The following is a 144,179-nucleotide window of genomic DNA, read 5'->3' as shown; positions in this document are numbered from 1 at the left end:
GTCAGAGTGACCATCGGGTTCTTGGTAACCTCACTGACCAAGGCCCTTCTCCCCCGATTGCTCAGTTTGCCCGGTCGGCCAGCTCTAGGAAGAGTCTTGGTGGTTCCAAACTTCTTCCATTTAAGAATGATGGAGGCCACTGTGTTCTTGGGGACCTTCAATGCTCCAAAAAGGTTTTGGTACCCTTTCCCAGATCTGTGCCTCAACACAATCCTGTCTCTGAGCTTTACAGACAATTCCTTTGACCTCGTGGCTTGGTTTTTGCTCTGACATGCACTGTCAACTGTGGGACCTAATATATGTGTGTGCCTTTCCAAATCATGTCCAATCAATTGAATTTACCACAGGTGGACTCCAATCAAGTTGTTAAAACATCTCAAGGATGATCAATGGAAACAGGATCATAAAATGTATAATTTATCCATTTGATGTAGAATTTTAGGGAAACCTAAATATATAAAATGTTTGTTTGATAAAGCATTGAATTTGCTCTTTACTGCTATAGCCCATAGAAACACAATTAATAACACATTTGTACATGGCAAAACAGACAGTCAAAAATGTAATCATAAGGAACAAGGTTTTGAAATGTGTGTCCTATATCTGAGAGGTATAAGAAAATTGCACCTTTTTGCAATTTTTACAGCCCAGTACTGGGTTTCCTTCAGATGACTCCCCTGAAGCTTGTGTGCATTGTAGAGCAGAACAACCGACACCTTCATGTTCGTGAGAGTCTCCCCTAAACGCTGATTACTGTTTTGAGAAGAGGAGTATGTTTGGGCTTTTTTATGGCATGTTGTCTATTTACACCAAAAAAATTAATTCATTTGACTTCATCGTTTTATCGCCACCCCCAGAACTTTTTAAGCGTTATGAATGAACAAATTCTTTATTTGTTTGCATTTTCTCATCTGGAGCTTAACATGAATCCTCATCATTTGATGTTATTGATCGAAGATAAGCTCAATCAATGCTGTATGTGGCATTTCAATCCCCCTTACAACACTGTCATGGATTTACTATATGAGATCCTGCTCTGTATTAAAACAGCCACTGTACATCTCTACACATGGATGTCAGATTTGAGGTGATTTTGAGAATGTGGTGAAAACTACTTTTTTAAATGCCATCTAATACTATAATAAGATAAATCGAATATCACTTTTCATCTCTCAGTGGTGCTGTCTCCTCCTCTTCTTGATATGAAAATAATTAACACAGCAAGTTGTCAGTCGATCAGTGACCAAGCCTTTTCACATGTTCTGCCACGCCCCCGCAGTAGGTCCCCCATAGGGAGACTGGCCCAGCATGTGAGAATGTCATGCAGATAGGTGTGAGTCCCCAGGAGGTCTAGGATGACTCGGCTGTCCCACTCCCAACTTTCTATGCGGTGACAGAAAAGTTAGAGAGAGTAAATTAAACCCCTGAATATCTGAGTCTTATACAGCTGGTAAATATATACCTCAGTTTGTTAAATGTCCACTGAGTGTACAAAACCTAAATTCGTCATGGAATGGGCTCTACAAGGTGTCGAAAGCATTCCACAAGGATGCTGGCCCATGTTGACTCTAATGCTTCCCACAGTTGTGCCAAGTTGGCTGTATGTCCTTTAGGTGGTGGATCATTCTTGATAGACACGGGAAACTGTTGAGCGTGAAAAACCAAGCAGTGTTGTAGTTCTACACATAAAAAATCCATGTCTCATATGTCTCAAGGCTTAAAAATCCTTCTTTAGCCTGGATCCTAGCTTTCACCTGGATTCACCTGGTCAGTCTATGTCATGGAAACAGCAGGCGTTCCTAATGTTTTATGCACTCGGTATACTGTATATACATGCCCATTTCCGTAGTGCAGGGGTGGGCAAATCATTATTTTGACTTTAAAAAACACCCCAGGCCACTCTTGAACGTTTAAAACTAGATAGAAAGTATGTAGAAATTATAATGGACCTACATATTTTCAGATAACTGCCATAATCCTGAATTGATTTTGACAAACAAATCAGTCAAAATCAAATCTATGCGGCCCTCCGTTGAATTTCGAAATCCAGATGTGGACCCCTCGAGCCAAAAACGTTACCCACCCATGGTGTAGTGAGTACTTTAATCACGGTCACATATTTGACCATGAAAAATATAATGGTATTTGACTTGCACCTGTCTTGTTCAAACAGGGTTCAAACAGGGTTCTGTTAATATCATGCTCCTTGCAATAAAAGTGCAGTTAAAGGGCAATGAGTTGTTCCATGGAGGGTGAGTGAGAACATAGCATGAAGAACAAGTGGGAAACTGTGAGTTGCGCCCTCAAATGTTGACTACCTGTTGCTATGGCGATGAGTTTGGATCCAGCAGGCTTTGGAACTCAGTCTTTAGCTAATTCTAAATAAAGCTTTCCTTGCTGATCAGTGCTACAAGTAGCCTACTCTTGTTTTAAACTAATCAACAGAAACAGTATCTTATAAGCCTGCAGGCATTGGCCCTATATAGTGATTACTTTCCGTAAAAAAACAGTACAACACTGATAATGATTAAATGTGCAAATACAGTAGAACTATTTGATGTGTCATTTTGAAATATGGCTTAGGCTAATTGGTTTGGCTTTCAACGAGTCAACTGAAGTCTTGAATAGATCATTTCAATTTGTGACCCCGTCATGTTTATATTAACAAACAGTAGCTTACTTTACGCGTCATAACAAAATCTCAATACACAATTGTTTTCTTCAAAAAGCTCTAGAATAAAAATACACATTAAGTTGACAATTGTATTAATTCATCACGCATTGATTTACTGTTGATGTAATCGTATTGCACAAAAAATAAATATATTGTATCTTGATTCTAGTTGCTGACACGTAGACACCAAGTTCTGCAGGTGAAGTGTATGCTTTGATGAAATTATCAAAGTAGGCACCAGTGGAGACTCCTCAGAGGAGGATAAGAGGACCATCCTCCTCAGTGAATTTCATTTAAAAAATAAAAATGGTGAAATTTCAGTCATAGGCTAGGTTGTAGCAACCTCATGATGGGTATGGGGGAATTGTAGTAGCCTAAACAGATGTATGCACAGCCACTATTAAGACGCAAGTGCCACGGAGCCCAGGTCAGAGTCATCCCACTGGGCAAAACCTGGTTCAATCAACAGTATTTCCACGTCATTTCAACAACAACAAAAATCTATGTGATGATGTTGAATCAATGTAGAAAACTGATTAGATTTGCAAAAGGTCATCAACGTAAGGGAATTTTAAAATGTTTTCACCCAACTTTGATCCTAAAGACAACGACAGGGTGAAATGTTTTGTTGATTTCACATTGAATTCACTTTAGTTGATATCTCAACCAAATGTATATCAAAACTAGATGTTGAACTGACGTCTGTGCACAGTGGGATGGGACTCCCACCCAGTAATTCACAGGTTGCTGATCTGCAAATAGAAGGGTGCCCTGGCCCTTTCAGATCTGAGTGGTAGAGCCCTCCCCTGACTGTCCTGGGTCCTCTGATCAGTGAAGCATGCGATGAGTGTGTGGGTGAAGCAGGGTGGCTTCATGTTGTTTTCTGGCAGCTATGTTACTGCATCAAACGCTAAATAGACCTATCCTCATGATGAAAAGGATAGATGGCTATAGGAATCTGAATCAGTTAACGGACAGGCTTTCCTAGTGTTGACTTAATGTACAGTGTGGTCTGAAATTATTGACACCCTTAATAAAGATGAGCAATAATTACTGTATAAAGTAAATTATTCAAATACTGAGCTATATGGTATGCTCCCTTTTTTTTTACGTTATATTATTTTATACAAATTATTTTATACAATTGGCCCAGCGTCGTCCGGGTTAGGATTTGGCCGGGGTAGGCAGTCATCGTAAATAAGAATTTGTTCTTAACTGACTTGCCTAGTTAATAAAGGTTAAATAAATCTTATTTTTTTATTTTTTTTGTTAACAGGTGAGGTTAGCATGTCTTGGGGACATGATCTTTGACCCTCTGTAACTTTCTCACTCACCACGATTCATTCAGGATTATCCATAATAATGGTAGCATCCACAATAATATAGAAGTGTTTAGAAACATATTCGATTCTTATTTACAATAATGTAACTCTAAAATGACGCAATACATTATTTACCATTCATTTCTATCGGGCACAAAATAATCTGAAACACGACCAAAACTAACAGCAAATGCATCTAGAAAGTGTATAGTGTCACAAGCTTGATGTAGTCATTGCGTGCTAGGAATATGGGATCAAATACAAAACTTTTTACTACTTTATTTATAAGAATCTTTAGGGGTGTCAATCATTTTGACCCTTACCTTTTTGATAAAAACATGTATTACTTGTTAAACAAAAACTCTTTCTCGGAGCAATTGTATTAGTATAAATTAATATAATTTCATATTTCTTTTTGCATACAATACAGCTCAGCATTTGAATTATTTATTTTATACAGTAATTATTGCTCTTTATTGTCAAGCCAATCATTTCAGACCCCATGGTAGTATCATTCTTCTTTGCCCTGGGGAGGTTATAGTCTGAACATCTGGGGAGGTTATAGTCTGAACATCTGGGGAGGTTATAGTCTGAACATCTGGGGAGGTTATAGTCTGAACATCTGGGGAGGTTATAGTCTGAACATCTGGGGAGGTTATAGTCTGAACATCTGGGGAGGTTATAGTCTGAACATCTGGGGAGGTTATAGTCTGAACATCTGGGGAGGTTATAGTCTGAACATCTGGGGAGGTTATAGTCTGAACATCTGGGGAGGTTATAGTCTGAACATGCATTTGTATAATACATACATTAAGCCTTTAGTTTCCGCAGTATTGTCTCTTCTTTCAACAAGATTATTGAATACACTGACCTCTATACATATTCTTTGGATCATGAAGAAATAATTGTACTTTTTCTCTTCTCTATTGGCTGGCAAATTGAACATCAAAATGGGAGAGATCACATTGTACACTGAAAAGGATTGTTATTTCTTAACATACATTTATCAATTACTGCATCAAGTCCACTGACATTGGGTGAAAACATTGCACTACTTTTAGTGTTATACCCTTGATACCCTGTGGGGGGAGTCTATGTGTATTGAACAGTAGACAGGACAGGACAGGAATGAAGAGATAGCTGAAGCAACATTTGAAGATGAGTATAGTGGGGACTTAGATCCTCACCTCAAGTGGGTATTGGCCACTTTCACAAACAACATATTTAGGCATACAATCCACACAAGCATGCAACCCTACAACAGTAAGAAACCAAGTTTATTACACAAACATTCCCTTGTGCTGTTTGTAGTGAAGTGCCTGACCATGTGGTACTTGAGGATATTTGAGTTGAACCTGACAAATATAGAACATACATTACATTCTTATGAAAAAATATGCTCAGTTCATTTCAGTCTGCATGAACTCCTGTTTCTAGGCAACAAGAAGGTAATATACAATTAATAATATGGGAATTTTCTATCCTGAAATCCAATCACAGACTTAATTTGCCTGGGAATTGTCTTTGTCTCCAGATATTAAATATTGCAGATCCCAAACGTAGTGCACATTGACACGTTTAAGCCCAGATCTAGTAAAGATGGGAGCCTGGTGAACAGTTGAGTCTTAAGTCCGGCTTCCTATAAACTGGGATTTTCACCCTCTGGTGACAAATGATGGGCTTCTAACAATCACTCCCTTGGCTCTGCTGTTATAATAGAACCTTACATTCACCAAACCCCTTGTATCACATAGTCTAATGTGTAGTATTAAGACCCCCAAGAAACTGACCGTATCTCTTCCTGAACTCTCAGGGAAATTGACTGAAGAGAGGGGACTTTAAAGGCAGAAACCTGTCTGGTAATAATTTTGATATTCGATTTTGATGCACTTCAAGTAGTCCTAATGTTTACTGATTGTAGAGCCATCATATGACTTGCCACTATTGGTTGCCATATACTTGTTGAAATACATGGCTTGTATTTCAAATAAACCTCCACTTAGAGTTTTATGATGTATAATGCATAGGCAGTTCAGCCATGTGATGTTGTTCTCCTAATCAGTGGTATCTGCTCTACAGTCTCACTGGGCACCATGATCTCAGTGTCCGATAAGATCACTTAATGATGCGTAATGATGGGGCACAGAAGGGAGCTGATGTGGTTGGTCAGCCTACTCAAGGCTGTTACTTGTCTTATTGTCCCCCCTCTCAACCCCCATCTTTCCCCTCAGTTTCCACATACAGTAGATGTTCACCCAGTCATTCCCTGCCATGCAAAAAGCTCAACAGTCAACACATTAGACAGTTTCCCATTGTGTGCTTCAAAGTCAGTATAGCCCATGGAAAATAATTCACACATGCCTCATCCTTCAATAATACAGCTGCGCTACAGCTGCACCATTGAGAGCATCCTGACCGGTTGCATCACCGCCTGGTATGGCAACTGCTCGGTATCTGACCGTAAGGCGCTACAGAAGGTAATGCGTACGGCCCAGTACATCACTGGGGCCAAGCTTTCTGACATCCAGGACCTACTGTATATACTAGGCGGTGTCATAGGAAGGACCAAAAAATGGTCAAAGACTACAGTCACCCTAGTCATAAACTGTTCTCTCTGCTACTGCACGGCAAACGGTAAGAGAGTGCCAAGTCTAGGACGAAAAGGCTCCTTACAGCTTCTTCCCCCAAGTCATAAGACTGTTGAACAATTAATCCAATGGCCACCCGGACTATTTACATTGACCCCCCCTTTGTTTTTACACTGCTGCTACTCGCTGTTTATTATCTATGCATAGTCACTTTATTATCTATGCGTAGTCACTTTACAAATTATCTCGATTAACCTGTACCCCCGCAGATTGACTCGGTACCACCTGTATATAGCCCTGTTATTGGTATGTCATTTTCTTGTGTTACTTTTTAATTTTTTTACTTTAGTTTATTTAATAAATATTTTCTTAACTCTATTTCTTGAACTGCAATGTTGCTTAAGGGGTTGTAAGTAAGCATTTCACAGTAAGGTAATTTCACCTGCGCATGTGACAAATACAATTTGATTTGCCCACTTTAGTAGTTTACTTCTGTATACACCACTGGATAGACTAGCAGCACAATGGGGGGAATTCCAACCCGAGTTAAATGCACGTAAATGGAAGGTAATTCCCTTTTCATGTACTTTCTCTCTACTCTAATTCTGACCTTGAATTTAAGCATGAGAATAGCATGCTATTCACCCACTAATCGTTTGGGGTGGCGATGATGGGGTGAAATGATGGGGTGAAACGATGAAGGTGGGGTGGAGGTGTGTCTACAGATACGTTGTATTGTGATCTTAATAATTCCACCACCTTTATGCGTGATGAAACGATGGTGTGGTGGAGGTGTGTCTACAGATACGCTGTACTGGGACCTTAATAATTCCACCTTTATGATTGATGAAACGATGAAGGTTGAGCAATCTGTTGGTTTCAAGTGGAACAATATTGACTTTACTTTTTCTGATAGAAATAACATCATTCTCCATGCACTGTAATTTACAAATTGACAAGAGCTATTGATAAGAGCTAGGTAAATGAGTAATCCTGTCACGCCCTGGCCATAGAGAGGTTTTTGTTCTCTATTTTGGTTAGGCCAGGGTGTGATTAGGGTGAGCATTCTATGTTCCGTTTTCTATGTTTTGTGTATTTCTTTGTTTTGGCCAGGTATGGTTCATAATCAGGGACAGCTGTCTATCGTTGTCTCTGATTGGGAGCCATAATTAGGTAGCCTTTTCCCACAGGGTTTTTGTGGGTAGTTGTTTTCTGTCTTGTGTTTTTCGCCTGACAGAGCTGTTGCGTTTTGTTCCACTTTGGTTTTGATTCAGTGTTCAGTTTTAATAAATACCATCATGAACACGTACCACGCTGCACCTTGGTCCTCTCCTTGCAACAACCGTTACAGAACTACCCACCAAAGAAGGACCAAGCAGCGTGGTAAGAAGGACTCATGGACATGGGAGTATATCCTGAACGGCAAGGGATCCTACACATGGGAGGAGATCCTGGCTGGAAGGGATCGCCTCCCATGGGAACAGGTGGAGGCAGCCAGGAGAGTGGAGGCAGCAGGAAAAGAGAGCGAATGTTATGCTGGAACACGGCTGGCAAGGAAGCCTGAGAGGCAGCCCCCAAAATGTTTGGGAGGGCACACAGGGAGATTGGCGGAGTCAGGCAATAGAACTAAGCCAACTCCCCGTGCTTACCGTGGGGAGCGGTTGACGTGGAGAGCACAGTGCTATGCGGAAGTGCGCACGGTCTCGCCCATCTGCACACACAGTCCGGTGCGGTCGATACCAGCCCCCCCGCAAGTGCCGTGCTAGAGTGAGCATCCAGCCAGGGCGGATTGTGCCAGCTCAGCGCGTCTGGTCCCCAGTGCGCCATTTCGGCCCAGGGTATCCTGCGCCGGCTCTGTGTATTGTGTCTCCGGGCGCTGGGAGGGCTCAGTTCGTCCTGTGCCTGCGCTCCGCCCGTGCTGGGCTACAGTGACAATTCAGCCAGGACGGGTTGTGCAGGCCGTGCGCTCCAGACCTCCAGTGCGTCTCCAAGACCCAGTCTATCCTGTGCCTGCTCCCAGAGCCAGGCCTCCTGCATGTCTCCCCAGTCTGGTGAATCCTGTACCTGCTCCCAGAGCCAGGCCTCCTGCATGTCTCCCCAGTCTGGTGAGTCCTGTGCCTGCACCCAGAGCCAGGCCTCCTGCATGTCTCCCCAGTCTGGTGAATCCTGTGCCTGCTCCCAGAGCCAGGCCTCCTGCATGTCTCCCCAGTCTGGTGAATCCTGTGCCTGCTCCCAGAGCCAGGCCTCCTGCATGTCTCCCCAGTCTGGTGAATCCTGTGCCTGCTCCCAGAGCCAGGCCTCCTGCATGTCTCCCCAGTCTGGTGAATCCTGTGCCTGCTCCCAGAGCCAGGCCTCCTGCATGTCTCCCCAGTCTGGTGAATCCTGTGCCTGCTCGCAGAGCCAGGCCTCCTGCATGTCTCCCCAGTCTGGTGAGTCCTGTGCCTGCTCCCAGAGCCAGGCCTCCTGCATGTCTCCCCAGCCTGGTGCGTCCTGTGCCAGAGTCACCTGCCTGTCCGGAGCTGCCAGAGTCGCCCGCCTGTCCGGGACACTCAAATTAGTATGCTATGTTATGTTTGGTATGGTTATATAAGGCAGAAGGTTATTCAAGGCAAAAAAGGAAAGTAAGGTGGTTGGAAAGGGTACACGGGTGGGCGTATAACGCAAACGTCTAGCAACTCAAAGGTTGTGTGTTTGAATCTCATCACGGACAACTTTAGCATTTTAGCTAATTAGCAACTTTGCAACTACTTAGTACTTTTTAGCTAACCCTCCCTTAATCCTAACCTTAACCCTTTAACCTTACCTGGACCCTAACCCTAACCACAACAAATTGGAATAAGTTATGAATTGGAATTCGTAACTTATCATACTGTAACTTATCATCCATAGATGCACAACAAAAAGACGACAGTGTCACGTCGCTAACAACCGAACCGATAGAACAAACAACCAGCCGGCTTGGGTAGAAACCCTAGATTTGTGTCGGGACTATATCTTGTGGAAGGATGAAATAGTATGAATAAATTCCTCAAAATAATGTTTTTAATTAAAATATGTCAATCATTACTTGAATATGTTGGTAACACGTTGTATAAAAGTGATTATGCACTCGAAGTCGACTTTGTCTTGGGCCTAACAACACCCGTGCCAGTATATCCTCCAAACACCGGCTTCTCAGCCATTATTACTTAATTAAACCCTGGAGCCTGGCGCACGGTTCACGACGACTGGACCGTTGTCATCACAGTTCCATGATTAGTGAGGATTATTAGGGTAAATGTCACCTTCCAATATTTAATGTATTGAACAATTTCATATGGCAACTTTCAGGATGAATCAAACAACTGCATTTTTCTTCACCATTATATTTTGTGCATAAAGGCTCTCCTTTATTTTTTGCATAAATACTTTTCTAACCCTAAATAATATACAAGATCAGAGTATTTTTTAATCTACTAATTGGTGCTGAAAAGGAGATGAATAAGTGAGTATTTACATGCTTTCTGTCATTGAGCCCTAATATTTTGAACCGTTCTCTCTGTCGAGAAAATTCTATTTTAAAGGTACACCAAATTTACAGGGATGGTTTTCGATAAACGTACTGAAAACCTTATTGAATGAAAACTCTATGAGAAAATATGTTGACCAGCATTTGGGAAGGTTTTCAGAGGTTGAACTAAATGTATTCCGCGCGTGCAAGGGAACCACACATGCAAAGCCCTTTACGCACCTGCACAAGGTAAGTCTGAATACCAACTACTGAGAAGTGCATAGCAAAGGCATGCATAGGAAAGGCCAGCATTTACTAAGTCTGAAAAGTCCTTCATAAACTTGTCATTGCAGACCCTGTCTCTACGTTCTCAATTCACTTTTACTTTATAAATTCACATTCCTAAATATGTTCGTTCAAGTGAGACTGTACACTTGAGCCCCAAATGCCTTAAACTTTTTGATCAAAACAACAATCAAATATTCCCCAGCAGTTCCATGTTTTATCGTGATTCTCTGCTGTTTTCCTCCTTTTTATGCTGTCAGAGATATAATAACTAGCTCCACAGATAATAGTGATTGCTTAATCAAAGCATTTTGAGCCAGTTTCCAAAGACTATTTTCTCAAAGTGCTTGAAGTTAATCAGAAAAATGAGGTTAGTAAGTCATTCTGTTGCAGCCTGTGCTGCTGCGGGGTCAGATGGAGTGCCGTGGGATCCCACGCACACCTGCAGTCCTCCTCCTGACCAGCTCTCTAGCTATCACCTCTCTCATTCAGAGAGGTCATGCTGAAGTGCAGCATGTCTCCTCGGCACCATGACTGTCTCTCAGTAGACTTCATGGGGTAAACACCGCAGTTGATACTAATACTTTTTTTAAAAGGCCTTGCTGCTAAAAGAGCTTTGTTATTTGTGAAAGTTTTCAATCTATTTTGGCAAAAAAGTGACTGCGCTTGGAAACACCTCACAGGGGGTGTGTCCGGCTGTCTACTCTGCTCATGGGCACTCTGAGTGATTTGAGGAGAGATCAGGGTGGTTTGAGACTTCAATGAGCAGAGCTGCCAGTCTCTGCTCTGTTTGAAGTCTTGACAGCTTTGTCAGAAAACAATCCCAGCACATTAGAGTGAAGCTTGTTTGATGTTGAACCACCGCAAGAAATGTCAAAATAGATGCACTTGAGCGTTTTATTTATTTAATTCGCATTTAGGAAGGTTGAGATGAAAATATTTTATATTATCAAGGATTCACTGTCAGAAATACTGTCATTTAGACAAAGGAATTATAATGAATGGTTTGAATAATACCCTACTATGTAGAATATTTCAAGAAAGTTACCGCATTTTGTGTGGGATTGACTTAATAATTGTAACACTATAGTCAGTACTAAGGGATAACAAAAAGGTTAATGGATAAGTGGTAACTCAAGAGCAATGAAGCTGGAGTGCTCTATTGTTTCTGCATGTAATTTTTATGGAACACGGAGAGCTCTGATTGACTGATGTCTATGAGTTGGCCCAGTGTGATCAGGGTAAGGTTTTCATTACTAGCCAGTTGTAGTAGCTGCCATTTCCCAGGAACACACAACATTCAGTGATCCAATTCAATGGTGAGACTGGATCCACCCGTCATTAATCTCCATATGATTCTGACTCCCTCCAAGACACTTCCTCTCTGCAACACTCTGCTCTCCGTCCAAAGGAAATTAAATTAGGGAATTAATGCTCAACTGTGATATCATCAAATATGTCATCTGAAAGCACAGCACAGGAAAAACATGGAAGAAATATGAGAGAAATGTGGATGCTAAGATTGCAGATAACACACAGTTTGAGTATAGAAGTTTGTCATAGATCGGCTACAATTGGCTGAATACTGGTATCACTATCTGTCTGTCTTTCCACTAGGATATCCTACCTGTGATGAGTACTGTAAGCCTACAGTATAAACATGGCTCATGAGGATGATATTCCACACAGACAGACAGGAAAAGCAGGGGGAATCCCATCTCTCCCCTCCACCCCCGAGAATTATGTTCTCTGATGAGTGTCTGTCCTCTCTCCATGTGGTATGACACAGAGAGCATTTCTCATAGCCCATGAAATTCATTGATGTGATTTGATCATTTTACATTTCCAGTGTGTTTACAATTTCATTGTAAATCTCGTTATTTTCTTTTAATCTATGACCACCACTTGAGTAACAAGGGACCTGTACGGTAAAAGGTGAAGCAGAACCTAGTCGTGAGGAACCATGGGAATCTGCTGTGCCGCCTGTGTGAAGGTTATGAAATGTGGGTCAGTGGATGGATAGAGAGCTGGTTGTTACACAAGTAGCTGAGGGGGACTCTGCTCCTTGCACTGGGCACAGGAGGTGTGATACTGGGGAATCCCCATCTCTTTGGCTGCCCCTGTCTGAATGTGCCCCCGTGCCAGGGGTTTCACAAGCCGGGGCCAAGGGCAGGCGTGGGCACACAGGGCCTGCTGTCACTTTGCAGCCAGTTGGCAAAGCCTTGGTATGATACTCTTCAATGCCACTGAGTCCAGTCTGTCAGTTTAGAGGTGATACTGTAACAATGTTGTAGAGGAAACTGGAGTGGGCAATTCTGTGACAGACTATTCATTGGAATTTGAGTCCACAGTCCTTTTCACTTTCACAGAGCCTTTCAACAGGAAAAGTGCTATTTTGTTCTGATTTTGTTTAACACAATGTACAGTGTAAAAAAAAGATTTTACCAACACTGCCATCAAACTGAATATGAATGGAAGAACACATTTAATTGATATAATGAATTTTGATAATTGCTTTTATCATCTTTTCTGCTCTGATGAAGGAGAGAGGCCAGCTCTAGTGGAGGAGTTCTGCAGGTAGGAACGTCACGTGTGAACAAGGGGTTTGCTGGTCTTCATGGAGCTGCTGAATGGTGCATGATGGTCCTCATGCTGGCTCTTAGCGATCCTCTCTGTTCATACTGCCAGCTCAGCACACTCCACAGTAATTGAAGCCATTTGCAACGTTGTAGTGTACTAATGGGCAGATCTGTGTCTCCCACCCACCCACAGCCTTTGTCATTAATCAGAGCCCTACAGTCAGGAGAGCCAGGGAGCTGAAGTTGCACCATGCCTGATCTGCGCTGGAGTCACAAATCATCACCCCTTTTCAGCTGTATTGAGCTTGAGCATGGTGGTGTCCACAGAAAAGTCCTTTACATAGCATGACATAGCATTTAGAGACAATGCAGATGGCTATATGGGTAAAGAATTTTGAGTCGTGGCCAGTCAGAGGTGCGTGTGGCTCGGCAATGTTTTGATGAGTAATCTCATTAACAGAACAAAAATCGCCTTTGATGTTCTTTATGTTAAATGTTGTACTTCCTGTTCTCTGATGCAGGGTGCATCCTAGGTCATATGATTCAACACTTACTATGAGACGTTAACAAGGGTACCACCCACACTGCTACCTCCCTCAAGCTCCCTCTGTGCCAGGCCAGCTCTCTGCCACCTCCTACCACCCGAATCAGCCCTGCACTTCCTGCATCACACAAACAAGAGGGCCAGAAAGAAATGGGAATGAGGGGGGACAGTGTAGCGTCGCTCACGGGTCCTATCTGTTTTGTCCAGTTGCAGGCAGATTGGGGAGGTGGAAAGATGTTGCTGCCCTGAAATGAGCAGAAACAGACACCAGACTATTTAAAGATCATGTGTAAATCTGGGCGGTTAGCAGGAAGTCGACCCTGCCTGCATGACAACACAAGCTATTGTCATTTGTGTGAGTGTTCCATGTCTGTGCCCAATGAAAGACTGAGGCACAGTTGTAGACAGGCCTGGCCTTATAAAAAGGTATGCTTCACAAGCCCTACTTCAGAGAGAGACTGGGGTCGGTTGTTTCACAGGTTGGTTGTGACAGTGCTAATTTCCCCCAAACTAAATGGCAGTGTGTAATCATTTTAAGATTGAAATGTGTGAATTCTTTGAAACAACTCATCCACCTGATCAGTTCATGTCAGCATAGCAAAACATTGAGGTGAAGTTATTTTTGTTGTAAATGTTTGAATTGTGGGGGTATCCATGAACAATTATGTTTGTTGAAAAGATGAAAGGGAGAGCTGTATTTTAAACCAATTTCTGAGTTCCTTGGTCAAGCCATGTGGTAACTAGCATCTTAATTAGCACACATGCATACACAGAAATTTACTCAAAATGTAATAAATGATGTTATTCTCAAGGCATAGCATGCTGCATTTTTTTAGGGATATTGTTTGATCAAAGAAAGGCGTGGCTATTATCTAAGACTCTATTTGCTATATTGCTTCATTTCCTGTTATAAAATGAATGTTACTAGCAAACACTGTGACAACCAACCACATACTGTGTGACATCTAACCCTTCCATGGGGCTGGTTGTCACAAGTGGACAGAGTGTGTTTGATGGCTTATAACTCCATGTTGCAATAAGATACAGGTATAAGGATAAAAAGGGTCCCCATTTCAACCCAAGACATCGGTCTTTCTCCTAATATTAAAAGAGTCTTGTAACATATACTGGTGCTGAGGAATACATACAAGAGTATCCCCTACTGACAGACAGTGTTTCTCAAGTCTCACTTCAATATGATCTTAAAACAAGGAAACATTGCCTCACCACATGGGAACATCCTCTGTTTAATTTAGAAGCAAGTATGCTTTGTGCACAAAAACAAAGGCTATATTGTACTATTAGACTTTGCTGGTAAAGTTACTTTATTCACCCATCAAATCCATCATAGTTTATTAAACCAACAGATATTTTTATTGCATATTCACTTCTAAATGTGTGGTTCTGTGGCTCTACTGGCTGAGCAGCTCTGTCCGGTGTGCTGGCATGTAGGTCTGTGGGACTGGGCACAGGTGATCCAGGCCAGGGTCAGGATCTGCAGAGGCGGCACATTATCTCCAGTGGTGCTCAGGACGTAGGGGCCGCTGGGGTCATGTCATATCATAAATGCAGGTCACTAAACTCCTATTGCCCTCACTCAATTACAGAGGCCCTGTCCCCATGCAAAGAGTGGACCTGGAGAAACTCAGGGACTGGTCTCTCCAGGTCCATATTCTCCTCCAGTTATTATTCATCATCTCCACCAGCTGAGCTCAGAACCTGCCATGACCCAAAAGGGCCTCAGACTCAATGTCAGGCTTTCTCACTCACTGTCCAGAGACATAAGTAAGAACCACAGCACCATACAGTAGGTGGATCAAATCAAATCAAATTGTATTTGTCACATTCACCTTACAGTGAAATTATTACTTACAAGCCCTTAACCAACAATACTTTAAGAAGTGAAGAAGAAAAACATGTTAGTAAAAAATACATAAGTAAAAAAATATATATATAATTTTTAAAATAATTAAACAGTTGCAGTAAAATAACAATAGCAATAGTGAGGCTATATACAGGGGGTAGCAGTACAGAGTCAATGTGCGGGGACACCGGTTAGTTGAAGTAATTGAGGTAATATGTACATGTAGGTAGAGTTAAAGTGACCATATGTAGATAATAAACAGTGAGTAGCAGCAGCGTAAAAGAGGGGTCTGGGTAGCCATTTGATTAGCTGTTCAGGAGTCTTATGGCTTGGGGATAGAAGCTGTTAGAAGCCTTTTGGACCTAGAATTGGCACTCCGGTACCGCTTGCAGTGTGGTAGCAGAGAGAACAGTCTATGACTAGGGTGGCTGGAGTCTTTGACAATTTGTAGGGCCTTCCTCTGAATGATGTATTCACAGCATTCGGTACTTTTACCTGAAGACTTGATCATTGATAATAACAGTTACATGCTACACTGGAGGTGTGTGGTGGCCTGATGAAGTAACCAGTCAGGAAGAGAGAAATTACAGCTCCAGTGTGATCCATCCAGACACACTGGAGCTGGGTAAAACTCCAAAAGCTTTCTCTCAACAGATTGGGAGCATTTGAATATTTGGCTCTAATTTCAAAAGAGTTATTTCCTTAGCAATATGATAGCAGCTGTTTAAGTCTTTATACCGCAAAGTGAAATATCAGAACAGGGGAGAAAGGGATTCAGCTTAACGATGAGCTCAACTCCGTTTCATAGAATGAAAAGTAAGACGTTGTGGTTATTCTCAAGCTTTGTACAAACAATGCACATGCATCAAATTAAATGTTATTGGTCGCATACATATATTTGGTTGTGTACGCATGCATACACACACACACACCGCTGCACACACGCGTGCACACACACACACACACACACACACACACACACACACACACACACACACACACACACACACACACACACACACACACACACACACACACACACACACACACACACCGGCTCTTTCCAGGATGTGGTGAGCTATGCAACTTTGAAGCTGACGGGGTTTCCCTCCAAGTGAAAATGCAGAGTTGGCCATCTCTATTTATTTACTTAGTAATTATCACATTCTTTTTTGTTTCAGGCCTTATTTCTTAACGTTTCCTTCCTTTGTATCAAATATGATAGCCTACAGTTATGGAGGTGTTCATGAAGGCATTTACCCCTGCTTCAATTACAATATACAGTACCAGTCAAAAGTTTGGACACACCTACTCATTCAATGGCTTTTGATTATTTTTTCTATTTTCTACAATGTAGAATAATAGTGAAGTAACCAAAACTATGAAATTACACATATGGAGTCATGTAGTAACCAAAAAAAGTATTTGATATTTGATATTCTTCAAAGTAGCCACCCTTTGACTTAATGACAGCTTTGCTCTTCACATTCTCTCAACCAGCTTCATGAGGTAGTCACAGGGAATGCATTTCAATTAACCTCTCTAGGGTAGGTGGGACGAAATCATCCCACCTACGCAACAGCCAGTGTAATCCCGTGGCGCGATATTCAAATACCTTAGTAAGAGTACTCGTACCTACTGATGAGCCTAGTCTTTTAACAGGTGTGACTTGTTAAAAGTTAATTAATTGCTTTCCTTCTTAATGCGTTTGAGCCAATCAGTTGTGTTGTGACAAGATAGGGATGGTATTCAGAAGATAGCCCTATTTGTTAAAGACCAAGTCCATATTATGGCAAGAACAGCTCAAATAAGCAAACACATGAAGGTCAGTCAATACGGAACATTTCTAAAACTTTGAAAGTTTCTTCAAGTGCAGTCGCAAACACCATCAAGCGCCATGATGAAACTGGCTCTTGACACGTCCTGACCAGTAAAGGGGTTATTTGTTATTGTAGTTTGGTCAGGATGTGGCAGGGGGTGTTTGTTTAGAGTGTTTCGGGGTTTGTTGGGCTATGTTCTTATGTAAGAGGGGTGTTTGTTTTATGTGTTTCGGGGTTTGTGGTTAATGTTCTATGTTAGTATATTTCTATGTTCGTTCTAGTCCTTCTATTTCTATGTTTAGTTAATGGGGTTGACCTTCAATTGGAAGCAGCTGCTCCTCGTTGCTTCTAATTGAAGGTCCTATTTAAGAGGGGTATGTTTTCTATGGGATTTTGTGGGTAGTTGTTCCTTGTTTAGTGTTTGTGCACCTGACAGGACTGTTTCGTTTTGTTCTTTTTTTGTATACGTATTTATTTGTTTCTCCTTCTTCAAAATAAAAAGAAGATGAGTATACATATTCCCGCTGCATTTTGGTCCAATCCTTACGACAACATTGACAGAACTACCCACCAACAAAGGACCAAGCAGCGGGGTAAGGAGCACGATGAAGAAGGATGGACATGGGCGGAGATGAGGATGAGCATATCCAGGGATATGAAGGAGTTAAGGGATTCCGAGAGGCAGCCCCAAAAACATTTTTTTGGGGGGGCACACGGGTGGTTTGGCTAGGCCAGGGTTGAGCCCTAAGCCAACTCCCCGTGCTTACCGGAGGCAGCGAGGTACTGGTCAGGCCCCGTGCTATGGGGTGATGCGCACGGCGTCGAGGCTGAGCATCCACAGGCCGGTGTGCTCGGTGCCAGCGTCAGCGTTGCCGGGGGGAAGCGGGCACCCAGCCAGTACGGGTGGTGCCAGTCCTGCGCTCGAGACCGCCAGTGCGCCTCCACGGCCCAGTGTATCCTGTCCCCGCTCCCCGCACTAGCCCTGAGGTGCGTGTCTCCAGTCTGGCGCCTCCAAAGCCAGCACCACACACCAGGCCTCCAGTGTGTCAGCCCAGTCTAGTACGTCCTGTTCCCACTCCTCGCACTAGCCCTGAGGTGCGTGTCTCCAGTCTGGCGCCGCCAAAGCCAGCACCACGCACCAGGCCTCCAGTGTGTCAGCCCAGTCCAGCTCGTCCTGATCCTGCTCCTCGCACTAGCCCTGTGGTGCGTGTCCCTAGTCTGGCACTTCCTAAGCCAGCCCCACGCATCAGGCCTTCAGTGCACAGTCCCCGTCCAGAGCTTCCGGCAACAGTGCCCTGTTCAGAGTGTCCGGCAACAGTGCCTTGTCTGGAGTGTCCGGCGACAGTGCCCCGTCCAGAGCTTCCGGCGACAGTGCCCCGTAGAGAGACGGCCCACAGTCCGGAGCCAGCAGAGACGGCCCAGAGTCCGGAGCCGAGAGAGACGGCCCACAGCCCGGAACCGAGAGAGACGGCCCACAGTCCGGAACCGAGAGAGACGGCCTACAGTCCGGAACCGAGAGAGACGGCCTACAGTCAGGAACCGAGAGAGACGGCCTACAGTCCGGAACCGAGAGAGTCGCCCTACAGTCTGGAATCGGCGCAGCCAGAGTCGCCCTACAGTCCGGAATCGGCGCAGCCAGAGTCGCCCTACAGTCCGGAATCGGCGCAGCCAGAGTCGCCCTCCAGTCCGGAGCTCCCAGAGTCGCCCTTCAGCCCGAGGTCTCCAGCGACGCGCATCAGCCCGAGGTCTCCAGCGACGCACATCAGCCCGAGGTCTTCAGCGATGCGCCATAGCCCCGAGACTTTGGGAGGGGTAAAATGTAATAAGTATTTAGCGGGGGTGGACAGGTTAGGTTGGGGAGTAAGGCCGGAGCCTGAGCCACCTCCGTAGGAGGAGGTTGGGGAGGGGGGGGGGTGTAGCACAAGAACCGTCGGTGACGGTGGCCACCCTCCCTTCCCTCCCTTTTGTTTGGGATTGTTTTTTGTTTTGGGATTTATTGTTGTGTTTTTTTTGTTTGATGTGCATCCAGGGTCTGCACCTTTGGGGGGGGGGGGGGGGTACTGTCACGTCCTGACCAGTAAAGGGGTTATTTGTTATTGTAGTTTGGTCAGGATGTGGCAGGGGGTGTTTGTTTAGAGTGTTTCGGGGTTTGTTGGGCTATGTTCTTATGTAAGAGGGGTGTTTGTTTTATGTGTTTCGGGGTTTGTGGTTAATGTTCTATGTTAGTATATTTCTATGTTCGTTCTAGTCTTTCTATTTCTATGTTTAGTTAATGCAGACAGAGGTCAGTAATCCAGGGTAATGTCACAAGGTACAGAACAGCAGGCAGGCTCAGGGTCAGGGTAGGCAGAATGGTCAAAACCGGGAAAACTAGGAAGCAGTTACTAGAGAAAAAAACGTAAGTACGTTAAAAACGCTGGTAGGCTTGACGAGACAAGACAAACTGGCAACAGACAAATAGAGAACACAGGTATAAATACACTGGGGATAATGGGGAAGATGGGCGATACCTGGAGGGGAGTGGAAACAAGCACAAATACAGGTGAAACAGATCAGGGTGTGACTGGCTATTTGACCAAGAAGGAGAGATTAATAATGAAAAACTCTTCAATGAGTAGGTGTGTCCAAACTTTTGACTGGTACTGTACATCTATATATTCAGTTAATTATTATACAGAGCTCTTATTACAATAGCTGTCAATACAATTCAACATTCCCCTCTCTTCGACAAACCCCAAAGATTTGTTTGTAAGAAAGTTCACCCAAGACTGAAAGTAGAAACTGAGAGAAGTTTGTTCTCTTGGAATCCTTATTATTTCGTTTTTGTGGAGGGAGGGGCTGGTGGGAATGAGGTGGTTGTCAAAATCCATGAAGTGATATTGTCATACCAGCCGGACGGCCGTCTGGTGTTTGTTTAAAAGGGGAGAGAAAAAAAACAGTCCAGGCGATTGAATCATATCTTCTTGCCAAAAAGTCCTTGCGTTCCCACCTCCAGCATTACAGCAACATGTTTTATTTTCAGCAGTGCTGTTCTCAGTGACTCACATCCCAGAGACACGTGCTGCACTGTTAGGCCTCATCTCCGCTCCAACAGGGAGAAAGTGGCCATTAAGGATACACATTCTTGGAAACTAATCAAGTCAAGCTTTCTCTCTCTCACTCAGTGAGCTAAATAAAGCTGTGTTTGGTTGAAAGTACAGTATGTTATACATAGGCTATCATTAATTACCATGTAATAACTTCACCTTAACTACATTTACAGTGAATGCCATTGAGATTTCTTTGATGATTTGATCTTTTGTTGTTGAACACATCTGATATTAAAGTATTTCTTCTCCTATCATCGCTTGACCCAGGCAACTGGGACCATCCGGCTTTCATCTAACGATCTGGTCTGAGAAGGCCTGTGTCTACTGTACAGTTCCTCACCCAAAACTACATGGACTAAAAACAACCTGACTTACATCACCTTCAATCTCCATGATCCTGTCATGGAGAAATCTGTTTCACCTGTCCTTGTGCTTGTCACCACCCCCCTCCAGGTGTCACCCATCTTCCATATTATCCCCTGTGTATTTATACCTGTGTTCTCTGTCTGTTTGTTGCCAGTTCGTCTTGTTCGTTCAAGCTAACCAGCGTTTTTCCTGTCAGCTCCTATTGTTTCCCAGCCTCTCTTTTTTTTGGGGGGGGGGATTTTCGACCCCTGCCTGCCTTGACCTGTCTTTGCCTGCCCCTGTTGCCACAATAAACATTGTTACTTCGACAGTCTGCATCTGGGTCTGACCTTGATTCCTGATCCATAACGTGCATGTCGCATGAGAAGTGGACTGTGTTACTAGAATGATTGATCATGAATTGTCAGCTTATTTGTGCCAAAATAATTGTAATTTGAAGGTACTACGGTATATGCACTGACAAAATGTCCTTTTATAACATAAAGATGCCATACTCAATAAACATTGGAAGAACTAAACAGTTAATTTGTCTTTTAATAGTGCAGAATAGTACAGATCATTGATTCCTAGGTGCAGTAAATATTATATCAAATTCCCCTTAGTGTGTGTTGCACCACATAAGCAGATTTTGATGCAGTCTGATTTTTTTTCACCTGATGTGTGGTTGAAGATGTAGGAAATGGATGATCTGATTGGGGGTTTCATGTTAGTTTCCAAACCTTGTTGAAAAGAGAGGGAAGACTGCCTGATATCATGCCTGTGTGTGGAAAGAGAGATTCTGATTAAGGGGAGGAAATACGTCAGGGCGAAAAAAAGGAAGTGGGAGGTGAAACCGAGACCACAACACAGCCGGAAGCCACAGTGGAACTTGAACCAAAATACTCTTCAGCGCTATTGAGCCATGCTGCAGACACTGACAGAGTGACAGGACAGTGAGAGAGGCTGCTGGGGGGATTTCCTGTTGTTCTGTGGTTAATGGAAAATTATGTTTGTTAATGTGTTAATCATATTTCCATTGACCACTTTTCACTTGTGTGAAAGATGCTGAGGTAATAAACATCAATTACTGTAAGCACACTCAAAAAGAAAAGGTTCCTGGAGAATCCTTTAAGGGTTCTTCAAATTGAAACTGTGGGGGAATCCCTTTAAGTTCTTCAAAGAACCCCTTTTAATTAATAGTTGAATAACCTTTTTGAAAAACCTTTTGGGGTACATTTTTAACTCTTGTTGAACCCCAGGAAGACTATATGAAGACCATGGTGTGTTGATTTGTCCTTTAATTTAACTTTAGAACGGTGAACCCATTTTGAACTTTGGACAGTTGCATGAGCTCCCACCTGGCATGTCTTTAGAGGATGTTGTGGATAAACTTTTCAACCCTTTAACTACTGAGGTACACATTTCAGACTTCCACAGGTCTTTGTAGAGGGTGGGTCAGAGAACACCCCATAAGGAATATTGGTTTCTAACCAGCACCTCTCCTCCAGGGAGGGGGTTGTTTCAATACCCCAGATGTCTGAATAAGTGTGGATTTACATGAGGGACTTTGATGTTCTGATGATCAATGTTTCGTTGGTGGTTTCATTGACCCTATTTTGGTGTCTCATCAGTGGGCTAGGCTGGAGTAGGTAATGGAGGTTTTTGTTCCTTTGGTGGTTAAGCCAGCCTTGGTAAAACTCTATGTGCCCTCTCCATGAACTCTGGGAGATCATTGATCAATTATCCTGTATTTACTTTGTTTGTCTTTCAGACTTAGTAGTCAGAGCACTCCAGTCCACAAACAACATAACCACATCAATGCAAAATGCACAAAGCACAGTGCAATTCATTCTATACAATCTTGGTATACTATGATTAGTTGCAATCTCTTGTTGTGCATTATCCATGTTCATAAATATATCTGTGTATTAGCAATATAATTCACACAGGTCATAGGTTAAAGATTCCATGCACAGAGTTCTAACTTCTAATCATTATACTTCCAGTCTAGTCCAGTGTAGTGTACAGTCTGATTCCATGGAACAGCCATTCCTTTTTTTAAAAGAACTACCACCATCAGCTCACAACTAACACCTGGATTCTGACACTCAGCTTCACTGTATGCCAACAAATATGTTTATTCAGCTCCAATTATCAGGAGGGTTAAGATATTATGATTAAGAAAAAGTGACAGCTGTAGTTCAGAATCAAGATGTGCAATATATTGCATTTTCCACAAAATAACAAGCTCTCAGATGCCTTGATAATATTGGAAAAGCATTTAATAACTCCTTAATTTATTCAAACTATTAATTAAAAGGAATTTGAATAATGAATTCAATTGCCTAACCGTAGCAAGTGATCTAATATGCATAATGATTTGAATGAGTCTCACTTTCTCTCTTCTTTTGGTAGTGTGAGACCTGCAAAAGATTTCTCATTTGGGATTGTACTGTAGTTCATTAGGCTACTTTATTACTCAGGAGGAGTGGTGAGATACTGTGCCCTCGGTTTCATTCATGTCAACAGTCAACTCTACACATTGACATCTCACCTTAGCAGGCTGGCCTGGCCCTCCAGCCCCATTGAACTATGAGAAGAGTAGCAGAGGAGGCTTTTGTCTGTCTCTTCTCAGATGGATGGTTTGTGCATTCAACCTGGACATCTTCCGACTCATGTTCAGTCAGAAGGAGGGAGGAATTTACAGTGACACATACTGTAGCCTACATGCTGTCACCGGCCATTTCTGGGATAAGTCAAAAATAGTGTTATCATGTAGTCAAAAACATGAATATACTTTGTTGCTATGTGGGAAAAATATTATTTTGGACTCATCACAGAAACCCTGAGGCCGTAGGTGTGTGCATTATTTGGAGTTTCCACTTTAGTGGCTAACTTGGCTCTCAAAGTCAGAGCAAGCCTGTGGATTCACGGAGCGCTTGCAATATTTACATGCGATTAACTCTGGCAATTACTGTCTTTGTAAGCGAATGTTGTTGCATGAAAGGGGTTTTAAAGAGTAGAAGGACAATCAAACCCCTGTGCGTTATGTTGGGCAAACTATGTGTCATCATGCACGGTGTATGGATGAAATTTCTCATATTTAAAAAGAAACAATGTAATAAAGTGAGGACAAGTTCAAGCAGGACCGCTGTACTGTATACAGGTCAACGTCAAGAAGCCAGTGTGGTGCAACATTAAGACAAGAGACACACACGTTGGGGACATTGAGCCCACTCTAATCAAAAGTCTGAATTGTATTGTACATCCCTAAAATCGTTGTCTCCATACTGATATTGTAGGCTATAAAGCCATTATTTTAATTTTACTATCATGTGTAATGATGCAATACATGTGTATAACACCCTACATACATTTAAGATGTGAAAATAGTATTCATGACTTAAATCACGCTAAAACATTTCCAGATTTCAAGAGAAGAGCTGACATGCCCTCACCATACTTTTACGCACAGTTGTCACCAGCGCCAGTATTGTGAATGGATTCAACTGGTTGAGTAGGTAAAGGCCGGAATATTTTACTTTTTATCTAAGAAGGAATAATTGCGATGATTTGGCAAAAGCAGCGTTATGTATGAATGATGATTCTAATGTAAATTTGACCAGCATGACTTTGACGCTCGGTCCAGTTGCGTCACCGGCCATTTATGGGAGTCAAAAATATTTTTTATCAGGTAGTCAAAAACACTCATTTACTATGTGACACTCACTCATACTTTCTTGCCATGTGGGAAGAATATTCTTTTTGACTCATCACAGAAACCCTGGGGCCGTAGGTGTGTGTATTTCAAGGCATGGCATTTTAAACTGCTCTCAGACTGCATGCTGTGGTTACTGATCATAACAATGAGTTATGAAAGTTTACAATAAATGCATAGCCTTTGTCCTCTGATATCATGCACTAGGAGGTTCTTGTGTCAAATCTAGCCATCCATTTTCTTATTCTCACCATGGACTTTGAAATTAGATTAGGCCCTATGATTGAAATGTTGATTCATAGTTTTGTCTTGATGATACCAATGTATGAAAATCATATTCTTTTAGCAATATGAGCAATCTTACCTAGCAACACAATGTATAAATTCAGTGTTAGAACCCATATGGTAAAATAAATATTGGTGTTGGGCAACTTTTATTGCTGTTTCATAACTTGTATAAATCATATTTTTCCTACTGTAAGGAATAAGTAGGCTACTGTTCTTTGGATACAAGAACGAGGAACAGACATTTGAATTGGTCCCCCTGAGATAGAAAAAAAGTCAATTAATTTGATTATATATCCATAGTGCCTTTGTATATTTCCACACAGTATTTAAATGAACTGGGACAAGCCGGTGCTTCCACGGAATCCCTATATGCAAACCAGACAGGGAGCTCTAGTCCAGGTGATGTAACGCGTTACTACCACCATGCATGCTGCTTCCCGCACTGTGACACCTCATGTACCTGGACGTCTAGGAAATACAACAGGTAGCTATCATATTCCAGCTGGCCCAGTTTCCTCTCTCCACCACATACAAAGGCTTCCCCAGAGGAAAGGGTTTGGGGGGGCAGGGAGTCTGGTCCTCATGGTGTTCTAGTTCAAAGGGAATTCCCTCACTGGTTTGCATTCGTAAAATAACCGTTGGCCATTTACTAGAGGGAGGTGCAATGACACTGCTTTGACACTGCTTTCCACCTGTGCTACTAGACACATACATCTTTGTGGGCCTCTGCTAAAGGGCTATGACCTATCAGTTAAGGGAGTCAAATAAATAACATATATTCCCATTCACATCTGGTTTAAAAACACCGTGATTTATTTCCTTTCACATTTATTTTCATACTCAGACTTCTTGTTCGGAGTTAAGGTTGCAGTTGTAAATGAGAACTTCTTCTCAACTGGCCTACCTGGTTAAATAAAGGTTAAATAAATAATACATTAAAAATAATAAAAATCAAAGGAAATCCAATTGTATTTGTCACATGCACCGAATACAACATGTGAAGACTTTATCGTGAATGCTTAATTACGAGTCCTTTCCAAACTATGCAGAGTTAAAAGTAACACAAGATTGGCAAATGTATTTTTTTTAAAGGAAATTGTCATGTGTGCTCCCTCTCCGGTCTTTAGGTCACCAGGCTGCTCGTTATGGCGCACACCTGTCACCATCATTACGCACATCAGCGCATTATGACACTCACCTGGACTCCATCACCTCCTTGATTACCTGCCCTATATATGTCACTCCTTTTGGCTCCTTCCCCAGGCGTCATTGTTTCTGTTTCATGTCTGTGTGCTGTTCGAGTTTCTTGTTTTGTATTATGTTCCGTATATTTATTGAAACACTCACTCCCTGAACTTCCTTCCCGACTCTCATCGCACATCATTACAGAAATAGTAACACAATATAACAACAATAATGAGGCTATATACAAGGAGTACCGGTACCGAGTCAATGTGCAGGGGTACAAGGTAGTTGAGGTATTTGAGGTAATATGTACAGGTAGGTAGGGATAAATGTGACTAGGCAATCAGGATATATATCACACAGAGTAGCAACAGCATATGTGAAGAGTGTGAAAATGTGTCTACAGTATGTGTGAGTGTGTGTGAAGAGTCCAGTGAGTGTGCATAGAGCCAGTACATGAATGTCAGTAAAAAAAACAAAAAAAACAAGGGGTCAATGCGAATTTGATTAGCCATTTGATTAACTGTTCAGAAGTTTTTTGGCTTGGGGGTAATAGCTGTTCAGGAGCCTTTTTGTCCCAGACTTGGCGCACCTGTACTGCTTGCCGTGTGGTAGCAGAGAGAACAGTCAATTACTTGGGTGGCTGGAGTCTTTGACAATTTGTAAGGCCTTCCTCTGACACCACCTGGTATAGAGGTCCTGGATGGTAGGTAGCTTGGCCCCAGTGATGTACTGGGCCGTAGGCACTACCCTCTGTAATGCCTTGCGGTCATATGCCAAACACTTTCCATACCAAGCAGGATGCAGCCAGTGAAGATGCTCTTATTGGGATGATGGTGTTGATATGAGCCATGACCAGCCTTTCAAAGCATTTCATGACTACAGATGTGAGTGCTAAGGGGCGATAGTAATTTAGACAGGTTACCTTGGTCATAGGGACTATGGTGGTCTGCTTGAAACATGTAGGTCAGGGAGAGGTTGAAAATGTCAGTGAAGACACTTGCCAGCTGGTCCACGCATGCTCTGAGTATGTGTCCTGGTAATCCGTCTGGCCCTGCAGCCTTGTGAATGTTAACCTATTTTAAGGTCTTACTCACATCGGCTACGGCGATCGTGATCACTCAGTTGTCCTGGAACAGCTGGTGCTCTCATGCAGGGTCCAGTGTTGCTTGCTTCAATGAAACTATTTTTTATTTTTATTTATTTAACCTTTATTTAACTAGGCAAGTCAGTTAAGAACAAATTCTTATTTACAATGACAGCCAGGGAACAGTGGGTTAACTGCCTTATTCAGGAGCAGAACGACAGATTTTTACCTTGTTAGCTCAGGGATTCGATCCAGCAGCCTTTCGGTTATTGGCCCAACACTCTAACCACTAGCCTACCTGCCTCCCCTAGAGAAAATGTAATCCAGATAACTCAGATAACTCTTAATATCCCTGATCTGACTGTATTTATAGTGCAGTGAGGACACTGAAAATAATCCACAGATGACAATTTGTCACCCCATGGCTCACCTACTCACTGACTGTTCCACATAGCCTGTAGAGGGATGGGACACAGGTCTTCCCTGTGCATTCTGTTAGTAAAAAGCCCCTAACACACTGAGCATGATTCAGACTTTCACCCACACACTCTATGTTCAGTTTATTACGAGTGTCTGTGAGCTAATACAAGACTGTTTAATCTCTCATTCTTAAATAATCAAGCTCAGAAATGTCCACCACTTTTTCTTTAAACAATTTGATTATATATATCACTCAGCATTATTGAGAGTTTAGAATGATTTGAATATGAAAATAACGATTTGAATATGTTGCCGTAGAACAGTGGCCAGTTATGTTTGTCTGGCCATACTATTGTTATTGTCATCAGTATAGTGGTAGTAGCATCTTAGTAATAGCCCAATAGTAGTCAGTGTCCTATAGAGGTCAATTCATAAGCCTACTAAGCCCGCACTGTCATATGGACATTTTCAAACAGTTCTATCAAGTAATACAAACAAGGGATTGTATATTAATTAGGTAAGAAACACAACATTTTGTCTTTCAGGTTCCTCAAATTGGTGAATTATGACCCATGACGTTTTGTCGTCTGTGGTTCCTTTAATGTCTGTGGGTTCCGATCTATTTTCCACCTACCAGTGGCTTAACCGGAACTTTAATAACCAAATACAGACAAGGGGCGGTGCCGGATCAATGCCTTATTTGGAGTTTCCACTTTAGCGGCAACTTGGCTCTCAAAGTCAGAGCAAGTCTGTGGATTCACGGAGCGCTTGCAATATTTACATGCTATTAACTCTGACAATTACTGTCTTTGTAAGCGAATGTTGTTGCATGAAAGGGGTTTTAAAGAGTAGAAGGACAATCAAACCCCTGTGCGTTATGTTGGGCAAACTATGTGTCATCATGCACGGTGTATGGATAAAATTTCTCATATTTAAAAAGAAACAATGTAATAAAGTGAGGACAAGTTCAAGCAGGACCGCTGTACTGTATACAGGTCAACGTCAAGAAGCCAGTGTGGTGCAACATTAAGACAAGAGACACACACGTTGGGGACATTGAGCCCACTCTAATCAAAAGTCTGAATTGTATTGTGCATCCCTCAAATCGTTGTCTCCATACTGATATTGTAGGCTATAAAGCCATTATTTAAATTTTACTATCATGTGTAATGATGCAATACATGTGTATAACACCCTACATACATTTAAGATGTGAAAATAGTATTCATGACTTAAATCACGCTAAAACATTTCCAGATTTCAAGAGAAGAGCTGACATGCCCTCACCATACTTTTACGCACAGTTGTCACCGGCACCAGTATTGTGAATGGATTCAACTGGTTGAGTAGGTAAAGGCCGGAATATTTTACTTTTTATCTAAGAAGGAATAATTGCGATGTTTCGGCAAAAGCAGCTTTACACTTGAATGATGATTCCAATGTCATTTTGACTAGCATGATTCTGACGCGTGGTCCAGTTGCGTGTTCTAATATGACAAAGGATACAAGTGAAATATGTTCTCGAGGACAAGACGAATGCAATACCTCATATCAAACAACATGCTTCATTACAAAGCTATCCCACATAGTTGAACATTTTATATTAATGTGAATTCGTCAACAGGTAGCAAAGTAGCCGACTGCACAATGAGGAAATCATGATCCGCTTCATAGCAGACCAACACAGGCTTCGATCCACAGAGCTGAGCCGTCGCTTCAACATGTCTTCCTGCAACAGACTATAATGCTGTGTTTATAATCAAGTGGGAAGGTGGTAATTTCCAGATTTGAAGTATTAAATACCAGTTCGATGCATTCACGTGCTTTGAACTCGTTGAGAAACGCTGATTAGCTAATGGCAAACCAGCTGCGTAAACCAAAAATAAAAGTAGGCTACAGCTATCATGCTCGCACACAAATTATAGTGTTCAAAAACCGTACTAATAGATTGCGATTTATAAATATTTTTTTTTGTAGTTGCATTTAACTGCCGAAAATGCTGTTGTCCAGGTCATTTCTTTTGTGGGTTATGTCAGAGTTAACCATGTGGGAGAAGTCGGAGGTCAGGGATGATAAACGAGTTCCTAATAGGCCTACTAGTTGGAGGGGTTTCAAGTGTTTTTTCCCAGTCATATATGGTAAATACCATATTCCCATTAGATTATGAATGCAGCATAATGTTCCACTATGAGGTCCTTCCATTGGTGACGTGTTGTGTACGGTCCGGCTTTGTGTATCCATAAATGGTCATCTACGTCACATAAATGTTCCGTCCCCCTATTTAATACCAGCAAGCGCTGGAGTTCCCTATCCGAGCAATACAGAGCAGCGCTACGCTTGTGAAACCACCACCACCGTTTCATTGATTCACAGACTTTAAACACACAACATGCAAACAAGAAGGTAATGACAGGTCTCATTGTAATTATATTAATAACAATTGCCTGTGACAGTTAAGCTCTACTATATCTCAAAGGAGAGATATCAACGCTGTCTCTGAAGGGAACTTGGATACATCTAGGATCTTTTTTTCTCCACTCTCTAACACTTATAGATCATCATCTACTGTGTATTTTTCTATTCGGATACCTGCACGTTGCCATTTATGTCAGACTAAATAACTGCTATGACAGGGAAACTGGCGGACAAGCTCCCTCTGACCATGAGCAGTTTAATAAACACGATTCCTGACAGTCTTTACCCAGAAGAGGACATTCCGACGTCTATGAACATTTTCACCAATACGGATTCTATAAACCACTACACGCAAATGAATACAGGTAAGCATAGTTTACTTTATTTGGGATGTGATTGGATTATGTTCTATCCAGGATCTGTTGTAACTACAGCGCGTCTCAGCTGTGGAGATCATGCAAGCACCGCAACAGTTGTCTTGGAGCGCGCGCAACGACCATCATCCAGGCACCTGTTTGCGCTTCGGGCTGTTACGCACATAATCGATCTCGATTGAATACTTCGTTTTTTAAAGCATTTTTCACAATGGTTGGCTACTATTATTTCGATTACATGTAAAACAAGTGCTGTAACTGTTAGTGTTAACCATATTATAAGAGGCAAGCTTTTATACCAGAAATATGCGTAACAATGTCCAAGCCTATGAGTTTCCCTGGCTACTGTCACAATTTCACGAACTTTAATTTGCATGTAAGGTCAAACAGTAATGTAAATAGGCCTAACATTAACTTATCTGCTCTGCTTACCCAAAATGATTGGCATGTCTTTAAAGTGAAAGTAAAACGCACAAATTGGCGAAAAATTCATAGATTAAAAATTGTTCATAGATTAAAATGTAATCACCAAAACAAAAACATAAATTCATGTGGATAGGCCTACATATTTTTTGTTAACTTAAATTTAACCATGATAAAGCCACCGTTGTGTTGATAGTCCATAAATAAATGTGCCACTGTAACCAAAACAACATTGCATACATGGCCTGTGCATAAGACATTCATTATTTCTAGCTAACATTACATTAATTAATTCATCACTGTTTGTGTATTTATTGACAATTTAGAGGTTATTTTTGGATTGGACTATGAGTGGCATGGCCATCCACTGTAAAGTGGGCGTTTGACCGACGTTGATTTTCAAACTTGCCCATGCCCATAGCCTAACGCGTAGACTGTAGGCTTCACAACGATTAGGCTACATATAGCTACAAATCTATGAAGATAATGTATTTGTTTGCTCTCATTTGAACGCAGTCTCCAGATGACAGCAACTTTCATTTGTCGAGATGTGTGTCATACAATTAATTATGTTTAAATTGAGTGCAAGGGTTTGTCAATTCCAAAATGAAGTTTAGAAGAAGCACTTTTATATAATCATTGACACGATCCTTGATAGCAATAGCAGCGCATACATGTTTTCAGATCAATATGCTTCAGACACACCAACAGATTTTATTCAAATTTACAGCCGACAGTAGGCTATATACAGCTGTAGCACATTTCAATTGGACCTCTTGGACATCAACAGGTGAGGAATGACAATTGTATAGTAGCCTACTGAAATTAATATATTTGACATTAAATACTTGTTGTTGGAGTTGTTAGCGGCAAGATAAAGATAAAGCCCTATACAATCTTTAATAATTAAATATAGTACAGTAAAGTAGTCTAATTATTTCACTATACAGAAGTATATAGCCAGCTGAAGTGGCATTACTCTTTAGAGGTTCATCAATGTATGGTTAAAATTGTCCTAATATGATCCATTCTGATAATCGAATATCTATGGACATTTGTTATTTGTCAATATGTTAGGCCTATTAATTTTCAAAGTAAATGTAGATTAATAATTAGAAATTGTAAATAACCTTTCAAATGACTGAAAACACAGCACCAACCACTTCTAATTATAATATTGATATAGTTATATTCTATCATTACACAACCCCGTGACTTAGGCCAGTAGTGTTTGCCAATCCCTTAAAATTACATTTGCTGTGATATAAGTATCACCTCTCGATACTCCAGAGATAACAGCATGCTTTTTTATAACTAATCAATACATTTCTGGCAAAAGTCATGAAAGAGATGGAAACCCTTTACATGTCTCACAATTAGGTTAGCCAGGTGTTTACCAGGTTTACCAGGTAGTCATCAATAAATTATAATGTGACATGTTCATTACATATAATATCTGACTACATATTCTCATTTAAATCACATATATTTTTGATAACTATTGACTATGATGAGCAACATTTTGAAGTACCTATTTGATACCTCTAGAGTCAGGTGTTTGGTCCCTTGTGCAAGTGGTGTTCTCTCACAATATTCACCACCAAAGCAATAACACCAGCTCACTTGAGAGCAATATCTGTGACACTGCTTAAATGTTCAAGTCAAAATATTGAGGACGATTACAGAAAGATATAATGGCTGCCTTGTATTCATATAGCCTAATGTCTAAAACACACACACCTAAGCATTTGCTATTTTTAGGCTTGTTTTCTTCAACTCCAGAATAATTAAAACGTATGCCAAAAGGTTTTTTATTTACATCATGTGTTCAATAGTTGTGTGAAACATATGTAGTTTTGGTTTTGTTTGTTTCATCATGCTTTGCCCTTAGCCAAATTCTGGTAAACAGACAGTAATTACTGGGACTGAATATATAAGCACCCCTGTGTATAATTTATTGCAACTTGAATGATGGGCTGATATAGGCTATGTCTGATGATGTATGAATTCTTTCAAAATGTCTGCACAAAACCGGTTAAAATCTCTGCACACAACTGTGCCATCTCAGAACTGCATTCATTTGGATATTTTCATTGAAGGTGTCTGAAATGACATTTAATAATTGTAATGCTGCCACATATACCTAAGATAGGCTACTACAGTACTAGTAAAAAACACATTGACAAAAGTGAAAGAAACAAGAAAGTTACTGTGAACATAACATTTAGCTAGAAGACCAAATGTGCATTTCTATGACCGAATGTGCGTACATTGTAGCTGACCAAGTGATCTGAGTGGGAAGTACACTTTACAGTTCAATTTGCTCATTTTGTGTAGATTTCATGTTCTGCTAAAACCCATGCAGCTACAGTACATTGAACATACATGTGTCTGTGAGAGTGCTGGCAGTGGTGTCTGGCTTACGCCCTGTTGTGAGGGAATCAGATCTTGCCATTCACTGTGGCTGTCCTCCTGTGGGACATACAATGACTGGATCAAAGGGGGGTGTTTAGGTCTTGATTTATGAGAGCTTGTGGGATCTGAGAGAGAGAGCATTGTCTCAGATGCACAAGTCAGTCGATAAACTTGCAGGTCTGACACCACCGCTCACTTTTTCCTAATGAACTGGATTGGACTGCTTTGTTTTAAGATTTCTTCTTGGCAGACTATTTGCAGAGATATGCAGAGAAGCTGAATTTCGGACTAATCAAGGACTCTGACTGAAATATCAAGCAGGTTCATATTTATCATAGTCTAGTAGCTTCTAGACTCAATAAACTTTTCTGTACTAGTAGTACTGCACACTTTCATGTATGTTTTTTTTCTAACAGGTTTCTAACATGTTATAACAGCTGGGTGAACTATTCATTGACACTCTACTTCAATTTGTTTCCCTTTCATCCAGATAATATCATGGATCTGGGGATGGGAAGTGATAAGGGAAATGCAGAGATCCAGTACGGCTCTAGCTTCCAGTCCAGCCGCAGCGGGCAGCCTGTCACCTATTTGGGGAAGTTTGCCTTCGATACTCCTCCGTCGGGTGGAATGGGGGGCTCTGGCTGGTGTTCAGACAACAATATCATTAGTTTAGTAAGTGCTGGGATCTTGGGCGTCTCCCCGTCGCCTGGCACTATCACCACACAGACATCGTCCTCTGGAGCCAGCATGGGCGGCCAGTCCTCAGATATGGAGCAGGTCTATGGTCCGCCACTGCCTGCTTATTCCACCTGCAGCGAGCTGTACCAGGATCAGGTCTCCTTCCACCACAGTCCTGCTACCAGCACTACCCTCGGCTACCCCAGCAATGACTACCACACCACCTCCAAGCCCTCCATGGACGGGAGCCTTTTCTCTATGATCCCAGACTATAACCTCTTCCATCATCAGGGTGAGGTTGGCATGATGGAGCACAAGCCTTTCCAGTCCATGGACCCCATTCGTGTCAACCCCCCACCCATCACACCACTAGAGACCATTCGCGCATTCAAAGACAAGCAGATTCATCCAGGTTTCATGGGCGGGCAGCAGCATGCTCCTCAGCACCACCAGCCACCACAGACACTAACACTCAAACCAATCCGACCACGGAAGTACCCAAACCGGCCCAGCAAAACCCCTGTGCATGAGCGGCCACATGCCTGCCCAGCAGAAAACTGTGACAGACGCTTCTCCCGTTCAGATGAACTGACACGCCACCTCCGTATCCACACGGGTCACAAACCCTTCCAGTGCCGCATATGCATGCGCTCCTTCAGCCGAAGCGACCACCTGACTACCCACATCCGCACGCACACGGGCGAGAAGCCCTTCTCCTGTGAATTCTGTGGACGCAAGTTTGCCCGGAGTGATGAGCGCAAGAGACATGCCAAAGTTCACCTCAAGCAGAAGGACAAGAAACCGGCCGACAAGGGGAGTGGAGCGGCTGGCAGCCACAGCTCACCCCCCAGTTCCTGTGGTGGCAGTGGGGGGCCCAGCAGTGGCAACATCATGACTGTCACTACCTGTGCTTAGGATGGACCATCACCATGCCCTAACATAAGACTGGGGAGGGAGGGATCCTATCCACAATGAGACAAATAGGTGACTCTTTCTCTCTATTTTTCTCTTACACTCCATCTCTCTTCATTTTTATTTCCATGTAATATTTCCCTCCTCTATTTGGAGATGTTATCTTGTAAGAGTAGGGGAAGAAGAGGACATAGACGGGAGGGACAGCAACCGTGTGAATGTTTGCAAGCAGAGGGGCATCATTGCACCGGCTGTCCAAGAGGACATGGCATATCTTTGATAATGAAATTTAAGTTTCTGAAGTCATACTTTATCATGTATTGTGTTTTCTGAGAAATTCACCAAAAACCTTGGATGTGATGGGATTCAAAAAAAGTATAATTTGGGTTTAGATTGAATTACAACTGGGCGTAGAATAAGGTGAGCTATGTTTGGGATGTATGCATTTATTTCATCTGGTTGTTTAAAAGTGCAATTGGTTGTATTTGTGTACTGTTGTTGATACCTTATTTGCTGCACTTTCCATTGCCTTGTCTTTTTGTTGTAAAATACTTTTTTACACATTTTTTTATTATTATTATTGTTTCTCAAAAGAATGTGCCAAACGTTTTTGGATAATACTGCTAAGTTTGTTTTCTTAATTGTGCCTGGGATTAACCAAACATTACAAAGACATAAACTATGTTTCGGACATTGATTTAAGGCAGATTGTTAACGTTAGCCACAAAATACAAAACATTGTTATTTTATTATAATTTGAGCAATTATAATTATCACAGTTACAACTCAGTTGGTCAAAATCCTTTTGCTATAAACTCAAAAACATCAGCATAAAAAAACACATGAATCATTGGTTTTGTCCATCCAAACCCATCCAAACTGTGTTCAATGGACTAGTCTTTGGTGGTAATCTATTGTCGTCTGATGCACACTAAATAAAATGGATTGCAACATTAATGCTAAATCTTCATGAACTGATGAAGAATGTAACATATTCACTACAAATTACACAAATCCATGACAGAAAGCTTATTAAGATACCCAAGATAAAACAAAAATCTATATTTTAAGTTTAGTGCTTATGTTGCTTTAAAAATATATATATTACCATCTATCTTCCAAGGGTTCCCCTTGGTCACATTTATATGTGTATTTAAAGACACACTCGACCAAACTTGAAGTGAAATGCTAAGAGCGCAGAGAGTAAGACTGAAACATTGAAATACCTGCATCTATACTGCAAGTCACCAACATTTCTGAATAACAGCAGAGATGAAGAGGGCCTTTTATATGTGCGTTCACTGAGACCTGCCATTTATATTCATGTAATTAGAGATATTGTAAAATAAAATGTTTTGCATATTGTTACAATGAGCAACATCTCTAAGAAGTACTATAGAATCTACATGGTATTGCCATGTTTACACCTCCTACTATTTTGAGAGATCCTGAATTTAAAATGATTATTATTTTTTGTATAGTGAGAGATATATACAGGTACTTCAACTTTTATACTCAGACTGTCAAAGGCACCATATACTTCAGTATTAAATTGTGCATTTGTATGCATGTGTATGTAGACGTACTATATATAAAAACAAATGTATACATACACACATTTCTTATTGACTGAATGCTTGTGCAGAAGGTGTCTTAAAATGCTTCTTGTAAAGTAATGATAATGCAGAAAGTGTTGTGAACACAAGTCATTGCAAAAGACTTTTGAGCATTGACACAGTGCCAAATGGGGTTCATTATCTTCCATTTCAAAACTATCTAATATTATTTGTATCAACTATAGGGTTCTTAGCAGAAAGTGGTTTGAGGAAACACTAATGTGTTCTTGAACTAAATAAACAAAAATCTGAACATAAATCTTTGTATTTCAATTGCAAACAAACCTGTAATGTATGGATTCCAAAGTTCAGACAAATATATTGAAAAAAATAAGCCTAGTACACAGTATGCAACATTTTTCACTATCCACATGGATTTTATATCAGTAAGGCAATATCAGTATGCAATATATAGTCTTACAAGTGCCAAGTCTGGCATTGACTGAAGACTACGCTACTTGAATTACTTTAGATTCAGATAAATACATTTCTTACAATAATCTTGGGTCACACTGATTCAAAAAATGCACTCATATGTGTGTCAAATATATAAAATCATTAAACAAGTAGTCAAATAAGTCAAATCATATAATCTCATTAATGATAACAATGTATAGGTAATAATGTACTACAATTCATTTGAGGGATGTAAATCCAAACTGTTTGGGAATTGATCCACTACATTTGATTGTTGTCTTCACTGTGCTCAATGCTCTAGTCAGCTTTGGTCTTGGCGTTTCTCTGATGTCCCCTGAAAGGGCAGTTATTTTACCCCTCCTGTCCCACCTGGCCCTGTGCGCGATAATTAATGCACCACAGTCAAATGTGTTCTCTGTGTGTTTGATATGGGTTACTTATTGTCATAACAGCTGTGCCTGACAGCAAAAACTTTCACAAATCTTGATTGAAAATTTCAACAAAGGTCAAAAACAAGGATTTATAAATCCATTGCTCACTAAATTACAGCATTCTCCAATGTGCTTCCAAGGCCACATTTCCTCTTTCCTGTGCAAACTGGTTTTCATTGCTAGGTTTCCTGGCAAGTGTCCACTTATTTTCCAATTAATTTGGCCCCAGAGTGTCTTTCTCCAGTTCATCTACTGTAAATGGGTAAATTAACAGACCCCTTGCATTGTCTGACAGACTTGGCGAGTTCACACATACAGTATCATCTCACTTATTATTTAAATCAATTGCTTTCTGAAGTGCATTTTAGGACAGTTGTATTCCTGGTGCCAATTATTAATGTTTCTGGGACTTTGCTTGAGCTAGTTTGATGAATGGTAGGAATTTAAAAAGGATAGTTCACTGATCATGATTAGTTAGCAAGTGAATAGTAGTAAGTGGAAAAATAAACGATATAGAAGGGGAATGTAGATGATTACAGTCCATCTATAATGATACTCAAATAACACTGGTCTGTATTGATTCAAAACATGTATCATTTGAAGTGGGATTTGCCTTAAGCTAAGTGAAGTGTACAAAACTGTATGTATGGCTTGGAATATTCAGTTATGGCCTTTAATGTTAAAAGTGTGTGCATAAGCAAGTGTATCCATCTTAACTTCTCTGGGTAATTGAAGGGATGAAATTCTCAACAGCTGAGACGGGATTGGCTCACAGGTGGAAAGGTCAAATACAATCTATACTGAACAAAAATATAAATGCAATATGCAACCATTTTACTGAGTTACAGTTCATATAAGGAAATCAGCCAATTGAAATAAATTAATTAGGCCCTAATCTGTGGATTTTACATGACTGGGCAGGGGTGCAGCCAAGGGTGGGCCTGGGAGGACATAGGCCCACCCACTTGGGAGCCAGGCCCAGCCAATCAGAATTAATTTTTTCCCCACAAAAGGGCTTTATTACAGAAAGAAATACTCCTCTGTTTCATCAGCTGTCCGGGTGGCTGGTTTCAGACGATTCCGCAAGTGAAGAAGCTGGATGTGGAGGTCTTGGGCTAGCATTGTACACGTGGTCTGCGGTTGCGAGGCCGGTTGTACATACTGACAAATTCTCTAAAACGACGTTGAAGGCAGCTTATGGTAGAGAAATGAACATGCAATGCTCTGGCAACAGCTCTAATAGACATTCCTGCAGTCAGCATGCCAATTGCATGCTCCCTCAAAACTTGAGAAATCTGTGGTATTGTGTTGTGTGACAAAACTGCACATTTTAGAGTGGCCTTGTATTGTCCCCAGCACAAGGTACACGTGTGTAATGATCATGTTGTTCAATCAGCTTTTTGATATACCACACCTGTCAGGTGGATAGGTTATCTTGGCAAAGGAGAAATGCTCAGTAATAGGGATGTAAACAAATTTGTGCACAAAATTTGAGAAAAATAATATTTTTGTGTGTATGGAACATTTCTGGGATCTTTTATTTCAACTCATGAAACATGGGACCAACATTTTACATGTTGCGTTTATATTTTTATTCAGTGGAACAAGATTTGGTGTAGACATTATTTGCTGATTTGGGATATTGTTTCATCCTCTTCTGGTTTAGAATGATGATTTCATTTTTTTAAGGGCACATGGACTTATTCTGTACCTTTTCATTCAGCCAACATGGTTCAGCAACAAAGCCTTGTAGTATGAGTAGAATAACAAAGACAGTTTTCAGAGATCATATGGCAGCCCTGTGCATTTGATGCTCATATGTGAGGGTTCAAATGTTAAGTTTATGGTGAATGAGGTTTGGTTTTAAAGAATACTGTGTTTATCTAGCTCTCGGTGAGAAGATTTGAAGTTTTGCTCGGAAGAGAGGAGAATACGCCAACATATTTCCATCTGTCACCCAAAGACGTAATTACAAGGGGATGTTGTCATCTGTCATATTTCTGACTAATGCAAATTTCACAGTGTAAAAGTATGGTCTATATTACAATAACAATTGTACATTTTTATTTCACATTACTGTTAAATATAAAAACACTGTAAAAAGGTCTGAAATCAAAAACTGTCCTCATGAATCATGATTCAATAGTGCTTTCTTTGTCCCATATGATCTGAACACAGTACTTTCAAGACTGTTTTCCTTTTTGTATTTGTCTTGAACTGGTATGATTTTAGACGATACGTTAAGTGTGTAAGAGATTTAAATAAGAGAGCTCCCTTCATATCTTCTCATCATCCTGATAGTTCTCTGCTCAATCCTGGACTCGAGCCAACCTTAACAGCCATGTTTGGGCCAAATTGGGATGCAAGGTTGGGTGATTAGGAACAATATGCGATGAGAACTCCACAAAAGTAACAAAATGTAAATGTGACCTCAGTCAGCTTACAGCTCAAGGCGTCCCTGTGCTGATGTCTGTGTTTACTCATTAATTTACTCCCTGTAAAGCTGCCTTTGTGCAAGGTCATAAAAGACTGAAAGTAAACATTCCACAGAAAACCTCCATGACCACTTTTGTACCAGGATAAATGACTGGCAGCTCATCTCATAATAATAACCAAAAAATTCAAAACATTTAAAATTATGATAGATTGCTATCCTAAACGCTAATTTTGAAGATGGTACCAGACATTTTCAAGGTGGTCCATACTAGAGTAGGTTAATCTTTGGTAGATGGCACTGAAATGTTTTGGGAAATGTTTCTTTGTTATCTCCTGTGTTTGCTTTTCATTATATCTTCTTGTTTGCATGTGCACGAAAATGTTCCAACCATGTTTAGAGCCACCTTCAGGTTCTAAAGGTGGTGCTAAATTATTTTATTATGCATGAAAATAATGATTACAACAAAAACATTAAACATAAGTAAAAGGGGACAAACTGCGGAGCTACAAATATGGACATTTTGGAAAACACACTGGGATTTTTTTTATTTTGAAGAAAACAAGAGGTCTTGTTGAAAATGTTGTGGATTGTCTTACTTCATGTTTTTCTATTACCTTATAATAAGGTCCTAATATAAATTCTGAATATTGTAATGAAATGTATTATCCTTTTGTGGTGGGGAGATGTACTTCCCTCATTGTTAACTTGGCACTTCAGTTTGTTGTAACGCAATTGTTTTTGTTATTTCTATGTAAAGTACTTGAATAAAGAAAATGAAATTGTGTGCGTGTACCATTTGCACTAGTATATATACAGTTGAAGTCGGAAGTTTATATACACCTTAGCCAAATACATTTAAACTCAGTTTCACAATTCCTGACATTTAATCCTAGTAAAATTGCCCTGTCTTAGGTCAGTTAGGATCAACACTTTATTTAAAGAATGTGAGACGTCAGAATAATAGTAGACATTGATTTATTTCAGCTTTTATTTCTTTCATCACATTCCCAGTGGGTCAGAAGTTTACATACACTCAATTAGTATTGCCTTTAAATTGTTTAACTTGGGTCAAACGTTTTGGGTAGCCTTCCACAAGCTTCCCACAATAAGTTGGGTGAATTTTGGCCCATTCCTCCTGACAGAGCTGGTGTAACTGAGTCAGGTTTGTAGGCCTCCTTGCTCGCACACGCTTTTTCAGTTTTGCCCACAAATTCACTATAGGATTGAAGTCAGGGCTTTGTGATGGCCACTCCAATACCTTGACTTTGTTGTCCTTAAGCCATTTTGCCACAACTTTGGAAGTATGCTTGGGGTCATTGTCCATTTGGAAGACCCATTTGCGACCAAGCTTTAACTTCCTGACTGATGTCTTGAGATTTTGCTTCAATATATCCACATAATTTTCCATCCTCATGATGTCATCAAGTGCATCAGTCCCTCCTGCAGCAAAGCACCCCCACAACATGATGCTGCCACCCCCGTGCTTCACAGTTGGGATGGTGTTCTTCGGCTTGCAAGTGTCCCCCTTTTTCCTCCAAACATAACGATGGTCCTTATGGCCAAAAAGTTATATTTTTGTTTCATCAGACCAGAGGACATTTCTCCAAAAAGTACGATCTTTGTCCCCATGTGCAGTTGCAAACCGTAGTCTGGCTTTTTAATGGCGGTTTTGGAGCAGTGGCTTCTTCCTTGCTGAGCGGCCATTCAGGTTATGTCGACATAGGACTCGTTTTACTGTGGATATAGATACTTTTGTACCTGTTTCCTCCAGCATCTTTACAAGGTCCTTTGCTGTTCTTCTGGGATTGATCTGCAATTTTCACACCAAAGTATGTTCACCTCTAGGAGACAGAACGTGTCTCCTTTCCGAGCGGTATGACGGCTGCGTGGTCCCATGGTGTTTATACTTGCGTACTATTGTTTGTACAGATGAACGTGGTACCTTCAGGTATTTGGAAATTGCTCCCAAGGATGAACCAGACTTGTGGAGGCCTACAATGTTTTTTCTGAGGTCTTGGCTGATTTATTTTGATTTTCCCATGATGTCAAGCAAAGAGGCACTGAGTTTGAAGGTAGGCTTTGAAATACATCCATAGGTACACCTCCAATTGACTCAAATTATGTAAATTAGCCTAGCAGAAGCTTCTAAAGCCATGACATAATTTTCTGGAATTTTCCAAGCTGTTTAAAGTCAACTTAATGTATGTAAACTTCTGACCCACTGGAACTGTGATACAGTGAATTATAAGCGAAATAATCTGTGTTTAAACAATTGTTGAAAAAATGACTTGTGTCATGCACAAAGTAGATGTCCTAACTGACTTGCCAAAACTATAGTTTGTTAACAAGAAACGTGTGGAGTGGTTGAAAAACGAGTTTTAATGACTACAACCTAAGTGTATGTAAACTTCCGACTTCAACTGTATGTTTATACCATGGCGTTGTTGAATACTTGTTTCTGATTGGCTTGAAGGGCATTCTAGAGAATGCATTATTTCCCTTTATAAACTGGGTGGTTCGAGCCCTTAATGCTGATTGGCTGAAAAACCGTGGTATACAAAGGGTATGACAAAACATCTATTTCCACTGCTCTAATTATGTTGGTAACAAGTTTATAATAGCAATTACACAACGGGTGGGTCTCATCCTGAATGCTGATTGGTTAAAACCACATTACATGTCTATTCCACAAGTTACCATTGGCTAAATCCATGACTTTAAAATGCCTATTTACTCTGTGCAATCCACTGTCTCATCAGCAAGACAATTTATAAACATGAGCTCTACTATAAAAAGCATCTATACATCATCTCATATTTCTTTTAGACTAACATTTAGTTGTCAACAGCAGATATTTGTATAAACCTTGCTGTCTGTATCTCCGACATTTGCAGCATTGTTTCAATATTCAAATTCGATCTCCAGCTGTCCCATAGTAATGAACATGTCGGGAGTCGGGACAAGACAGACACGCAGCGTTTCTCAGCCAGTCGAAATCATTACATCAGCTGGCATCATTTTTATGGATATATACAAAGAAATGTCAGTTGAAAAAAGGTCAAATGAAACGAAGTGCAGCTAATTTGCAGTCTTTACAGCTTCAGTTTGAAGTGATTGCATTAGCTGTGTTGTTGGCTAGCTCCCTCTGAACAACAGTGCCCTGACGAGAAACATTTTCTATGCCAGGCGAAATCGCGCCTCATCAGTTCACTGTTATGTTATGGATATGTCTAAATAAATGTCACTAGAAAACAGCTTAAACAAATGCATCTACTGTTGTTATTCTGGCTGCACTGTTTGACGTGACTTTATATTGGCCGTTGTTGGCTAGCTAGCAAGCAAGGAATATGAACGTTACCAGCCAGTATGGCAATGGAACATTTAAAACGAACAACTGGGTCTCTTCCATAGAAACAGAACAAAAAGACTGAACGACTGGGTCGCGTCTCTGGCAACTGAACCGATAGAACAAACGACCAGCCAGCTTGGGTAGCAACCCTAGATTTATGTCGGGACTATATATTGTGGAAATAGTATGAGTAAATTCAACAAAATAATGTTTTTAATGAAATATGTCAATCATTTTTTTAATATGTTGGTAACCCGTTGTATAAAAGTGATAATGCCTTCAAAGCACAACACCAGTGCCAATACATCCTCCAAACACCGGCTTCTCGGACAGTATCACCTAATTAAACCCTGGAGCCTGGCGCACAGTTCACAACGGCTGGCGCGTTGTCATCACCTTTTCATGATTAGTGAGGATTATTTGGGTAGATTTATAGGACTACTGTTCAACCCCTATTGTACACTTTTCTCACCTTCCAATATTTAATGTATTGAACAACTGAATATGGCAACTTTCATGATGAATCAAACTGCATTTTTTATTCACCATTATATTTTGTGCATAAAGGCTCTCCAAAACAATTTTTTTAAAGTATTTGGCATAAATACTTTCCTAAGCCTAAATAATAGGCTCAGTTGGTAGAGCATGGTGTTTGCAACGCCAGCATGGTGTGTGCAACGCCAGGGTTGTGGGTTCGATTCCCACGGGGGGCCAGTACAAAACAAAAAATGCATGAAATGTATGCAATCACTACTGTAAGTCGCTCTGGATAAGAGCGTTTGCTAAATGACTAAAATGTAATGTAAAAACAAGATCAGAGTATTTTTAAATATATTAATTGGTGCTGAAAAGGAGATGAATAAGTGAGTATTTACATGCTTTCTGTCATTGAGCCTTAATATTTTGAACCGTTCTCTCCATAAATTCTAGTGAGTCTGTCGAGGAAATTCAGATGAAAAAGGTACACCAAATTTACAGGGATGGCTTCAGATAAATGTACTGAAAACCCTATTGAATGAAAACTCCATGAGAAAATCTGTTGAGAGGGTTTTCAGTGGTTGAATTAAATGTATTCAGCGCGTGCAAGGAAACCATGCATGCAAAGCCTGTTACGCACCTGCACAAGGTAAGTCTGAATACCACCTACTGAGAAGTGCGTAGGAAAGGGATACCCAGCCATGGTATATTGGCCATATACCACAAATCCCTGAGGTGCCTTATTGAGTGATAAGCTCCTTGAAGCCGTTGTTTGGAGGTCTTAGTCTTGGGCCTAACAATACCCGTGCCAATATATCCTCCAAACACCGGCTTCTCTGGCATTATCACTTAATAAGGCACCTCGGGGGTTTGTGGTATATAGTCAATATACCACGGCTAAGGGCTGTATCCAGGCACACCGCATTGCATCATGGTAACAACAGCCCTTAGCCGGGGTATATTGGCCATATACAACACCCCCCCCTGGCCGTATTGCTTAAATAATGCACTGTATATTTGCATGTTAGAATTCAATGCCTATAGTTCCTTCTTACATGTTCTATGTTTGAGCTGCTTTTGAAAGCAAAAGTCGCATTGAAAACATTTGTCATTGTTGAATTCGATTTTCATAACGGCAAGGTAGGACTGACGGTTTGGTTAACTAAACTAGCAAGTCTTAGTTATTTGGTTACCATGGCAACTACTGTAGCACTCTAGTAAACTTGCCAGCTACTTTAGTGGATGTTGAACACATTTTTACCGGCAAATGTGGTAAATTATAGCCATGGTATAAAAGGGATAATCAACTCGGAAAAGAATAGTTCCACTCAGCTAGGGTGTCATGACACACACCTTCCACATCGTTCATTATTTTCGATAGAACGCATACTGTGGCCCCTCATTGATTATCCCTTACATACTGATATATATACAGTACCAGTCAAGAGTTTGGACACACCTACTCGTTCAAGGGTTTTTCTTTATTTTTACTATTTTTTTACATTATAGAATAATAGTGAAGACATCAAAACTATGAAATAACACATATGGAATCATGTAGTAAGATTTTTATTTTTATTTTATCAAGATATATTTTTGATTTTTGATTCTTCAATGAAGCCACCGATTTGCATAGATGACTGCTTTGCACACTCTTGGCATTCTCTAAACCAGTTTCACCTGGAATGCTTTTCCAACAGTCTTGTTGGCTGCTTTTCCTTCACTTTGCAGTCCAACTCATCCCAAACCATCGCAATTGGGTTGACGTCAGGTGATTGTGGAGGCCAGGTCATCTGATGCAGCACTCCATCACTCTCCTTCTTGGTCAAGTAGCCCTTACACAGCCTGGAGGTGTGTTGGGTCATTGTCATGTTGAAAAACAAATGGTAGTCCCACTAAGCGCAAAAGAGATGGGACAGATTTCCACTGGTCTAATGTCTATGTCTTGGCCCAAGCAAGTCTCTTCTTATTGGTGTCCTTGCAGCAATTCAACCATGAAGGCCTGATTCACACAGCCTCTGATAAACAGTTGATGTTGAGATGTCTGTTCCTTAAACTCTGTGAAGCATTTATTTGGGCTGCAATTTCTGAGGCTGGTAACCCCAATGAACTTATCCTCTATAGCAGAGGTAACACTGGGTCTTCCTTTCCTGTGGTGGTCCTCATGAGAGTCAGTTTCATCAAAGCTCTTGATGGTTTTTGCGACTGCACGCAAAGAAACTTTCAAAGTTCTTGAAATTGACTGACCTTCATGTCTTAAAGTAATGATGGACTGTCGTAGCTCTTTGCTTATTCTTGCCATAATATGGACTACCAAATAGGGCTATCTTCTGTATACCACCCCTACCTTGTCACAACACAACTGGTTGGCTCAAACGCATTAAGGAAAGAAATTCCACAAAATTAACATGTAACAAGGCACACCTGTTCATTGAAATGCATTCCAGGAGACTACCTCATAACAAGTGCTCAGCATATGTGGGAACTCCTTCAAGACTTTTGGAAAAGCATTCCAGGTGAAGCTGGTTGAGATAATGTCAAGAGTGTGCAAAGCTGTCATCAAGTCAAAGGGTGGCTACTTTCAAGAATCTCAAATATAAAATCTATTTTGATTTGTTTAACACTTTTTTGGTTACTACATGATTCCATATGTGTTATTTCATAGTTTTGATGTCTTCACTATTATTCTCCGGGCGCTAAGATGGTGCCGGAGAAGAAGGCTGACGTTTTACGTGTTCCTATCCAAATGTGTTTTTTTGTTCATTTCTTTGCGTTGTTTGTAACTTATTTACTTTACTTATTTTGTACATAATGTTGCTGCTACCATCTCTTATGACTGAAAATAACTTCTGGACATCAAAACTGAGATTACTCACCAGAAACTGTCAGAATCATTTTTTTTCCTTTAACGAGTCCGACGTGAATGACTTAGTGCTTTCCCGGGAACAGGCCCAGATCCCCATCATTTGCGTGAAGAGAAAGCAATGAAAAAGGGGCCGGAGGGCGTGCTGCCTTCTGAGAATTCGTAGGCGATCTAATAAACTCACACTGCCTTCCATTCTGCTAGCAAACATACAATCTTTTGGAAAATAAAATCGATAACCTACGCAGAAAATTCAACTACCAATGGGACATTCAAAACTGTAATATCTTATGCTTCACGGAGTCGTGGCTGAACGAAGACATTATCAACATACAGCTGACTGGTTATACGCTGAATCTGCAAGATAGAACAGCGGCGTCTGGTAAGACAAGGGGCGGCGGACTATGCATTTTTGTAAATAACAGCTGGTGCACGATATCTAAGGAAGTCTCAAGGTTTTGCTCGCCTGAGATAGAGTAGCTCATGATAAGCTGTAGACCACACTATCTACCTAGAGAGTTTTCATCTGTATTTTTCGTGGCTGTCTACACACCACCACAGACTGAAGCTGGCAATAAGACCGCACTCAATGAGCTGTATTCCGCCATAAGCAGACAGGAAAACGCTCAACCAGAGGCGGCACTCCTAGTGGCCGGGGACTTTAATGCAGAGAAACTTAAATAAGTCTTATCAAATGTCTATCAGCATGTTAAATGCTGATAGAAAGGTGGTAAGGGTAGGAAACAACACATCCGGCACCCAGGTGGTAAGGGTAGGAAACAACACATCCGGCACGCTGATCCTCAAAACAGGGGCCCCTCAGGGGTGCGTGCTCAGTCCCCTCCTGTACTCCCTGTTCACTCATGACTGCACGGCCAGGCATGACTCCAACACCATCATTAAGTTTGCCGATGACACAACAGTGGTAGGCCTGATCACCGACAATGACGAGACAGCCTATAGGGAGGAGGTCAGAGACCTGGCCATGTGGTGCCAGGACAACAACATCTCCCTCAACGTGATCAAGACAAAGTAGATGATTGTGGACTACAGGACAGGGCTGTAGTGGAGTAGGTTAAGAGCTTCAAGTTCCTTGGTGTCCACATCACCAACAAACTATCATGGTCCAAGACAGTCGTGAAGCTGGCACGATAAAACCTATTCCCGCTCAGGAGACTGAAAAGATTTGGCATGGGTCCTCAGATCCTCAAAATGTTCTACAGCTGCACCATCGAGAGCATCCTGACTGGTTGCGTCACTGCCTGGTATAGCAACTGCTCGGCCTCCGATCGCAAGGCACTACAGAGGGTAGTGCGTACGGCCCAGTACATCACTGGGGAAAAGCTTCCTGCCATCCAGAACCTCTATACCAGGCGGTGTCAGAGGAAGGTCCTAAAAATTGTCAAAGACTCCAGTCACCCTAGTCATAGACTGTTCTCTCTGCTACCGCACGGCAAGCGGTACCGGAGCGCCAAGTCTAGGTCCAAGAGGCTTCTAAATAAGACTCCTGAACATCTAATCAAATGACTACCCAGATTATTTGACTCTGTACCGGTACCCCCCTGTATATAGTCCCGCTATTGTTATTTTACTGCTGCTCCTTATTTACTTGTTACTTTTAATTCTTATTCATATGTTTTTATATATTATTTTTAATATTTTAAAACTGCATTGTTGGTTAGGGGCTCGAAAGTAAGCATTTCACTGTAAGGTCTACACTTGTTCTATTTGGCACACGTGACTAATACAATTTTATTTTATTTGACAATATAGAAAAAAGTACAAATAAAGAAAAACCCTTGAATGAGTAGGTGTGTCCAAACTTCTGACTGGTACTGTATATAAGTATGTAAGGGATAATCAATGAGGGGTTACAGTATGTGTTCTATGGAAAATAATGAACGACTTGGATGGTGTGTTCCCCAGCCTGATGCCTATACAGACTTCTCAAATTATATTTGATTTATTAGAGGAATAGTCCTCAAACATTATGTTATGCCTATCAACAGGTGTATTATGTTATGAAATAGCATATAGTTAGACACACAGCTTTTAAAGAACTTTGGAAAATGTGATCTGCCTACACACTTAATGGCATGGCATCCTACTCTATCCATATTATCTCCATGCTCCCACCTCTGGGCTGAAATCAAGAGAGATCAGCATGAAATCCTGAATGTCCAGGATCTCTTTTATTTCTGATCTTTCCTTGATGCGAGCTCATCTGTCAGTAACATAATTTTCTAAGCTATAATATTACATTTCAAACTCCCAAAATAACATTGCTGAACAGACAAGCCCACATAAATAGGTGGATCTATACTTCGTCTCCCTCTCACTAACCAAGTGCGCCGTGCAGGCCTCCCCCCCAAAACTACTACCAAATATGTTCTCATCGATCTGTTCTACTACTGTAGCCACTTCCTGGTTACTTTATCTAGCTAGCAAGTATTTTATGTGAAAGGGGATGAGGTTTTCTGAAGAGAGAAAAGCTGCCCATTGAAACTGGATGAGAAATTCAGACAAAATGAGCAGGTATGTATTTTGATAAGACAGCTAGACAAATTAATTGTCTTCAACAAGCTAACGGTTTGACTCGACTAGTGAAATTGTGGGGTTAGCTAGCTAACTTAGCAGTTAGCCATTGGCTTAGCTTTCAGTAAGTTGACGGTGTCTAGAACTGGCCAAGCTGTTTAGAAATATTATACACATGATGTGATGAATGGGAGGTTCAATTACTACACACCTTTATTGGGTTTGGGCCTGTTTTTTTTCATCAATTACTAAGGTATGGCAGGGCTCGTGTATCACTAAATTGATCAAGCGTTTTGCAGTCTTAACTTACTAAGATCATAACATGGTGTCAGACGTGCTTCAACCACGTCAAATATACGACCAGAACATTGTCCGAGTCGACAGGACAGATTTTTTTCACAGAAAATAATAATGTTCCTGAGTTTAGAGTGACAAAAACTTGTCTCGTCTTTGAGCAGCCCGAGGAGGAGCCATTGCTCTGGATACTCACACAGGCAGACTATTAACCTAACGTAGCAGGCGTTAAATAAACACTTGAGCAGTGTTTCTTTCTGGTCCTGATGTCAAGGAAGGTCCTCTTCTGCACTGTTCAACCAATTCAGTAAATGTTGTGGAGGAGTTAAGATCGAGTGTCGCCTTGTTAACGTCCAAAAGCGGAAGTCGCGTCCTGAAAACCGGATGCATCCTGTTTTTTTACAGCCCCACTGAGGGTGGCAGACTAGCAGCAGAGTGCATGCTGTGTGAGCACTGCAGGGAGGGGGAGGACAGACAGAGACCAGCAGCTAATGGATACTAATGATTGAAGTTATTTTGGCCTTTGGTCCAGGCCTTAAATTTGGCAGAAACAATCGGGCCTGTTGGAGAAGGACCTGATGGTCGCGGGCATAGATAGGGTTCGGGATTAAAATGTATGCCCGTGCAGGGCTCTACGCACAGCCAAGCACAGGGTCAAATGTGGGGTGCCTTAAATTTGGCAGAAGCAATCGGGCCTGTGTAGGGTAGGGTTTAATGGTTGCTGGCATGGGTAGGGCTCAGGCTTAAAATTCATGCCCGTGCAGGGCTCTACGCACAGCCAAGCACAAGGTCAAATGTGTGGTGCCTGTCCAGTGAAAGAGCCCTTTATCAACTATGCTGACCAACGCATTCCAGTCAGGCCCTCACTCTTGCTTCTGTGACGTGAGAGAATTGACTCAGGGGTCATCCGAACAATTGCACTCCTAATGTCCTCAACCAGCCCTCTGTACTCCAGGCAATAGCCCCAATTGAAGTGATATGTTATCCCCTTGCCAATGGCGCACACATTTATAGTTCCAACGTAGTCATTGGTTCTTCCTGTAGCAGCATCATTTCTGTATTTTTATCATTCAGAGCTAATGGCTGTGCTGGTAAATAAGACGGTTGTTTCTCTGGGCTTGCATACGTCTAGACTAGAGTAGAGTGACGTCCATAAGGAAACAGCTTGGTCAAGGGGGAGAGCAGGGGTGTTAAACTGTTGGTTTTAACATGAGCCACTATGTTTTAGGGAATGTAAATCTGGGCACAGCAGTTTGCTGACAGCTAAAACAGTGGGCCTTACCTACATTAATTAGGCCTACACCAACAGCCATACTGTTGTGTTTTACTCAGGGCAAATTAGGGTTTATGCCTTGCTCTCATTAGCTACATTTTTACAAGAAACAAGGTAGGGATCTGTGAACCGTACATGTAAATCGTACAGACATCTGTGAACCGTACATGTAAATCGTACAGACATCTCTGAACCGTACATGTAAATCGTACAGACATCTGTGAACCGTACATGTAAATCGTACAGACATCTCTGAACCGTACATGTAAATCGTACAGACATCTGTGAACCGTACATGTAAATCGTACAGACATCTGTGAACCGTACATGTAAATCGTACAGACATCTCGGTGTCATTATACTCCTTATAGTGTGCTCTAAAATACTGGAGCAAGTCTTGATTCTGAAATAAAAAAATCTTATTTAACATTGAACATATTAATATCTTAAAAGTACACTTTTTAATTTTGTTAATTGTAAGACAGGCTATTGTTTGGAACAATATACTCTACAAGTACATTTTCCAGAATGGGCTCGCTGTTAATTACGGTGCCTTCAGAAAGTATTCACACCCCTTGACTTTTTCCACATTTTGTTGTGTTAGACTGAATTTAAAATGGATTACATTTAGATTTTTCTTGTCACTGGCCTACACACAATACCCCATAATGTCAAAAGTGGAATTAGGTTTTTACAAATTTTATAAAAATATTAAAGGATGAAATGTCTTGTGGCAAGTATTCAACCCTGTTATGACAAGCCTAAATAATTTCAGGAGTAAATATTTGCTTAACAAGTCACATAATAAGTTGCATGGACTCACACTGTGTGCAATAATAGTGTTTGAATAGGTACCTCATCTCTGTACTCCACAAATACAATTATCTGTATGGTCCCTCAGTTAAGCAGTGAATTTCAAAGAAAGATTCAACCACAAAGATCAAGAAGGTTTCCAATGCCTCTCGAAGAAAGGCACCTATCGGTAGATGGGTAAAAATAGAAAAAGCAGACATGGAATATCCCTCTGAGTATGGTGAAGTTATTAATTACACCTTTTAATGGTGTATCAATACACCCAGTCATTAAAGATACAGGTGTCCTTCCTAACTCAGTTGCCGGAGAGGATGGAAACCTCAGGGATTTCACCATGAGGGCAATGCTGACTTTAAAACAGAGTTTAATGCCTGTGATAGGAGACAAGAGGGTTGATCAACAACATTGTAATTATTCCACAATACCAACCTAATTGACAGAGTGAAAAGGAAGCCTATACAGAATACAAATACTCCAAAAGATGCATCCTGTTTGCAACAAGGAACTAAAGTCCTGCATGCTCTAGTCTTATCTAGATTTTTTGTCCAGTCATATGGTCAAGTGCTGCAAAGAAAAACCTAGTTAAGCTGCAGCTGGCCCAGAACAGAGCAGCACACTTTGCTCTTTATTGTAGTCAGAGGGCTAATATCAATACTATGCATGCTAGTCTCTCTTGGCTAAGAGTTGAGGAAAGACTGACTGAATCACTTCTTGTTTTTATAAGAAACATTTAATGTGTTGGAGATTGCAAATTGTTTGCATAGTCAGCTTACACACACAGCATTGACAAACACACTAACCCCACCAGACATGCCACCAGGGGTCTTATCGCATTCCCCAGGTCCAGAACAAATTCAAGGAAATGTACAGTATTTTACAGAGCCATGATTGCATGAAACTACCATTTCATATAGGATAGCACAAGTGAACAGCAAACCTGGTTTAAAAAAAAATAATAAAGCAACGCCTCTCCTATTGTTGTGTGTATGTACTAAGATGTATGTGTACCTGATAGATGCACACTACAGTGCCTTACAAAAGTATTCATCCCGCTTTGTTGCATTACAACCTGTAATATAAATAGATTTTTATTTGGATTTCATGTAATAGACATACACAAAATAGTCCAAATTGGTGAAGTGAAATGAAAAAGAAAACTTGTTCCAAAAATAAAAATTACAATGGAAAAGTGGTTCGTGCATATGTATTCACCCCCTTTGCTATGAAGCCCCTAATAAGATCTGGTGCAACCAATTACCTTCAGAAATCACATAATTAGTTAAATAAAGTCGAAGTGTCACATGATCTGTCACATGATCTCAGTATATATACACATGTTCTGAAAGGCCCCAGAGTCTGCAACACCACTAAGCAAGGGGCACCATGAAGACCAAGGAGCTCTCCAAACAGGTCAGGGACAAAGTTGTGGAGAAGTACAGATCAGGGTTGGGTTATAAGAAAATATCAGAAACTTTGAACATCCCACAGAGCACTATTAAATCCATTATTAAAAAATGGAAAGAATATGGCAACACAAACAACTTGCCAAGAGAGGGCCGCCCACCAAAACTCACGGACCAGGCATGGAGGGCATTAATCAGAGAGGCAACAAAGAGACCAAAGATAACCCTGAAGGAGCTGCAAAGCTCCACAGCGGAGATTGGAGTATCTGTCCATAGGACAATTTTAAGCCGTACACTCCACACAGCTGGGCTTTATGGAAGAGTGGCCAGAAAAAAGCCATTGCTTAAAAAAAAATAAGCAAACGCGTTTGGTGTTCGCCAAAATGCATGTGGGAGACTACCCAACCATATGGAAGAAGTTAATCTGGTCAGATGAGACAAAATTTGAGCTTTTTGACCATCAAGGAAAACGCTATATCTGGCGCAAACCCAACGCCTCCCATCATCCCGAGACCCCCATCACCCCTAGACCACATCTCCACAGTGAAGCATGGTGGTGGCAGCATCATGCTGTGGGGATGTTTTTCATCGCCGGGGACTGGGAAACTGGCCAGAATTGAAACCTGTTTCAGTCTTCCAGAGATTTGAGTCTGGGACGGAGGTTCACCTTCCAGCAGGACAATGACCCTAAGCCTACTCTATTGACCCTACCCTATTGCTAAAGCAACACTTGAGTGGTTTAAGGGGAAACATTTAAATGTCTTGGAATGGCCTAGTCAATGCCCAGACCTCAATCGAATTGAGAATCTGTGGTATGACTTAAAGATGCTGTACACCAGCAGAACCCATCCAACTTGAAGGAGCTGGAGCAGTTTTGCAAAAATCCCAGTGGCTAGATGTGCCAAGCTTATAGAGACATACCCCAAGAGACTTGCAGCTGTAATTGCTGCTGTAATTGCTGCAAAAGGTGGTGGGGGGTGAATAGTTATGCACGCTCAAGTTTTCTTGTTATTTCTTGTTTGTTTCATCCCAAAAAGTTTTTTGCATCTTCAAAGTGGTAGGCATGTTGTGTAAATCAAATGATACAACCCCCCCCAAAAATCCACTTTAATTCCAGGTTGTAAGGCAACAAAATAGGAAAAATGCCAAGGGGGTGAATACTTTCGCAAGCCATGATTAATGATTTTAAAAGTATAGTACCAGTCAAAAGTTTGGACACCTACTCATTCAAGGATTTTTCTTTATTTTTACTATTTTCTATATTGTAGAATACGAGTGAAGACATCAAACATATGAAATAACACATATGGAATCATGTAGTAACAAAAAAGTGTTAAACCATATTTTAGATTCTTGAAACTAACCACCCTTTGCCTTGATGACAGCTTTTCTGAGCACTTGTTTGCTGTTTTTCCTTCACTCTGTGGTGCAACTCATCCCAGTCCATTTCAATTGGGTTGAGATTGGGTGATTGTAAAGGCCAGGTCATCTGATGCAGCACCATCACTCTCCTTACACAGCCTGGAGGTGTGTTGGGTCATTGTCCTGTTGAAAAACAAATGATATTCCCACTAAGCGCAAACTAGATGGGATGGCGTATCACTGAAGAATGCTGTGGTAGCCATGCTGGTTAAGGGTTTCAAGTAAATCACAGACAGTGTCACCAGCAAAGCACCCCCACACCATCACACGATCTCCTCCGTGCTTCACGGTGGGATCCACACATACAGAGATCATTTGTTCACCTACTCTGCGTCTCACAAAGACACGTCATTTGGAACCAAAAAACTCAAATTTGGACTCATCAGCCCAAAGGACAGATTTCCACCGGTATAATGTCCATTGCTTGTGTTTCTTGGCCCAAGCAAGTCTTCTTATTGGTGTCCTTTAGTAGTGGTTACTTTGCAGCAATTCGAACATGAAGGCCTGATTCACACTGTCCTCTGAACAGTTGTTGAGATGTATCTGTTACTTGAACACTGTGAAGCATTTATTTGGGTTGCAATTTGAGGCTGGTAACTCTAACGAACTTTTCCTCTGCACAAGAGGTAACTCTTGGTCTTCCTTTCCCATGGCGGTCCTCATGAGAGCTAGTTTCATCAGAGCGCTTGATGGTTTTTGCGACTGCACTTGAAGGAACTTTTAAAGTTCTTTATAGTTTTCCGGATTGACTGACCTTCATGTCTTAAAGTAAAGCTGGACTGTCGTTTGTCTATGCTTATTTGAGCTGTTCTTGCCATAATATGGACTTGGTCTTTTACCAAATAGGGCTATCTTCCATATACCACCCCTACCTTGTCAAAACACAACTGATTGGCTCAAATGCATTAAGAAGGAAAGAAATTCCACCTCATGATGCTGGTTGAGAGAATGACAAGAGTGTGCAAAGCTGTCATCAAGGCAAAGGATGGCTGCTTTCAAGAATCTCACATATAATTTGTTTTATTTAATATTTTTTTGGTTACTACATCATTCCATATGTGTTATTTCAAAGTTTTGATGTCTTCACTATTATTCTACAATGTATAAAATAGTAAAAAGTTAGAAAAACCCTTGAATGAATAGGTGTGTCCAAACTTTGGACTGGTACTCTATAAAAACCTGTTTTCACTTTGTCATTGTGGGATATTGTGTGTAGATTGATGAGGATTCTTTATTTAATCCATTTTAGAGGCTGTAACGTAACAAAATGTGGAAAAAGTAAAGGGGTCTGAATACTTTCCGAATGCACTGTATACTTTGTGACTGTGGGGCTCGATTGTATGTTCTGCTGGGCCAGGATCTTTTGTATTGGGCCAAAGATATAGAGTCGTGGTGTTTTGCATGAATTCTAGCAGTCTTTGCCACCTTTATGATCTTACCTTCTTTCTTGGAAAGTTACTGCGTGTTTAACAAACTGTTGACATATCGTGCAGTCCTTGCCAAGTCTTATGTGATCATCACTGCTCAGATAGGTAGGCTAGGCCTAGTTACTGCCATAGTGTTCTAGTGATGCATTGCATGGGTAGTAAGATGATTCACCCCGTGGACCTCAAGAATTTCAGTGGGTGACGAAACATAGTTTTCCATGATGGTGTTGGCTCACCAAAAGTATGACATAAGTGAAACTTTTCCTCCTGAATCAGCAATTTTGACTGTAGAATTGATCTGATATGAGTCAGTGATTTATGAATGGGATGCATCCATGTTGTTACAACACTGCTTATCTCTAGGAGTCAAACGGGGAATCAAAGAACATATTTTTCCCAGCACTTTACCAGGGTTAGTTTGATAGGGACTTAATACTCCCTCCTGCCAGTGAAAGCATCCTTTCTGTTGTAATTCGGATTAAGCCCATTTTCCTGTTGCCTCTCTTGGCTGTGTTGGGTTTTCTGATTGAGCTGTTATCAAAGGGAACTGCCACACACGCATCAGTGGTGTTCCCTGGTTACACAACACGGCCCTGCCTCGCACTCTCATCTTTCCATCTCATTAGTTTACACACCTTTCTTTTGACGCAGCTGTTGTCTCACTGTGCCTGTCAACGGCAACCGTCCATCATGTTCCTTGGATGTTATTAGTGTCACATCAATGTCAACCTACAGCCATGTGTAGTGGCAATAAAAATAGTGTTTTCTTTCTCATGGATTCTCCATCACTCTGGTGATTTTAAGTAACAACTTATGTAGCAAGACATGGTTTAGAAAGTTGGATTCAGGCAGATAAAAGATGGATGGCATTAAGAAAATAAGTTGTTACCTATCAAAACTATCATAAGATGTCACAAGCAGAAGCTCAAACAGGAAGTACCCTTGATGCGCTCAGTTCAGAAATGGTCCTCTGTTTCCGATGCTATGCTACAAAACTGCTTTGCTTGCGCTGACTGGAATATGTCCCAGGACTCTGCCAATAGCATCGACAAGCTAACCACCTCCATCACCGGCTTCATTAGGAAATGCATCACGACGTTGTCCCCAAAGTGAAGGTTCGCTGCTTCCCCAATCAAAAGCCCTGGATTAACACAGAGGTTGGCGCTAAACTAAAGAACAGGGCTATCGCAGCCAACTCGGAGGCTATGCCTGATGTGACGACCCTCCCACTCTGTCTGCCGTATTCTCTCTTGTTCTTGTTTCTTTATTAGGAGGCCGGTGGGCGGAGTTGGAAGGGTCGTCAGATGAAGGGGAAACACCTGGGCTCAGGTGTTTCCCAGGATAAATGGACCTCTTCCCCATTCATTGAGGAGACTCTCTCCACGCAGACACCTTGTTGATATTGGTTGGGGAGTTTTGTGGTTCTTTTGGTTATTTGCTTTGGCACCTTTCAACACTCTGCAATATTACATTCAAGTATGCAACACACTCACTTACATTACTGATTACTGATTACACATGCCATTGTTAACTTCTTAGTTGCTTTATTTAATAAATATATATTTTTGATACACCTTGTCTCCACGTTGTCTCCCTTTTGTTGCGAACCCTGAGCCGGTTCGTAACAAGTGGGGGCTCGTCCAGGATCTTGAACTTGTGTTTGGGAGAAAACGTGGAGGTATGTTAACTTGAGGTGCTTTGTTTGTTAGTTTGAGTTTGGTGCTCAGTACTGGTTGCCTTTGGTTGTTTTGTTTGTGTGCTGCGTTGGAGAGAGTACATTGGTTAGTTTTCAGGCCTCTGCCCAGCCTGGAAACACTTGTTGTACTCGCTGTTGGAACATTGGTCTGAGGTGAGTAGAATCAGCTGTGTACCTCGGTGGGAGATTTGGATAGGGTAGTGAAACTTACTACCTGGAGCTATAGTCTTTTTCCCCTGATAGGCTTAGCGACGTGTTTCATTTTGGAATAAGTTGGGCATTGTTAATGTTTGTTATTTTTGTGTGGTGTCTGTGGACTGAGCAGTTGTCTCGGGAGCACATCCGTGGCTTGGTGGAATCTACCAGCGTGCTGGGGGGTTACTTCCTCGCCAGCGGGCTACAGTGCATAATTACCCACCGCAAATCTGCATGAAGACTAGGGTTGAGTTATTGTAGGTTTTGGGGAAGCTCCATATCTCATCTCTTTTCTGTGGTATCAGTGTGATTGGTTTTTCTCTTGTTGTGGTCTGGTGTGCTCAGAGGGGTTGAGTGAGATTTTTTTTTCTCCCGTTCCTCGCTCTCTCTGACTATGGCGTCTAATGTAGACGAGTTCATTCGCTTTCCATCAGAGGAACTGTTAGACTTATGTACTAAAGAACAGCTGTTGAAGGTTGCTGAACACTACAAAATTGAAATTAGTGATAAACGTCTAAAAAATTCCATTAGGTTAATAGTGAAGGCCAATCTGATGGAGAGTGGTATTCTTGACGTTACCACTGGGGCAGTCTCTGCTGAGGACTCGCCGTATCCCCGATATGTCACAATTACCGCTCCATCGGTTAGTCCTAGTAATCTTCTTTTTGAACAGCAGAAAGAGCTGCTTCTGTTACAGCAAGAGTACGATCGTATAAAATATGAAAAGGAATTGGCTGCTGATCAGTTAAAACATGAAAAGGACTTGGATGCTGATCAGTTAAAATATGAAAAGGAATTGGAATTTAAACAGGATATCGAGCGTGCTAAAATCAAGCTGCAACAAGAGCGACTAGAGTTGGTTAGGGAAGGAAAGCTCTCAGGAGAGAGTTTGCTCTGGGAAGGTGACGCAGATTTACTTAGGAATCGTTCCTCTGTTGGTCATGCCCCGGACACATTTGACATTGTTGGGAATTTACGGTTGTTGCCTCAGTTTAATGAAAGGGATCCTGAGACATTCTTTTTGTTGTTTGAGCGTGTTGCTGACGCTAGGAGTTGGCCTGATTCTGATCGCACTTTGATGTTGCAATGTGTGCTGACTGGTAAAGCTCAGGAAGCATATGCAGCTCTTAGTGTAGCCGACAGTGTCAGTTATGATAAGGTTAAAACGGCGGTGTTACAGATTTACGAATTGGTTCCTGAGGCTTACCGCCAACGATTTAGAACTTTAGAAAGGGATGATAAGCAGACTCATGTTGAGTTTGCGCGAAAATTATCTTCACAGTTTAATCGCTGGTGTTCCGCCTCTGCGGTTATGACTTTTCAAGGGCTGTGTGATCTGATTATGCTAGAGCAATTTAAGGACACAATCCCTGATTATATAGCGACGTATATTAACGAACGCAAAGTAAAGACTGTCGCTGAAGCTGCGGTTTTGGCAGACGAATATGTTTTGACTCACAAAAGTGTTTTTGTAGAACCCCGTACTTGGAGTGAGTGGGGGCGTTCGGAGAGATTTGAACCACGCTCACAGAGATACTCTGGTTCACGGGCAGAGTTTTATTCAACTAGGGTTGAGCCTGATTCCCGTGGTAAAACTGACTTTGGTCAAGAGTGTCACTACTGTCAAGGCTCAGGTCATTGGAAAAACGAATGTCCGGTTCTCAGGTCTAGGGGTAAAATCAGTACGTGTGCTAACGTTAAATCTAGGCCTACGGCGTTAGCTGCGTCTGTTCCACATCAGTTTACTCCTGAAACATTGTCTCAGGCCCAGGGCCATGTGAAAGTTCATATTGACCCAGGCTATTTACCTTTCGTTACGGAGGGTTTTGTGTCCATGTTAGGAAGTAAGAACCTAGTGCCAGTAAAGATCCTACGAGACACAGGTGCCTCGGAATCGTTTGTGTTGGAATCTGTGTTACCCTTCTCTGCTGAGTCTGATTCTGGGAATAGTGTTCTAATTAGGGGAATAGGTTTGAACAATCTGTCAGTTCCATTGCATAGACTAATGTTGGATTGTGGACTGGTGAAAGGTGAGGTTGTTGTGGGAGTGCGTCCTTCGTTGCCTATTGAGGGTATCGACGTTATCCTTGGGAATAACTTGGCTGGCGAGAGTGTGTGCCCTGTTCCTGAGTGTTATGTGAGTGATCATTGTTGGGGGTTGTCATGTTCTAACTTTCCTGTCTGTTCCCTCCTGGTCTTGTGTTCTCCTTTCCTCTTAAATGTTGCTTCCCTTATATATAAAGGTTGCTGAGGACTGGGGAGAAGGAGGTTGGTTGGGGCAAGTGGAAGGTGAACATATAACCTCTTGTAAATTTGAGACGCAGAGGTCTGTGTAAATTTGGGGTTAAGAGCCCTGTTAGTTTCTTTTCCAAAAAGTTTAACCGTTATCAGTTGAACTACTCGGTCATTGAAAAAGAAGCGCTAGCACTCATTTGGGCACTATAACACTTTGAAGTGTATGTTGGGTCAGGAGTAGTACCTATTGTGGTCTACAACGACCATAACCCTCTCACCTTTTTCAGGTCCATGATGTGTCCTAATCAGAGGATAATGAGATGGTGTTTATTTTTACAATCCTTCCATCTAGATGTGAGGCATATCCGGGGAACTGATAACGTGATTGCTGATGCGCTCTCTCGTGCGCCCTGTTCCTGAAAATTTATGTGACTGACCGTTGTTTGGTGTTGTCGTGTTCTGTCGTTCCTGTCTGTTTCCTCCTGGTCTCGTTTTCTTTCCTCTTAAAAGTTGCTTCCTGTGTAAAGGTTGCTGAGGTCTAGGGAGGAGGAGGCTGGTTGTAACAGAGGGAACTGTGAACAAGTAACCCCTTTTCAATTTGGGAGGCAGAGGCTGGTGCGTTGTTCCGGGGTCCTTGTTGGTCCCCGGTTTTATGGGGGGGGGTGTGACGACCCTCCCACTCTGTCTGCCGTGTTCTTGTTTCTTTATTAGGAGGCCGGTGGGCGGAGTTGGAAGGGTCGTCAGATGAAGGGGAAACACCTGGGCTCAGGTGTTTCCCAGGATAAATGGACCTCTTCCCCATTCATTGAGGAGACTCTCTCCACGCAGACACCTTGTTGATATTGGTTGGGGAGTTTTGTGGTTCTTTTGGTTATTTGCTTTGGCACCTTTCAACACTCTGCAATATTACATTCAAGTATGCAACACACTCACTTACATTACTGATTACTGATTACACATGCCATTGTTAACTTCTTAGTTGCTTTATTTAATAAATATATATTTTTGATACACCTTGTCTCCACGTTGTCTCCCTTTTGTTGCGAACCCTGAGCCGGTTCGTAACACTGAAGACACAAACAAGTGCATGAAACCCCGCTACGACCTCCGCAGAGCCATCAAACAAGCAAAATGGCAATATAGGAACACGGTGGAATCCTATTACATAGGCTCCGATGCATTAAGAAGGGACTACAGTCCATTACGGATTACAAAGGAAGACCCAGCTGTGATCTGCCAACGATGCCTCTCTACCAGACGAACTCAATGTATTTTATGCACTCTTTGACAAAAATAACACCGAGCTGGGAACGAAGGCCCCCGCTGACCCAGGGGACTGGTTGATGTCGGTACTCCGAGGCTGTCGTAAGGTTTTTAAAAAGGTAAACATGCTTACGGCCGCGGGGCCGGGTGGTATTCCAGGGTGTGTTCTCAGAGCATGCGGAGAACAGCTGGCAGGCATATTCACGGTCATTTTCAACCTCTCCTTGTCCCAGTCAGTAATTCCCACATCTCAAGCTGACCACCATCATTCCTGTTCCCAAGAACTTTAAGGCTACCTGCCACAATGACTACTGCCCTGTAGCACACATCTGTAATCGTGCTTTGAAAGGCTGGTTATGGCACACATCAACTCGCATCATCCCAGAAACCCTAGACCCATTCCAATTTGCATACCGCCCCAACAGATCCATAGACGATGCAATCTCAATTGCACTCCACACTGCCCCCATCTACCAAGATAAGAGGAATGAATACCTACGTGAGAATGCTGTTCATTTACTACAGGCCAGCGTTCAACACCATAGTCCCCTCCAAGCTCATCACCAAGCTTTGGACCCTAGGACTGAACATCGCCCTCTGCAGCTGGATCCTGGACTTCCTGACAGGCCAACCCCAGGTGTTGAGGGAAGGCATCATTTCCTCTGCCATGCTGACCCTCAACACGGGGGCCCTACAGGGGGGTGTGCTTAGTTTCCCTCCTGTACTTCTTGTTCACCAACGACTACGTGGCCACGCAAGACTCCAACACCATCATCAAGTTTGCTGACAACACGACTGATCACCGTTGACGAAGAGACAGCCTACAACAGGGATCATCAACTAGATTCAACCACGGGACTATTTTTTTTATTTATTGATCAAGTGGCCTGAACATAATTACAAATAATTGTAGACTGCAAATTGACCACAAGAAGCCCAAACAGATACAATAGTTGACTAAAACGTAATAATTTCAAACCTTACTTACATATATGTACAATAATGTGTCGCTCTCTATTATGTGTGGGATTACGTGGGAACATATTTCCAAAATGTAAATCACTTGGAGCTGATTTCCTGGTGATTGTTTTTAATGTCCAACAGTGAAATATATTTATACAGTTGAAGTTGGAAGTTTACATACACCTTAGCCAAATACATTTAAACTCCGTTTTTCACAATTCCAGACATTTAATCCTAGTTAAAAATCCCTGTTTTATGTCAGTTAGGATCACCACTTTATTTTAAGAATATGAAATGTCAGAATAATAGTAGAGAGAATGATTTATTTCAGCTTTTATTTCTCTCATCACATTCCCAGTGGGTCAGAAGTTTACATACACTAAATTAGTATTTGGTAGCGTTGCCTTTAAATTGTTGAACTTGGGTCAAACGTTTTGAGTAGCCTTCCACAAGCTTCCCACAATAAGTTGGGTGAATTTTGGCCCATTCCTCCTGACAGAGCTGGTGTAACTGAGTCAGGTTTGTAGGCCTCCTTGCTTGCACACGCTTTTTCAGTTCTGCCCACAAATGTTCTATTGGATTGAGGTCAGGGCTTTGTGATGGCCGCTCCAATACCTTGACTTTGTTGTCCTTAAGCCATTTAAGCCAGTATGCTTGGGGTCATTGCCCATTTGGAAGACCCATTTGCGACCAAGCTTTAACTTCCTGACTGATGTCTTGAGATGTTTCTTCAATATATCCACATAATTCTCTTTCCTCATGATGCCATCTATTTTGTTAAGTGCACCAGTCTCTCCTGCAGCAAAGCACCCCTACAACATGATGCTGCCACCCCTGTGCTTCACGGTTGGGATGGTGTTCTTCAGCTTGCAAGCCTCCCCCTTTTTCCTCCAAACACAACGATGGTCATTATGGCCAAACAGTTCTATTTTTGTTTCATCAGACCAGAGGACATTTCTTCAAAAAGTAAGATCTTTGTCCCCATGTGCAGTTGCAAACCGTAGTCTGGCTTTTTCACGGCGGACTTGGAGCAGTGGCTTCTTCCTTACTGAGTGGCCTTTCAAGTTATGTCGACATAGGACTCGTTTTACTGTGGATATAGATACTTTTGTACCTGTTTCCTCCAGCATCTTCACAAGGTCCTTTGCTGTTGTTCTGGGATGGATTTGCACATTTCGCACCAAAGTACGTTCATCTCTAGGAAATAGAACGCGTCTCCTTCCTGAGCGGTTTGACGGCTGCGTGGTCCCATGGTGTTTATACTTGCGTAGTATTGTTTGTACAGATGAACATGGCACCTTCAGGCATTTGGAAATGGCTCCCAAGGATGAACCAGACTTGTGGAGGTCTACAATTTTTTTCTGAGGTCTTGGCTGATTTCGTTTGATTTTCCCATGATGTCAAGCAAAGAGGCACTGAGTTTGAAGGTAGGCCTTGAAATACATCCACAGGTACACCTCCAATTGACTCAAATGATGTCAATTATCCTATCAGAGGCTTCTAAAGCCATGACATCATTTTCTGGAATTTTCCAAGCTGTTTAAAGGCACAGTCAACTTAGTGTATGTAAATGTCTGACCCACTGGAATTGTGATTAAGTGAAATAATCTGTAAACAATTGTTGGAAAACTTACTTGTCATGCACAAAGTAGATGTCCTAACCGACTTGCCAAAACTATAGTTTGTTAACAAGACATTTGTGGAGTGGAGTTTTAATGACTCCAACCTAAGTGTATGTAAACTTCCGACTTCAACTGTGTGTGTGTGTGTGTGTATATATATATATATATATATATATATATATATATATATATATATATATATATATATATATATATAATTAATTACTTGGGTGGCCAATTAAAACCACCTGCAGGCCAAATTCAGCTCCCATGCCGCCAGTTGGGGAACCCTGGTCTACAGGGAGGAGGTCAGTGACCTGGCAGTGTGGTGAACTACATGAAACGGGTGGGTGAGCAAGCCCCCATCCAGTGCAGCGGGTTGAGAGCTTCAAGTTCCTCAGTGTCCAAATCACTAAAGACTTAAATTAGTCCACACACACTCTAAGCGCCTCTTTCCCCTCAGGATTCTGAAAAGATTTGGCATGGGCCCTCTTGACTGGCTACATCACTGCTTAGTATGGCAACTGCACAGCCCTCGATTGCATGGCGCTACAGAGGGTGGTGCAGACAGCCCAGTACATCACTGGGGCCGAGCTCCCTGCCATCCAGGACCTCTTATATCAGGTGGTGTGAAAGTAAGGTCCGGAAAATTGTTAAAGCCATAGACTATTCTCTCTCCTTCCGCACGGCAAACGGTACCAGAGCAAGAAGTCTGACACCAACAGGCACCAACACACAGTTAATTTGCTTACTCGCACATAACACACACACATATTTCTACTGACTCAGTACTGTGTGCTTCGGGTCATTGTCCTGTTGGAAGGTGAACCTTTGCCCCAGTCTGAGGTCCTGAGTGCTCTGCAGCAGGTTTTCTTCAAGGATCTCTGTACTTTGTGCTGTTCATCTTTCCCTCGATTCTGACTAGTCTCCCTGCCGCTGAAAACATCCCCACAGCATGATGCTGCCACCACCATGCTTCATCATAGGGATGGTGCTACGTTTCCTCTAGACATGATGCTTGGCATTGAGGCCAAAGAGTTCAATCTTGGTTTCATCAGACCAGAGAAATATGTTTCTCATGGTCTGAGACTCCTTTAGGTGCCTTTTGGCAAACTCCAAGCGGGCTGTCCTGTGCCTTTCACTGAGGAATGGCTTCCGTCTGGCCACTCTACCATATAGGCCTGATTGGTGGAGTACTGCAGAGATGGTTGTCCTTCTGGAAGGTTATCCCATCTTCACTTTCGAACGTTTGAGCTCTGTCAGAGTGATGGGTTCTTAGTCACCTCCCTGACCAAAGCCCTTCTCCCCCGATTGCTCAGTTTGTCCGGGCGGCCAGCTCTAGGTGGTTCCAAACTTCTTCCATTTAAGATGATGGAGGCCACTGTGTTCTTGGGGACCTTCAATGCTGCAGACATTTTTTGGTACCCTTCCCCAGATCTGTGCCTCTCCGAGCTCTACGGACAATTCCTTCAACCTCATGGCTTGGTTTTTTGCACTCACATGCACTGTCAACTGTGGGACCTTATATAGACAGGTGTGTGCCTTTCCAAATCATGTCCAATCAATTGTATTTACCACAGGTGAACTTCAATCAAGTTGTAGAAACATCTCAAGGATGATTAATGGAAACAGGATGCAATTTCAAGTATCATAGCGAAGGGTCTGAATACTTATGTAAATAAGGTATTTCTGTTTTTTTAAAGAAAAATGTACTTTTCACTTTGTCATTATGGGGTATTGTGTGGAGATTGAGGGGAAAATCAAACAATTTAATCCATTTTAGAGTAAGGCTGTAACGTATCAATGTGGAAAAAGTCAAGGGCTCTGAATACTTTCCCGAATGCACTGTATACCGTAGGCTTAGGGTGTAGGCAGACTGGATTCTGTAAGGGGTGCAGAGTGATGCATTGTGAACTGCCATGCTGCAGTCTCCATTCACAGCAATCTGTCAGGCCATGGCCAGTACAACATGTGGGCCTGTGTTTGACCGGGGTGGGGGGGGGGGGGGGGTGAGTTGCAGGAAAGCCACACAGAGCAGAGGGGACAGCCACTTCTAATTAGTGATATCCACCAGTAATGGAAGCCAGATGTGGCGTGTGATGACAGGAAGTCAATGCACAGGGCTCCTGAAGCACACTCCAGAAGGCCAGGGGTTAACAGCATTTGGATTTGGCTAGCTGTGACTGAGCCAAAGGATTCACTTGTTCACTTGTACCCACCTCGCAACACATTATTACCTACCAGTCAGAGTACCTGTCTGCCAGCCCCTTAAAAATGCCTCATTTCAGTTAAATGCCTGTTTGGATGTGTTAGATTGTATTTGTGATGTGCAGAATGTGGTCTGTCCCACCAATTTATAATTTTGTCTACTTTTAGGAGGCCTTTCAATATTGGACAACCAAAAAAAGCAGATTGTTTCCAAAACGGTAAGTGTTCAGTCTTCTGTCCCCCCCAAAAATAAAAATAATGACTAATGTGCCAACATAAGATCTTCTATTATTTGTGTTGCAACACCTATGAAACTAGACAATACATAATTAAATGTCTAATTTCACTAGACATTCGCTACCAGGCTTTATTTAGCGTGTTGTTGTATGGTTGTTACACTACATGGCCAAAAATATGTGGACAGATGCTCGTTGAACATCTCATTCCAAAATCATGGGCATTAATATGGAGTTGGTCCCCCCTTTGCTGCTATAACAGCCTCCACTCTTCTGTGAAGGCTTTCCACTAGATGTTGGAACATTGCTGTGGGGACTTGCTTCCATTCAGCCACAAGAGCATTAGTGAGGTCGGGTACTGATGTTGGGCGATTAGGCCTAGCTTGCAGTCGGTGTTCCAATTCATCCCAAAGGTGTTTGATGGGGTTGAGGTCAGGGCTCTATGCAGGCCAGTCAAGTTTTTCCATACTAATCTCAACAAACCATTTCTGTATGAAGCTCGCTTTGTGCACAAGGGCATTATCATGCTGAAACAGAAAAGGGCCTTCCCCAAACTGTTGCCACAAAGTTGGAAGCACAGAATCGTCTAGAATGTCATTGTATGTTGTAGCGTTAAGATTTCCCTTCACTGAAACTAAGAGGCCTAGCCCGAACCATGAAAAACAGCCCCAGACCATTATTCCTCCTCCACCAAACTTTAAAGTTGGCACTATGCATTGGGGCAGGTAGCGTTCTCCTAGCGTCCACCAAATCAAGGTTTGTCTGTCGGACTGCCAGCTGGTGAAGCGTGATTCATCACTCCAGAGAACGCGTTTCTACTGCTCCATTGGCGGCAACTTTTACACCACTCCAGCCGACTCTTGGCATTGCACATGGTCATGATCTTAGCGTTGCGTGTGGCTGCTTGGCCATAGAAGCCCATTTCATGAAGCTCCCAACGAACAGTTCTTCTGCTGACATTGCTTCCAGAGGCAGATTGAAACTCGGTAGTGAGTGTTGCAAATGTGGAGAGAGAATTGTTACGCGCTAAGGCTTCAGCACTCGGTGGTCCCATTCTGTGAGCTTGTGTGGTCTACCACTTCGTGGCTGAGCCATTGTTGCTCCTAGACGTTTCCACTTCACAATAACAGCACTTACAGTTGACCGGGGCAGCTCTAGCAGGGCAGAAATTTGAGGAACTGACTTGTTGGAAAGGTGGCATCCTATTACTGTGACATGTTGAAAGTCACTGAGCTCTTCAGTATGGGCCATTCTACTGCAATGTTTGTCTATGGAGATCGCATGGCGGTGTGCTCGATGTTATACACCTGTCAGCAACGGGTGTGGCTGAAATAGCCAATTCCACTAATTTGAAGGGGCGGCCACATACGTTTGGTCATGTAGTGTATGTGGAAGCACACTGGGATCTTACGACTCCTCACTTTGTTACAGATGAGTAAGAGACTTTCAGACTGCAGAAATACAAGCTAGATATTTTTACCTCTTTTATAGGGGAAGGCTAGGAAGTCTGGCCCAACTAATAAAAATATTTGGTTGCATTTTGTTGTTCAAATTGTATGCTAAAAGATCAAAGCCCTGTGGTGGCTATGGAAGAGGACATTTGGCTTAACCTGTCAATTTTTTCTCTGAAACCTTGAATTTAGACTTGGGGAGAGCAGAGCACCTCTGTCCACACCCTGGACAGTGAAGGAGTTAATGCATGTCTGTTTGGCCTGTGGAGAGAATCACACATAAACCTCAAACAATGTTCCAGGTCCCACAGCATGGTTGTTTTCAGAACTGAATGCACAGGAGTTATAAAGCTTTTACATCCAATCATTGACCTCCAAAGGAGCCTGTAATCAGAAATTAAGTTTAAAGAGGAGGAAACCCAAATGAAGTCCCTCATCCTGACCAACTGCATCTTTAACTTGTTTCTTGGGTTTTCTGAAATATCTTTATTGTATAAGGCGTATGAGTCTATTCACAAAATGACCATTGTGTACTAGAGGTAACCAACAGCAAATCATCAGACAAGTGACTGCACTCTCATCAATGAGCATGGGCCTGTGGGGTGCCAATTTGTCCAAACCATGTGAGGGGGCAGAGGTGGCTGCCTTGAAGTGCCGGTGAGTGGGTGCCTTCCTTTGGGGAAAACCACTTCCACAGTAATCTGTCTGTCTCTGTGGTCCGGCAGTGGCAGACAGTCAGAACGGGCTCCCAGGCAGCTTCCTGTGACATCCCAGGCCAGACCCAGGGAGTGGGCTACAGTACAGGGAGCCCAGTGGACAACCCTCCCTCCACTGACAGACTGGCAGCTGCCTCCCTCACTGTTTATTTGTTTATCCAGAAGCCCACAGAACCACAAGACAGGAACCCCTGCTACCTCCATAACCAGCGCTGGCCAGTTCAATCAGTCCAGTCTGATCTGAGGCGGAGCAGGGAGGGGGTGGGTGGGGGCTGTCAACCAGACCTTTAGAACTAACAACATGAAGCAAATTAGGGGGAGCCAGGCTGTGCTCAGGATATGGCTTTATTGGCTCTCCAATAGTAGGGATATTCAGTATTCATCAAGCACATGTTAGGACCATAATCGAAGGTAACAACATTGAATGAACAGACATGAACACAAAGATGATAATGTTGTATCCAACAATGAGTTTCAATGTGTTTTTACAGGTTGAAAGAGACTTTGAACGAGAATATAACAAGCTCCAAAAGTAAGTTTGTTGCCACTAATATTAAAGGGCAACTCCTCTTTTCAAACTCATATTCATTATCTCCAGCACTAAACCAGTGTCTACATATGTGAAAACGGCACATTTCTACATTTTGTAGAAGTTCTACCCGATGAACTGATCTTCAAACACTATGAGATTTGTGGGCAGCAAGAAAATACCCTTAAAAATAGCTAACTTTTAATCCTACTATGTGATGTCACAGAGAGTCATTGTTAGGACCTTTTTTCTCTCTTTTTAACCACAGATCATAGAAATGTGCCATTTTTACATATGTAGACACTGTTATTGTGCTGGAGATAATGACTTAATTTCTCATTTGTACTCCGTTTTACATACTGTATGTATTGACTCTGCATCATTAGTGCAGCAAAAACCCTCATTGCAGATGAACACGGAATTGACAGATTAGAAAACATAACGAGTGCTATTTTAAAGGTAAGTTTTCCATTGATTTTTGAGGTGAACACACATGCCTGTTCTCTCAACATTTAACCTTGAAATAATTATTTTCATGAGAAATACCATGTTAGAATCTTTCACCTCTCTCTTCTGACCCAATGCTGAAGTGAGTTAGATTACACAATATACACTGAATAAAAATATAAACGCAACATGTGAAGTGTTGGTCCCTTGTTTCCATACACAAAAAGCTTATTTCTCTCAAATGTTGTGCACAAATTAGTTTACATCCCTGTTAGTGAGCATTTCAGCTTTGCTAAAATAATCCATCCACCTGACAGATGTAGCATATCAAGAAGCTGATTAAACAGCGTGATGATTACACGGGTGCACCTTGTGCTGGGGACAAAAGGACACAATTAAATGTGCAGTTTTGTCACAACGCAATGCCACAGATGTCTCAAGTTTTGAGGTAGCGTGCAATTGGCATGCTGACTACAGGAATGTTCACCTGAGCTGTTGCCAGATAATTGATAAATTCTCTACCATAAGCTGCCAATGCCATTTTACAGAATTTGGCAGTACGTTAAACCGGCTTCACAACCGCAGATCACCTGTAGCTACGTCAGCCCAGGACCTCCACATCTGGCTTCTTCACCTGCGGGATCGTCTGAGACCTGCCACCCGGACAGCTGATGAAACTGGGTTTGCACACCCAAAGAATTTCTGCACAAACTGTCAGGGAAGCTCATCTGCGTGCTCGTCGTCCTCACCAGGGTCTTGACCTAACTGCAGTTCGTCGTCGTAACAGACTTCAGTGGTGTGCTATTTTATGGATTAATCCCGGTTTCAAATGTATTATGCAGATGTCAACGTTGTGAACAGAGTGCCCCATGGTGGCGGTGGGGTTATGGTATGGGCAGGCATAAGCTACAGACAACGAACACAATCGCATTTTATCAATGGAAATGTGAATGCACAGACATACAGAGACCAGATGCAGAGGCCCATTGTGGTGGCATTCATCCGCTGCCATCACTTTATGTTTCAGCATGATAATGTACAGCCCAATGTCGCAAGGATCAGTACACAACTTCCAGTTCTTCCATTGCCTGCATACTCACCAGATATGTCACCCATTAAGCATGTTTGGGATACTCTGGATCTACATGTATGACAGTGTGTTCCAGTTCCTGCTAATATCCAGCAACTTTGCACAGCCATTGAAGAGGAGTGGTACAACATTCCACAGGCCAAAAACAACAGCCTGATCAACTCTATGTGAAGGAGATGTGCCACGCTACATGAGGCAAATAGTGGTCATATCAGATACTGACTGGTTTCTGATCCACGCCCCTATTTTATTTTTTTTAAGTTATGTGACCAACAGATGCATATCTGTATTCCCAGTCATGTAAAAGCCATACATTAGGGCCTAATGAATTTATTTAAATGAACTGATTTCCTTATATGAACTGTAACTCAGTAAAATCTTTGACATTGTTGCATGTTGCGTTTATCTTTTTCTTCAGTGTAGATGGTTTGTGTGAAACAAGGGAGAGAAGCATTCTCTTGCCCAAGACCTTCTGTGAGCTAGCACATAGGAGGCCCTCCCCTGTTGTGTGTAGAGGTTAAAGAGACTCCCCGAGGGGCCTGCAGACTGAGTGAGAGCACTTCACATTTAGGTTTTGTTGAGTAGGAGACATGGCACCACAATACACATTTCTTACACATGATGAGTAAGAGGAGTAAGAGGAGCAGGCATGTACAGACATCTTAGCACTCCCCTCTGTTACATATCGTTAACTCTTAGTGAACAGAAATCTGCCATCTAGCTCTTTGAACTGTTGTTGAATTCATTATATCTATTAATTTGTGTGGAAATATACCCAGTGTCATTTGAAAGACCGGTCAGGTCAAATTTAGCAAATTATTTCATCATCCAATGTCTTCCACAGTAAATCTAGCATCTATAATCCCATAGCAGTATTTGTCTACCTGAGATCAGCTTCTAAATCCATACTCCTACGGCATTATACCGCAGCATCTGGGAGTGTAGAGAGGCTGGCTGTTGGCGGCAGTAAAGGGCAAACTGTTGGGGCACACAGGAGCGAGGAGTAGCAGCTGCTCCAGCAGGCCTCCATTAACACCTTGTAGAAACGGACTTCTGGCCCACATCCAGAAGAGCCCTCCTCAGCCCTCGCATTCTCCTGCCTCCCGTCAGTTCACACAGATTGGAGAATGAAGATGGAAATAGGAAAACTGTTGTTTTTTCAGTCCCCTTCTCCTCCCCCCCTCCCTTAATGAAACCCTGAAAACTGATGTGACAGCATTCTCCTGGGAGTTGCTAAACAGCCCCTCGTTTCCCTTAATTGATATAATGAACGGCACACGATTCAGCCTCCATAGTCTCATAATTGCCATTTTAACACCCATCATTTAAATGAATGCGGAGGGATGATTGAAGACATAAATGCTTTTATGCCAGAATTTAGTTGACAGTAACAAAAAGCAATCCTAGTATTTTTAATTAGCAAAAGGGAAGTCATAATAATGTGTTTTATATTAAATCAATGCATTTTTGTAATCCTATTGAATGTCCCAGTCCATAGTGACTTGTAGGTGTTTATTTGTAACATGCAGGCTGGACTGAGATATCCCAGTAAGACTGTGTCAGTGAATGCTTTATAAAGATTAGAGGGGTTTGATCAGGATGGACACAGTGGACCCTTTTTCAGTACTTTCTCTCTCTCCCTACTCTAGCTGCTGAATGTAAAAACATGATCCTACTGTCAATTTGCTCTGTTGATGCCCAACTGTACTTGGACAGATGCTTACCAAATGTCATATGTTGTATTATTGTGATATCCAAGGTACACTTGAAAAAACACAAAATCCCTTCCTTTACAGGTTGGAAGATCAGACAAAGAAGCTCCACAAAGACATGAAGAAAAGCACAGAGACTGATATAGGTTTGTTGTTGACCCAGTGTTGTATATTTTGTCCAATCTCAGAAAAAATGGATTTCCCACTGATCATCTTTTCTTTCATGTACAAATCTCCTTTGTCACTAACTTGCTCTCATTCGTCTCATCTCTTTCACACACTAGGCATACATTTACTGACACCTTAATTGTTGTGCCTGTCAGGTTTTTCAGGGACATGTCTGTTAAGCTATTTTGGAAAAATGAATTTTTTGGAATGTGAGGTTTTATTCAGTAGCCCTTAAAGATTAGCAATATTTATCACATGCTTCCTACTCTTAGCTTGTGCATTTCTGCACAGAAGAAATATAGATTTTTGGTTGGCTCTTTTGGAGATGGAAATGGGTATCTTTGGGAGGAGCAGTAGCAGAATGTGCCCCTGGTAGATAGCTACTCTGAGGGTGGAGAGGGGAAGGATGGGGGAGTGTGGGGCTTCTTCATTTCCTCTGCTTTGTGCTCTGGAATATGGGATGATGCCTCATCAAAGTATCAGAGCTGTCAATGTCTCATTAGAATTAATGGATTCCATCTGTTGCACAGGTCCTTTCTCCACCAACAGCAACCAAACAAAGAGTAGACCTGCCTGCATAATATGTTAGCACACAGTGTGCTCCACACAGCTTTTCATAACACAATCATTTGTCTAGTCTATTTAAAGTAAGACAATGAAATTGTGGGTTCTTCTGAGGCAAGTCCATAAGCCTTTAGAGAGAAATCTTTACTGAGTCGGTATATCACTGGCCACGAGCCATTTTTTTCAATCTGTTTGACTGCAAGCAGAAAAGCTGAGTCAAGTTCTACATTGGCAACACAAACGGTTTATTCATTACCTGATACAATGGAATTTAACAGTTATATTTTCTGTAGCTTGACAACAATGTTAAGATCTTTGCTCACCAACTGCAGTGCCATCTTTTTGCCTGAATTCAGAAAAAATTCACAATCCGATTTTGACACACTAGCCAATACGTTGTACCCTCCACTTTTTCGAAAAAATCGCATAACACCACCAACACCGCTGCAGTCATTATCAGTGGCAATGTGTTGTTCAAAGTGGCTATGAGAGGATGCAGAATGAGAGAAAAATCATATACTTCCGGACAAATAATATGCAACTGAAAATATTAGGATAGGCTATTCATGAAAGGAGCTTGGCTGCGATTCATTCAGTTAAAAGCAAAACTGGGAACTGTCGTCATTCCACGCACATAAACTGACCATCATGATGTTTGCTGCCAATAGTTTTCTTTCTATCTGATTAAAGAGGTGAAGTCCAGACAGACAAGACCTATTTTAGGCAACTTCCTGAATGGACATGGATAATTAGCGAACTCATACACGCACACCCACCCACCTAAAAGAACCCGTCAATCAAAGCAGCCTGCTGCGCATCCCACTTAGACACATAAGCAAATCACATTTCTCCTTTCCCCAAAACAAAACGTATTAAAAACATTGTCTTTAAATCCTTTCTGTAGGATATCAAAACCCACTCTACATTATAGGATAATGCTAAATCAATGTAGCCTATCATATAATTTGACGAAAGGGGAAGATATCGAGACAGCTGTGATATAAGCCTAGGCTATATAAGGATGAAATTGACAACCATTAGAAAATAGGAACAAATGCACACAACCTGTCCATAGCCAATCAGCCGTTAATCAATTTTAGTGAAGCAACGGGTGGTTATGTTGACACTAGGCCTACATTTTATTTTGAGTGAGTGCTTTATCTAAATCTTCGCAAAAACGTATTGATAAGGGTAAACTCCAGCAGATCTTTTTTGGTCTGTATTTCATGGTTGTCTATATTACACTTTAGCAGGCCTATAATACATAGCCTAATATATAGGCTATATGAATGATTAGTTAATATATTAATTAACTTCTAACTTATCTCCGTCTTCACTGTTCCCTTCTTGCGCAATTCACGCATCTCTGCTGGCAAAGCCACTGGCCTCTCTCTTTCCGCTCTAGCTCTTGAACGAGTAACATATAGATAGACAATGAACAGCAATATTGTTTAAAATATATATCAAGTTATTTTTATTATGTACATTTTATTTTCGCAGGGGCGCGGTCATTGACTCTAGGGGGTTAAACTAATAGGCTTATTTGAGAAGAGAAGCATCGATCGATCCTCTTGCTTGCTGAATGGCAATGAACTGGCGGAGAAGTTTTAATGGCGAGAATGACGTGTAGCTCTGGTGTGATGTGATCACATTGGCTAAATTGATACATTGCAGCATTGATTAATTGTAAACGCAAAAAAAAACTGGCAAATATAAATGAATTAATTCACACAAAGAACACAGACCTGTCAGGGGTAGTGCGCGGCGTGTCAGTGGCAGTATCCCAGATAACAATTTCTATTGGTCAACAGTTTATTTTCACTTGCGAAAAGACGCAAAAATCGAACCTGGGCCAAAAAGAAATAATTGACTGATTGCGGCAGGATATTTCGCAATTAGTGTGAAAGGTGTCATAAACAAGACGTGCTGTATTTATTTTTTTCGTCTAAATTATTCAGACAAAAATAAGGGACTTGGTGAGAAAGGGACTTTTAGTCTGTTCCATAACCACTAAATCAACGTGGCTTGTTTTACCCACATAGACATTCTCATGTGAATGCCAGGTTAGGTCAGGCTCAACCTGTTATTACAAAACCAGAAACTCCACCTGCATATGTTTGATTGACAGTAAATGGGTCTTTACCCGATCCTAAGAGTGTTTGAATGTGTCCTACGTTTAGTCTGATGTTTTTCTTTTTTTACTTCCTGTCTTATCAACTTCTTTGCGTGTCCCCAGTGCAGGTCATTTCTTTTGATTGTGATGCTGTGATCCGATATGCACTCTGGGTCTAAAGATAAAGTGTCAAGGGTGCAGATTAACAGTAATTGGCGCTGGTGCTGTAGAAACATTTGCACAGATCCCCAGTGCTTTTGTGAATATTCATGGCAGCCGCGAGCCCACCACACCCTCGACTCCTTCCAACTGATGCTGTGCTGCTCTATCCTACTTTCCTTTTAGCTTATTACACGAAAAGCTCAAACTTTTGAACCCCTCCCGCTGTGTCAGTCTTGGCACAGTGCTAACCTCTGCTGCTAGCCATGCCCACCAAGCATGTCTGGGCCAAATAGTCAAACCAGGCCAACAATTAATAACACAGATTGTATGTTGGCATGGTGATGTTTCTCCCTTCCACCATATCTATTTGGTTATGGCGTTTTTTTTCTTATCCTTCCTTTCTCTCTCTCCTTCCCTCCCTCCCTCCCTCCCTTCTCAGGTTCAGTTTTAACATGGTAATAACAATATTCCTTGCATGTTCTATATGTGTCTCTCAGCCATGTCCAAGGCAGCAGTGAAGCTCTCAGGGGACCTGCTCAGTAACCCACTGTGTGAACAGGACCAGGCTTTTCTGGAGTCCATGACTGCTCTGGACACAGCCACGAAGAGGATGGACTCCTTCAACCAGGAGAAGGTCAGGTCCTGTCTGCTCTTCCTCAGCCTCACACCACAGCCGAGTCGTTCTCCTAGATTCTTTTCCAGGTGGGGTGCAATTTCAAAAACCCCAGAGCAACATCTAGGTCAGGTCCTCTTGCATCGAAATTGTCTATTGAAACCAAAATATACCATATACTCTTCTAGGCAGGGGGCCAATAAACTGTATACTCTTTTAGGCAGGGGACCTATACAATGGTAGAAGAAACCCTCCCCCAGCCTAGCTTTCACAGCTCTACCTATGAGCATTTGATTCAGAATTCTGACAGGTATGCCTCATACGCTCCCCTCTCTTCAAACACTCAAACGGCTGAAACCAAAAGGGTTTGGTTTTCCTAAGTGTATTTTCATCTTTGTCAATATTGTGTGAACGAGAAGAAAAAACTCACTCAGGATCTCTTTTCTTCTCTTGTCTCCTTTTGAGAGCGTCTCCAGCAGAACACTGGTCTATTAGCTGCTCGTCTTTGTCGAATATCAGAGAGCTGTAGATCGGATGCATTTGTGACTCACTAGTGTTTAAAATAACTCGTACTATGGAATAGCTTCACTTGGAAATGTCACAGGCTGTTTTAATGGGATTTGTTCTCTGTAGGATCTTCCACAGTCTCTCTCTGTGAGGAATGCTGCTTCTGCTCTCAGCTCCTTTATATTATTTGCCATGTGTACATCACATATTTGATTAAAATCATCGCTGCAGGTAATCACAAAGGTAATGATAGGGATGTCATTGCATGTGTGTTTCTTCAGGGCATTGCACTGTCAGATACATCTCTGTTAAGAGCGAGAAGTCAGTCAACAGGGAATCACACTCATCATCAAGAATGCAGAAAAACATATGTACAAGACCTGATTCTACTACAATTTTAGAAGAGTGCTTTTTCCATGAGTGTACTTTAGACTGGTTTTCCCAGCGTCCTTTTATGTGTCTTGTGGCCTTACCTTGAGTGACAATGTCCCTGTCTGTACATATTCTGAAGATCTCTGTGAATTCCTTTCAAGCACTCAACAAGGCCTTCAGGCATTCTTCCAGGAAAGACTGGACGTAAAACACACAGTGTGCTCAGATCAAGTTTTACAGTAGCCATTTGGAATGACTGGACAAAGATGTGTGGTGACTGCTTGTGGTTCACAGCTTGTGACCTATGGTAGGTCTTTTCAAGAGTTTGTCTTGTTGGTCTGCCAAGAACAGTCCTTCCATTTTGACTGTATTTAAGATGAAATGTCTTCTCATCCTTCTGAAGATTGGAAATGAGTAACATTTTTACATCAGAACAAGAGTTATTCTCTCCTTAAAATCTGGAACCCTTGCAAAAGATGAAGAGTAGTCAATATTCTCTACCCCATTTCTATGAAAATGTCCAAGGCAAATGTATTTGTGATCATCCATTTTCAGTCTGCTTTTCTCTTTCCTTCTCCACGTCCCTCTTAGTTAAACAGTGTGTCAGAACCCTGAAGTGTAGTTAACATCTCTTACTGTTCTCCTCTGAGTCCTCTTCCCTCTGGCTATGCTAATAACCCTCATAACCTTCACCTCGGACAAATATGGGAGGCCAGCTCTGCACTACACAGCACTCATCTTGCTGGACTCCACTTGAGCTTTCGAAATCATCTCGAATCGGTTTTGAGCTGCTTTGAGTCATATGGTCAGGAACAGCAAGATGTCTATGTGGTATTGTATTTTTACATCACTGCCGTTTTGCAGGTCAGTAACAAAGGTGCAGGTTTGCTGTACAGTGCGTAGGATTGGAGGCGTTGGCTAGCTCCATAGGGTATAATTTCCCTGCTTGGCTCCATGGCCATGGTCTGCTGGACAGTTCTTCAGCCAGGCAGCATGGAGCCAAGTATACCTTCTTCCTTCTGGAAGTGAAGCAGTCATCATAAGTTAGAAAATACAAAAACCAAAATACATTATTCTCCATCATATTGAGCCTGGTAGTTAGGTGGCCTTCACAGTATTTTGACATGCAACCCTTCTGTTATCACAAGTTGGTGCTTGAGTTTAGAGGCCTCCTTTTCAGACAGTCTCAGTCGACAAGATGTTTGACATGACCGTGTTCTGCTACAGTATGTCTCTCTGAGCCGCATAGCTTGGCATTCGGTTAACTGGTTGAGAGCTGACGCACAAGCAAAGCGTTTCTAGGCCCTTGGTTGGTCAGTTGGTTCAGTATTTTTTTGAATATCACCTCAGGAGTCCAGAGTTGTTAAAGCCCAGCGCAGCTCACCAGAATCACACTCCACCAGCTTCTCCCTCCAAGCTGGCTGTTCTTCCTTCTGACAGCACCACCAACAACTCAACTGCTCAAGCAAAACAGACACAAAAGCAACCACCCTTTGCTCTCTTTGGTGTTGAGAGAAGATGTTCTGCCGCGGGGCTGTGAGTGAGAGAGCGAGCAGATAAAATGTGCAGGGATAATGAAGGCAGCAGTGGCCCAGGCCTGTGTGTTTATTTCTGGGGCTGAGGAGGGCGCACAGCCCCCCCGGCACACTGCTGCTGAAGCCGAGCCCCAGTGAAAATGGCGGCTGAGCAGTAGCGGATGCTCCGTTTGGAGGGATATTGATTTCCTCTGCGATCTGCGTGTATTTTTGGGAGGCCTGTGTGCCGGGATGGCCTCTGCCCCGTGACTCACTCACGGAGACTGCTGCTAGAGCGCCGGCCTCAGGCGCTGCTGGGCCTCAGTGGAATAGTCCTGCCCCCCCCCTCCTCTCTGTGAGAAGGGGCAGAGGGTAGAGGGCACCAGCATGCTTAAGCAAATGTGCTGTTGTTGTTCTCCCTGCTTACTGCATGCACTCACCTCAGCAGCAGCGCAGCTCCAGACTTTTCTCTCTCCCAGGGAGGGGGGGATGGTGTGAATATGTAAAACAGAGGAAAATGTAAATTCCCATGTACTTATTTGTTATTGGTTCTCTTGTTTTCCCTCAAACCAAATTCATTTGTGTTATGTACTTGTTTTAGCGAAGCAGTGTTGATGTGTGTGTGTCTTCTCAGAGATGGTCAGGGCATTCAGAAAGCTCTGCTGTTTTACAGAATTTGTTTCTTATATTCTGTGATTGACTATTCTTCCAATAACTAGTGAGCAAGTAATTACTTGTACTAGGCTCACTGTTCACATGGAGCTGTCACTTCATGGAGTTGTCTTGCCACTCTTTATTTCTCATGAAATGTTGTTAGCGATGTTGTTCACTGGAGTTGTTTGCCAGGTTAACTTAGCGTTCTGTCAGAGATCTAGCATTCATTTTGACTATGCAATATAAATGACACTGGACATGTTGTTAATTGTGTGCCAACTTCTATCGATGGGACTTTGGCGTCAGGGCTGGAGGCCTCAAGATGAGATGTTAATTTACTTCCATTTAACAAATTCCCCCTCCCTCCCTTCCCCTGTCGGCTCTGGCAACGAGAAGAAGAATGCAGGAAAATATAAACTGTTATTGTTAAAATGTTTGTTTGCAAAGAACTTTCATCTTGTAAAGCAACCCACCCTCTACAGGATTTGAAATCAGTGGGGCTTTGCTTTCATGTCCATCCCCTGACAGTTGTATCCTTTTGTATTGTTGAGCTCAATGAATATTCAGGGGGTTTCTCCTCGGGGCTTGTGTACAATAAAACAGTCAACGTCACAAAAGTTTCTTTGCAACCCTCCTCACCTCCCTCCCCTCTGTCTTGAGTGCTCTGTTTGAAAATACACAATTGTCGATTGTTTGTGTGGAGGCATTGGACTTGGAGGAGCTATTATGTTCAACTTGATGTAATCCACTTTGACAACACATTTTAATTCATAAAGACATTCACATTCATATTAAGAGAAGTACTGTCCTTTTTTTCTAATCTAACATTGACCCGTGTCTGTTCGTCCACAGGTGAACCAGATCTCGAAGACGGTGATCGATCCTCTTAAAAAGTATGTGTCTATCTGGACCTGCCCCTCTCCCATTGTCCGCATGTTTTTAATACATCACAAGCCACAGCTGCTGTGTCTGTAGAGTGGGACGGAGCACACACAAGGGGAGTTGGAACGTAGCATTAGCTCCAGAAGGCGCTGTAATAAAGCATAGCAGATAGTAAAACTGAACTGGACAGGGGAGGGAATGGGGCTGCTGTGGTAGTGTGTCTGGAAGAAAGTTTAACATTTAATTCCCTATACTCGCCCCCGTCCGTCCGAGCACGCAATGAGTGCTATTCCATTCCTGAAGCCTGGCCCTGACACACACACACACACACACACACACACACACACACACACACACACACACACACACACACACACACACACACACACACACACACACACACACACACACACACACACACACACACACACACACACACACACACACACACACAGAGTGCAGAGGCGGTAGAGGGAGTGGCCAGGCTTGGGAGCAGGGATCTCATCCGTCTTCCGTAGTGCTTGTTAAGGTCCTGCTTCCTCCTGCTGGCCCCTCCCCCAGGGGCTGCTTTTTGGAGAGGGGTGTGTGTTTGAGAGAGAGAGACTCAATGTGTTTGCTGTCTGGTGAATTTGTGTGTGTTTTAACTTTTTAGTTTATAACAAAAAATATGTCTGAAATTCCTGATCTTGTCATGTCAAACCCCTGGCAAAATGAACTTTGATGGAACATATGAATGCACTAGTTAGTGATTGTGTGCATGCACTATTTGTCTCCTCGTGTGTTCTGGTAGCAGAGCTGTGACAGGATGGAATGGTTCTAATTTCCTCTTCCTGGTGGGCGGCAGGCGGACGTGTGGGCAGGCTCTGAATATGGCAGAGGGCCCAGCTTCCTGGGCCAGGGGCAGGGGATTGGCTGGAGAGCAGGACTGTCTCAGGACAGTACACAAACACACACCGCATTGGACAAACACATTGTGGGGACAGACTGGTTGATCTCTTAGGCATTCCTAGTTTATCACCAAACTCCTTTTGTTAAATGTGTCTTTTTTTTCTTCTTTTTTTTTACCCCTTTTTCTCCCCAATTTCGTGACAGCCTTGCGTTCCTATTTTTTTTAAATTAGTTTTGCACTGTTGGTGGTAGGCGCACTTGATTCAGCAGCCCTAGAGCTGGGAAGGCAAAATGTTCCCATTTTTAACTGAAGGTAGACCTCTGCCTACCCGGCAGGCCCAGAGAGCAAATCAAGTGCACCTATAGGCCCACCGCTAACCAATCGGATAGCTCAGATCACTGTGTCTGCACAGTTTCTTCGAGCAATAGACTGGGAAAAAAGCCTAGAACGCACAGCAAAGTTGATACTGTGATTTCAAAACTTTTAAAACCATGACTAGAGAGAGACTCAACGAATACAGCAAAGAGCTGCTGTTTTTATGTGTAAGTTCATGTTTAAATTGTTATTCAGCACTGTCAACATTTTTGTTCAACACCTTTCTTTATTAGCCATAAAATGCACGTTATCCCTACTTCCACACGCTACAACCAGCACTGCAGCTGCAATGAATGAGTATAGCAAAGTGTTCCGATAAGCCTGCGTTGTTATTATTTGCAGCCTGTGTGTCTTTTTTAATATCAAGGAATATTTCACTTTCTCTGGTCATAGGAGTAACAATATGAATTGGTGCATGAGGCAGTTCGACTTGAGTTTCGCCATCAGCTGGAAGACTGTCACCTTTTCTCAGCGGAGGGCGGAGGGATGGGTGAGAGGCAGCCTCAACGCTGCTCCCTCCATCCCTCCCTCTCCGACTGACCATCAGATGCAGGCCCATCAGTCCAGTAAAAAAAAGCTAATTATTAACATCACTCAGCTGTGCCTCACAAGTAATACAACAAATTATCCATTATCTGTGTGATCATATACCTAATTAAAAAATATTCATATAATTTCAAAATGGTCTGTGAAGAACAACATTGGCAGGGCAATTCAAGCATAGCCAATATGCAGTGATAATATTTTGGGCCTATAGCCTACTGCACAAACCTCATTGCTACAGAACTGTTACAGGCTTACATTTTTGAAGATGTGTTTTTGTTTTAACTGAGCGGTAGATCTCGGCTTGCATTTTAACTCGGAAAGTGATCTTGACTCAAAAGGTTGGTGACCACTATTTTAGGACGAGGAAAAAAAGCCGTCAGCCCTGTTGCTGTATATGGCATTGAAGCTCCGCATATTGTAATTAGCCATCAAAGTAGAGGACTGCTCTATTAAGCCACCATACATTAAGCTTCCATTAGAAATAAAATGCCATTAGTCCACCAGTAACAGAATGTAAATCATTGTTTCTGAAGTCTCAATAGTCTTGATGTTTTTGTGTCGATCTGTAAGAAAATGTGTGGAATCTTAAATAGAGCAGAGAATGGCTTGAGCCTGGACAGTGTTAATGGAGTTTTTTTATTTGTCACTTCAATGGGCTGTGTACGTGCCAGAGTATGTGTATTCAAATTTAGGCTACACTTAGTTGGGTAATTAACACTCACTGTATTAGGACAAATATAAGCATCCACCAACATATCCAGGAAATGATGAGCACGAAAATGTGCTCTCCCTTTCTCTGTCACTCCCTCTCTCCATTCAATTTAAGGGCTTTATTGGCATAGGAAACATATGTTAACATTGCCAAAGCAAGTGAACTAGATAATAAACAATAAAAGATTATCAGTAAACATTACTTACAAAAGTTCCAAAATAATAAAGATATTTCAAATGTCATATGTCTATATACAGTGTTGTAATGATGTGCAAATAGTTAAAGTACAAAAGGGAAAATAAATAAACATTAAATATAGGTTGTATTTTCCAATGGTGTTTGTTCTTCACTGGTTGCCCTTTTCTTGTGGCAACAGATCACCAACTGATTGTTTTGTAATTCTTTGTGGGTCTGTGTAATCTGAGGGAAATATGTCTCTCTAATATGGTCATGCATTTGGCACGAGGTTAGGAAGTGTAGCTCAGTTTCCACTCATTTTGTGGGAAGTGTGCACATACTGTAGCCTGTCTTCTCTTGAGAGCCAGGACTGCCTTCGGCGGCCTTTCTCAATAGCAAGGCTATGCTTAGTGAGTCTGTACATAGTCAATGATTTCCTTAATTTGGGTCAGTCACGTTGGTCAGGTATTCTGCCACTGTGTACTCTCTGTTTAGGGCCAAATAGAATTCTAGTTTGCTCAGTTTTTGTTGTTGTTGTTAATTCTTACCAAGTATCTTTTTGTTGTCTCATGATTTGGTTGGGTCGAATTGTGTTGATGTCCTTGCTCTCTGTGTAGTCTGTTTGTGAACATAGCCCCAGGACCAGCTTGCTTAGGGGGCTCTTCACCAGGTTAATTTCTCTGTAGGTGATGGCTTTGTAATGGAAGGTTTGGGAATCACTTCCTTTTAGGTGGTTGTAGAATTTAACGTCTCTATTCTGAATTTGGATAATTAGCTGATATTGGCCTAATTCTGCTCTGCATACATTATTTGGTGTTTTACGTTGTACAGGGAGGATATTTAGCAGAATTCTGCATGTCTCTATTTGGTGTTTGTCCCATTTTGTTTGTCCCATTTTGTTAATTCTTGGTTGGTGAGCGGACCCCAGACCTCACAACCATAAAGGACAATGGGTTCTATAACTGATTCAAGTATTTTTGGCCAGATCCTAATTTGTATGTCAACTTTTATGTTCCTTTCGATGGTGTAGAAGGCCCTTCTTGCCTTGTCTATCAGATTGTTCACAGCTTTGTGGAAGTTACCTGTGGCGCTGATGTTTAGGCCGAGGTATGTATAGTTTTTTTGTGCACTCTAGGGCAATAGTGTCTAGATGGAATTTGTATTTGTGTTCCTGGCAACTGGACATTTTTTGGAACACCATTATTTTTGTCTTACTGAGATTTACTGTCAGGGCCCAGGTCTGACAGAATCTATGCAGAATATCTAGGTGCTGCTGTAGGCCCTCCTTGGTTGGGGAGAGAAGCACCAGATCATCAGCAAACAGCCGGGTGCTGCAGACAGTTCTAGTGCCCTCACCAATTCGTTGATATATATGTTGAAGAGAGTGGGGCTTAAGCTGGATCCCTGTCTCACCCCCCGGCCCTGTGGAAAGAAATGTGTGTTTTTTGCCAATTGTAACCGCACACTTGTTGTTTGTGTACATGGATTTTATAATGTTGTATACTTTTCCCTCAACACCACTTTCCATCAATTTGTATATCAGGGCCTCATGCCAAATTGACTCGAAAGCTTTTTTGAAATCAACAAAGCATGAGAAGACTTTGCCTATGTTTTGGTTTGTTTGTCAATTAGGGTGTGCATGGTGAATACGTGGTCTGTCGTACAGTAATTTGGTAAAAAAACAATTTGACATTTGCTCAGTACATTGTTTTCGCTGAGGAAATGTACACGTCTACTGTTAATGATAATGCATAGGATTTTCCCAAGGTTGCTGTTGATGCATATCCCACGGTAGTTATTGGGGTCAAATTTGTCTCCACTTTTGTGGATTGGGGTGATCAGTCCTTGGTTCCAAATATTGGGGAATATGTCAGAGCTGAGGATGATGTTAAAGAGTTTAAGTATAGCCAATTGGAAGTTGTGGTCTGTATATTTTATCATTTCATTTAGGATATCATCAACACCACATGCCTTTTGGGGTTGGAGGGTTTGTATTTTGTCCTGTAGTTTAATTACATTCAATGTAATTGGATAATCCAGTGGGTTATGGTAGTCTTTAATAGTTGATTCTAAGATTTCTATATGTTTTTGCTGTTTGTTCTTTGTTATAGAAGTCGTTTATCCATACATCTCTGTTTTGGATAGATAACTCTTCGTGTTGTTGTTTGTTTAGAGTTTCCCCAGAAGTGGTTAGATTATAAGGATTCTTCAATTACATTGAGCTGATTTCTGACGTGCTGTTCCTTCTTTTTCCGTAGTGTATTTCTGTATTGTTTTTGTGATTCACCATAGTGAAGGCGTAGGCTCAGGTCTTCTGGGTCTCTATGTATTTCGTTGGTTAGGTTTCTCAATTTCTTTCTGAGGTTTTTGCATTCTTCATTAAATCATTTGTCATTGTTGTTAATGTTCTTAGGTTGTCTGCTTGAAATGTTTAGATTTGATAGGGAAGCTGAGAGGTCAAATGTACTGTTTAGGTTTTCGACTGCCAAGTTTACACCTTCACTATTACAGTGAAATGTTTTTCCAGGAAATTATCTAGAATGGATTGAATTTGTTGCCTAATTGTTTTTTGGGAGATTTCCACACTACTTTCCTTCCATCTATAGTATTTCTTAATATTATTCCGTTCCTTTGGCTTTGATGCCTCATGATTGAGCAAAGCTCCGTTCAAGTAGAGTGTGATTTTGCTGTGATCTGATAGGGGTGTCAGTGGGCTGACTGTGAATGCTCTAAGAGACTGAGTTGAGGTCAGTAATAAAGTAGTCTACAGCACTACTGCCAAGAGATTAGCTATAGGTGTACCTACCATAGGAGTCCCCGCAAAGCCTACCATTGACTATGTACATACCCAGCGCCCGACAGAGCTGCAGGAGTTGTGATACGTTTTTGTTAGCTATGTTGTCGTAGTTGTATCTAGTGGGACATATGGCGGAGGGAAGGCTGTCACCTCCCAGGTAGGTGTTTGTCCCCCTGTGTGCTGAGGGTGTCAGGTTCTTGTCCAGTTCTGGCATTTAGGTCGCCACAGACTAGTACATGTCCCTGGGCCTGGAAATTGTTGATCTCCCCCTCTAGGATGGAGAAGCTGTCATCATTAAAGTATGGGGATTCAACTGGGGGATATAGGTAGCACACATGAGGACATTTTTCTCTGTTGAGATAATGTCCTTATTAATTTCTAGCCAAATGTAAAATTTTCCTGTTTTGACTAATTTAATAGAGTGGGTTAGGTCTGCCATATACCAAATTAGCATACCCCCTGAGTCCCTTCCCTGTTTCACACCTGGTAGTTTGGTGGATGGGACTACCAGCTCTCTGTAATCTCCCTCCCTCTCTCTCTCTCTGACCCTCTCTCCCAGACGTGAATTCCATCTACTCAGGGGGGAGAGTGAATGACATCAGGGTATTTATATGTAGGGATGGGCATTTGACATTCTTTGACTGTTCAAGTACCCAAATGATTTTTTTTTCGAGTACTTGAATGGAAAAGCAAATCTATTTCTAGAACTCAAGGCCCGCACTGGAAAAGAAAAATTGCATGTTTATCTATATGCCAACAGATCGCAACAATGCCTAATTTACCATAACCATTACAGATAACAAATCCTAATTGCTAAATTGCCCCATATATATATATTCTGTCAATAAAATGTAAATTCATTTATTGAAATATCAACTGGTTATATTACATTGTGGAACACAATCTTCAAAAAGGCAGCAACCTCAGCAGTGGTGCTTGCTTCTAGAAGCCTTGTTTAAAAAAAAAATTGCCTTGTTTTTTTATTTATTTAGTAGACAAGATGTTCTTATTTCTCAAGCCCTTATCACAGTCAAGACATGCCTATTTCATTGTAAAGAAATTGAATATAACTGAATAAAATATTTAAAAAATTCCAAATGTAAAAAGTTCCCATTGTGAAGTAATTCACATCTCGTGCCTGGAACAGTGTTCATTTGAAACCTGGCTCAATTTGGCCAGTTGAAATAAAACAAAATCTGAGTTACAAACCAAAATCTGTCTTCTTTTCGATATACAGATGTTCGATTTAGTTTATTCTGCCTTGGAATTTAAATGGATGAACAATTCCACATTGAACATTGTATGGTGATGAATTACAGCCACGACATCAGTTTGGTGAGTAGGCCTATGCTCAATGATTCTGATGAAAGTATGCTCTTTGTCTTTATCAAACTATTTTAGCATATTTTCAGTGTGGAACTTGTCTATGTTTAGGGGGTGATAGCCTAGGGCCCTAGGCTAACCAATTCTAAATGGCACTAGCAGATAGACAGGACGCAATTATTCCAAACTGCAGCTCGTTGTTGGAACACATATTTTCCTACTTCAATCAAACAGTCCGTTTTGAATTTGTGATAAAACTTGACAAGGAATATATCTTGTGTATCCCATCAGATTTGTTTTATAGACATGTATTTCTGTAAGCCTAAGGAGCTTGTGTGCGCACTCAGCACGCGTGTGTGGAGGGAGGAGTCGGAATGCAATTGAGTGAATCCTATCCTAATCCTTTCTGCTTTGTTTCTCTTTTAGGTGAGACAGAAGGCAGCCATGATGTAAGACCTGGGGTTGTGAGACCTGGGGTTGTAAGACCTGGGGTTGTGAGACCTGGGGATGTGAGACCTGGGGTTGTGAGACCTGGGGTTGTGAGACCTAGGGTTGTGAGACCTGGGGATGTAAGACCTGGGGTTGTAAGACCTAAGGTTGTAAGACCTGAGGTTGTGAGACCTGAGGTTGTGAGACCTGGGGTTGTGAGACCTGGGGTTGTGAGACCTGGGGTTGTGAGACCTGAGGTTGTGAGACCTGGGGTTGTGAGACCTGGGGTTGTGAGACCTGGGGTTGTGAGACCTGGGGATGTGAGACCTGGGGTTGTGAGACCTGGGGTTGTGAGACCTGGGGTTGTGAGACCTGGGGATGTGAGACCTGGGGTTGTAAGACCTGGGGTTATAAGACCTGGGGTTATAAGACCTGGGGTTGTATGACCTGTGGTTGTGAGACCTGGGGTTGTGAGACCTGGGGTTGTGAGACCTGGGGTTGTGAGACCTGTGGTTGTGAGACCTGGGGTTGTGAGACCTGGGGTTGTAAGACCTGGGGTTGTCAGACCTGGGGTTGTGAGACCTGGGGTTGTGAGACCTGGGGTTGTGAGACCTAGGGTTGTGAGACCTGGGGTTGTGAGACCTAGGATTGTGAGACCTGGGGTTGTGAGACCTGGGATTGTGAGACCTGGGGTTGTGAGACCTGGGGTTGTGAGAGCTGGGGTTGTAAGACCTGGGGTTGTGAGACCTAGGGTTGTGAGACCTGGGGTTGTGAGACCTGGGGTTGTGAGACCTGGGGTTGTAAGACCTGGGGTTGTGAGACCTAGGGTTGTGAGACCTGGGGTTGTAAGACCTGGGGTTGTGAGACCTAGGGTTGTGAGACCTGGGGTTGTGAGACCTGGGGTTGTAAGACCTGGGGTTGTAAGACCTGGGTATGTGAGACCTGGGGTTGTAATACCTGGGGTTGTAAGACCGGGGGTTGTAAGACCTGGGGTTGGGGAAGAAAGTGACTGCCTCTGACACTGGTTCATTTAATCTACTTTGGGAGTTACTCACGGTGCTGTTTTGTTTTCTGGCACTGTCAGATTGAAGCTTTTAGATGTGTTTTACGGGGGTGTCTCAAAATTATGTAGCCTATAAACTAGCTTACATTTTAGTTCACAATCACAGAAATGTTTTTTTATTTAAGTTATTCTAGACATTTTTTTCTGCTCTTGCCTTATAGCTGACCCTGTAAAACAACACATTTCACTGCACCTATCTAGTGAATGTGACAATACAAACATATAAAAAAAAATATGCCTGGTGTATCAGGTATCTAGCTTGCGTGAGTCGTCCTCTCACTTTCGATCAACAGAGACAAAGCATCAGGCATGTTGCGGCAGAGCAAACCTTCCCTATCAAAACAGAGGTTCTGCTGGCACTCTAGCCTTCACGCAACACTTAGCCTACAGTGACTTTGTATTTTCATTACGCATAAATAATGCCTTATGTGATTGCGTAAACTTGGCTTTCACTGTGTTACTTCCTCATTTCATAGACAATGAGACATGGAAGGTGAACATGTTCTTAGAGAGGCCTTTTGTCATGTGACAGTGTTCAGTGGACCGTCAGTCAACCTGCCAGACTACTGTCTCGGCTCCGGCAGGGCTGGTTGGTCCAGACTCGGGCTTGTCTGGCTGGCTGTCTGGTTGTGTCGGTCCGGCTGGGGATCAACTTGTCATAAACAAGCTCTCCTCCAGCTGCTTTTTCCATCCAGCCAGCCACCACACCCTGACTGACCTGTCACACAGACAGTGGTGGTGCGCCCTTGGTCCAGCAGAGCTTAGGCCTAGACGAGGCCGGATTAAATATAGGCTGGTCTGAAGCTGACTGGTCAGTATGTGGAAGTCAGACCAGAGACATCTTGGGAAATGTCCAGCCCAGCCAGCGATCCCAAACTATCATTACGCAGTGTGTACAGTGACATTCAAACACAGCCACTGTCACTCCTCTACATGTCACAGTTACAGCTGAGTCAGCCAGGCTCCCACAAAGCTCCTCTTTAGATAGTCTGAACACAACAGACACATTGGCATCCTCTAGGTATGACAGCATTAGAACAGTGACCTCCTAATATCGGCTCACACAGGTGTTCTCTCAGTCACATCATTAAGAGAAAGGAAGTGGTGGTTCTCCTGACTGTCAGGATACCTCCTACCTACAATGTGATCATGTGTGAGTGACCCAGATGTTATCATTACTACTCTATTGTGATGTAGTCTGAAGTGAGAGCATCTGATCAGATGGCACCTCATGATGCCGTGCAGAGATGGTGTGAAGTGAGGTGCTCCGGTAGGAGGAGAATGCGGTCAGCCTTTATGTCTTTAATGAGTCAGTGTGGTGTGTATTGATGTCATGGGCCAATGGAATCGTGTCGGAGTGCATTCGTGCTTAGGGGGCGGTTGTGTAATCCCCTGGCACTTGAAGTATGTGTACACTACACTGGAGCAAGAGACAGATCGTAAATTACTAGAGGAAGGCATCCACCCAGCCTGGCTGCCTGCCGTAAACTGGGCCAAAGTGTTGTTTTATAAATAGAGGGAGAGCGTGGGTCGTGGGGCTGGGCTCTGTGACGTCGCCAAAACGATACAGGACCGCTCCCTTCTCAACTTCCTGTGGGAAACAATCCACAGCTTGTCTTAGGCTGAGCCCAGGTCACGTCACGCTGCCCAACTCCCCCCACCCCATCTGGCCACCCCCTCACAGGGCTTATTCTACTCTTTGTTGAGGCAGACTGGATTTCGCAACCTCTTGTCAGGTCCATTGTGGATTCCCCTCACCTGTGGTATATTAAGAAGAGGACCAGGAGAATTGGCTCATTGTTTGAGGAAAAAATGAATCACTGGCACACTTTACACTAGTGAGAGTAGCAGACGTTCAAGGAACTAGGCTATAGCTAGCTGCAGCCTGTATGGAATCCTCCCAGATGAATCATAGAAAAACAAAGCATTGTCATCAGGTTATGAAACTTAGACCTGGGTAAATAAACATGCATGGTGAATGTGACACCTGACTTACTGTGCCTATATAGAATCATACAAAGTACATTAAAGTGCTCTCAAATGTGTGAAAATCCAGGTATCTAGTTAGACATCTCCACCATTGACTTGATGGTTAGTCTATAATGGTAAGATTTTCTAACTAAACAGGTTTGCCACCGTGCAAATTAAGTGGTGTATCTGCATTTCTGTACTGTATTTCCCATAAAAGCAGAACGTACAGAACCAGTGTGTTGGAGCAAAGTAAGTCCCAGGATGAGGCACGGACTCCTGTTGCTAAGTTACAAATGTGTTTCCTATTTTTAGTACCTGAGACAAAGATTCTCTCGGAAAGATTGTATGTTCATTTAGAATAAAATCATTGAAACCGAATGAATTGTTTCATGCCAATTGCACTATAGTAGTTAAATAAAAATTGGAGTCGGTTTGACCGAAAATTGGCCTCCTTGGTTGTTTGAAAGTGACTCCAGTCTACACTAAGATGTCTCCTACTTGAGGACACTTTTCTGTGCTGCATGCGTATCGATCCACGAGACCTCACATGAGCACTTCAACAAGTTGTCAGTGGTTTAGAGAAAGCTTATTCTTTCTTGTTTAGTCTACTTTCGATTATAAAGTGCAATACTTTTTTCAATGCACATATTTTAAGACAACACCTTGGGTTCATTTTCACATGATTTGTTTAGATTTATTGGTCTGAATTGAGGACACATTGCAATATGTAGGAAGTTTCATTCAGATTGTCAATAGGCAGCTGTTCCTCTGACAGGCTCTTGTCTGTATGTCAGTTGGTAGAGCATGGTGTGTGCAATGCCAGGGTTGTGGGTTCGATTCCCACGGGGGGCCAGTACAAAAAATGTATGAAATGTATGCACTCACTACTGTAAGTCGCTCTGGATAAGAGCGTCTGCTAAATGACTAAAATGTAAATGTAATGTACACAGAGCAATGTCATGTCTCGTTATGTCCACATCTCAGGTACAAAGCAGTCACTTTGGCACTTTGGTATCTGTCTCTCTGTGTCTCAAGGTCTGCCTCTGTGTGTCAGATATGATTCACTGTGTCTCTGTGCGTCTCAGGTACAGCAGTGTGTTCCCCAGCCTCAACATGGCTGTGAAACGAAGGGAGCAGGCTCTACAGGACTACAAGAGGTACCAGTCCAAAGTAGAGAAGTATGAAGAGAAGGATAAGACGGGCCCCACCATGGTCAAACGGCACCAGGTACGCTGCTCTTTCAATGTAATGGAACAGTGCTAACAGCTTCTGCTGGCACGTGTTGCCACTTCATCTCTCACTCCATCTCTCTGTCCTAGTATGATGTTAGTGTGTTCAATACAATCAAGAAGTGAACAAGGTACAAATGTTGACTGTCTGTGAACAAAAATAGTTGCGCGCAATGCATACTGTACATGTGCTCTCTGTTCACCCACACAAGCTACCAGGCTCTCAAGTATAGCCTTTAGAAAAGACACTGCTGCACATATACAGGCACGTAACTGAGTATTGTAGAAACACTCACAGAGACATCTTCAGCAGCACACACATTCACAGATATCAATGCAGCGCTGCCTGGGCTCACACCCTCACATGGCTGCCCACCCACACACATTGAGAAAAGCATTGTCAGGGGCACAAAGCCTAAACAGGCCCCCTATCTCCTTGGTCTTTGAATCTCACAGCTCTTAGCGAAATGATCTTGACAAAACACCACCACACCATTTTAACAGACTCACTAAGGACAGACACACAGAGTAGATTCTCAAGATAAACATGAGTGCTCACAGGTGATGCTGTTACACCCCCCCCGAACATACACACACATCATGCACTCTAAATCATACACATTCGTTGAGATATAATTTCTTTATGCCCACCAATAGACTACGTACTAATACATCACACATAATCCTGATCAGCGGTGGTGTGGTCTGCACACAGCCAAGTCTTCCCACATAACCCACTCCTCTTCACTTGTGGTCGTGATTAGTCTTTTTCTTTTTTTCTCTATTGTTCTGCGTCAGAACACATTTTCATTCTCATATTGTTTTTCATGGTTATTGACAGATGACATTCCTGAGAACGTAGCTGGAATGTGATTGCTGAGACTCCATAGTGATGATGAGGTGTGTTTTGTTGAAGTCTTCGGTTTGCCCCCGGCCAGGCCAGGGAGGAGCTGAGACCAGTCAGGGAGGACTATGAAGCCAAAAACAAGCAGCTGCTGGACGAGATGCCCAAGTTCTACCACAGCCGCATCGACAACTTTCAGCCCAGCTTTGAGGCACTCATCCGGGCACAGGTGAGCTATAGTGTGGCTGGGTGCACACATACCCAGTTTAACTCCCGTGAGCCATCTTTGTAATGCATACATACATGCACAGTTCTGAATTATTAGGCCTAGGTATGTATGAGCATTCAGTTGATACACAAAACCTGTTCACATCTGTCCAATCCCAGTCCACAAAGTTTCCAATGGGTTTTATTACTCATTTTAGTAGATTGTTGATCTGTAGTGTTGTGTTGCCCCCAGCTGTCTGTCGACCAACAGCAGAGAGAGGTAGTGGAGTGGAGAGAGAGTGTAATCATCCCTGTCTCCCTCCACCCAGTCTTAATGTGATTAACCCCCCACGCCTCCCTGATTAGCCCAGGAGACCCAGGTCTGTCCGTCTATCTGTCTGGCTCCAGCCCCTCTAACCTGCGGGCCCGTCTCGCTTTAACCAGCCCAGCAGCACGCCTACCCCACCCCAGCCATGTCATTTCCTTTTTGGAATAGAGACTGGCACACACCTAATCAGATTGAGTAGTGGCCACGTCACTAGGCCAGGCTGGCACCCCACCCCCAAACACACTGACAGACCGACAGCTGCCTATCAGACTCAAACAACATTTTGTCATTGATACTACCAGGCAAGCCCAGAGGGTGTTCAAAGGAAGTTGATATTTGTGCCCTTTGATCTATCCATAGTTCTGTCTTCCATGACAGAGTTCTTTACTTTCTCTGTGTTTCTGTTAGATTACAACAAGGGGGTAGGCTTGTATGTGATGACTGTTACTGGAAGACTGGAAGTGAATGGAGCCCTCCTGGGCTGGCTGAGTAAAGACAGACTTGTGTAACAGCAGTGGAGCCTGATCTTCACAGCTCAGGAGATGGTGTCACTGGAGGCAGTCTGAATAAACTTGGCAGCTGCCATTAGGTCTCTGGTAATCTTGTTAACTGATCAGGATTATCTCCTCCATAGTAGATCTGTAATGTAACACTGGACATCACTGAGCCATTATCTCTCCCTAGAATGATGATTATAGAAACATGGATCCAATGCCCTATAAGATAAGGATTTAATAGAGACAGGTTGTGGATATAAAATTATTGGGTGAAGATTTTTGGCCTTCCCACTGTTAGTGTCCCCTTTTCAGTGCTCTGTCCTCTATGGACATTGGAGCAGGTCTGTACTCAGTCATCTGCAAAGAATGACTTGAAACAGTAATGAGGGCCCTCTGAAGGCAAAGCGCTGATGACTCAAATTCAAAAGCTCATCTCTAACTCCAGAAGGACAGACTCCAGTGCTGGGCTGGTCTACACACCCACTCCTCCAACACAGCCGCTCCTGGGTGGTCAGTCAGCACAGCAGCCCATGCACAGTCTGGACTCCCACTCCCCCTCTTTTCTCTCCCCCGGACCTGCTGCATGGCTCCCAGGGCGCCCTCACAATGCCTCCCTTTGTTCTGAGGCTCTAGCACCACTAGCAGGAGTTTCATGAAACGGCTATGAATGGGACGCAATGCTCTGCTGCGATCGGATGTGCCTGTCCACCTGTACGGATGCTGGATAATTGAGACATTGTCTGAGTGTGGATTCCCTGTGGTTGTTCTTGGTTAGGGTGTTCTGTACTGCTTGTACTAGCAGAAATGTGTTCTTTTGACATGCTACTGTCATAATGATTTAGTTACATTGCACTTCTCCTGAGGCAATTGATAGACTAGATTGATAGAGATGGGATCTTATTGGATGCCAAATTTTTTCTCTCTCACGTAATGTGTTTTTGAAATATTGAGATCAGATGAGTCGGTGGAGCTCTCTGTCTAAGTAAATATTTTGTCAACAGGGCCAGGGTGACGAGGGTGTGTATTTGGTCATTTGTAAAAAATAAATAAAAGGTCATATAAATAATTATGAATTTGGCTATTGGCTCCTTTTCATAGGTGGTCCATGGGGTTTATGGCACATGATTACTGGGCTAATTGTAGAGACTGGATGACATAAAGGATGTTCACCCCAGACCGGACACAGTGATCTGGTGTACATTATAACTAACATGTATCCCATAGCTTTTTCACCAAGCCACTTTTTAAATGAAAAATATCCGCTTTGCCCCCACATACACTGGTAACCCAATACCCATGGCCCACTCATGTGGTCTAGGTGACAGAGTTCGGTATAAACACAGAGGCTTTTCAAACTGGGTTCCTCTTCCGGTTAGTCACTGGGTATACCAACTAGCTTCTGTTAATATAACTGGACTGAAGCTGGCACACGTCATGTGGAATAGACATTTGGATAGTTAATCACAGTTCAAATGTAATTTGTTGAAAATGGCTACATGATCATTTCTCTACCAGCGTGCCTCCTGTGACAAATATCTTATAGTTACATGTGGTTACGTCTTCTCCTTACCCAAGAGAGATCTTCATTTTCCTATCTGAAATGGCCTGTGTCTCTATTCTTAAACGCCTTGATCTGCCAGCAGCTCTTCTTTTATTCCAGCCTCTATGCAGAACACACGTGTGCATTTCCAAATAAGTCAGAAATGCCCCCTAAAGTGCACTGTAGCGTATGCATCGCTGCATGAATAAATATTGAAATGTGTGTGGGTTTCAAGGGGTTGTATTTCCCAGTACTTTCATTCTCTGCCCACTCTCCTGGAGTCTTGTAATGTGATTAAAGTCTATTAATCATCAAAGCATCTCTCCTGGGATCCTGACTCCTGAACTGGGGGAAGAAGCAGGGGTGGGATGTGTCAAGAAAGCTTTCAGCGAACACTCTATCTCATGTTCAGATTGGAAGAGAAAAGGCAGGGTCACTACCCACTGAAGAGCTGGGGTTTGGGCTTTGTTTTAGTTGTTTGATTTCTACGGGCTCGCTCCTTTACTTCTGAATGGCTTCTCATTAGTGGAGGTGAAGGGCTATAGGACCATGAGCCTCTGCATGTTGTAAGTAAACTGTGGCTAGATTGTGGGGGTGGACTGGGCAGGGTTCTGATTTGAACTTCAACTGCTCTCTTTCCGTAAGACCCTCATCGTCTTAAAGTTTTCCACCTCGGTAAATTCACCATTCTCTTTCCTTCTCTCTTTCAGGTGGTGTACTTCACAGAGATGCACAATATTTTCAGTGAATTGAAGAATCAGATCGACCAGGCAGGGCTGACTGATGAGCAGAGGGAGAGGGAGAATGAAGCCAAGCTGAGTGAGCTGTGTGCCCTGTCCATTGTCGCTGATGACAGAGAGGGAGAGAACACCAAGGAGGGGAAGGGCTCGCTCTATACCTCTGGCCTTGACTCCTTTCAAACCTCAGTGAATGGATTGCTCTTCAGGATCCTTCTCACTGTGCAAATGGACAGCTTTGGTCGTATCCTAATCATCAACTGGTTTCTTGCACTCATCTTCCCACCTCTCTCACATCTCTCATCTGACCCTTTCCTCACATCTAAAGAAACACTGATAGCAACTCAAAGCATTTTAACTGCCACCAAGCCATCAGCCAAGTGCTATTATCATAAGCCAATATGTATATTTATTTTTAAACGATGGAATGAAACTGTTCTAAGAACTCATTTGTGGGTCACACCATAGAATTACACTTAGAAAAATAGATGTATAGGATATCCGTGGATCACACTTTCTTCTCAAAGCTGCATACTCGTTTTTGATCGTTTGAGTTTTGTAATCTTTTCCAAACCAAGGTACGTACCAATATGGAATTTATTGTAACAAATTGGTAGTACTGTATTGAACACTAGTATTTAAATGTTATCGGACTAGAGGATGAAGTGTAGGTCAGAATGCTACATTCATTTAAATCTCTGTATTTCTCCCTCCCTCAGGGTTTATGCACAGTGATCTAGCCTGTGCATTGTGGACCGGGAGCTTATCTGTTGGGGTAAATAAAAATGATATTGAAAGTAGTATTTAACACTAGTCACTCCAGCTTCCCGGCTATGGATATGTCGAACTCTTTCATCTTCAGACCTCTGTGGTGGCTGTATAAAAGGAGTGTCAAAATGTTTTTGTCTGTTCCCTAATCGTCCCCTACTTCTGAAAAGGAGAATCTGACAGTCTTAGACTGAGATAGTCCTTATACCCTTCTCCACGTACAGTAGGTTTACTAGTCAAGCTAGAGTACTTGCCTTCCAAAAGCAACGCTCTTGCTCCCTCTAGTGACACTTACTGTTCATTGTTCCCATAGCTTTCCTTCATTTGACCATTATCGAAGTGGTTCTTTGTTCCATTGTTTGTCCTCAGTTGTTTTATTTGTGCAAACAGATGAATTATTGATTTAAACTCTCTAGTAAATGTTCCTACTACATACCAGATCAAATAAAACTAGGAGAGGACTATGTCTATCAGTTATTGCCTAAGATGAGGTCATGGCATATGATTTAAGTACATCACTTAACTATTATACCCACCTTTGTTGCATATTTATTAATGGAAAATACTTCTGCTTGAGGGTGAAATTGTTCCTTAGAATTCCCTCAAAACATGACAAATTGACTCTTTTTCTATGAACAATGCAATGAATGTGCCTTTTCTTTGTGGACAGCTATGTACATAATGCATTCTTGACTAAATGTGTAACAAAAAAAAATATTTTATCCAAAACATAGTTCTAGTTCAATTGAATTACCATTATTATTATTGAGTGAAAAACATGACTTGTAATCTGTTTCTTTAATGTTAATGTTTTTTTTTTTAGCTCTGTTACTTACCATCCTGTTTAGACATTGTTTTCAGTAAAGTTTTTTCCATTTTCTATGAACAACCATGCAATAAATGGATGTAAGAAGAGTCTCCTTCAGTGATGTGCCTTGTCATGCACTTCAACTAAATGAAATTGACTGATAATCATCCGTTTCTTTATTAAGGAACATACAATAATATTTCTACATTGTTGAGAATTAGTCAAAATAGTGCCCAGTGAACATATTTCATCAATATTCAGTTTAAAATGTACTTCCCCTTTACACATTTACTATTTAATGGCAACTGCATAAATTATATTAGAGATTCTCCAGTACATTTGTATAATTTCTTGCCAGTAGTTTTAAAAATAGTCCCCGAAAATGTTTTATGCCATATGTGCACCACGTCATTGCGCTTTCTCTGGCTCTACTGTGTATGCATCTTTCTAGCGGTCACCCAAATGGTGAGGGGCCGAAGCTCATTGGCTACATCTTGAATTGCTAGGGGCTGGCCCATGTGGGGGAAAAAAAAATAATAATTGGGGAATGACACAGCACAATCCCTTTCAAACTAAGGATGTAGTGGCTAATTGGGAAGATGGTAATTCTGCTCGTAGCTTATGAATGTATGAACTACACATTGACACACCCAGCCCAAAGCGGGAGGTTTAAAAAAGTTCTGGAGCATGTCTTTAAGGATAATGTTTCAGTTGAATCCCTTATATAACTTTGGAGAAAGGACAGTGGTCAGTAAATGGGAATGATTTACTGCAGATATCTTGTTCAAAGCTACTGTATCTCAGTCACAGCTTCACTGAGAACACTAAATCATCTCTAGAATCAGAGAATACAAACGTGAATATTAATTAATTTGCACTGCAAGAAACAGCTTTCCCGAGGTTTAGATGCTACGTATTGGTCAGAAGGATGGAAGTGTGGTCCAGGGGGGGCAATATCAGGCTCACCTAATGTCTACTTACCCACTCTACCGTTTAAAAAAAAATGTATGGCCAGGTTTTCTGCAAGGACATTCGAGCAAAAATAGTTTGGTCCCATTTAATGTTGTTGTTCCTACTGTCTATGATATGCAAACAATGAAAATACATTTGACATACTGATGTATGTACAAAAATCTAAAAAGTATGGAATCCCCTGAAAACCGTACCAATTGTGCTTGATAGTATTGAGCGGTGTACTGTAGGAATAACCTCTATTGGCTTGGCTACATGCTCATTTTTTAGTACTATAGTGAGATCCAACAAACTGCATATCTTTGTCCAGTTACAGGAAACACAGAGACAGTTCATGTACAGTTGAAGTCGGAAGTTTACATACACCTCAGCCAAATACATTTAAACTCAGTTTCACAATTCCTGACATTTAATCCTATTAACAATTCCCTGTCTTAGGTCAGTTAGGATCACCACTTTATTTTAAGAATGTGAAATGTCAGAATAATAGTAGAGAGAATTATTTATTTCCCATTCCCAGTGGGTCAGACGTTTACATACACTCAATTAGTATTTGTTAGCATTGCCTTTAAATTGTTTAACTTGTTCAAACATTTTGGGTAGCCTTCCACAAGCTTCCCACAATAAGTTGGGTGAATTTTGGCCCATTCCTCCTGACAGAGCTGGTGTAACTGAGTCAGGTTTGTAGGTCTCCTTGCTCACACACGCTTTTCAGTTCTGCCCACAAATTTTCTATGGGATTGAGGTCAGGGATTTGTGATGGCCACTCCAATACCTTGACTTTGTTGTCCTTAAGCTATTTTGCCACAACTTTGGAAGTATGCTTGGGGTCATTGTCCATTTGAAAGACCCATTTGCGACCAAGCTTTAACTTCCTGACTGATGACTTGAGATGTTGCTTCAATATATCCACATAATTTTCTTCCCTCATGATGTCATCTATTTTGTGAAGTGCACCAGTCCTTCCTGCAGCAAAGCACCCCCACAACATGATGCTGCCACCCTGTGCTTCACGGTTGGGATGGTGTTCTTCGGCTTGCAAGCCTCCCCCTTTTTCCTCCAAACATAACGATGGTCATTATGGCCAAACAGTTCTATTTTTGTTTCATCAGACCAGAAGACATTTCTCCAAAAAGTACGATCTTTGTCCCCATGTGCAGTTGCAAACCGTAGTCTGGCTTTTTTAATGGCGATTTTGGAGCAGTAGCTTCTTCCTTGCTGAGCGGCCTTTCAGGTTATGTCGATATAGGACTCAGTTTACTGTGGATATAGATACTTTTGTAACTGTTTCCTCCACCATCTTCACAAGGTCCTTTGCTGTTGTTCTGGGATTGATTTGCACTTTTCTCACCAAAGTACGTTCACCTCTAGGAGACAGAACGCGTCTCCTTCCTGAGCGGTATGACGGCTGCATGGTCCCATGGTGTTTATACTTGCGTACTATTGTTTGTACAGATGAAAGTGGTACCTTCAGGCATTTGGAAATTGCTCCCAAGGATCAACCAGACTTGTGGAGGTCTACAATTTCCTTTCTGAGGTCTTGGCTGATTTATTTTGGTTTTTCTATGTCAACCAAAGAGGCACAGAGTTTGAAGGTAGGACTTGAAATACATCCACAGGTACACGTCTAATTGACTCAAATTATGTCAATTAGCCTATCAGAAGCTTCTAAAGCCATGACATAATTTTCTGGATTTATCCAAGCTGTTTAAAGGCACAGTCAACTTAGTGTATGTAAACTTCTGACCCACTGGAATTGTGATAGTGAATTATAAGTGAAATAATCTGTCTGTAAACAATTGTTGGAAAAATTACTTAGATGCCCTAACCGACTTGCCAAAACTATAGTTTGTTAACAAGACATTTGTGGAGTGGTTGAAAAACGAGTTTTAATGACTCCAACCTAAGTGTCTAAACTTCCGACTTCAACTGCAAATGTCATTGGAGTGTGTGTGAGCATGTTACAGTGGATAGAGGTCTTCTAGATGGCTGTTGTGCTATACATGTTTGTGATCTGTTCCTGGAAGACCCTGTAGATGTCCACTCGTCTGGTCTTCAGAGTGGGGGTGAGGAGACCGTTGCTAACACTGAACATCTCTGGATGCAGGTGCAGATCCTTCACCTGACAGTGAGTAAATGATCAGACTCATGTCTTTATGTTGTATTCAGTTTCCTGTTACACCATGTTTTATGTCTTCATATAGCATGGCACCATTTGTTACAAATATGAAGTCAATGTACGCCTGTATTAATGTTGAAGATTCCTCACCTGCTCAAATGACTTCAGCCCAGCTTCCTTCCCCACGGCTGTCATGTCTTCTAACACTTCTTTCTTCACATCCTGTAGTGAGAGAAGATTTCAAATCAGTACCTTCGGAGTTGACACAATCCAACAACAGCAAACATTGTAAAAGGCGCAGATGGCATATTGAGTGAACCAGGGTGACGTCACATACTGGATTCTGGCAGAGTTCCTCATATGATCCAACAATTCCCCTCTCCTTAACCCAGTCAATGAACACTTCTGGGTCTGGCACAACAATACCGATCAGGTGAGACTGGAAACAGAACATTCACACAGAACATAAAACAGTGTTAGTGAGAATGACTGTGTCTTAGAAAAGGGACTATTCTCTGACAGTGAATATAAGAGTACCAGAATATACCTGTAGGCTGTCTCCGTGCACAAAGACCTGTAGCACAGGGACACAACGCATGTAGACATTCTCAATCTTCTCAGGGGCAATGTACTCTCCCTGGGACAGCTTGAAGATGTGCTTCTTCCTGTCAATGATGCGAAGTGTCCCATTCTAACAGGAAAACATACCGACACACATTCACATAAAAATCTATATGACTTGACTGACTGGAGTATCTACTGATCATTGTCCTCTATTGTAACCCAGCTCACCGGTAGCCACTGGCCCACGTCTCCACTGTGCAGCCAGCCATCACTGTCCAGGACCTCTGTTGTTTTCTCCTCATCTTTCAGGTATCCCCGGAACACACTGTGGCCACGGATACAGATCTAACTCGGCAGAAAGGTAGGAACAGTGTTAATATAGGAACAGCATATGATACACAACAGCCAGAGGGATACATTTTCGCTGGGTATGTTGTACAATAACATGGTAATACCATGATGCTTTGTTACCACCTCACCTCTCCTTCTCCATTCTTGGCATAATAGTTCATATCAGGAATGTCAATCAACTTCACCATGGCACAGGGCAATGGAGCACCAACATGGCCTGAGACACACACACACACACACACAGTACCAGAGTATAACCAACACGCAGCTACTGGGATCAGTGACTAGTTGTCTCCAGATATGAAGTACATAGTTTCCCATAGTCATAGAGTCAGCCCCATACCTGCACTCCAGTCACCTGGCATGGAGAAGGTGCAGCCTGCTGTGCATTCAGTCTGCCCGTAGCCCTCAAAGATCTGCACAGAGCAGCAGGCACATTCCACATCACTAAACCTCACACTCCCATCTGAAATAAACCCACACATTTAGTCTGAGCTCCAGGCAGGCATTCTCACCAGACAGCCGAGGGTGGCCCTGAGGAAGGAGAGCACGGTGGGGGAGATGGGGGCCGAGGCGGTCAGGATGAACCTCAGATTACCTCCTAAATTAGCCTGAAACACAAAAGAAACAACGAGAATCCCAATTACATCTAACCAAATAGTTTTCTGAAAAGGGAGACTTAACAGTACATTCAGAAAGTATTCAGACCCCTTGACTTTTTCCACATTTTGTTACCTTACAGCCTTATTCTAAAATGTATTATAGATTTTTCCCTCAAATCTATACACAACACCCCATAATAACAAAGCAAAAACAGGTTTAGACATTTTTGCAAATATATAAAATAAAAAAACGTAAAAATAATTTACATAAGTATTCAGACCCTTTACTCAGTACTTTTTTATTTATTTAACTAGGCAAGTCAGTTAAGAACAAATTCTTATTTTCAATGACGGCCTAGGAACAGTGGGTTAACTGCCTTGTTCAGGGGCAGAACGACAGATTTTTACCTTGTCAGCTCGGGGATTCGATCTTGCAACCTTTCGGCTACTAGTCCAACGCTCTAACCTGCCGCCTCAACTTTGTTGAGGCACATTTGGCAGCAATTACAATATCGAGTCTTCTTGGGTATGGATGCTACAATCTTGGCACAACTGTATTTGGGGAGTTTCTCCCATTCTTCTCTGCAGATCCTCTCAAGCTCTGTCACGTTGGATGGGGAGCATCGGGGCACAGTTATTTTCAGGTCTCTCCAGAGATGTTAGATCGGGTTCAAGTCCGGGCTCTGGCTGGGCCACTCAAGGACATTCAGAAATTTGTCCTGAAGCCACTCCTGCGTGGTCTTGCTTGTGTGCTTAGGGTCGTTGTCCTGTTGGAAGGTGAACCTTCACCCCAGCCTGAGGACCTGAGCGCTCTGGAGCAGGTTTTCATCAAGACTCTCTGTACTTTGCTCCGTTCATCTTTTTCTCGATCCTGACTAGTCTCCCAGTCCCTGAAAAACAACCCCACAGCATGATGCTGCCACTACCATAAAGACCTGATTGTTGGAGTGCTGCAGAGATGGTTGTCCTTCTGGAAGGTTCTTCCATCTCCACAGTGGTGGAGTGCTGCAGAGAAGGTTGTCCTTCTGGAAGGTTCTTCCATCTCCACAGAGGAACTCTGGAGCTCTGTCAGAGTGATCATCAGGTTCTTAGTCACCTCCCTGACCAAGGCCCTTCTCCCCCGATTGCTCAGTTTGGCCAGCTCTAGTAAGAGTATTGGTGATTCCAAACTTCCATTTAAGAATGATGGAGGCCACTGTGTTCTTGGGGACCTTCAATACTGCATTAACTTTTCTGTACCCTTCCCCAGATCTGTGCCGCGACACAATCCTGTCTCGAAGCTCTATGGACAATTCCTTCGACCTCATGGCTTGGTTTTTGCTCTGACATGCACTGTGGGACCTTATATAGACAGGTGTGTGTCCAATCAATTGAATTTACCACAGGTGGACTCCAATCAAGTTGTAGAAACATCTCAAGGATGATCAATGGAAACAGGATGCACCTGAGCTCAAATTCTGAGTCTCATAGCAAAGGGTCTGAATACTTAAGGTATTTATTTTTAATATATTTGCAAAAATTTCTAAAAACCTGTTTGCGCTCTGTCATTATGGGATATTGTGTGTAGATTGATGAGAAAAAAACATATTTAATTAATTTTAGAATACGGCTGTAACATACCAAAATGTGGAAAAAGGGAAGGGGTCTGAATACTTTCAGAATGCACTGTATGTGTTCAGTGACATACCTGAATCCTGTTGAACACCAGCCTGTCCCACAGACTGTTGTTACGTACCACCCCACTGCTGAGCTCAGCCTGCTTCCTCCTCACTGCATAGTGCAGCACTGCCCGGCGCAATGGGGAAGTCACGGAGCCTAAGATCTACACAGACATGCATGCACACAGAAGAGAGCATAGAAAAAATTAGAAGTGAGGCTACATAAACAATTGGTATGGTTGGTACAGTATCATAGGATTTGCACGAATCTGCTGACCTTGTCGTAGATGCGGTTGAGTAGGCGAGGCACCACTGGGAATAAGGTGGGTTTCAGAGTCTTAATATCATCCATGAGCAGGGAGATATCCCCCTGGTAGAATCCTACCCTGGCCCCATGACATAGCATGGACACCTGAGGCAGACAGGAGCATTTAGAGCACTGTCTGACATGCAGAGTCACCAAGACGGACATAGAAAAGTATTATTGTAATCAAAAGAGGGTGAGCTACCTGAATCATCCTCTCAAACATGTGGGCAAGAGGAAGGTAAGATATTGACACATCCTCTTGCTGAATTACAAATGACCCCTGTAATGGAGGGAAATAATTGACACATAAAAAAAAGTTACACAGTGGATAATAGAGATGACATACAACCAATTAAAATATGCAATCTAGATTTTACAACAGCAATGTATATTTTATAAGGACAATTATGGGTAAACTATTTCGCATTCACAAGGGCTATTAAACATCCCATTTATCATCTATATAACACTACAGGGAGAAGAACAGTGAGAGAGATGGAACGAGGGATGGAGTGAGACAAATAGAGAGAAAAATGGAGCTAGCCATGAAACTACTTCTGAATTCAAGACAGAGGTGGGAGCCAGAACAGACCTCCAGGATCTTAATAACAGAGGAGGAATTGGAGGCGATGTTGCCGTGGGTGATCATGGCTCCCTTGGGCTTTCCTGGCCAAATAAACAGAACACAGTTTAGTTTGGAGGAGGGCATCACTGCACGGCTCTGTGTAACACCGGAATTTATCTCATAACTTAATGAGAGGTTGTCAGTGGGCCCCCATGGGCACATTCCTAGTAGCGTGGGTAAATGCTTAAGTATATGATTAACATGCAGGGTAGTGGGGGTACTTGAGGACTCACACAGAGATCTATAAAAACACATGGTACCTGTGGTTCCACTGGTGAAGCACACGACTGCCAGGTCCTGGGGTTGGGGTGGCTGCAACAAACAGACACGGATGAATGACAACAGGATCAAAAACAGTAGGGAAGCAGCAAAAACTGTAATTGTGACCTAATCGACATTTACCAGAGGGAAACTCACCGCAGGATCTCTGAGGTTCTGTCGTCCAAGTTCCTGCAATATACACACACACGGTCATGTATGTGGTACTCAAGGTGACTTCTAATCTAACCCCGGCGAAAGGGTGTGTGATGGGATCTTTTGTTCGTGATGTTGATCCAGTATCACAACCAAAGAAGCAGGCATCTATTCTATCAATTCATCCTCTCTACATTTTATACATCTACCCTCCTCCCACCATGAGCTGTGGGAGTTCTAGAATCTCCACTCCACAGTTCTTCCCCCTCTCCACTATGGCATCACTGCAGGCATTGAAGAGCACCAGGCAGGAGAGAGTAGGCGTCACACCCTTCTCCTTATTCCCCAGAAGGGACTCTGCCTTCTCCTCCTTGTCACACATCACCAGGGAGATCTCAGCTAGGAGGTGAAACAGCCAGAATGAATATGAGTAAAAGGACATTGGTATAGGAGTGGACCAATAAAAAATAAAATATATATATACATACTGCTCAAAAAAATAAAGGGAACACTTAAACAACACAATGTAACTCCAAGTCAATCACACTTCTGTGAAATCAAACTGTCCACTTAGGAAGCAACACTGATTGACAATACATTTCACATGCTGTTGTGCAAATGGAATAGACAACAGGTTGAAATTATAGGCAATTAGCAAGACACCCCCAATAAAGGAGTGGTTCTGCAGGTGGAGACCACAGACCACTTCTCAGTTCCTATGCTTCCTGGCTGATGTTTTGGTCACTTTTGAATGCTGGCGGTGCTTTCACTCTAGTGGTAGCATGAGACGGAGTCTACAACCCACACAAGTGGCTCAGGTAGTGCAGCTCATCCAGGATGGCACATCAATGCGAGCTGTGGCAAGAAGGTTTGCTGTGTCTGTCAGCGTAGTGTCCAGAGCATGGAGGCGCTACCAGGAGACAGGCCAGTACATCAGGAGACGTGGAGGAGGCCATAGGAGGGCAACAACCCAGCAGCAGGACCGCTACCTCCACCTTTGTGCAAGGAGGAGCACTGCCAGAGCCCTGCAAAATGACCTCCAGCAGGCCACCAATGTGCACGTGTCTGCTCAAACGGTCAGAAACAGACTCCATGAGGGTGGTATGAGGGCCCCACGTCCACAGGTGGGGGTTGTGCTTACAGCCCAACACCGTGCAGGACGTTTGGCATTTGATCTTCACAGATGAAAGCAGGTTCACACTGAGCACGTGACAGACGTGAGAGTCTGGAGATGCCGTGGAGAACGTTCTGCTGCCTGCAACATCCTCCAGCATGACCGGTTGGCGGTGGGTCAGTCATGGTGTGGGGTGGCATTTCTTTGGGGGGCCGCACAGCCCTCCATGTGCTCGCCAGAGGTAGCCTGACTGCCATTAGGTACCGAGATGAGATCCTCAGACCCCTTGTGAGACCATATGCTGGTGCGGTTGACCCTGGGTTCCTCCTAATGCAAGACAATGCTAGACCTCATGTGGCTGGAGTGTGTCAGCAGTTCCTGCAAGAGGAAGGCATTGATGCTATGGACTGGCCCGCCCGTTCCCCAGACCTGAATCCAATTGAGCACATCTGGGACATCATGTCTCGCTCCATCCACCAACGCCACGTTGCACCACAGACTGTCCAGGAGTTGGCGGATGCTTTAGTCCAGGTCTGGGAGGAGATCCCTCAGGAGACCATCCGCCACCTCATCAGGAGCATGCCCAGGCGTTGTAGGGAGGTCATACAGGCACGTGGAGCACACACACACACTACTGAGCCTCATTTTGACTTGTTTTAAGGACATTACATCAAAGTTGGATCAGCCTGTAGTGTGATTTTCCACTTTAATTTTGAGTGTGACTCCAAATCCAGACCTCCATGGGTTGATAAATTTGATTTCCATTGATTATTTTTGTGTGATTTTGTTGTCAGCATATTCAACTATGTAAAAAAAAAGTATTTAATAAGATTATTTCTTTCATTAAGATCTAGGATGTGTTGTTTAAGTGTTCCCTTTATTTTTTTGAGCAGTAATATATATATATATATATATATACACACACACACACACACACACACACACACACACACACACTTGAAGTCGGAAGTTTACATATACCTTAGCCAAATACATTTAAACTCAGTTTTTCACAATTCCTGACATTAAACCCTGGTAAACATTCCCTGTCTTAGATCTGTTAGGATCACTGCTTTGTTTTAAGAATGTGAAATGTCAGAATAATAGTAGAGAGAATGATTTATTTCAGCTTTTATTTCTTTCATCACATTCCCAGTAGGTCAGAAGTTTACATACACTCAGTTAGTATTTGGTAGCATTGCCTTTAAATTGTTTAACTTGGGTCAAACATTTGGGTAGCCTTCCACAAGCTTCCCACAATAAGTTGGGTGAATTTTGGCCCATTCCTCCTGACAGAGCTGGTGTAACTGAGTCAGGTTTGTAGGCCTCCTTGCTCACACACGCTTTTTCAGTTCTGCCCACAAATTGTCTATTGGATTGAGGTCAGGAGACTTACCCAGAAAGGTCAGCTTTCTGATGGCCACTCCAATACCTTGACTTTGTTATCCTTAAGCCATTTTGCCACAACTTAGGAAGTAGGCTTTGGGTCATTGTTCATTTAGAAGATCCATTTGCGACCAAGCTTTAACGTCCTGACAGATGTCTTGAGATGTTGCTTCAATATATCCACATAATTATCCTGCCATCTAATTTCTTAAGCGCACCAGTCCCTAATCCAGCAAAGCACACCCACAACATGATGCTGCCACCCCCGTCTTCATGGTTGGGATGGTGTTCTTCGGCTTGCAAGCCTCCCCCTTTTTCCTCCAAACATAACGATGGTCATTATGGCCAAACAGTTCTATTTTTGTTTCATCAGACCAGAGGACATTTCTCCAACAAGTACGATCTTTGTCCCCATGTGCAGTTGCAAACCGTAGTCTGGCTTTTTCATGGCGGACTTGGAGCAGTGGCTTCTTCCTTGCTGAGCGGCCTTTCAGGTTATGTCTATATAGGACTCGTTTTACTGTGGATATAGATACTTTTGTACCTGTTTCCTCTAGCATCTTCACAAGGTCCTTTGCCGTTGTTCTGGGATTGATTTGCACTTTTCGCATCAAAGTTCATTCATCTCTAGGAGACAGAACGCGTCTCCTTCCTGAGCGGTATGACGGCTGCATGGTCCCATGGTGTTTATACTTGCGTACTATTGTTTGTACAGATGAACGTGGTACCTTCAGGCATTTGGAAATTGCTCCCAAGGATCAACCAGACTTGTGGAGGTCTACAATTTCCTTTCTGAGGTCTGGGCTGATTTTTTTTTTATTTTTCCATGATGTCAACCAAAGAGGCACTGAGTTGATGTAGGCCTTGAAATATATCCACAGGTACACCTCCAATTGACTCAAATTATGTCAATTAGCCTATCAGAAGCTTCTAAAGCCATGACATTTCTGGAATTTTCCGAGCTGTTTAAAGGCACAGTCAACTTAGTGTTTGTTAACCTCTGACCCACTGGAATTGTGATAGTGAATTATAAGTGAAATAATCTGTCTGTAAACAATTGTTGGAAAAATGACTTGTGTCATGCACAAAGTAGATGTCCTAACCAACTTGCAAAAACGACAGTTTGTTAACAAGAAATTTGTGGAGTGGTTGAAAAACGACTTTTAATGACTCCAGCCTAAGTGTATGTAAACTTCTGACTTCAACTGTATATTATATACATAGTACGAGTCAAAAGTTTGGCCACACTTACTCATTCCAGGGTTTTTGTTTACTTCTACTATTTTCTACATTGTAGAATAATAGTGAAGACATCAAAACTATTAAAACACATATGGAATGATAGAGTAACCAAAAAAAAGTGTTAAACAAATCAAAATATATTTTATATTTGAGATTCTTCAAAGTATCCGCCCTTTGCCTTGATGACAGCTTTGCACACTCTCGGCATTCTCTCAACCAGCTTCACCTGGAATGCTTTTCCAACCGTCTTGAAGGAGTTCCAAAAAAGCTGAGCACTTGTTGGCTGCTTTTCCTTCACTCTGCGGTCCTACTCATCCCAATGCATCTCAATTTAGTTGAGGTTTGGTGATTGTGGAGGCCAGGTCATCTGATGCAGCACTCCATCACTCTCCTTCTTGGTCAAATATCCCTTACACAGCCTTGAGGTGTGTTGGGTTATTGTCCTGTTGAAAAACAAATGGTAGTCCCACTAAGTGCAAACCAGATGGGATGGCGTATTGCTGCAGAATGCTGTGGTAGCCATGCTGGTTAAGTGTGCCTTGACTTCGAAATAAATCACAGACAGTGTCAACAGCAAAGCACCCCCACACCAACTGCTCCATGCTTCACGGGGGGATCCACACATGTGGAGATCATCTGTTCACCTGTTCTGCATCTCACAAAGACACGGCGGTTGGATCCGAAAATCTCCGATTTAGACTCATCAGACTAAAAGGACAGATTTCCACCGGTCTAATGTCCATTGCTCGTGTTTCTTGGCCCAAGCAAGTCTTCTTATTGGTGCCTTTAGTAGTGGTTTCTTTGCAGCAATTCAACCAGGAAAGCCTGATTCACGCAGTCTCCTCTAAACAGTTGATGTTGAGATCTGTCTGTTACTTGAACTCTGTGATGCATTTATTTGGGCTGCAATCTGAGGTGCAGTTAATTGCCGATTTACGAGGCTGGTAACTCTAATCCTCTGCAGCAGAGGTAACTCTGGGTCTTCCTTTCCTGTGGCGGTCCTCATGAGAGCCAGTTTCATCATAGCGCTTGATGGTTTTTGCGACTGCACTTGAAGAAACTTTCAAAGTTCTTGAAATGTTCCGTATTGACTGACCTTCATGTCTTAAAGTAATGATGGACTGTCATTTCTCTGTTCTTATCTGAGCTGTTCTTGCCATAATATGGACTTGGTCTTTTACCAAATAGGGCTATCTTCTGTACCCCCCCCCCCTTACCTTGTCACAACACAACTGATTGGCTCAAACGCATTAAGGAAAGAAATTCCACAAATTAACTTTTAACAAGGCACACCTGTTACTTGAAATGCATTCCAGGTGACTACCTCATGACGCTGGTTGAGAGAATGCCAAGAGTGTGCAAAGTTGTCATCAAGGCAAAGGGGGGCTACTTTGAAGTCTCAAATATAAAACATATTTTGATTTGTTAAACACTTTTTTGGGTTACTACATCCTTCCAGATGTGTTATTTAATAGCTTTGATGTATTCAGTATTATTCTACAATGTAGAAAATAGTACAAATAAAGAAAAACCCTGGAATGAGTAGGTGTGTCAACTTTTGACTGGTACTATATATATATATATATATATATATATATATATATATATATATATAACAGTATGTTGTAACAGAGTATTCCAGCCTTACCCAGGTTGAGGATATGCACCATGGCCTCCTCTCCAAGTGTGTCATACAGGGGAACCACAGCCATAGAGAAGGTGTAGCAGGCCAGCTCTGAAATGATCCACTGCCGCCAACAGAGGGAGACAGAGCAACACTATTAGAAAGACAGAGACCAGACTCCTTCCTAGCTGATGCTTGGTCACTGCATTAGTGGAGTCTCTACAAGGACAGTGCTCTAACAGACAGGGAAATCTTAGGATTAAACATCGTGGCATCTCACTACGTAGAATAGCAGGGAAGGAATGTGTAGCCTTCTGTACCTCTGGCCTGTTCTGGGCAAATATTCCAACTAACTGCTCAGGGTTTGGTTGGCAGCCTTTGCCCAAAAGCCCAGAGCCCAGCACCTGTGCCTGTTCAGCCACCTAAAACAGAGGACAATCATACAGCAACAATAATTAAAATCAATGAATAGAGCTTGAGCATACCGTATAATGTAATTACTTGGTAATAACAATCAAAGACCAAAGATACACACTCCACAGACCTCAGTGTAGGAGATCCACTGGTAAGGTTCCCCAGGTTTTCTGAAGCCAAGGCATGGGCCATCCCCTGTGCATCAACACAGTCTAGTCAGATACACTCTGACATGTCTGGTAAGTTGTCAGTGCTCCTAACTAGCTCATTAGTCCACTGTGTTCGGCCAGCTCACCTGCCACTCTCAGTCCTCTCTGGAACATGTCATAGGCTGTCCTGGTGTCATCATAGTAGAACTCCAACAGGACATCGTCCTTGAGCAAAGCTGAACGCCTCCAATTGGGCTCTCCCTGCAATACACAGACTCCATAAAACTCTCCCTCTTCAGCTCTTTGATGTAATCAACGATAATGTAGTAGTATAACTACAATCCAAAATACAGCGATAAATACAACTACTATTACTCACACCAACAAACATGACTGTTTTGAATAAATATTACTCTTACTAACACTCATCTGCTCCTTGAAGCTTCCAGAACACAATACTCTCACCTGTACAGGGATAGACTGGGCATTCAGATCACAAGGGGGGCGCATGGCCCGAGGGCGAGTCACCAGCCAGTATGCAGTGAAGGAGGCCAGAGCCCCTATACCCAGCAGAGAGGACGGGGATAGAGAGAGGGAGGAGAAGGAGAAAGAGGACGACAAAGGGAGAGAGGGGACAAGGCTCCAGAAGTCTTTGTTTTCAGGTCCTCGAACCCCCCCACTGGTACGAAGGGATTGTAACCACTCCTGAAAATGCATAGCTGAGAGAGAGAGAGAGAATGAGTATTTGCCTGAATGAATGAGAGAGAAATGTAATGAGAGAGTCAAAGTGAAAGGGGAAGCAATTACATGCAGGAATTCTCTACAAACTTGTGAAAAGACGTCCAGAGGTGCTATTGTACTTTAGAACCGGAACATAAAGCATGTGCTGTATGCAAGAAAGAGGAGCTCATCTCCCTTATACAATAGTATTCTACATGTCAGTTTCAGGGATAAGAGGGGCTGGGGGGGGAGGTCAATGTTTATGGAACAATTAGGAATGAGACTGACAGATTGTTTACAGCCCAAAATGAATAAAGCAAAATTACAAACAAACTTGGTGACCAAAACTAAATAATGCAACATCCACTGTTTTTAAAAAGCCCAGCCGAAGCGCACCTGCCCTCCGGCTCAGCAGACAGACAAGGGGACTGAAGAGAGAATAAATGGGCTGGGGTGTATAGGGGAGAGGGACTCGGAAGTAATCATGATTGGCTAACCAGAAACAGGCGCTTAGGTTACTCTTAGTCAATGCTGTGTCTACCAACATAGATGGAGCTAGAGAGAGGAGAGAATAAAGAGAGAGCGAGTGAGGGAGGGTGGGAGAGAGTAGATGCATACAGTAACAGAGTTTGGTGGCGAGATGGGAGGGACAGCGTGAAGGCCTGTAGGTCCACCCTCATGTTTCCCTGCCAGTCTGTAATTGCTCACAACCAAACCAGAGTACGAGAAAGAAACATGGACACAATATATTAACCAAAACAAACGTACATCTACTAAAACATTTCATTCTCACACCCTCCTGTCTTCTAAAATCTCGTATGTCCTTCCAAACTATGAGTTTGCCCACAGTTCCACTTTCTCTGCATATGCACATGGAATTCACTTCACCAAATAAATCCCCCTCCCCTATACCCCTCAACCTCTCACCCACTTTCTCCCCCCTTCTTTCAAAAGTGAAGGGGATAAGGGTGGTCACCCCCCTCTCCTTCAGTCTTTGAACCAGGCCAACCATGTCGCAGTTCGCTCCCCTGGAGGAAATAATTACCAAAGATTGTCGTGGAAAATTGCAAGATTATGTTATAATGCTTGTATTGTATTATTCGACAGAATAGAGTATTCTGTTAACTATTGTGTGTGTGTTTTACTGAGGATGGGCCTCTATGAGATAGCACTGACAGAGGAGATTTACGATGTCTTTGGGTAATAAAGCCTAAAGAGCATTCCAGATAACATGAGCTAATGGTTCTGTTCTATACCGTACCAGGGAGAGACGGTTCCAGTTTGGAGTAGGAGGACCAGACACTGGTCTATACAATGAAAACTGTTGACACAGCAGTTGCTGTCTGCTATGTTTTATAGGTATCTTTCATACAAATCTTAACCTTGTGACCCATTCTATGTATCTGTTGGTCGTCATGTACGTTGAGAAGGGTGTATCTTGGCTATAAAAGATCTTTGTACTTTTGTGTTGTCACTTTCAATGGTTCATTAGAGATGGCGCATCATTGAAAGTCATTGCTAATACAAAGCTCTTATTATTAAAGATGTAGTTTAAGTATAACTCTGACTGGCGTGTGAAGTTTGTAACTCTCCTCATTTGGTAACGCAGTAATTAGCCATCACAAGATCATCATTCTTTTTCTCATTACTTTTTTTCAAGTTCTTTGAAAGTTCTAGGACCTCTCCAAATGCACAATATCTAGCCAGAATATTTTGCCCTGAACTCAAATAAAATGGCATGTTGGAGTGGTCACATAATTCATACTGTACCCAGCATTCATAATAATTACAATTCTTTTAGCTGATAAAATAATGAATATGGCTACAATTGTCTTAAGCGTTGCACTACAATAGGAGCCAACACCTGCTGAAAAGTGGCAGTCTGAGTTTGGAAGGTCCCCATGGCTCCTTTGACGTATACAAAGACAAAATAAATGGTCTTTCATATATGACACATAAATGGTTTGCTAAGAAGAATATCCCCCTATGTTCCCCTATGTCTCTCTTTATCTAGATTAGAATGTAGCATTATCTCCCTTCCTCCCTCAGGCCCATTCATTATGGCGATTGTCAGAGCCAGACAGAGACCATTGTGCTTCCCTGGCACTTACTCCCAAACAGAGATGAGACAAAGGGAATAATGGAGACATGTGAAACAGTTACTAAGCAAATTAAATATCTAAGAGGCATGAAATACACCCACTGTAAGGCCTCTAACATATATTTGCTGTGTTATAACGTGTAGATTAAACGCAACAATCTGGAATTAATCACCTATACTGCTCAGTAAGATACGCATTAAAGGGTTGCGTAAAGCACCAGCTAAGAGTTTCAAAAGTGACAAATATTTAACAGACACCCAAAGGCAGTTTGCATGTCTGTGCATATTCACTCCTGCTGGCAGGCAGAAACAGAGATTTAAAAAAAAAAACAGAGCAATACTAAGACAAAAGCAGAAACCACTCAATGTGTAATTCTCTCCAATGGAAAATAATGAGGATCAGGAGCAGTGTTGCATCCACTTTCTGTATCCTCATTGTCTTTGTACTAAAATAACATAGGTACCTATGTCACTGCAGACCTGGATCTATGTTCCACGGGAGAGAGGTGTATGGGGGAATGTGGTTGGCAAGGGATTTCTTCATCAAGCAGAGATTCAGTATTTTCCAGATTTCCAGTGATCAAAAGCCACCACACTAGAAAAATGTCATTACGTGTGTGAGCCAATGGCATGTTGGCTTCGAAGACCATCCCTGATGAAAGACAAATGGCATGTTATTCTCTGACCCAGAAAACTACAGGTGGTGAGAGGAAGGACTGAGTGGCAGCATAGCCTAGCACTACACCAAACGCTTCTCTGAACGGAGGTGGGAAGAGCACTGGGGACACGTGAGGTTAGTGAATAAGAACAGAGTAGGGGGAGAACGAGTGAAGTGCACGGTTGTTTTCCGGCTGTGATTCCCAAATGAAGCGTGAAAAACACGGACATAGTCACAATTAGGGTTTTGGGAAGGGAAAGGAAAGGCGACGGAGAGGAAGAAAGATGGCACGGTATGCGTCACGATGATGGCTGCTGGGAAGATTAACTGTCCAGGAGCAGACAGAGCAGCATCACTCTAGTCAACACACACTCAGAGAACACAGGACCTCTTTGCAGAACTCCTACCACCATCATTAGACTCCCATGGTATTGATTAGAAGGAGGGCCTGTCTTGAATGTGTGTTTGTGCACTATAGCAGCACAGCCTACTATACATAAATGGACACTCAAACTTCAGCTGTCCAAGGTGTTACTTTTACCCAGTGTTACTATACCTCCACTATCTGACTGTACCAGCGACACAACAGTATGCCAACTCAGCCCTGCCCAGACTGCATTCCAGCAACATGGACAACTTTTAAACAATTTGCCTGTGGTTTCCATAGACAGACATAGACTTCAATATTAATGTAAAGGCACAAAGCCCCTGCAAAAACAAACTCAATGCAGACACATGGGTACATGCAGCCAGACATTATGTCTGGTAACTGTACAGCATGAATTGCAATTGGAGGAATTCCAAAGAACCCAAGCTATACATGTGTTTGGTCCACCTGCCAAATACAATGGGTTTCAAGCCATATAGCAATTACCTTTGTTTGGGGAAAAAGAAGGACCACATAATTCTGCAATGGGTGTTTTCACCTCATATGCTAGAATTAAAAGTGTAAAGAAGTATTTCAAATATATCCTTACTTGAAACTGATAACCTACTGTTATGGCAGCTGACAATTTCTTTCCATGCATTGCAAAGTTTAGAATACCTTGTCTTTCAGTTACTGTGTAGATATTGGGGTGTTAACTAATACTGTAGCTTGCAAAATAAAAGGCAACAATGTAATTAAAACGGCCTGATTGATAGCGAGCTCGAAAATCTTATTTCTGTCCCATTCATGACCAATACATAACTTAACATACATTATCTTCAGAAAAGACACACGCCTCTCGCTCTCTCTTCATTGACATATTTGTGCAGGACAACTAAAGATCGTCAAAACTGTACTGTAACGTTACCTGTTTCAAAGCTTGCATCGAATGGAAATGGTAAACAGGTTATACGTGTATTGCACTTATGCCCCACGATGAGTACCCTCGCTTGTATCCAATAGTGTCACTACTAGTGTGTTACAATTACCTACTCTAGCTAATTTGTACCTAGTAGAGAACTTTCCCCACAGTTTTAAAGAAATACTTTCACAAGAGTCGAGGCAACCGACTCTTACCTGAACAAAATCTAGGTCACCCGATTTTCTTCAAATTGTGTTCTTCTACTTCGGCAGGAGTAGCGAAATCACCAACCGACACCAAACACACCAAAGTGTAACCCTTAACCCCCCTCTTCTTGAGAGGGGTACAGCTGCAGACCTCATCCCTCAGGCCCCTCTCTATACCGCCACCTACTGGAGACCTCATCTCTCAGGCTCCTCTCTATAATGCCACCTATTTGGAGATCTTTCAGGCCCCTCATCTCTCATACCCCTCATTCTCAGGCACCTCTCATCTATCAGAGGTTGCCATATAACTGTTGCCATAGAACTGAACTCTACATGTCAGACAGGATTATCTTCATCATCCAACATAATTCACAATTCTTCAATAATGCAAAATAGGGTTCAATTTGTTGTCTCCCAAATAGAATGAAATAAACAAGTCAATGAAACAATTGGGATAGCGACATGAAAGGCATGCCATGAATAAAATACTTACAAATAAGAATATAAATCAGGAACAGTAGCCTTTCAAAAAATGGCTGCTACTGCGACCCGTAGAACGATAAAGTAGTCACGAGCCAATAGAAAGAGAAGCATCCAATAGCCTTTTGAAAGAGGGGGTTTGTTTTTCCTGGGCGGTTCGTCACTGAGGGGCCTGAGAGATGAGGGGTAAGGGCCTGAGAGATGAAGGGTAGGGGCCTGAGCGATGAGAAGGAACTGAGAGATGAGGTCTCCAGTACGTGGCATTATAGAGAGGGGCCTGAGAGATGAGGGGCCTGAGAGATGAGGTCTGCAGCTAGTCTATTGCTCTTGAAATAAATGATCATGAGAGAAAAAAAAGCTATTGAATTAGTAAAGCACTTTATATCTCAACTCAACAAATGCTGGAGGTGATAAAAAAAATATATTCATTAAAGTGCTTTAAAACACCCTATGATTTAACAACCAGTTATTGAATGCATTCACATGATAAAGCTCAGATTATTATTCGTTTGTTTACTTAATTGCAAATATTCAGATGTTTACTCAAAGGTTTATGAATTGAAAATGCCTACATAATACTTTTGGTAAAACAATAATACAAAATAAGAAATATCACATGATAATACAGGAACAGCTATCAACATTCACTTCTTTGCTAGTTCACAAAAATTTTGTAAATATGGAATTACAAAATATTCTAACCAGTTGAAATAAAAGAATGCTGAACACAATGACATTCCATTGCTCTGTCTCTTCGGTTGAATTTATTTCCAGTGCCAAAAATTATATTTTCGTATCAGATCATGTGTAGGATTCAACCCAGATCAGCATTATATTGTTCAATCAGAAATCTATGTCCCAGTCTGAGTCCTCAACAGCTGGTGAGTCCTCGAGGATGTCAGTGAAGGGGTCCAATTTGCTGTCCTCCAAGTGACTGATGAACTGGAAAAATAATATTTCTAATGGTAAAATACAATATGCAAGTATATATATATATATATATATATATATATATTTATATATAGTCAACATCTGATTATTTTAGTACCAGTCAAAAGTTTAGACACACCTACTCATTCAAGGGTTTTTCATACTTTTTACTATTTTTGACATTGTAGATTAAGAGTGAAGACATCAAAACTATGAAATAACACATATTCTTCAAAGCAGCCGCCCTTGATGACAGCTTTGCACACGCTTGGCATTCTCTCAACCAGCTTCACCTGGAATGCTTTTCCAGCAGTCTTGAAGGAGTTCCCACATATGCTGAGCACTTGTTGGCTGCTTTTCCTTCACTCTGTGGTCCAACTCATCCCAAACCATCTCAATTGGGTTGAGGTCGGGTGATTGCGGAGGCCAGGTCATCTGATGCAGCACTCCATCACTCTCCTTCTTGGTCACATAGCCCTTACACAGCCTGGAGGTGTGTTGGGTCATTGTCCTGTTGAAAAACAAATGATAGTCCCACTATTCGCAAACCAGATGGGATGGCATATTGCTGCAGAATTCTGTGGTAGCCATGCTGGTTAAGTGTGCCTTGAATTCGAAATAAATCAGACAGTGTCACCAGCAAAGCACCCCCACACCATCACACCTCCTCCACCATGCTTCACAGTGGGAACCACACATGCGGAGATCATCCGTTCACCTACTCTGCGTCTCACAAAGACACCTCGGTTGGAACCAAAAATCTCAAATATGGATTCATCAGATCAAAGGACAGATTTCCACCGGTCTAATGTGCATTGCTTGTGTTTCTTGGCCCAAGCAAGTCTCTTCTTATTGTTGGTGTCCTTTAGTAGTGGTTCCTTGCAGCAATTCCACCACGAAGGCCTGATTCACGCAGTCTCCTCTGAACAGTTGATGTTGAGATGTGTCTGTAACTTAAATTCTGTGAAGCATTTATTTGGGCAGCAATTTCTGAGGCTGGTAACTGTAATGAACTTATCCTCTGCAGCAGAGGTAACTCTGGGTCTTCCTTTCCTGTGGCGATCCTCATGAGAGCCAGTTTCATCATAGCACTTGATGGTTTTTGCAACTGCACTTGAAGAAACTTTCAAAGTTCTTGACATTTTCCGGATTGACTGACCTTCATGTCTTAAAGTAATGATGGACTGTCATTTCTCTTTGCTTATTTGAGCTGTTCTTACCATTATATGGACTTGGTCTTTTACCAAATAGGGATATCTTCTGTATAACACCCCTAGCTTGTCACAACACAACTGATTGGCTCAAACGCATTAAGGAAAGGAATTCCACAAATTAACTTTTAACAAGGCATACCTGTTAATTGAAATGCATTCCAGGTGACTACCTCATGAAGCTGGTTGAGAGAATGCCAAGAGTGTGCAAAGCTGTCATCAAGGCAAAGGGTGGCTACTTTGAAGAATCTCAAATATAAAATATTTTCATTTGTTTAACACTTTTTTGGTTACTACATGATTCCATATGTGTTATTTCATAGTTTTGATGTCTTCACTATTATTCTACAATATAAAAAATAGTAAAAATAAAGAAAAACCCTGGAATGAGTAGGTGTGTCCAAACTTTTGACTGGTGCTATATAGAGTTGAAGTCGGAAGTTTACATACACCTTAGCCAAATACATTTAAACTCAGTTTTTCACAATTCCTGACATTTAATCCTAGTAAAAATTCCCTGTCTTAGGCCAGTTAGGTCAGAATAATCTTAGAGAGAATGCTTTATTTCAGCTTTGATTTCTTTCATCACATTCCCAGTGAGTCAGAAGTTTACATACACTCAATTAGTATTTGGCAGCGTTGCCTTTAAATTGTTTAACTTGGGTCAAACGTTTTGGGTAGCCTTCCACAAGCTTCCCACAATAAGTTGGGTGAATTTTGGGCCATTCCTCCTGACAGAGCTGGTGTAACAAATGGACAATGACCCCAAGCGTACTTCCAAAGTTGTGGCAAAATGGCTATTGGACAACAAAGTCAAGGTATTGGAGTGGCCATCACAAAGCCCTGACCTCAATCCCATAGAAAAGTTGTGGGCAGAACTGAAAAAGTGTGTGCGAGCAAGGAGGCCTACAAACCTGACTCAGTTACACCAGCTCTGTCAGTAAGGAATGGACCAAAATTCACCCAACTTATTGTGGGAAGCTTGTGGAAGGTTACCCGAAACGTTTGACCCAAGTTAAATAATTTAAAGGCAATGCTACCAAATACTAATGAGTGTATGTAAACCTCTGACCCACTGGGAATGTGATGAAAGAAATAAAAGCTGAAATAAATCATTCTCTACTATTATTCTGATATTTCACATTCTTAAAATAAAGTGGTGATCCTAACTGACCTAAGACAGGGAATTTTTACTAGGATTAAATGTCAGGAATTGTGAAAAACTGAGTTTACATGTATTTGGCTAAGGTGTATGTAAACTTCCGACCTTCAACTGTAGCTCTGCCAAGTACTTACTTTCGGTATGATTGGTGGAGACAAAGTGCCTTTGCGAAGTCCTTCCCAGTTGAAACCTTCAAACCACCTGAAAGAAAGAACAAGATAACAGACTATAAGCTGCTGCTATATAGATGACATTGACACAGTCTGATGTTTTCATCTCAGCCTTTCGTCTTACTTGTGCTTCTGGATATCCTTGGCCCCGTTTCTCTGGTTCCCCAGTCTCTCTGCAGGGTTGTTCCTGAGAGACCAGGACAGAGAGTCATCGTGACACACAACTAATAGCTGAGGAAGTGTGATACAATGAATGTCTGTTTTCAGTCATTGCTTAATGTGTCACACCTGCAGAGCTTCTTGATCAGGCTTGAGGCACTCTTACTGATGGTTTTTGGGAATTCAACCAGGTCAATCCCACGGATGGTGGCTATGAAAGTCTTCATAGGATCAGGGCCACAGAATGGGAGACTGGAAAGGTAAAGATTGGGAAGAGACATCTACGAGAATGACTGACAGAGACGAGAACAAAAAACTGGAGCTCTGGAGAGAAATTAACTGTCTTATAATCGCACCTTCCACTCAGCAGTTCAAACACGAAGACGCCTAGAGACCAGAGATCTGCAGACACACTGTGCCCCTTGTTCAGGATTATCTCAGGGGCCACATAGTCAGGTGTGCCACAGAACGTCCACGTTTTCTTACCCAAGCCCACTTTCTTAGCACAACCAAACCCCACCTAGGAATAGTAGCACAGTCAAGTCATGAATATCGATGTTCAGTATCTCAATGGATCCATAACATATATTTTCCAAAGTGATATTTTCCATAGATTATTCAGACTCCTTGATTTTACCCCCATTTTGTTACGTTACAGCCTTATTCTAAAATGTATTATATTGTTTTTTTTCTTCATCAATCTACACACAATACCCCATAGTGACAAAGCAAAAACAGGTTTTTAGAATTTTTTGAAAATGTATAAAAACAAAACAAACGGAAATATGACATTTACATAAGTATTTAGACCCTTTTCTCAGTTCTTTGTTGAAGCACCTTTGGCAGTGATTACAGCCTTGTGTCTTCTTGGGTATGACGCTACAAGCTCTCCCATTATTCTCTGCATATCCTCTCAAGCTCCGTCAGGTCGGATGGGGAGTGTCGCTGCACAGCTATTTTCAGGTCTTTCCAGAGATGTTCGATCGGGTTCAAGTCCAGGCTCTGGCTGGGTCACTCAAGGACATTCAGAGACTTGTCCCAAAGCCACTCCTGCGTTGTGTTGGCTGTGTGCTTAGGGTCGTTGTCCTGTTGGAAGGTGAACCTTCACCCCAGTCTGAGGTCCTGAGCGCTATGGAGCAGGTTTTCATCAAGGATCTCTGTACTTTGCTCCGTTCATCTTTCCCTCGATCCTCACTAGTCTCCCAGTCCCTGCCGCTGAAAATCATCCCCACAGCATGATGCTGCCACCACCATGCTCCCTGTAGGGATGGTATTGGCCAGGTGATGAGCGGTGCCTGGTTTCCTCAAGATGCGACTCTTGGCATTCAGGCCAAATAGTTCAATCTTGGTTTCATTAGACCAGAGAATCTTGTTTCTCATAGTCTGAGAGTCTTTAGTTGTCTTTTGGCAAACTCCAAGTGGGCCACTCTACCATTAGGGCCTGATTAGTGGCGTGCTGCAGAGATGGTTGTCCTTCTGGAAGGTTCTCCCATCTCCACAGATGAATTCTGGAGCTCTGTCAGAGCAGGTTCTTGGTCCCTCCCTGATGGTAGAGTGGCCAGGTATTGTGTGTAGATTGATTGGGGGGGGGGCGATTTAATCAATTTTAGAATAAGGCTGTAACGTAACAAAATGTGGAAAAAGTAAAGGGGTCTGAATACTTTCCAAATGCACTGTAAATGTAACCTTTGAAAGTTCTGTATTTCTTTGTGTAACCTTGTGCAAAATTGACAATTACTATATTATATTCTAAGAATGTACCCTTCTCCATCTTGTGTGGGTTTGAAATGCAGTGAAAGGAGCTCTAGTCATGTTACCACTTTGGCATATCCACGCTGGTCCAGAACTACATTCTCAGGCTTCAGATCCCTGTATGCGATACTGTTGTGGTGCAGGAAGATAAGGGCCTCAACAACACAGGCAGTGTAAAAACGTGTGCTACTGTCATCAAACGAGCCTCTGAAATGTAGGAGCCAAAGCACAATAGTGATTAGAAAGTGAGACATACTAATATTGTGCCCTAAAAATAAGAATTCAAACACTATCAATTCAGTTATAAAATCCATACTGTAAAATATACAAAAATAACATGTAGTAGACAGTAGTGAAGTTAGCAGTACCTGTCTTTCAGTAGATTCCAGAGCTCACCACCTAGACAAGCTTCTGTCAGCATGTATAGGCACTTTGCATCTCGGAAGGTACGGTGTAACCTAGGAGTGGCAAAGAAAACACAGGTGTTGTCCAGTTGATAAGCATATAGTGAGTTAACCAATCTAAGATTAGTGCAAGGATTCAGTCCGATCGCAGGTGATTGAGTTTAAAAAAAAGAGCCGATATATGCAGCATTTATACAGTGAATGGGATCTCCGCGAACGTGGGAACATTGCCTAAGCCGCAATGCCTATAACCTGCGATAGGATTGAATCCCGGCCTAGGTATATTTGGCTGGTGGTTGGATGCACAGCACACCTGACGATGAATGGACTATGAGCTGCCATGAGGATGTGTCTTTCCCTCAGGATGCACTCCTGTTGAGCAGTGCTTAGGATCTGATGCTTCCTCAACACCCTCATGGTGAACGGGCAGTTGGTGTTGGTCTTAAGCTGTACCTAGAAGGAATGCAAAAACATCAACATGTAGGTTAATCCATTCAAAGCAACATGGAAACCAGCCAATAATGCACTGGGATTTACTGACACAGTTTCAAGCTTGACCCACTACTTACTCCCAACTTCGGCCAATTAGACCACGTCGGTATTCCTACTCCCCGCCTACAAGCAGAAACTCAAGAGGGAGCCACCAGCACAGAGAATAGTGAGGCGCTGGACAGAGGAGGCAGACTCAATGCTGCAGAATTGTTTTGAGAATAATGCTTGGAATATGTTCAAAAATTCATCCACCCAGGACTCATCCATCAACATTAATATACATCGTCAGTCACAGGCTTCATTAGGATATGTGTTGATGATGTTGTACCCACAATAATAATCCGGACATACCCCAATCAAAAACCATGGATGAACGGCGATATCCGTACAATGGTGAGAGCCCGTATTTCAGCATTCAATGTCAGCAGAACAAACCCTGATGACTCGGTTGTGCACAGCGCGTACAAGACAAGCAAGTATGAGCTCAATACATTCGGGACGCCAAACGACAATACAGACTCAAACTTGAATTGATGGTCGACAACTCAGACTCGCATCACAAATCCAGCTGTAAATCCAGCTGTACGTTGCCCACCGAAGCCTCCCTCACAGACAAGCTTAACACATTCTATGCTCGCTTCGAGGCAGACAATACCCAACCATCCAGGAATACTCTCACTGCTCCCGACCACCAAGTGATTACACTCTCTTAACACAGGGCCCCCCCAGATGTGTGTCCTCAGTCCTCTGCTGTACTCTCTGTTCACCCACGACTGCGTGGCTTTGCACTACACCAACTCCTCAAGTTTGCTGATGACACCGCGGTTATAGGCCTGATAACCAACAACGACAAGTCACCCTATGGGGTGGAGGTAAGTGAACTGGCATTATGGTGACATGACAAAGACCTCAACATCAGAAAAACAAAGGAGTTGATTGTTGACCTGATCCGCATCAACGGGATTGCAGTAGAGAGAGTCACGAGTTTTAAGTTCCTCTGCGTCCACATCACAGAGGACTTGTCATGGACCAACACCAGCACCATTCTTGTCTAGAGGGCGCAACAGAGTCTCTACTTCTTAAGGCGGCTGAAGAAATTCTCTCCAAATACTACCTCTGCACCATTGAGAGCCCCTCCTGCGGGTGATGAAGACAGCCCAGTACATCACTGGGACCGTGCTCCCACCCATCCAGGACATCTACTTGAAACGGTGCCTGAGGAAGTCACACAGCATCCTCAAGGGCCCCACAAACCCCAGCCACGAACTGTTCTCTCCCTTACCATTGGACAGACGGTATCGGAGCATGAGGTCTGATACCAACAGGTTCAGAGACAGTTTCTATCTACAAGCCATCAGACTGCTGAACAATTGAACTGGACTGACCATCTGCTCCGATTCTCTGCATCTTAGCACACAAGCCCTCAGTCATGCACACACCCAGACAAACATACACACATGCGTATACATTCATGCTACACACACACACACACACACAAGTGCTGCTAACAGACTCTTGTTATACGGCTGAGTTTATACACTGTCCCCCTTCCCCAATACACGTGTAAATATTGGACTATAAATTGTGCCTTCCTGTATAATACTTATGCTAAAATGTTTATTCTATTCTACTGCCATTTACAATATGTTTGTATTCTTATCTTTTATTTTTTTTTATTGTTGTTGCATTGTCAAGAAGGAACCTGCAAGTAAGCATTTCCTTGGATGATGTATTTCATGCATATCCCGTACATACTACTAATAAAACTTGAAACAACTCACCAGCTCTGAATGACCGGTTTCTCCCTCTCCTAGGTTACAGATGACCTGGAAATCTCTGAGAGACGCGTTGGATAGGAGAGCTGCATCTTCCTCTGACCTGCTCACATGGAAAAGATGAATTAGCCAATGCTGCTTTACTTGTTCTAAATAAAGGTTAAATCCATAAAAATGGTTCATTTGGATCAAGGCTCATTAAAATATAAACAGAGAGATAGAGAGACAAAACATGTAAGCCTTATGATAAGACATTATAAAGGTTTATACCATGCTTATAACAAGTACTAACGCAATATACCTGTTGGCTGGAAAGTGTTACCTATAGTTTCAGTTGCTACTTACTGGCCTTTGAGTTCACTGCTCTTGTGCACATTATGACTGTCCTCTACCAAACCTATGATCTTTTTGAAAGACCTGATGAAAGATGATATGGTCTCAGGTCACTTAAAACATTTTTAACAATTTTCATATCATAACAAAGTGGCTTAGAAAAACTATACTGGCATTGTGTGCTTGGGGGTCACTGTGGTGGGGCATTGTGTGCTTGGGGGTCACTGTGGTGGGGCATTGTGTGCATGTTGGAGATCTGTACTACATATTCTACAAATAAGATTGAAGCAGAATGTCCAACATTCTTAAATAATCATGCCATAGTCTAAACAAATCACTTACTCTCTATCCACAACCAGGCATGTGACATCACCAGCAGCAATTACATTCACTGTCCGCACATCCTCTCTGGAAATCGAACAAAAGGTTTGTAATTGAAAGGTTATCAAAATGGCATTGCAATAAATGACAACAGCACTGACACCATGCAGACAGAAAATGTTATCGCTCAGAATATTCTCTTGAAATCTGTGAGACCCTGTGTTGCTTTTATTACTATCATTTTCTCAAATCCATTGACCTCGATAGTTTCATTATGAATTTGCATATTGCACTAGCTCACACTGTCCTATTGATTGTAGTTGATTATGAAGGACAACATGATGAGCAAAATGCAATCAAATGGAGAGAGTATGTCTCATTCCCCAGATGATTCCGTCAATCAAACTTGGACAATGTTGGCTTAGTAATAGCTGAATTATACATACAGTATAATGTATGTATGTTCTATTACTCTGTAACTACAACTGTAGTGGTTATTGAGATTTGTGATACGAGAGAGCTAGTATGTCAATGTATATCAAGCCATGTAATGTGTACGAATGTAAGCTGCTGTATAACAGACCTTTGGATAAAAGCACATGATGTATTATTGTTTCTCACCCCCTCAGTGCTTTCTCTCCAAACCAATGGCCCTCAGAGAGAGTTGATAGGAGTACTGCCTCTTCATTGGCTGACTTGTTCTCTGTCACCTTCACCTAGGTCGGGAGGCAGATAGAGGGGGTAGAGACGGCTTATCTGTCTTGTCTCTTTCATGCCATCTTTGAAATGTGGCGATGCACGGATTAATTAGCACCATCTGTGCCAGTACAGTTGTTGTGTCAGACTAACCCCTGCAGATGCCTATTTCTGTCCTCCACTAGTTGAAGCTTGTTTATTGAGTTCAAGGTAAGGTTCAGCCATCCTCATCCTTACCTGGCCACTACTGATGATGTAGAACGTGTCCCCTGTGGCACCCTGGCGAATAATATAATCACCTTCACTGTAGCGACTCTGTTGAGACAGACAGGTGAGAGATGGTGGATAGATGGGAAAATGAGCGACGGGAGTTAGATATAAGTAACAGTATGACGGCAGGGGGAGGAGGGATATGTAGCATGTGAGATGTTGAGAATCCTGGCATGTGTACATCACCAACCAATCAACACAGATATTTTGTCTGTGTGCCAACCTGATTAGGCCACCAATGCAATGCAAATATGCCTGTAAACTGTCAACAGAGAATGCATAGCAGATGGGTAATAATTATTTGGAAGACATACAAAAATCATTAGCTAGCTAGATTCTGTTTGTGGAACATGGCTTTTCTACAGCATGTTGTGTTAGTGAATCTGAGGAGTGAATGTGTATAATAGATTCATGTTCTGTACCTCTTCCAGAATATCAGACACTTTCATGAGCACATCCTCTGGCAGCGAGCGCAGGAAGGGTACTCTGCAGCCAGACAAACACACAAACAGCAGGACGACTGACTCACAACATATTACATTTTAACAGTTCTACTATAGTGGCGTAGATTGCAGATTAGTGTCAATTCTACACAAATATGTATTTTCAATTTTACACAGATATGTATTTTCCTTGTGTAGTGATGAGGGTGGTATTGACCTGCAGAGGAGCTCTCTGAACTGGGCCAGTCTGCTGAGGCCACTCTGCACCATGATGGTCTGAAAGCTCTGCCGGTCAATAACCCACAACATGCTGTTTTTTAGGGCTGCAGAGAAAGACAGGGAATGGTAAAGAAGGTCTTCCAAATCACACAATGTCAAGAGCAGTGATAGGAAGAAACAGAAATATCTTTAGGGATGAATGTATTCTGTATTCTGTGAGTATACCGTATGTGTGTTGAGTGGAAATTTTAATTCTTACCCTTACAGTTTATGTTAGTATTATAGATACTAGTATTATAGATGTTGCATTACAATGTAAGGCTAGGGGACTTAGCAAATGTCTTCTATTTCATAACATTTTCATCTCTATAAATAGATGTCAAGGCCGGGTTTGCAAACAAGGCTCTACACACAATTTACTCCTAAAAACACAGTTACATAACACTGTTATAAATGTTTCCTGTACTCTTAAAAGGAATGTCTGAGTGTTTGTGATCCTTTCTTTGAAAGTGTTGTGGATAAAAGAATAAGGAGGACAGATTATAGATTACATTCCCCACGCAGCCTCTCTTCCTTTGTCTGTTCTGTGGGCAGACAGTAATGGAACTCTGATAGAGATGTTGTAAATTAATAATGATTCAGATGAATTGATTCAGCAGGGCTTTGTGCGAACAGGAGCCTCTGTCCTGTACTGGTCGTACAACTCCCATTCTTCTAGTCCTTCCCCTCCCAATCATGCCATTATTTAAGTTGGTAATGAAAGCACGGTGGGAAATCAACATGCCATTGTTATCTTTATATGGTACGTATTGTAGCGAACGGCAGGGAAGTGAACCCAGGTCGCTGGCCTACGCATTGCGCCAATAGGGTTAACCCACTTGGTGGGAATTCTAACGTGGTTCATATAGCAAGGATCACTACACTGCTGACTTCGAATGGGAAGGCATGTCCCCGTGCTTCATCACTACTGCAGCCCCCTCACACGTCTGGCCATGCGTTCCCATGGTCTCGACGACTGCCATCCCACTTCTGACACCAATGTACTGAACGGTAGGGCAGCTAGGCAGGGAAGAGAACCCAGGTCACTGATGTGAAAAGGCAAACACCCTATCATGCCAATAGGGTTAACCCACTTGGTGGGAATTGTGACGTGTATATTTGAGTCTAAAATATGAATGTCAGATATTAGTCTAACCCTTTTAAATGTCATACTCTTTGCCATTTTCTGGGAAGAACAACCTGTGTGACCATGAATGTCAAATCAGGGAACACATTTTTTTACCTAAACCTCTTACTGTTAGAGTGATTTTAGACTACAGGATAGAAAGCTTTATTGATGTTCTTTGATGGCAAAAATGGGAAAGTAATTTCAGGTCAGCCAGGAGAACCAGGGAATGGGTTGGGAAGAGTGCATACAGAAGAAAGAGAAAAGGCAAGGAACATAAATTGAAATGTTGCTGTGAGAACAGATAGGGAGAGGGAGATTGACTGAAAGATAAATGTACTATACAATTAAACAGGAAACCGGCAATGCACTGAAAGAGAAAATGGACATGGTGGCACAGTGGAAAAGAGGACAGGAGGATGACAAAGGAAACACTATAAGAGGGGGAGAAATGAACAGATTTTTTTCATTTGCACTGATTCTGTCCATTCCATCAACCTATTTCTTTGTGAAAGCAGGTCAGATGTGAGCAGCAGTGGCTGCGTTTCCCAGTGGGCTATGGGCACAGACAGTGTAGAGAGACGATAGCACACATTTCATTTTCCATTGAGAAAATCAAGTGCAAGTCACTGAGCAATAATAGGTCTTGTTGAGAGGATATTTGGTCAGTCATGAGGAAAAGTGCAGTGAAATCAATAAAGAGAAAATGTGTAACCAAATAAAATGTGTTGTTTTGATATATCATTATACATATGTGCGTATGTTAATTTCCATTTCCAAGTAAACGATATAAATAGCAGGAGAACTGAGAAAGGAGATGAGTTAGGCAGTCAGGTCATTTATGAGCCAAAGATGTGTTTTCTTATTCCACACATCTCAGAGGAGAGGAGTGTTTGAAGCTGTGATGTAGTGTTTGAAAAAGTTATTTTGATTTGAAATTCTACAGAACTTCCCAATCTGACACCAAATCTACTCAGCTGTGATGAATAGGCTGGTCTGTGATGGTGATGCTCTCCTGAACACATTTTTTTTTAGACCAATGAAAAATCAATCCAAGCACAGCAAAATTGTGAAAGGATTTCAAGTCAACATGTTTTGCATTCACTTCAGCTGTTGTTACAAAAAGAATAGAACAACCACACTACACAGCACTCCATGCACAACGCTCCAGTACCTGATATAGTGTAGGTGTAGGTGCAGCTGTACAGGAGTGCCAATTCTCCAAACACTTTTCCTGGTTCAATTGTGAGAAGCTTATTGGCATCCTTGGTCATCTCCATCTTCCCCTCTGTTAAATGCCCATTTAAACACAAATACACAATGCAGCAAATACAGAATATATCGTTATCAACAGATTACAAATGCTTAAAATCAAAGTGCACCAGTGATGTTGCAGCAATATGTGGCGTCCTTATGTTTAAGTATGCATGTATGTGTTTACCTTTGTGCATGTTTATGTTTGCATGTGTGTGTTTATGGCATTGGCATGTGCGTGTTAGACTATGTGTGTGTATGACAGTGCAGTTGCTGTTTGATCTCCTTCAGAGGAGGATGGTAAAGGACGGTGATGGCAGTCTGAGGCGTCCATAGAAACAGCAGGGTGGCAGCTGAGGAGGTGTGACCACACGTTAGCTCAGCCCCCCTCACCCAGCTCCCAGCTGCAGCTGCTGACAGGGAGTGTGACTTACACAATCAGATGAACGCAGCTGTCTGAGATATGCCATGTGTCAGGTAGAGACACTTTCATCTACAACAGCACAGCAGAAACAGAAACAGTCTAGGGCTCAGGTAACAAGAAAAGCAAATTGGACAACCATGCCCGATTGCCTGTCACATCAGATATGAGGGCAGCAGGAGAAATGCCTGAGCTCCAGCATCAATGAGCATTGCAAACCAGGGCCGATCATGAATGGGCCTCTTGCCCTGTCCCTGTCTGACATTAAACATTTTGTATGCCGCTTATCATGCACAACACCATCTCTCCCTCTCTCTTTCCAGAAACAGGTCATTCTAACATTCCCCCTCATTGCGCCAGACGGCACTAACAGAGGAGCATACCAACTCAACTTGAGCCAGAGGGAGGAGGAAATGAGGAGGGGGGAGATGTGTACTTGAGTAACATTTACTGGGCACATCTCTGAGTAAACTTAAAAAACGAACAATCAACATACATGAAAGACCAAGAAGTGCCTGCTCTTAGATTGTGGAACCAAGTGCTCAAAGAATCATTCACCAAAACACCTTGAGCAATTACTATACCTTGGGGACTTTGGGAATACTTAAGTCCTCTTTTTGAGAGTGGGGCTATGCATGGCAATTCAAGAAGACCTTGAAGTGACTGTATTGCCAATCCACACTATACTCACCACTTTTAAACCACTGTTGATTTAACTTGTTACCTTCTAGAACATAGGCAAGAGTTCCACTGTCTCCCTCTTGAATGACGCAGCAGCCTTGGTTGACCGTGGTGGGGTACATACAGTCCATTATAGCCAGGATTTGCCCACTTTCCAGGTTCTTTAGAAAGTCATTCTCTAAAAAGGAGGTTTGAATCAGCTCCTGTGACCTGAAGGAGTAAAGAGTGTGTGAGGCAATCAATAAGTAATTTCACTGTGGCTAGTGTTTGACAACAAAGGCTCTAAAGCCTTGAGCCAAGTTTCATACAGTGTGTATAAATCAATGAAAATCCTTATTGACGTTTGTGTCTGTGCAGGTACCACTTGATCAGCCTTAAGGGCCTTTAGGAGCACATTTCTCAAGTGGAACAGTTAAAAGGGAATGTTGCCAAGGCTAACGGTGTCTTTAGTGTGTTCTCTCACTGATGGCTTTTGTTGTAGCTTTTCAGGGTGGCCAAAGCAAGTTGCCTTGGATCCTGAGTGAGGGGCTTTGACAATATGGTCTTTCTTCTGGTTCTCTGGATCTCTTCACACTGTGCAGAATTCCCTGAAACAAGCAAATATATATATTTCTCTGCTCACTTTCTTTGTGCAACATATAAGGAGCACAATTTAAGTCTAAAAACAGCAAATAGCCAAATGAAGTGTATTTGCAGGTAGCCTAGTGGTTAGAGCGTTGCTGGATCGAATCCCCGAGCTGGCAAGGTAAAAGTCTGTCGTTCTGCTCCTGAACAAGACAGTTAACCCACTATTCCCCATATAGGCCGTCATTGTAAATAAGAATTTGTTCTTAACTGACTTGCCTAGTTAAATAAAGAAAAAATTTAAAAAATCATCATATTCAGACACTCAATACAATGTATCCTGTGTCGGCACATATAGAAATACAGCGCCTTCAGAAAGTATTCATACCCCTTGACTTATTTTCTCACCCATCTACACACAATACCCCATAATGACAACCTGAAAACATTTTTGCAAATGTATTGAAAATGAAATATCTAATTTACATAAGAATTCACACGCCTGAGTCAATACATGCGAAAATCACTTTTGGCAGCGATTACAGCTGTGCGTCTTTCTGGGTAAGTGCTTTGCACAGCTGGATTGTACAATATTTGCACATTATTATTTGTTTTATTCTTCAAGCTATGTCAAGTTGGTTGTTCATCATTACTAGACAACTATTTTAAGTCTTAGATTTTCCCCAAACATAATGCTTTGTATTTAGGACATAAAGTTAATTTCTTTGCCAATTTTTTTGTCGTTTTACTTAAGTTCTGTACAGGCTTTCTTCTTTTGAGTAACTACAATATTGTTGATCCATTCTCAGTTTTCTCCTATCACAGCCATTAAACTCTGTAACAGTTTTAAAGTCACCATTGGCCTCATGGTGAAATCCCTGATCGTTTTCCTTCGTCTCCGGCAACTGAGTTAGGAAGGATGCCTGTATCTTTGTAGTGACTGGGTGTATTGATAGACCATCCAAAGTGTAGTGAATAACTTCACCATGCTCAAAGGGACATTCAATGCCTGTTTTTTTTATACACATCTACCAATAGGTGCCCTTCTTTGTGAGGCATCGGAAAACCTCCCAGGTCTTTGTGGTTGAATCGTATGTGTGGAGTACAGAGATGAGGTAGTCATTCAAAAACCATGTTAAACACTATTATTGCACACAGAGTGAGTCCATGCAACTTATGATGTGACTTGTTGAGCACAGTTCTACTCCTGAACTTATTTAGGCTTCCCATAACAAAGGGGTTGGTTACTTATTGACTCAAGACATTTCAGCTTTTCATTTTTAATTAATCTGTATAAGTAGTCCTGTGACACAAAATCTCAAATTCATCCATTTTTATTTCAGACTGTAACACAACAAAATGTGGAAAAAGTAAAGGGTGTGAATACTTTCTGAAGGCACTGTACGTGATAAATAAGATGTATAAGAGCATAAAAGAAAAACTTTGCCTGAAAAGTGGATATACTTTTTGCATAATGTTTTACCTTCAATAGCTCCAGAAGTCTCTGGGGGTGTGATGGTTGCCCTGTAGCGGTCCAGTTCACCCTGCAGCCTCCGAATCAAGTCGTCCTTGGCATCCAACTCCAGCTCCAGCTCATCAATGAGTGTATCCCTCTGGCGAAGCTCCTCAATCTTCAGTTGCAGGGCAAACTGCAGGTCTCGAAGTGTGCCCATTGCCTCTGTAGAGCGGAGCAGAGCTGATCGGCAAGGGAATTATGAGAGACTTAAGAGTGTGTGTTACATTGTACATTTTTTATTTGTTGCATTTCAGAACATTCTAATTAGACTGTCTTAGATTGAAAAGATATCTCAAAAACGAATTTCTTACTAAGGATGCAGTTGATTAAATAATAGGCATAGTACGCAACAAAATATGTCACATTTTTAAGAGTATACATGTATTCAGTTATGCAACTTTAACTTCACATAGCAAAACAAAAAAATAATCACTAAGTAAAATAACTTACCTTCCTGTCTAAGCAGATGGACATCAGCAAGAAAGTCTGAGGATCGAGTGCCTGCAGTATAGTCTATCTTTTAGTTTTAATGAATTGAATCACATCTGTCGCTGACTTTTCGATTCTGTTTTCGCTCGATTTAAAAGAATGGACAGGTGCAGCACAGACACTTGCAATACTGTCAGTGGAGATTGGATATGTGTAGCTACAGAAAGACTATGGATAGATGACGCCTGAACGCTCTCGCCAGTAGGCTACTCTTGGCTCTCAGATTCCCTGTTCTCTCGCGTCGCCCAACATTGCTCTCGTACCTAATTGGGACACGGGACACGGGACTCACTCCTTTCAGAGTGTTTTTCGTAACTAATTAGCCTACATGACTCGCTCAATAGTAAGGGGGTGTTTGTTCTCCAAAGTTTCTTGTAGGTAAAATCGTGGATGTCATCATATTACAAATTGGCATCGTGGTACACATAGCCCTATTGCATAAAGGCTATATCTAAGGATTTTTTTTCAGAATTTGATGAGCAGGTTCAACATTTCTAATAACCTAATGTTATAAAGAAATACTATTACATCAAATCAAATCAAATTTATTTATATAGCCCTTCTTACATCAGCTGATGCCACAAAGTGCTGTACAGAAACTCAGCCTAAAACCCCAAACAGCAAGCAATGCAGGTGTAGAAGCACGGTGGCTAGGAAAAACTCCCTTGAAAGGCCAAAACCTAGGAAGAAACCTAGAGAGGAACCAGGCTATGAGGGGTGGCCAGTCCTCTTCTGGCTGTGCCGGGTGGAGATTATAACAGAACATGGCCAAGATGTTCAAATGTTCATAAATGACCAGCATGGTCAAATAATAATAATCACAGTCGTTGTCGAGGGTGCACCAGGTCAGCACCTCAGGAGTAAATGTCAGTTGGCTTTTCATAGCCGATCATTGAGAGTATCTCTACCGCTCCTGCTGTCTCTAGAGAGTTGAAAACAGCAGGTCTGGGACAGGTAGCACGTCCGGTGAACAGATCAGGGTTCCATAGCCACAGGCAGAACAGTTGAAACTGGAGCAGCAGCACAGCCAGTCATCATGCCAGGTAGTCCTGAGGCATGGTCCCAGGGCTCAGGTCCTCCGAGAGAGAGAGAGAAAGAAAGAAAGAACGAGAGAAAGAGAGAATTAGAGAGAGCATACTTAAATTCATACAGGACACCGGATAAGACATGAGAAATACTCCAGATATAACAGACTGACCCTAGCCCCCCGACACATAAACTACTGCAGCATAAATACTGGAGGCTGAGACAGGAGGGGTCAGGAGACACTGTGGCCCCATCCGATGGTTCCCCCGGACAGGGCCAAACAGGCAGGATATAACCCCACCCACATTGCCAAAGCACAGCCCCCACACCACTAGAGGGATATCTTCAGCCACCAACTTACCATCCTGAGACAAGGCTGAGTATAGCCCACAAAGATCTTCCTCCTAGGGACGGCATGGAAGAGCACCAGTAAGCCAGTGACTCAGCCCCTGTAATAGGGTTATAGTCAGAGAATCCCAGTGGAGAGAGGGGAACCGGCCAGGCAGAGACAGCAAGGGCGGTTTGTTGCTCCAGTTTGTGTAATGCTCTCGATAACATAAATAAATTCTATTACATTTGTGTAATGCTCTCGATAACAAAATTATCATGATGACATTTTTTAAAACAATTGTAATATCATCATGCACAAATTATCCTTGCACCAATAGTTCCATCTATGAATTTGAGAGTAACATTTCTCCAGCCCCATAAGTGACCGGTCGAATATACTCCACACAATAGGGGGCAGCACGCACATATTGAGTAATAAAAGCAGTAGGGAAGTAACTAGAACATGGATTCTTGATAAGGTTCGGCCTGTTTGAAGAAACAACAAAACTGATATAATAACGTCGAATCGTTCTTAATTACACAGTCAATACAATGATTATAACTGTAAAACCACTTCAAGGAAAGGAGTGCAACGTACAGGTAAGCAGAGCAAAAGTCAGCCCAGAGCCGGTGGCTATGTTTGGCTAGCAGCTAAGCTAGCCAGCTGCAAATGTTGTTTTCCTGCATCACGGGCTTCAGTACAGGTTACAGTTAGGAAACTAGCTAGTTAGCATTTTTAAAGAAATATGTTTTAAAAAAATTGTATGTAGCTAGCTAACGTTAGCTACGAAGTGTCTTGATAGATATGCTGTTCACAGCAGGGCTGTAACTTAATGAAATGATAGCTAGCTGGCTACAAATGCAGTGTCAGCTAGCTAACTAGTTACTGTAGCGTTCTTGTTCGTACTAGTAGTGAAGATGGCTAGCTAACGTTGTCGTTCTGGTTCAGGGCGTTAGTGCGCGTTCCTCTCCTTGCTTGCTAGTGAAGAAAATGTGCCTGAGCAGACAGGTCAGCAGCTCTGCAATTGTGTGAGCATTGCTTTTGTCTCTCGGGCATACCAGGAAGACTTGTTCAATTATATAAATTGTGTAATAGCTCATCAATATAGTCACGAATATTACATGTCAGTTGTTTAATCTGTCACAATTTCAGGTCACAGAAGATGAAAAAGTATCCACTGTGAAAGAACTGGTGTCTGAACGTCTGAATATACCTGCAAATCAGCAGCGATTGCTTTACAAAGGGAAAGCCCTTGCAGGTACCTACACCAACTAACTTTACTGTAGCTAGTAGTTAACGGAAAAGTCCATTTACCTAGACTCTGCCATATGACAATCATACACAGCTGGGGTGTTGTAGACAACTGTGTATGATGATGTCAAGTCACTGAATCTACCAAGCTACACATTGATCTGTTTGAATACATGTTTGAATACTCTTTGTAACATCCATACCTGTACATACATTGAGTATAGCAAACATTAGGAACACCTTCCAAATATTGAGTTGCACGCCCCACTTTTTCCCTCAGAACAGCCTCAATTCGTCAGGGCGTGGACTTGACAAGGTGTCGAAAGCGTCCACAGGGATGCTGGCCCATGTTGACGCCAATGCTTCCCACAGTTGTGTGAAATTGGATGGATGTCCATTGGGTGGTGGACCATTCTTGGTACATGCAGGAAAATGTTGTGTGAAAAATCCAGCAGCAAGCCACCCTTTGCCTTGATGACAACCAGTTCTTGACACAAACCATCTGCACCATTACACCTACTACCAAACCCTGTTCAAAGGCACTTAAGTAATTGGTCTTGCCCATTCACCCTCTGAATGCCACACATACACAATCCATGTCTCAAGGCTTAAAAATTATTTAACCTGTCTCCTCCCCTTCATCTACACTGATTTGAAGTGGATTTAACAAGTGACATGAATAAGGGATCATAACTTTCACCTGGTCAGTCTGTCATGGAAAGAGCAGGTATTCTTAATATTTTGTGTACTCAATGTATATTACAAAGCTATACACATCTTTGTCAATTTTCCTTTCAGATGAACACCGATTGAGTGATTATTCCATTGGGCCAGAGGCCAAGTTAAATTTGGTGGTTCGTCCTGCGGGGGAGAGGAGTGGTGTGGCTGGGATGGCTAGCAGTAGCAGTGCTGTCAGTGGGGTGTGGCAGACTCTGTCCACTGTCCTGGCGAAGCATTTCAGCCCTGCAGATGCAGCTAAAGTGCAAGAACAGCTTGTCAAGGTACAGTATTTCCATTAACAAGAGAGGGCAGCTGTTGGTCCATAACCATAGGTCTTATCATGCTCACCAACAAAAACAAAACACTCAGGAAATGCGTTATTCTGATTTCGGAGTATATAAGCTGCTTTGCATGCACACCCATTGAATGCTCTGTTTCTACGCTACAATAATTACCAATGAACTGTTTAAAAACATCCCTCTGTACTTTCGCTGAAGTACATCATTCACTGAATGTTCTCACCTGAGACTCTGTAGTTACAACTACTTTTGTACTGTATTAATTATTTTATATTTCTCTAGCTATTGATTAACACTGCTTTCTCTTTAAGGATTATGAACGTTCACTTCGGCAACTCAGCCTGGATGACATTGAACGCCTGGCCGGGCGACTGCTTCACCCAGACAGTGAGGGCATGGACACATCGTACATGGATTGAGGGCCTACCTATCTGACATGACAGTATTCTGGTGATTCCCAGAGGAGCGGTGGGTCAATTTTGACAGATTATGGCAGGGGAGCTGCAGTGTAAATTGACTTCATGCTGAGAATCCCCAGTGTCAGCCTGATAAAGGTTTAATTGTACAGGGATAAAATGAACTGTTGACTATAGTCTTATAGCAAAGCTTCAAGATTACAGCCTGGCTTAATGATTATTTTCTTTGTTTTCTTCAGTCATTCCAGTTCAATTAATAGGATATTTTCACTTGATCAAATCAAGACTGAAATGAGAGCCAATCCCTTTTGACTGTTGGTCTAAAGTTATCTGTGGCTGCTCCATCACGCTACAAGAGGACACTGAGTAATTATGGAAGTTCTTATTTATAAGCAATGTGTTGGAAATGAATGATGGTATGTTTTCTGTAAACTATCTGTAAGAAGGTGAGTGGTGCCTGTCTGTTTAGCTATTTGCAGCCATTGTATGATTTGTAAATATTGTGTTTATACAAGCATTAAAAAATAAAGTTACTGTTTTTCCCTAAATTCTAAATACAGTACAACTCAATAGGCCTAGCCCTAGTATGAAAGAAAGCACAATCTACCTCAAATAGTATTGTCATAATTGCACCTTTTTATTCAACTTTGTCAGGAAGTTATTTAACAATTTATATTAAATATATAGGGGTATTTAACTTCTACCTACTTGGTTAAAAAAATATCAAAACATAAGGTATGTGTGTAAGAGAGACGTTCTGCCTCATCTATGGTAGCAGGGTGCACATTGGCCTGCATATTGAACATTCTTAGCTGGGAAAAGCTATTTCAACTCGCATCTAACAAGATGTCCAGTTTTGTATAATCAATGTGACTTGATAACAGGAATTTGCCTCTGACTGCATTGTCCATATTTGAGAGATACAGCACAAATTGCTGATCATAATGGATTTCCTAGTGAGAGTTGTCTCCTCTCTCCCACCACCTACTGTCACACTTGAGTCCCATTTCTACACTCAAATCAGCAGTTAAAAACTCTTCCAATTCTTCTCTATTGTTCATGCAATTATGCTGTACGTAAGTATTAACCTCCTTAAATAGTAAATACAATAGTAGTGCAGATAAGTGAGAATGACAATGTGACACCAAGTTCTTTAAAGAGGAAGAATGGTAGTTATGGCTGCCATGACAAACACAGTGAGCTAGCACAGAAAACACAACCAAAATGGAAGGCACGTTAATAAGGGAGAATCTGCATTGGATGTCTCCCCGACATAACATATGTTATGGGATGGCTGATGAGTATCATATACAAAGCCAGTTGTCTTGGTGAAAAGACTGAAATTGATGTTCGTGTCACATGGGGGGGGGGGGGACAACTTAAAAGAGAAAAACGGAGATTTGCATTTTTCATCTGATATCTCACGTATGGGAAGACATAAAATGGTAGGAATGTACATGTTCGTAGTCCCACCCCCCTCAATCAAACATCATTGTGTATATTCATCCTTTTTCCTCCCTTCAGCAGCTGCAGCCATCACTGGAGGAGGCTGGTGTGTCATCCCTCAGTCTGATCTGGGAAATCATAAGTCTCTACTTCTGATTCCTAGAAATGGAGAAAAAAAAGCTTTGTGAATGCATGTTTGTATCTGTATCAATCAATTGTTCTTCGAGTGTGAAAGTTGTCATCAGTTTAACATTTAAATTCAATCAGCATATGGTTACCTGTTTGAGAGCATTTAGGCAAATAGTCTGGAAGGCTTGATCAACATTGGCCTCCTTCGGACTTGTCTCGAAGGAGGTATACTGATCTTACTTGTACACCATGCCTGGGCTCGATTGGTTATCACCTGGTCAGTAATAACTTTATTTACAAATGACATTTCACACAGCAAACCAAAAACTGAGGTAACTGCAGCATGGCACAACTTCACATAATTCACACATCTGGGCAAATGCACAGACCTGGCTGTTCTCCAAGTCAATTTTGTTGCCGAGCACAACAAAGGGGAAGATCTCTGCGTCACGAGGGCTCACTTGAATCAGGAACTCATCTCGCCAGCTTTCAAGAGTTTTGAAGGTGTTGGGAGCGGTAATATCGTACACAAGGACACAACAGTTTGCACCTCGATAGAAAGCAACACCCAACGACTGGAATTTCTCCTGCCCTGCAGTGTCCCAGATCTAGTAAAAAAAGGGTGAAATTCGCAACAACTGTAAACTCACCACTACATGCACCTCAAGACAACCAAAGGGACCATGTTACATAATAGAGAAAGGAATGACTTAGGCTGTGTTTACACAAACAGCCCAATTTGAACCTTTTGCCCAATTATTGTTCTTTGGACTTATCAGTTCAGATCTCTTGGCAATAATTGGGCAAATGGATCAGAATTGGGCTGCCTGTGTAAGTCTAAAAGGTTTAGTTGTAGGGTTGTTCCATTTGATTTCAATCCCTTTTTAACCGCACCTCTTTGATTTGAATGAAACTTTCCATAAATGGTAGAAGTGGTCAGAAAGTAACTTTTTGGACCTGAATGCCAAAACATTTAGTAGATAGATGTGCTCAAAGTTGACCCGTTTTAGATACCCCACCAATGACATATCTATTCCTTCATCACTGGAAAATATAAACTGTTGAGTTTGATATAATTTAAAAGCTTACAATCAGGGTTGTCAAACTATTCTATAATTTCCCCAAAATGTGTCTAAAAAACGCGTAAGTTTTCATTTCTGTATATATTTTAGCTTAAACCCAATTTTACATCATCTGAGGTGTTTGTGTTGTGCCCGCCATTGATTGACACACAGCATGTGGGTGTCATGTTTTGGCTGATAAATGTACTGAAATGGGAATAAAATTTACAAGGTAGCGCAAACATGTTTGGAGGTCCACACAGAACATTTTCACTCGAATGGGAATATTAGTAGTTTTAAATTATACTGTCAATCTTACAAAGAAAACCTTTTGAAATAATAAATAAATAATCAAATATACATTCACATTTCCAATTGTGGGTTGACTGGCAGCCATCGTTATGGTAGTAATTGGAAGTGAAAATGTAAATGATGTAGCAGCTAAATTGCAATGGTCTGAAGGGATATGTACAGTCTATGATTGAAATGAGACCCACACTGTATTCAAGAGTATGCTGTCTCTCAACCGATGGCGGGCACAACACAAACACCTCAGGTTATGTCAAATAGGGTCTAAGCTACAACATATGCAAAAGCATTCACATTTTTAGATAGACGTTAAAGGTAAAATAATGTAAACAATTTGTTTTCATGTTTTATTCAAGAAATGTTTTAATAGTTTGACAACCTTATTTGTTAATGATATCAAACTCAACCATTTATCTTTTCCAGTGATGAAGACATGGATGTCTCAGGTCAGCTTTGAGCAAAAATTACTTGAGTTAATACAGCAGAATACAAACTTGGTCTCTTTCTTTGAGTGCATCCAAGTTGCGTTTGAAAGAGCCGTCAGTCAAGCCGAACTCATTAATATAAGCTTCCGGGCCACTCAGCCTGTCTTTTCAAACTTCCTGATAGTTAGCCATGAAAGAAAAAGTACTTTTCAGAATGAGTGTTCAGGGCCTTTAAACTGGAATTACTGGGGGAAAATGTGGCTCAGCTAGACACTGCATATAGACAAGCCCTGACCTTCACAACCAACAAACAGCGGAGAATAGGTACGTGCTTGCCAAAATTATAGCACACATTAAATTGAGTAGCAATTGTGATACAGCGTGTGTCACAAGAAGGACCGCCATTTCATCTTCCTGTACAAGTGAGTACAGGACAACAACAGTGAGTCCAAAAATATTTATTGTATGCTGCTGCATAAGTGATGTAATATGCCAGGGAGATATGTATACTCTAGCTAAGAAAGTAATACTAAGTGTATGTTGTGTAGTAAGCTGTTAGAAGCCTATGTGTCTACCCTAAGAATTAGGTCCATCTCAATATATGGGTGGTCCCGGGAATTCAACCCACTACACTGCTGTTACAAGTGCCATAGTCTTCCAATCGAGCTACAAATCCTCTCCCCCTTAGAACGCAGCCGACTGTTCTGACTTGGTGGTGCACATCTATAGCTGTTAGAGAAATGTAATCATTGAATATTGTAAGAGCTTTCATTGTCTGCTTATGTGCCCCCATTATTTATCTTACGGTTCTGACTTGGTGTACAGGGAGAATACTGTAAGAATGGCCCATGTTCTGAATTCTGTCGCTGTCCATTTAGAAAGTGCTGAACGAATAGGCCTACCTCAACGCAGCTCGTTTGCTTGCACTTGCTTATACTTAGAACTACAGTACCAGTCTAAAGTTTGGACACCTACTCATTCCAAGGTTTTTCTTTATTTTTACTCTTTTCTACATTGTAGAATAATAGTGAAGACATCAAAACTATGAAATAACACATTTGGAATCATGTAGTAACCATTTTCTTTTTAAACCTATCTAAATATATTTGAGATTTTAGATTCTTCAAAGTTGCCACCCTTTGCCTTGACAGCTTTGCACACTCTTGGCATTCTCTCAACCAGATTCATGAGGTAGTCACCTGGAAGGCATTTCATTTAACAGGTGTGCCTTGTTAAGTTAATTTGTGGATTTATTTTCCTTCTTAAAACGTTTGAGCCAATCAGTTGTGTTGTGACAATGTAGGGGTGTTATACAGAAGATAGCCCTATTTGGTAAAAGACCAAGTCCATATTATGGCAAGAACAGCTCAAATAAGCAAAGAGAAACAACAGCCCATCATTACTTTAAGACATGAAGGTCAGTCAAAGCGGAACATTTCAAGAACTTTGAAAGTTTCTTCAAGTGCAGTCACAAAAACCATCAAGCACTATGATGAAACTAGCTCTCATGAGGACAACCACAGAAAGGAAGATGCAGAGGATAAGTTCATTAGGAGTTACCAGCCTCAGAAATTGCAGTCCAAATAAACGCTTCACAGAGTTCAAGTAACAGACACATCTCAACATCAACTGTTCAGAGGAGACTACGTGAATCAGGCCTTCATGGTCAAATTGCTGCAAAGAAACAACTACTGGAGGACACCAATAATAAGAAGAGACTTGCTTGGGCCAAGAAACACGAGCAGTGGACATTAGAACGGTGGAAATCTGTCCTTTGGTCTGATGACGGATCATCTTCGCATGTGTGGTTCCCACCGTGAAGCATGGAGGAGGTGCGATGGTATGGGGGGTGCTTTGCTGGTGACACTGTCAGTGATTTATTTAGAATTCAAATCACTCTTAACCAGCATGGCTACCACAGCATTCTGCAGCAATACACCATCCCATCTGGTTTGAGCTTAGTGGGACTATTATTTGTTTTTTAACAGGACAATGACCCAACACACCTCCAAGCTGTGTAAGGGCTATTTGACCAAGAAGGATTGGAGTGCTGCATCATATGACCTGGCCTCCACAATCAGCTGACCTCATCCCAAATGAGATGGTTTGGGATGAGTTTGACCGCAGAGTGAAGGGAAAGCAGCCAACAAGTGCTCAGCATATGTGGGAACTCCCTGTTGGAAAAGCATTCCTCATGAGGCTGGTTGAGAGAATTCCAACAGTGTGCAAAGCTGTCATCAAGGCAAAGGGTGGCTACTTTGAAGAATCTCAAATATAAAATATATTTTGATTTATTTAACACGTTTTTGGTTACTACATGATTCCATACTACATGATTCCATTCCATTATTTCATAGTTTTGGTGTTTTCACTATTATTCTACAATGAAGAAAATAGTAGAAATAAAGAAAAACCCTTGAATGAGTAGGTGTGTCCAAACTTTTGACTGGTACTGTACATGAAATAAGTAAGACTGATCTGTGGGAAGGATACTTTGGAATGAACAGGTTTCACACTGCAAGTTTTCCACTCACCCGAGTCTCCAAGGATTATCACCTTAAGTAGCATCTTCTTCCGAGACGCCATATGTGTTGATGAGAGAATAAGTCTATGCAGGATTTTATTTTTATTTATATTTTATTTATTTATTTCACCTTTATTTAACCAGGTAGGCTAGTTGAGAACAAGTTATCATTTGCAACTCCGACCTGGCCAAGACAAAGCAAAGCCGTTCGACACATACCACAACACAGAGTTACACATGGGATAAACAAACATACAATCAATAATACAGTAGAAAAATCTATATACAGCATGTGCAAATGAGGTAGGATAAGAGAGGTAAGGCAATAAATAGGCCATGGTGGCGAAGGAATTACAATATAGCAATTAAACACTGGAATGGTAGGATGTGCAGAAGATGAATGTGCAAGTAGAGATACTGGGGTGTAAAGGAGCAAGATAAATACAGTATGGGGATGAGGTAGATTGGATGGGCTATTTACAGATGAGCTATGTACAGGTGCAGTGATCTGTGAGCTGCTCTGACAGCTGGTGCTTAAAGCTATTGAGGGAGGGAAGAGTCTCCAGCTACAGAGATTTTTGCAGTTCGTTCCAGTCATTGGCAGCAGAGAACTGGAAGGAGAGGCGGCCAAAGGAAGAATTGGCTTTGGGGGTGACCAGTGAGATATACCTGCTGGAGTGCGTGCTACGGGTGGGTGATGCTATGGTGACCTGAGATAAGGCGGGCCTTTACCTAGCAGAGACTTGTAGATGACCTGGAGCCAGTGGGTTTGGCGACGAGTATGAAGCGAGGGCCATCCAACGAGAGCATACAGGTCGCAGTGGTGGGTAGTATATGGGGCTTTGGTGACAAAACGGATGGCACTGTGATAGACTGCGTCCAATTTGTTGAGTAGAGTGTTGGAGGCTATTTTGTAAATGACATCGCCGAAGTCAAGGATCGGTAGGATGGTCAGTTTTACGAGGGTATGTTTGGCAGCATGAGTGAAGGATGCTTTGTTGCGAAATAGGAAGCCGATTCTAGATTTAATTTTGAATTGATGTTTAATGTGAGTCTGGAAGGAGAGTTTACATTCTAACCAGACACCCAGGTATTTGTAGTTGTCCACATATTCTAAGTCAGAACCGTCCAGAGTAGTGATGCTGGACGGGCAGGCAGGTGCGGGCAGCGATCGGTTGAAGAGCATGCATTTGCTTGGGATGTGTGACAGGCTTTGACCATTAATCATGATGATCTCTGGGAATTCCAGTGGAATACAGAAAAGGCAAATTGGTAACCCAGCTATACTTATTGCTAACTGTTCAATTTACACATGACCTGAGACATGTTGGCTAGGTAACAGCTAGCTATAGCTAATGTTGGCTAGCTGACTATCTTGAGGGAAAATCAAATGTTTAACGTTACCTTTTACTTTGGCTTCAGACACATAACGTTAACCGACAGAGATGCAGAGGGGAAACTATTGTTCTCTCAAATAATTATTTGTCATTAACTAGCTAACTACTTTGATTACAAATTGGTAGATTAGGTTTGTCTGTCTATACACAACCCTCTGCTGTTGTTTTTTTAAATCAACAGGGCCCTGTTTCAGAAAGCGGGTTAGTGAAAACTCAAAGTTAGTTGACTCAGAGTTGAAGGAAACTCAGGGTTTTAGGTTTCACAAAGCCAGTTCAGCTTAACTCTGAGTCAGTTACTATGGCAACATACTCAGTGAAGCTAACCTGCTCGCTGGCAGATGAGCTTCCTCCAGAGATGCCTTCAACAATAGGTCACCCACTATTTTGACTGAGGGCTATCTCTTCAGCTTCTGAGTTGTGGTGGACCCCCGCCTGTTTTTTGGCCCTCAGACTTCTTCTATTGGCTATAATGGAGGTCAAATTTGAACGTGTCTAGTAAGCACAAATTTGGAGATTTGTATGTATAAAGGCATTTAGGTGTTAATTTCAAATAGACAATATTAAATACTGGTAGTGTTGGGATGGCTGAAAGTGAAATTTTCGAAGAAAAAAAGTTTATTTAACTACTTAAATATATCACATGTTGAACATAGCCACTGAATGCTGTTTAATTAGGTAGGGTAGGCTAAACATCACAATTGCTTGTAATTAAATTATACCTTACCTGTTTGAAGTACATTTTCATATTTCATCTTCAGTTCTTGCCAAGTACATTTTGTGCCTGTTGGGTTGCACCTGCACATTATATAAAATATTGAATAAGTGGAACACTTAAAAAAAAAACGTTTTAATACTCACGCATTGACTCGGTCAGCAATTTTCTGCCACGCCAGCTCACGTCCTTTTGCTGCTGCTACTGTATTGCTTTTTTTCTTAAATATATACTCATTCAGCATACGCATTTGTAACAGTGTAAGTTCCGTCCCTCTCTTCGCC

The 144,179-nt window shown here is 42.2% G+C and overlaps 4 protein-coding genes and 1 pseudogene across 8 annotated transcripts; 3 read left to right on the top strand and 2 right to left on the bottom strand.

The window, feature by feature from the left end:
* The first annotated feature begins 29,589 nt into the window (after positions 1–29,589).
* LOC115164542 (early growth response protein 3) lies at positions 29,590–37,477 on the top strand. Its single transcript, XM_029717142.1, has 2 exons — positions 29,590–30,078; positions 33,416–37,477. The coding sequence occupies exons 1-2, from the start codon at positions 29,925–29,927 to the stop codon at positions 34,519–34,521; spliced, it is 1,260 nt and encodes a 419-aa protein (XP_029573002.1). The 5' UTR covers positions 29,590–29,924; the 3' UTR covers positions 34,522–37,477.
* Positions 37,478–56,295: 18,818 nt separating this feature from the next.
* On the top strand, positions 56,296–95,462 carry LOC115164061 (bridging integrator 3-like; annotated as a pseudogene).
* Positions 95,463–99,287: 3,825 nt separating this feature from the next.
* Positions 99,288–115,058, bottom strand: LOC115164541 (long-chain-fatty-acid--CoA ligase 1). 3 transcript variants are annotated; one of them, XM_029717139.1, is made up of 21 exons: positions 114,743–115,058; positions 110,434–110,687; positions 110,115–110,229; positions 109,950–110,014; positions 109,726–109,827; positions 109,430–109,529; positions 104,260–104,438; positions 104,043–104,075; positions 103,886–103,937; positions 103,593–103,666; positions 103,203–103,280; positions 102,971–103,105; positions 102,723–102,857; positions 100,949–101,044; positions 100,777–100,849; positions 100,562–100,650; positions 100,311–100,427; positions 100,066–100,209; positions 99,856–99,957; positions 99,669–99,740; positions 99,288–99,521 (listed from the first exon to the last, which is right to left on the bottom strand). In XM_029717139.1, the coding sequence occupies exons 2-21, from the start codon at positions 110,683–110,685 to the stop codon at positions 99,381–99,383; spliced, it is 2,154 nt and encodes a 717-aa protein (XP_029572999.1). In that variant the 5' UTR covers positions 110,686–110,687; positions 114,743–115,058; the 3' UTR covers positions 99,288–99,380. The 3 variants fall into 3 exon arrangements, with proteins under 3 accessions (XP_029572999.1, XP_029572998.1, XP_029573000.1); XM_029717138.1 differs by having other exon boundaries at positions 114,952–115,058; XM_029717140.1 differs by lacking the exon at positions 114,743–115,058 and adding an exon at positions 113,254–113,873.
* A 725-nt stretch (positions 115,059–115,783) lies between these two features.
* On the bottom strand, positions 115,784–132,426 carry LOC115164540 (cGMP-dependent protein kinase 1). Of its 3 annotated transcripts, none has more exons than XM_029717135.1 (20): positions 131,811–132,426; positions 131,328–131,540; positions 129,744–129,867; positions 129,324–129,490; positions 128,099–128,212; positions 125,758–125,863; positions 125,520–125,583; positions 125,065–125,142; positions 124,753–124,847; positions 124,153–124,218; positions 123,823–123,894; positions 123,484–123,580; positions 121,524–121,663; positions 121,175–121,264; positions 120,872–121,013; positions 119,411–119,574; positions 119,184–119,306; positions 119,020–119,082; positions 118,860–118,926; positions 115,784–116,364 (listed from the first exon to the last, which is right to left on the bottom strand). In XM_029717135.1, the coding sequence occupies exons 2-20, from the start codon at positions 131,515–131,517 to the stop codon at positions 116,266–116,268; spliced, it is 2,061 nt and encodes a 686-aa protein (XP_029572995.1). In that variant the 5' UTR covers positions 131,518–131,540; positions 131,811–132,426; the 3' UTR covers positions 115,784–116,265. The 3 variants fall into 3 exon arrangements, with proteins under 3 accessions (XP_029572995.1, XP_029572996.1, XP_029572997.1); XM_029717136.1 differs by having other exon boundaries at positions 131,328–131,522; XM_029717137.1 differs by lacking the exons at positions 123,484–123,580; positions 123,823–123,894; positions 124,153–124,218; ... (7 more) ...; positions 131,328–131,540; positions 131,811–132,426 and adding an exon at positions 121,780–121,884.
* Positions 132,427–133,625: 1,199 nt separating this feature from the next.
* Positions 133,626–136,441, top strand: LOC115164539 (ubiquitin-like protein 4A-A). Its single transcript, XM_029717134.1, has 4 exons — positions 133,626–133,805; positions 134,359–134,464; positions 135,256–135,458; positions 135,788–136,441. The coding sequence occupies exons 1-4, from the start codon at positions 133,758–133,760 to the stop codon at positions 135,893–135,895; spliced, it is 465 nt and encodes a 154-aa protein (XP_029572994.1). The 5' UTR covers positions 133,626–133,757; the 3' UTR covers positions 135,896–136,441.
* Positions 136,442–144,179: the final 7,738 nt, after the last annotated feature.

The sequence above is a fragment of the Salmo trutta genome, chromosome 27, assembly GCF_901001165.1.
Source record: "Salmo trutta chromosome 27, fSalTru1.1, whole genome shotgun sequence".
Classification (NCBI taxonomy): Eukaryota; Metazoa; Chordata; class Actinopteri; order Salmoniformes; family Salmonidae; genus Salmo; species Salmo trutta.
The sequence above is the reverse complement of the archived record's forward strand: the minus strand, read 5'-3'. Positions and strand labels throughout refer to the sequence as shown.

Excerpts from the sequence above, each read along its gene's own strand:
- LOC115164542 (XM_029717142.1), top strand. The coding sequence starts at position 29,925 with ATGACAGGGAAACTGGCGGACAAGCTCCCTCTGACCATGAGCAGTTTA. Across the intron at positions 30,079-33,415 it reads CTACACGCAAATGAATACAG|ATAATATCATGGATCTGGGG; the intron begins GTAAGCATAGTT and ends CCTTTCATCCAG.
- LOC115164541 (XM_029717139.1), bottom strand. The coding sequence starts at position 110,685 with ATGCATTTTCAGGAGTGGTTACAATCCCTTCGTACCAGTGGGGGGGTT. Across the intron at positions 103,667-103,885 it reads CTTCACCAGTGGAACCACAG|GAAAGCCCAAGGGAGCCATG; the intron begins GTACCATGTGTT and ends TTATTTGGCCAG. Across the intron at positions 100,651-100,776 it reads GCCAGGTGACTGGAGTGCAG|GCCATGTTGGTGCTCCATTG; the intron begins GTATGGGGCTGA and ends TGTGTGTCTCAG.
- LOC115164540 (XM_029717135.1), bottom strand. The coding sequence starts at position 131,517 with ATGGGCACACTTCGAGACCTGCAGTTTGCCCTGCAACTGAAGATTGAG. Across the intron at positions 129,491-129,743 it reads AGCTACAACAAAAGCCATCA|GTCACAGGAGCTGATTCAAA; the intron begins GTGAGAGAACAC and ends TTACTCCTTCAG. Across the intron at positions 125,143-125,519 it reads TGTCTGATATTCTGGAAGAG|AGTCGCTACAGTGAAGGTGA; the intron begins GTACAGAACATG and ends CTGTCTCAACAG.
- LOC115164539 (XM_029717134.1), top strand. The coding sequence starts at position 133,758 with ATGATTATAACTGTAAAACCACTTCAAGGAAAGGAGTGCAACGTACAG. Across the intron at positions 133,806-134,358 it reads GAAAGGAGTGCAACGTACAG|GTCACAGAAGATGAAAAAGT; the intron begins GTAAGCAGAGCA and ends TCACAATTTCAG. Across the intron at positions 134,465-135,255 it reads CAAAGGGAAAGCCCTTGCAG|ATGAACACCGATTGAGTGAT; the intron begins GTACCTACACCA and ends TTTTCCTTTCAG.